Genomic DNA, 144,179 nt, shown 5'->3' on the forward strand with positions numbered 1-144,179 from the left:
GGGTTTCATCCAATTCTGCAGTTTAACACCTCTAGTATAAGGAAGGGGTTCGGTAAAGCATTAATATATGGAAACCCTTTTCCTGCAAGAATGGCAGAAGTACAACTGCAACTTTGAATCATTTGACGTTTTATGTTCCACCAGATACTCCACACTGTAATAGCCTATTGTGCAGTGTCAGTGTTTGTGTAAAAATCCCTGTAACAAAAACAGCTGCAGTGTTTTCCTCACCCACCCCTTCACCCCCCAACCCCACGGCTGTTCCGACTCAATTGCCAGAGCCAGGTTTGTGTTCCCAGTCCGGCCCTGGTGACAGGCAGTTAGTATAATGAAACATTTCTCCTATCTTCAAGCTTTACATTTCAAAAATGTAAATCCATGTGTTTACATTATCATTTTCTTATTTATTTTCTAATTAAATGATCTTACAAGAAACAACTGTCTTTCATTATATGAATTGCACATCTGCGTAAAATGGCTGATGCATTGTTGTGGCAGGTTTATTGTGATGAAAAAGGGGTTGGAAGTTTTGGAAGTGCTGAAGCACTGATTGGAAAAGTCTGGCTGAAAAATAATATGTATATTTACTGAAAAAAACAAAGGGCAAAGTGACATTATCAATAGGTGAAAATTTCAGTGGTAACGTAAAGTTTTAAAGTAAAAAAAACACTGGCAATCACCAGTTACTTTTTTCTCTAGTAACAGAGGGTCTAATTTACAAAGATAAACTTACATGTTTGTGTAAGTTTATACTTTTTCAATATTCACAAAACTGCATTTACGTAGTAAGTTTATGAATGCGGAAACTCTGCATTCGGGTGGAGGACTCCACACATAAAAATATAGGTGTGTTGCCACACTTAGGTAGACTTACTGACTTTGTCAGTATCACAACACCAGAATATAAAAAGTGAGCCTAGTGGGTTTATGAAGGGCGAGCATAACAATATATCTAAAGAAAATCTAAAGAAAATCTGTAATCTTTCTCCTTAAATCACTAATATTTTTAATCAAATGTATATTTCAATAGGTCACACAATACAATACAATGTTCATTTATAATAATAGAAATATGTTTAATAATAAGTCAGTGACTATCTTTTTGCAAAGATTTTATTATTGCACTCAAGAGACATATATTTTTCCCCCAAAAAAATATAACCAACATGTCTATGAGTCTTTTTATTAACAGTTTTTAGGCCAGAAAAAAACAAACATAAAAACATCCAGAAGAAGGTCTTTACACTACAGCTGAAGAGCATCGAGCTCCAGCTCAGACTATTTAATATAGCCTTATAGCCCGCCGTAGCCGGCTATACCGGCTGTTAAAGGCCCGCTGCAGTGTTAAAGGCCCGAGCCGAAGGCGAGGGACTTTAACAAAGCAGAGGGACTTTAAAAGCCGGTATAGCCCTGCTACGAAGGGCTATAAGGCTATTAGAACATTCTGCCACTAGAGGGCAGAATGTTCTAACAAAACAAAGCATTCAGGGAGCGCGAGGGGATTCAAATCCCCTCAGGCTCCCTGAAGTCTTTGTTCACAGCCAGAGCTGTGAACAAAGACACATTGAAATGTTGGTTCTCCGGGCTTATACCAGCCATTATAAGCCTGGAGTGCTCCATTGTTTTCAATGGAGCTTCCAGCATTCCAATGTTCTAAAAAAAATACGGTAAGATCTCCCAGGGTCATGGATGTAATGACCCAGGAGATTTACTGGTATTTTTTTAATGTTGCTGTGGGGCTGCCAGACTCCCTACAGCCCCCAACAACTTAAAAAAAGGCTTGGTGCCATCCCTCCCTTTTCTAGGGGCAACGCCAAGCTAAAAAAAATGAAGCCCTTGCAGAGCATTATGGGGCATATTTTTCTTTTAGATTTACTTTGGGTATGCAGGTGCTCACCAGGGACACCTATATATTATTTTTTATAAGGGGCGGGAGGCATGAAGCCCCCATTACTGAGATGTTGCAGGGACCCCCATCCTCTGGGGCTGTATTTCTTTAATAAAGGGCAAGGGCACATAGCCCCCTCCCCCACCATAAGCCACTAAGGCCTCTGTGACCCCATCACCCCCGTGCCTATTTTTTCTAAACGTTAAGGGAAGGAGCACGCAACCCTCACCCCAGGGATCTGGAGTCACTATCCCCGGGGTCATTTTTTAAATTTAGGGAAGGCACGCAACAACCCTCCCTGAGCATTAATGGCCCAGGGAATCCCATCCCCCTGAACCTCTGGTGGGTGTAGTTACAAACCACTATGTTAGAGGAGGCACAGATCCCCCGTTGCCCCAGCTAACCCCTCAGTCAGCACCAGACTGGGTGCTGACTAGTGCCAGCACCTTTCCTTTGCTCCTGCCCAGCAGGACCCTAATTTTTCTACTGTTGCCATTGGGCACAGTAGTAAGTGGAGTTCCCTACCTGAGACACTATGTTGTATCAAGTCCTTGGGATGGGGTCCCTGGAGACAATAGCGCCATGGGGAGGCGGCGCGTGGCCCACTCCCCCTTTTTTGATGTTTTTTTTCCCATGTATATAGGGCCTCTGGGGCTCAGGGAGGAGGGCCACACTGATGCCCTCTCCTCAAAAACGAAAGCCTGAGTCCTGTAATGGCTGCCTGCAACGTTTCTTTACATGTTGCAGGCAGCCAATAAGAGCACTTGCTCCTGCTGCAGCAAAGTGCTCCCTGGAAAAAAGAAGCCCCCTGGGACAATCAGATTGCTCTATTTAAAAAAATTGGCTGTCCAGCTATACAATTATTTTTGCACCTTAATATATCACAAAAAGCATACTTACTGGACAATGATCTAGCTTCCTGCTAAATATGGTATTTCCATCTAGGAGTTTTTGATTTAGCGCTGCCTAAAATAGTCTATGAAAAATGCATGGGGATTTTGCATTTTAAGCTGTCACCTTTTTGTCAGTCCCCGCTTGAAGAATCACTCTGAAACTTTCCATGGGCAAGAAAAAGAAACATTTTGAATTTCTTTTGAAGAGTCTTCAAACTATGCCATGGTCATCAGCAGAACAAAAAAGGAATTTTCTATGGAAATGCTGACTTAACTAAAATTCTTCAGCAGTAACTGCCACTGGGTAATATATATATCCCATCCCGAAACTTTAAAGACCTTGAGGACCCCATCCCCCAGGGCCGGCTCATATACTGTGTCATGTGGCAAAAAAAACAGCTACTGCTGCTGGGCTCCTGATGCACCCTGGTGGGTGCATGCAGTGTGCCGGCTGGGGCCATAGGTCCCTGGGTCTTCCCCTGTGGCACACAACATAGGGCCTAATTACAAGTCCATGGACCATCACTCCTGCGGGAACATGGTGGTGGTAGTGGTCTCCCCACTACCCTATTATGAGATGGACAGTGGGACCGCCATTGCTCCGCTGCAGCCGCCCGGGGCACACTATTCCCTGGCAGTGTTGTGGCAGTGCAGAGACATCCATATGCTTGGCAGGATCGCTGTGGTTCTGCCAAACATATTAGGAGTTTCATCTCTGCCAGGGTTTTCACGGCAATTCATCCTTCACATAAACCCTGGAGGAGAGGAAACAAGCCCCCTGGTGCCTTTGCACCCTGTAGATGCACACAGAGGGACACAACATGAACCTCCCTGTGTGCATGCACACCAGTTCCTGCACGGCATGGACTTTCCAGTCAAAGCCGGTCAGGAACTGTTTTTGGCATTTCCATTGCAGTGCCTGTTTTTAAAGGCACTGCCGTGGGAATGTAAAAAAAGACCGCCAGACACGAGAAGCACTAGTAATCTGGTGGGTGGCCTGACCACGGGTTTGGCGGTGCAGTGGCAGTGCAGACCCAGAAAATTTGTAATTGGGCCTATAGTGTTTGGGCACCCCCTTAAAAGCACAAAAGGCCCCAGTGGATGGGGTGCATAGGGCCAGTATATCTTGGGGAGAGGGCCTCATGCTCATCCCCTTTTTAAAAAGAGATGACCCCAGGGGATAGGGTCCCCAGGCCCCAAAGTTGCCAGGGGAGGGGGCTGTGCTACCCCCTTTCCTTTATAATAAAGGAAGGCCCCAGGCATGGGGTCCCTCGGGCCCATGGTGGCATGGGGAGGGGAGGCTGCATGCCCTGTCCCCTATAGATGAAAAAATGGCAACAGGGATGGGGCACCAGGGGGCCACTATTGCCCCAGACAGGAGGGCATTGTTTACCCCTCCCCTTAAAGACCCATGGATGTGGTCTCTGGGGTCTCTTTTGGCCCAGGTGAGGGAGGCTGCATGCCCCCTCACCTTTACAAATGTCTGTTGGCCCTAGGGGATGGGGTCCTCTAGGCCTCTATTGGCATGAGGAGGTGGCCCGTGCGCACCCTCCCCTTTTGTTTAAAAGAAGGCTCCCAGGGATGGGGTCCCCGGAGCCCTTCGTCGCTCAGTGAGGAGGCCCTGCATTCTCCTCTCCTGAATATTTTTTTTAAAAAAGACCTGAGGGATGGGTCCCCACAGTCTAAAGTGGCTTGGGTAAGGGGGCCATGTACCCCTACCCCTGTAGCTAGCTTACTATACAAACCACGCCCACTTTTCAGTTTGATGAAAGGTATCCACCTTAACTACTTCCCTGTGAGAGAATTAAAGTTTAGTTGGAGCATAAGAGCCATGGCAAAAGTCTGCTTTGCAATATGCAAACATACTTAGCAGTGGTAGTGCAAGACTGGGATACACAGCCCAGCTGATCAAATGGCACTCCCTCCTTTGTAAAGTAAACCCTGCCCACAAGTTATAGACACGTGCCACTGTATCACAAGCACATGTGTTGGTAAACTAGTTTCCCTCACAAAACTAGACCTTCAGAATGTGTCCTGAGAGTCCACTTTGTCAAAATGGGCTCCATGAGTGTAGTGAAATTGAAAAGAAGACTACACAAATGACACAATTAAATTGATGTTACTTTAAGGATACTGATACACATTTTAAAAGCTTCATGCATATTATTCATGTAAAATTGTTAGCAGGAGTAACGTGAGGGGTAAAACTGATTTCACCATTTTTGTGTGTGTGGGTGTGTGTGTGTGTGAGTCCCTTTAAGAATGGACGCACACTCATCAAGATGAACTAAAATGAAGCTACTAAACGCATGTTCGGATATACAAAATAACGTTTTCCTATCTCCAAGCTAGGCATTTTAAAATGGAAAATTAGCACAAATACAATGTTAATGGCTATCTGCACTCACATATTCTGATATAAACAAAATAGAATCTAGTTAAAATAGCAGGCTGTATAAATTATCATAGGGCGAGCTAGAATTCCTCCTCCTCAAAAGCATTTCTGTCGGATTACACCTGCATAAAGGTCTTGGGTTCTGATATTTTCTTTCATAATAAATATGGCACAGTGCTGTCTTTTTCTGTACTGTTTACACTGGGCAGAAGATTGAGAAAAGCATCTTGAGAAAGTTACTTCAACAAAAGGTTATTGAAAACCATACTTTCAGCAACACACATTTAATCCAAAGGTTAATATAAATATTATTTTCCATGAACACATTTAAATGTAAAACGTCATTGATGTCTTTGACATTAAATGATATATTTAACCCGTCCATGTTCATTTCCCTTTCAACTATTTACAAAACGCCTACCAAAATGGCTGCTGGCACCATCCCTTTACTTTGCAAGGAAGATTAATCACCATAAATACATGTTGGGTGAGCTATTAGTTTTTATAAGTGTAAGTGGAGTTATTACACATTATTTTTAACCCAGTCTTTAATGGTTCTACTCCAGGCACTCTGAGCTTCCACAACACCCTTAATCAAAACTTTTGACAGACGGATGAGGGCCAAATGCTCATTTAGGTCAATTAGGGTAGCAAGATGAAAGCTGCTTGAAATGTTCTGTCCTTTGATGCTCCAAGCATTGATTATTGTGTCCTATTAAAGGGCCATTTTATTGTTGTGGTTGTTGGCAGAGCGTACGTGTTTGCAGACATGGTGTGAGCCTGAGGTAAAGCCGAGGATCTGGATCCCTTGCTTTCGTGTTAAGTATAGGGGCACCCGCGCACTGTTTGTGAAAAATGCATTATTACCACCTAAGGAGTCTGCGGGGCCCCAAGGTTCAGGCTACCACCTAGTGTGTAAACAGAGTTCTGCAACTTCATACATCACCCACTCAAATGGGGAAATCATAATTGCATGGAACCATCTGCAGTATGTGTACCATCCAAACTCTCACCCCCAAAAAACATAATTTGAAAATGGAGAGCAGCTGCAATTCACGAAAGCAAACAATGAACCACTCTTTTAAGAGCTCACTAAAACCCTGTGTTGTATTCAAGTCAGTGGGGCCCAGTGGCACTCATTTTTGTGGACCAGCGCTTAATTTTCCTCAAAAGGCTTTGAGCTAAAGCAAGAGAGAATAACACAAAAGGTGGAAGGAAGAAGACAGAGACAGAAAAAAAGGGGCCCAAGAAGAAAGCAGGGATGAAAATAATCCTGCAAGACTGAGATAAAGGGGCAGAGAGTGTCTGATGGTGGATTAAAGAGGCATTAGGTAGAAGCAAGACTATGCAGCCTTGACTTTCGGCGCACCGAACTTTGATAGCCCCGGGCGCGAGCTTCTCAGCAAAAAGTTGGGCACATGCTGTTTTACAAATTAGGCACTGCTAAAACCACTTCTCCCTTGGAAAGAGGAGCAAGTAATGGGAGAAATCTAAGGAAGAACTAACAGTATAGGAGTATGGCGGTCTATGATTAACCATACTTTGGTAAGGCATAAAATATACAACATGAATTTCATGGTAGAATGTTTTTGGCAGTAGAAAAAGGCATAAATGTTAGATAATTAATACATTCAGAAGTCTCTTAACATTGAATTCTATAGGGCATGGCCGCAATAATATTAGCTCAAATGCATGAAAATGCATGAAGGGATCCAGGCTCGAAAGATCTTCATGCATTCTGGAAACCCATCTGCTTACAGAGGGCAGGTCAACCCAGTGAGTGGGCAGCAGATATATCTCTGTACTTCTTTGTGCAGATGGTGTGGTATTGTTAGCTAGAACAGCTCTCACTCCATCAGCTCTTTGATTCTTTAATGGATGTTATGTACTCTCTTGATCTTTCTGCTAACTTCAGTAAGTCTCAGGTTCTAGTAACCAGCCCAGCATACCAGGTTCAAGCCAATGAGATTAGTACGGTAGAGACCTTTTTGTACTCAGGAGCTGAGTTTGATGGCAAGGGGTCATAGTCACTACTATGGTCCAACAGAAACACTCCCTCCGTAGCCAACTTGCCTCTGTCTTTGCTATTCCTGCTAGGTTGGAAAGTAAGCGTCTAAAAATGCTGTTAAACATTTATCAGGCTACATGTATCTCAGCAGTTGCATACGGTTGTGATATTTGGAACTATGTGGATACTGGATACCACATAATTACAAACTGATGACAATGTATTTTTGAGACATTTATTATCATTGACCGAAAGCGTTCCTCCTATATTTTTCATGAAAAGTTGGGCCTGGGTTATATATCAAAGTATACAAAAAAGTGGAGGATGGATTACTTGAATGAATCTCAGCCACTGGTAATTACTGAGGGACGCATCCCAATCAATCCTTATTTTGCTCACCATGACACCTCAATTTAGACCTAGGCACATGCAAATCAGTGTTGACCATGCTCCAATGGGAACAGTCGAGCCCTAACTGCCAGGCCAGGTCCGGAACATAAGCAACCCAGGACCGGTTTTGCCCTAGTTCGGGCTCATCAGCCAGGTATAGCTTGGTACCAGTGACACCATCCATCCATCCTTCAATCAAGATTTGTATAGCACAGCTGCTTCACCTGTGAGGGTCACAAGGCACTGTGCAGTCCTCCAGCAAGATCACGCTGCCTGTACCTATTAGTTTAACATCCAGGACTTGAGGTCCATCCCTTTTTTGCACTCTTTAGTGTGTCACCTTAAGTGGGATGGGTATGTCCAGATGTGGGTCCCATTGTCCCGAGGGACTCATTAAAAAATGGTACCTTCTTAAATTATGTCTTAGAGGTAACCCAATGTTACATTCATCGGTCAAATTTGTTTTTACAAAGAAGAGGAAACACATGACGGTTATAGTTTGCATCTTATAATGTTTTGACTCCAATCAGGTGTAACGATCAATAAAATAAGTGATCATAGTGCATACGGCGCAGAGCTCCAATGGTGATTATATTTACAAAGAACATAGGTGAAAGACACTGTACAATTTGCAATGGTTGCATGCATTCACTGATATAATTCATAACAGGGTTTGCATATGTCAGTATGGAATCCCTTGAAGTCAAATTACACTTAACAACCAAGAGGGAGGGATTGTTAAGGCTTCAACCCTGTGTGACTGTTAGGTTCTCTTCAGGACGCAGTCATCTGACTACCAGGCCTACATATAAGAGAGACAGAAAAAAAAACTAAATTTCTAAGTCTTGTGCTTTTATATTCTGTATACTTACATTAACTAAACAATGAGTAACTCACTACCTAATAGTGAGGTCAATTGTGTCACAGGAAGAACTACCAGGTCTTGAACGTATTTATAATTAAAGGCAATGGAAGTCATCTTCAGAGTTCATCAAAACTCAGTGCCCATATATACATTGGTGATTTACGAACACACAAAAAAGACTGTGCATCAACAGTGTGCATACAAGGTGACTCAATCAGAAAGGGTGAGACAATGGGACCTGGAAGGATGAAGACACAGCATGTCACAACAATACATAGTGAAGCGTTCCTCGTATATGTGAATTGTGAATACAGGTACTCATACCATTGGTGAGAGGTCCAATACAACTCACTATGCGCTCAAACATCAGTTATATAAGAGCAAAAAATACATCAGTTATATAAGAGCAAAACAACAAGTGGAACATCACCTATGTGCCTACTGAGGAAATCACAATTAAATCATGTTTACAACGCTGTCGGTACAACGCAGTGCCATTGCAACATGGTCAGTACAACGACTGCGTTGTTACCATGCATACCATTACAACGCAAATTGTTACAACTACTTGCTTTAGGTGTTGGATTTTAAATCCAACACCTTCCCTACTGTTGCACAGACTGGAGTTGGACTAGTATATTATACTATTCCAAACTCCAGTGCCCCTTACAGCAATTTGTTGTAATGACTTGAGTTGTACCAGTACGCGTGGTAACAATGCAGTCATTATACTGACCTTGTTGTAAAGGCATGCGTTGTAAACGCATGCGAAGTAACATCATATATTCAATCACAACTGGTATAAGAAACTAGTGTGGGGCACACACCACCATGTTAGAAAAGTGCAGGCATCAAACTTACCCCAATTACTTAAGTACCGGGGTGTATGCTTTAAGAACCAGTACCAATCCTCTTCATATCAAACTTGACAAGGCTGGTCCCCTACAGTTAGAACCAGTATGAATAGCGAGGAAAGATTGCCCAAATGGTGATTTAAATGTATTGTATGATACGTAAATTGTATTGGAGTACCACATGCAAATGGGCCCAAGGTAAAAATGCTGAGTAACCCACACCCTTATCTTCAACAAGAACTCAGCAGAGCTAAAATCAATCTGGTCAGTACAACTGAAGTGTTGAGGTACAGATGGAGGACATGGCAGAAGCTGCCGTAATATCTGCTCTGCTGCCTGTGCAACACTAGACTGCAATCCACGGCCCGCCATCTTGGGTGAATGAAATGACTAATGCCCATCGGGTAAACTCTGTACTACCCGGACATGGCCTGGCAGTTACAGTTAGATTGTTCCTACTGGAGCAAGATCAAGACTGATTTCCATATGACGTGGTCCAAACTGAGGTGAGATGGTGTGCAAAATAACAATGGACTAGGATGCAGCCCAGAGCAATTGCCAGAGGTTGAGATTAATTCCAGCATTTCATCCATCACTTTTTTGTATACTTTTATGGCTATAAATCAAACATACTTGCCCTTTGCCCCCTGCTTAGATTGATTGATTAAAGTTTGGTCCTTCCTGGATATTGAGCTTAATAGAAAATTCCTGAAGGTTTGTCTATCATTATTATAGGGCAGGGATAATCCCTTGGGTAAATCATGTGAAGTTCACTTTCACAACTCTTGGTATCTTGAACTGTTCAATCAGCCTGATTAAATCAAGAAATATGATCTGACTTGGACGAAAAAGAGTTTCTTCATACACCAACTTAACAATTGAGAATCTTTAAAATTGAATTAAATCCATGTACGTGCACATGTCCAAGTTACAACTACATTACTTATTGAGCCTTGTATTATGTTTATCCAAATTTGAATGATAGTTTCCTTGTAAATGAGTTTAGATTAAACCTAGTGCATTGCCTTTTGGCATTTCCAAAAGGGTGGTATAGGGTAAAAAATAATCTAGTAATTTGTGGAGGTGACTCGTTTTTGTCTCAAGACACAATGCATTTTGTCCTGGTCTATGATTGTTCTGCTTACTTCATCTTCAGTTTATTCAACAAAACATGAATTTTATAGAAGTCAGGCTGGCAGTAACCTTTTTGCAAATTTTTTCTCTACTGAGCAAAGTTATTTTATTGTTAGTTTTATATTTGGTGCTGTGAGAAAAAGGACAACAATGCAGGCTTATATATTTTAATTGTCGATGTTACTTTGTGTTTTATGGGTCATATCTAAATCAAAAAAACGTTTTTCGATGATGATGATGATGACCATATCCCACACATCTTCCCATGGTGTTTTATTTGTGGAGAGAATAAGATAGCACATATGAGGAAGCCCTTCTCTACAGAGAAATGAGAACACCATAGAAGCGAAGGGTTGTGTATTTACTAAAGGAAGGTGGGGCATTTCTTACAAGTCTGTCCCTATAAGTTGGGAAATTCCAATGCTTACCTTCTAGGATGAGCCCAGGTTGAGAACTTTGCTCAGTGTTTAATTTAAGCAGATGGTTTCCAGTGCTCAGCAGCCCACTTAATGCACTGGCATTAATGACAGTCTGTATGAAGATTAGATCTGAGAAGAGGGGCCTTTTTTCAGATCAGAAGGAAGAGAGACCCTTTCTCAATTGAAAGGGATTTGGGGGATACGCCCTCCCTATTTAATTACACGTCAATCCTATAAGTATCCCACCTTGCATGTCGGGTGTGATCAATTCTGTAGAGAGAAGGGGGGTGGTCTTCCCGATAGCTCAGTGCTGTTAAGTTTAAATAACAATCACACACTCTAATAGTGCCATGCATCATCGTCAGTTTTACCCTGACTTCTAAAGGTCAGGGTGGGCTCCACCCTTGTCTAGTGCAAATTAAGAACATCAAGACAGGAATACATTAAGGGGAGGGGGACATGTAAACAAAGCAGTTTTACTCAAGAGTCAAAAAGCTACGATCTCGCCATGGAAAAAAGAGAGGGAAAACGAAATGCGGAAATGTCCGATTTATTCGTAACTGCAGCTACACAGAGAGTAGAAATAGGACAAATAAAAACTATGAGCAACACCAAAGACAAACTAAGGTACTGGGAGAGACTTTCTAAAAAGGAAATTAACAAGTGGTGGGAGTTAATAACATTGCAGAAATATGTGGAAGTACAAAGAATTCCAAGGGGCCTACGCCTAATGTTAATGCCAAGCCACCAAGACACAAGTGGGGAACTACTACAGGAATGGGGGGAGCACTTGCTGGAATCATCCATGGGCCTAATTTTAATCCTGGTAAAACATCTTGAAAAAACCCAAAATAAATACGAAGGGAACTAAAAGATCAAGAAGAAGAAATAGAAAAAATGACACTATCAGAAGAGATGGAAAAAGTCAAATCTGACATTCTAAAAAATGTAGAAAAACGTGAAGAGAGAGTACAACAACGCAAACAACATACATTTCAACGTGATAAAATCGATTTTGAAGAAGGCAGGATTTTTACCTGTGGAAGACAGTATGAAGCACGCAAAGGCAAAGCCCAATTGGAAATAACCAATAAAGAATTCTCAAGTTATGACTCACTCACCAGCACAGATGCCAGTGAAAATTAAGGTACCCAACAAGTAACATCAGAAAGTAGAAAAAAGACCAACTTTTTAACCGAGATGAGGATGGCATCAGAACAACAGAGCAAAAACAATCACACACAAAGAGGTGGTGTCAGAGGCCGAGGAAGAGGAATAAGAGAAAGACAAGAAGAGGGCAGAGAGGCAAGGGAAGAACCGCGACTGGACACATGGACCAAAGATCGCCTGAGACAACCCAGGAAAAAGAAATAGAAGATGCAAAAACTCAAGAACTGAATGTCATCAATCTCTCAGAAGAAATCTTAACTGATACTGAAAAAGAAGTTCTTAAAAAAGGTTTAAATTTCTGTCCAACCTCCCACATAGATATTGCCCAAACCAGAATTGACCTGTACAAATACACAAGAAAAATCAAACTAGCGAAAATACACGCAGAAAGCACATCTTCAAAACAAATAGCAAGAACAACATTACCAAGTAGTACTCTTTTAGCTGAAGACGTACAAGGTCTGGAAACTCTATTAACAATGGGGGCAGTGACGTCATCACAAGAAGCAGCTGCAATGACAGAATTAAATGAGTTGCTCCCTCCAGGAGGGGCAGGAGAGAGTGGACTTAAACCCAAATCAAAATACAACCCAATTTTACCAGCAGAAATGGGTACAAAAGCAATAATGGATCCTGGAAAGCTATACATTTTCGAGAAGAAGACAAAATTCTGAATTCAGCAAGGGGTCTTTTGTGTAGATCCATCAAGGTTTTTTTATAGAAACAAACAGTTAAATATAGGATAAATTGAAAATTAGTTGAAAAAAACAGCCTTTTGTGTCAACGTTTTCACCTGTAACTTCTTCTAATTATGACAGCTCTTTGAAAGCAATATACCGTTGCATCCGCTGGACATTACTGGTTGTGGGGATATATAGGTAGGTAGGCAAAGCTTTATTCGATATAAAATATCATAAAAGCACAACATACAATGATAAAAAAAGGATCAAGATAGACATAAAAACAACAACAATGATGGTGAACATCTTAAAAAGTTATAAAAACAGTTAAGAACAGCATATAGGAAACAGAGACAAAGTGCTTAGTGACTTAGGGTTCATTAAAGTGCAGATAGTGGTCGATCACAAAAGTGGATCAATGCAGTTGCGATGAAATTTTTTTCTTACGCAATAGCCAAGCACAGCCCAAGTACTTGGCAATGCCGCAGACAATAGTAAGGGACGAGGTATCAGTCTGCAGAATGCGTAGCACAGTACGATAGTCACGGCATCCCAACATTCTACAGATCGGACGCAACCATTTGGCTCTTGGCCTTCGATAATGGTAGCAAGCAAATAAGAAGTGAGGAGTAGACTCACTAGGTGCTGTGCAGCTCGGACAACCAGCAGATGAAGGTAAGGATCCCTTCCAGCCAGCAGTCACACAATTAAGGGGGAGGGACCCTAATCTGAAACGTACATACAGGGATCTGTCCAGTGGGGACTGGATGAAGTCAAGGTATGCCTCCAGTTTACAAAAGGGCTTATGTTCGAAGAAGGCCTCACTCAGCTTCCCCAATTTGGGATTATTCAGATCTCTTGTATTTACCCAACTCCAATAAGCTTCCTTAAGATCCTGTTTCGGAGGGGGTACCTGGGATACCCAGGAGTCTTCATAGCCAATAAATTTCAGTGTTTGCTTTATGTGAGTGATCCATTTTAACCTCCGCCCAGTGTCTGCTAATAAGAGATCATTTAAACCTGCTGCATATTTAGCAAGTTCAGGGGTCCTCCGCAATCTTGCCCAGAATAATAAGGGTCGTAGACGTGCAATGTCCTGAATAGAGTGTCTCCCCAGGTCATGCAGCAAAGGTTTTAGGGGGGATGATGTTGGGACAGAGATGAGGTTCCTCATAAATTTGTTCTCCGAGACAACCAAATCGTGAATGTTTTCATGGCCCCAGATTTCAGCCCCATACATAGAGCTAGACAGTGCCTGAGCCTCATATACCACAAGAGCCGGTGCCACAGGTCGACTAGTAGAGAGATGTTGTTCTCTTATAATGGCACCGGAAACCCTCTTGTGGCACAGAAGCATCTTAGTCAGATGTGCACTCCACTTCATCCCTTTTGCAATACGTATCCCTAGATAATCAAAAGAATCTACAATGTCTAGGGGAGTGCCATCAAGAGTAAAAGTATAGCTAAAACGTCTCGGAGGGTTTATAACCATTAGTTTAGTTTTTTCGGTATTAATAATGAGCCCATAGGATTTGCAAAAGGAGGCAAATCTGTCTAGGTTTCTTTGTAGGCCAGCCGGGGATTTTAAAATCAGGAGAGTGTCGTCGGCGAACAGGAGGGTGGGGATCTTTTCGCCAGCCAGGACTGGCGCGTCGGCAGGGACCTCTCTGAGGAAGTCCACCACCCCGTTAATGTATAGAGAAAACAGGGTGGGAGCCAGCACACAGCCCTGGCGTACCCCCCTATTCACCGCGACACTCCCTGTAAGCTGGCCCTGGGCCCCCCATCTAATATTGGCATGATTATTTTCGTGTAAAAGCTTTAAAAAGGCAAGAATCTCATGGGGAACACCTAGTTGAAATAAAACCTGCCACAAGCGTTGGCGGGGAATTAAGTCGAAAGCCGACTTTAAATCAATAAAAGCTAAATATAGGGTTCCCTTGCCTAGAACTACAGTTTTCCAATATATCATAAAAAATCTAAAAACTTGATCCATAGTGCCTACCTTTTGTCTAAAACCTGCTTGGAAGTGTGATAAAACATCCCCATATATAGGACTTGTAGTTTCACCAAGAACCCGACGAACCCAGAGCCAAAAACTGAACAGCAACTTGCAATGTTTTTTTTATTATGTACCGGGTATATAGTAATTATTCTGTAAAAATGTGTACATGGAAAAATCGGTATGAAAGACACCTATGTATTTCTGAAATGGGAACAAAATATAGAGTTTAGAAACAGTAGATATTTGCACATTTCTGCAATTGGGAATACTCATACTAGCATGAGAATTATCAGTCATTTTATAGAATGACTTCTTTTTTACACAATATCTTTCATTTGGAAGGCAGAAATGCATCGAAAGTCAATAGATAATAACAGTTCCTTTACAAATCTGAATTACCCTAAGTCTCCCGATAAAAATGGTACCTCACTTGTGTGGGTAGGCATAGTGCCCGCGACAGGAAACGGCGCAAAACGCAACGTGGTCACACCTCAATTTCGCAGTGAAAAATGACCCTTTTTTGGCAAAATGTCTAGCTGTAGTTTTTGAACCCTAGCTCTGCGGGCACCTTGTGAAACCTAGCAAACCTATACATTTTTGAAAACTAGACACCCAGGGGAATCCAGGATGGGGTGACTTGACTACCTCCCACCAGGGTCTGTTACCCAGAATCCCTTGCAAACCTAAAAAATTGTCAAAAAACCCACATTTTCCCCACATTTCTGTCGTGGAAAGTTCCGGAATCTGCGTGGACCCACAAATTTCCACCCACCCCGCGTTCCCCAAAGTCTTGCGAGAAAAACGGTACCTCACTTGTGTGGGTCGGCCTAGTGCCCGCGACTGGAAACAGCGCAAAACGCAACGTGGTCACACCTCAATTTCGCAGTGAAAAATGACCCTTTTTGGCAAAATGTCTAGCTGTAGTTTTTGAACCCTAGTTCTGCGGGAACCTTGGGAAACCTAGCAAACCCACTCATTTTTGAAAACTAGACACCCAGGGGAATCCAGGATGGGGTGACTTGACTGCCTACCACCAGGTTCTGTTACCCAGAATCCCTTGCAAACCTAAATTTTTTTTTTTAAAAACACATTTTCCCCACATTTCTGTCGTGGAAAGTTCCGGAATCTGTGTGGATCCACAAATTTCCACCCACCCCGCGTTCCCCAAAGTCTTACGAGAAAAACAGTACCTCACTTGTGTGGGTCGGCCTAGTGCCCGTGACTGGAAACGCCACAAAACCCAATGTGGTCACACCTCAATTTCGCAGTGAAAAATGACCCTTTTTTGGCAAAATGTCTAGCTGTAGTTTTAGAACCCTACCTCTGCGAGCACCTTGGGAAACCTAGCAAACCTATACATTTTTTAAAACTAGACACCCAGGGGAATCCAGGATGGGGTGACTTGACTGCCTCCCACCAGGGTCTGTTACCCAGAATCCCTTGCAAACCTAAAAAATTGTCAAAAAAAACAAATTTTCCCCACATTTCTGTCGTGGAAAGTTCCGGAATCTGTGTGGATCCACAAATTTCCACCCACCCTGCGTTCCCCAAAGTCTTACAAGAAAAACGGTACCTCACTTGTATAGGTCGGCCTAGTGCCCGCGACAGGAAACGACGCAAAACGCAACGTGGTCACACCTCAATTTCGCAGTGAAAAATGACCCTTTTTGGCAAAATGACTAGCTGTAGTTTTTGAACCCTAGCTCTGCGGGCACCTCGGGAAACCTAGCAAACCTATACATTTTTGAAAACTAGACACCCAGGGGAATCCAGGATGGGGTGACTTGACTGCCTCCCACCAGGGTCTGTTACCCAGAATCCCTTGCAAACCTAAACAATTGTCAAAAAAACCACATTTTCCCCGCATTTCTGTCGTGCAAAGTTCCGTAATCTGCGTGGATCCACAAATTTCCACCCACCCCGCGTTCCCCAAAGTCTTACGAGAAAAACGGTACCTCACTTGTGTGTGTCGGCCTAGTGCCCGCGACAGGCAAGGGCCCAAAACGTAGTGATGCGACATTCGGTATAGGCAATGTTGATGTCGCATCACTACGTTTTGGGCCCTTGCCTGTCGCGGGTACTTGGGCCTCCCACACAAGTGAAAAAACAACAATTGATGGACAGAATGCAGAACAATGTCATACATTCACCCCAGTACAGAGATCTGGGCCTAAATCCATCGTTTTTTTGCTCACCATGCCATTCCAGTTTGAACCCAGCCATATGCAAATCAGTCTTGACCCTGTGCCCCATGGGAACAGTCCAGCCCGAACTGCCAAGCCAGGTCCTCCCTGGACCGGAAACAAGCATCCTAGGACCGGTTTCGGGCTTTCAGCCCTCGTCAGCCAGGATAGCTTGATTCCAGTGGCATGGAGAGCAAGGGACTCACGTCTGAGCATACCCTTCCCACTCGGGGTGACAAATGCAAAAACAACAATTGATGGACAGAATGCAGAACAATGTCATACATTCACCCCAGTACAGAGATCTGGGCCTAAATCCATCGTTTTTTTGCTCACCATGCCATTCCAGTTTGAACCCAGCCATATGCAAATCAGTCTTGACCCTGTGCCCCATGGGAACAGTCCAGCCCGAACTGCCAAGCCAGGTCCTCCCTGGACCGGAAACAAGCATCCTAGGACCGGTTTCGGGCTTTCAGCCCTCGTCAGCCAGGATAGCTTGATTCCAGTGGCATGGAGAGCAAGGGACTCACGTCTGAGCATACCCTTCCCACTCGGGGTGACAAATGCAAAAACAACAATTGATGGACAGAATGCAGAACAATGTCATACATTCACCCCAGTACAGAGATCTGGGCCTAAATCCATCGTTTTTTTGCTCACCATGCCATTCCAGTTTGAACCCAGCCATATGCAAATCAGTCTTGACCCTGTGCCCCATGGGAACAGTCCAGCCCGAACTGCCAAGCCAGGTCCTCCCTGGACCGGAAACAAGCATCCTAGGACCGGTTTCGGGCTTTCAGCCCTCGTCAGCCAGGATAGCTTGATTCCAGTGGCATGGAGAGCAAGGGACTCACGTCTGAGCATACCCTTCCCACTCGGGGTGACAAATGCAAAAACAACAATTGATGGACAGAATGCAGAACAATGTCATACATTCACCCCAGTACAGAGATCTGGGCCTAAATCCATCGTTTTTTTGCTCACCATGCCATTCCAGTTTGAACCCAGCCATATGCAAATCAGTCTTGACCCTGTGCCCCATGGGAACAGTCCAGCCCGAACTGCCAAGCCAGGTCCTCCCTGGACCGGAAACAAGCATCCTAGGACCGGTTTCGGGCTTTCAGCCCTCGTCAGCCAGGATAGCTTGATTCCAGTGGCATGGAGAGCAAGGGACTCACGTCTGAGCATACCCTTCCCACTCGGGGTGACAAATGCAAAAACAACAATTGATGGACAGAATGCAGAACAATGTCATACATTCACCCCAGTACAGAGATCTGGGCCTAAATCCATCGTTTTTTTGCTCACCATGCCATTCCAGTTTGAACCCAGCCATATGCAAATCAGTCTTGACCCTGTGCCCCATGGGAACAGTCCAGCCCGAACTGCCAAGCCAGGTCCTCCCTGGACCGGAAACAAGCATCCTAGGACCGGTTTCGGGCTTTCAGCCCTCGTCAGCCAGGATAGCTTGATTCCAGTGGCATGGAGAGCAAGGGACTCACGTCTGAGCATACCCTTCCACCCCCTTTTTCCCACACAAGTGAGGCACCATTTTTACCGGGAGACCCAGGGGAACGCTGAGAGGTGGGAAATTTGAGTGAGCCCGGTGATGCCACAACTTTCCCACACAAAAATGTGTGAAAAAAGTGATTTTTTCAGCTAAAATTGAGGTTTGCAGGGGATTCTGGGTAAGGAAACGTTGGGGGATCCACAAAAGCCATACCTCCCTGGGAGCCCCCGGGTGTCTAGTTTTCAGAAAAGTATGGGTTTGGTAGGTTTCCTTAGATGGCCGCCGAGCAGCGGGCCAAAAACCCAGGTGACCCCCCTTGCAAAACCAGATGGTTTTGAGATCGGCAATTTTGATGTCACCACACTACGTTTTGGGCCCCTGCCTGTCGCGGGTACTTGGGCCTCCCACACAAGTGAGGCACCATTTTTACCGGGAGACCCAGGGGAACGCTGGGCGGTGGGAAATTTGAGTGAGCCCGGTGATGCCACAACTTTCCCACACGAAAATGGGTGAAAAAAGTGATTTATTCAGCTAAAATTGAGGTTTGCAGGGGATTCTGGGTAAGGAAACGTTGGGGGATCGATGCAAGCCATACCTCCCTGGAAGCCCCCGGGTGTCTAGTTTTCAGAAATGTATGGGTTTGGTAGGTTTCCCTAGATGGCCGCCGTGCAACGGGCCAAAAACCCAGGTGACCCCCTTGCAAAACCAGGTGGTTTTGAGATAGGCAATTTTGATGTCACCACACTACGTTTTGGGCCCTTGCCTGTCGCGGGTACTTGGGCCTCCCACACAAGTGAGGCACCATTTTTACCGGGAGACCCAGGGGAACGCTGGGAGGTGGGAAATTTGAGTGAGCCCAGTGATGCCACAACTTTCCCACACAAAAATATGTGAAAAAGTGATTTTTTCAGCTAAAATTGAGGTTTGCAGGGGATTCTGGGAAAGAAAACTTTGGGGGATCCACGCAAGCCATACCTCTCTGGAAGCCCCCGGGTGTCTAGTTTTCAGAAATGTATGGGTTTGGTAGGTTTCCCTAGATGGCCGCCGAGCACAGGCCAAAAAGACAGTTGACCCCCTTGCAAAACCAGATCGTTTTGACATTGTTTGTTCATGAGAATTTCGGCACAATATTGCAAGGAAAATGTGACAGACATTTTGAGGTTTGCAGGACATTGTGGATAAAATAACTTTTTGGAATTCACAAGAGAGACATCACCATGAACTCCCGTGGGTTTACGACAATATCTACAGTTGGTGGGTTATTCTTACATGGAACATACACCTTGGCAGAGAAACTAAAAAGACAAAGATTCCTGCACAGCCAGCTATTCCTCAAACGCACACACATACTGGTTGGATTTGGCACGAGGGCGAGTGATGGTTCAGTATATTAAATTTTATTAACAAGAGATTTCCCAAAAATTAAATGCACTGTCAATAATTAAATGGAGAAAAAACTGAACCAATGACTCGCAGCTCGTGAGCTGTAAAGCCACGGCAAGGCACCAACCGCTTTACAGGCCATTCACACACCTTTCATACGTGATACACACAAGACCATTCGCACCACCAGGCACAAAAACAACACATTACAAAATTCACAAAAGGGACAAGGTACACCCTGCTTCAGAAAGGCAAATATTACTGCAGAGCCATCTAATCCTCAAGCACACACACATACTGGTTGGATTTGGCACGAGGGTGAGTGATGGTTCAGTATATACAATTGTATTAGCAAGTGATTTCACAAAAATGAAATGCACAGTTAATACTTGAAAGGGCGAGAAACTGAACCATTGACTCACAGCTTGTGAGCTGTAAAGCCACGACAAGGCACCAAACTCTTTACAGGCCATTCATATACCTTTCATACGTGTGAGACATACAAAACCATTCACACCGCCAGCCGCAGGTCCATCACATAACAAAACTCACACCAGCACACAGCGCCATTCAAGGGCCCATCACTTTTACACGCCCACATTCCTGACACAGCAACTACACAAGCTGATGGATTGCGTGGAGTGGCACTCAGCTAGCAGTGTGTGTAGTGACCAGCAGCAGGTCACTACTCACACACAGCCAGCCGAGCGCCATTCCACGCACAACGCTAGCTGAGTGCCAGTCCACGCACACCGCTAGCTAAACACCAGTCCACGCACACCGCTAGCCAAGCGCCAGTCCAGGCACACCGCCAGCCAATCGCCAGTCCAGGCACACCGGCAGCCAAGTACCAGTCCACGCACACCGCCAGCCAAGCACCATTCCACGCACACCGCCAACCAAGTGCCAGTCCACACACACCGCCAACACATTTAGGATTTTTTTTAGACAAAAATAAAAACACAAACAAATCGCAAATAGATACAAATCTACAAACACAAAATCAGAAACTAAACACATTGCACTAACGTCAACCTTGAAACAGAATCAAATTTTTCAAAGAATACAGACCATGCAGTTCACTTTACCACTCATGAATGCTCCCAAAAATTCTTTTGCGTGTGGTACGCTCTAAAACAAGCAGGGACACACAGCCCAGGTTTAGAAGGACAGTCGGGGCAGTACATACGAATCTCCTTCCGCGTACCTCTTCGCCAACAGACTCTGCATCTCCTAGTGGGAAAATCTTTTGCCGGTGTGGGAGGGATGAAATCAGGAAAGTGGCGATCTTTCAATCGAACCACATCCTCCACCACTCCAAATCTAGGAACACTTGCCTGTTCCACAACAACAAGGCTAGCTATCACAGAGTGCTGAAACTGAAGAAATGTCAACTTTGACGCAGGGGAACACTCCTTGAACACAATAAAATCATTGAAAATTGCTAATTTGAAAAAATGGATGGCCAACTTCTTATACCAAACATAAGCCTTCCGAATAGCAGAGTAAGGTTCCAACCTCTGATCTACTCTGTCAACACCACCCATGTGCTTATTGTAGTCTAGAATGCACACAGGTTTGCGCACTTCAGCAACCTGACCCCAAACAGCCACAGGTGAAGTACTCTCATCTTGGATGGTAGTCAACATGCACACATCCCTCCTGTCCACAAATTTTACAGCTAGTAGTTCATCACTACGCAAGGAACTGCACTGCCCCCTCTGAAGTTTTTTGCAAACAAGCTCTTTCGGATAACCTTTACGGTTAGAGCGGATTGTGCCACATGCAAAAGTGTCCACTTTATACAATTCCTTAAATAATTGCACAGCAGTATAGAAGTTATCAAGGTACAAATGGTGGCCTCTGTTAAACAGTCTTCTAGCAAGATCCCACACAATTATCTCTGAATCTCCAAAAGTGGACGGACAACATGGGGGGTCTATAGTAGAATCTCTACCAGTGTACACACGAAAATTAAAACCATATCCTGTCCTACTCTCAGACAACATATACAGCTTAATTCCATAGCGTGCCCTCTTGCTAGGGATGTACTGCCTAAAAACCAAACGGCCCTTGAACAAGAGTACCTTCATCTGCACTGAGAGTACCTTCATCATCCGATGATTCCATGTTGAGAGAAAACTCACTGCCAGAATATTCCCCTACCTCCTCTCCCTCAGACGCACTGTCAGTCTCATAATCATGCTCAAAGGAAGATTCAAGAAGCATACCAACCACCTGTTGAGCAGTCATTTTACGGCTAGCCATATTGCTTACTAATAAAGGTAACTTGTCAAACAAGTCAACAACAACAAACACTTTGTAAAATAAGTAATAAACAAAAAGCACCTTTATCAAAAACTCATATATACTCCAAAACAATACCACTCACTTGCCAGAGGCAGCTAAACTACTTACCACCACCTACTCTGTACAGACACAGTTTGGATCAACAATATCCCACTAAAAAAGAAAGAGAAAAGCAATTACACTTAAGACTATGCAAAACACATCGCAAAGAATTTTATGCTGAAACCACTAACTAAATATGCTGCCATTATGACATCACTTACAAAAAAATTCATTCAGACATTGCAATATTACTCATTTGAAGTAAATACAACAAAAAAAAAATTCTTACCAAAACAATGCAACTACACAAAACTGCAGAACAACCACTGTCGAAACCGGAAACAGGAATCAAAAGCTTTAGACTAGAATAAAAAGGAGAAAAAAACTTTATTGTCACATATGCTTATAATGCTCTAGACCATCACGTACTGTGCAAAATGTATTACTTGAACCTCCCACTTTCAAGAAGGAAAGATCGATGGCCCAATCCTTTACAAGCAACGCGGTGAGAATCTGGAACTCAGCCTCAGCTCCGGACCACCCCCTCCCTCTTCCCAGTCCTTCAAAACTGACCTCAAAGTTCTCCTCCTGCAAAGACACTTCCAAACTTAATTCACACCCTCTCTATTGTCTGAAGGAAGTCTTTACATTATAGGAAATTCTGTTCTCCATGCCCGTAGAAGTGCCTTCCCAGTGTGTTCCTGTGTTTTGAGTGTCTGCCATTTATTGCACTTTTATACCTCTACTTGTACTTTGTACTCTTTTGTAACTTGCACACATGTCACTTTTCCTCTTGTAACGTATTGTTTGCTACCTCTTGTATTTTGTTTGCTTTTGATACATGCACAATTACCATCATTGCCTCATGTAACGTAACGTTTGCTCTTGTTTTCAGAGTGTCTGCCATTTATTGCAGTATTTTACCTCATGTGACATCCATCAGAGAGCTGCGTGAATAATTACCTGGTAATCCCCTCAGCACAATGCAAACATGCACATACATGACACTGTTCAGGGATCTATCATCTACAGCTGACATTAAATGACCTTTCATCATGGTCCCCCCATTAAAGCAGTGCACTTTGTGATCTGCATGGTACATGTTCTTTGCAGCAGGCACAATAACCCTCTGTGCTACCTTTCCAGGAGTCAACCCTTCCACTACACAAAATTCCATCTCTCTCTAGGAAGAACATTAATCACCGAAGTTATCATGACATTTTTATTGTTTCAGAAAATTGCTGGAGGCCAGGAAGGAGGCAGCAAGTTTTTTTCAAACCATAATATACTTGCAAACACTACGCACCCACCCGAAATAGGTACCCAGTGAGGTCACACCGTTCGCATCGCCCTATCCTGCTCAAGGTTCATGTGACCTCAGTGACAGTCAAAGCGACTGGATCACTGTTGCTCTAGGGTGTGCTGCTTCGTAGGCCTGCCCGCAAGACTGGAGATAAACTTCAGTATGGATTGTGGTGGACAGGCCTTCAAGGTTAACCCACAATTGACACCACTAGGGTACACCTGCTTGTGCTAAGACATCAAGCCTTCTAAGGTCTAGTAGGGCCTTCTACGGTCTAGCATGGGAATGTGCTCCCTCAGTACAGTGGTGTGGTGGACTGGTCATGAATGCTGAACCCGGTTCCCCAGTTCCAAATTCCACAGCTCTGGCCATAGTGCCACATCCCCACTGAACACCATACTTGCCCACTGAGAGAAACTCGCACTGCCTTCAGCTATAACCTAATTGTGCCCACTATAAACACTTGGATGTGGCTCAATTCAAATTATGCACTTGATCAGAGTAATATGCTGCCTAAAAAAAATAAATAAAGCAACCACTCATAGGGAATGCAAAGCATGTGAAATGTAAGCAGAAACAACATGGTTACCTAAACGATCTCTCACTAACTACTCAGAAATCAGCAAGTGGATTCCCCTGAAAAGTTATGGACATGACTAGAGGGCCCTGAAGGGAACCGTTTCACTGATCATTGCTTACATCCTTACAAAATGTAAGCAGTATGGTATAAAAAGACCACATCCATAAACACAGAGCCGTGGTATACATTGTGTTTTCCAATCCACCCATCAACCAGGTATTGCAGTACCTCCAGGAATGGTGCACTCTCCCAACCTGGGAACAACAATGCTGTTCAAAGAAAGACGAGAAAACGAAAGTAGCACTTCACTGGCAAACTCTGTAAAGTGATACTGGTGTATTTGGATGTAAATAAAACCAATCTGGCCACTTTGCAACCCCTCTGTCTTGCTTTATTTAGTTAGGTATTTAACTCTAATATAATACATTCAATTTCCCTCCATCCTGCTGCACTTTGGATTAGAACATTTAAAAAGAAGGGCATTTCTCGGCAGAGCGTTTTTCATTTTTGGATCCATTTCACAGGGAAGCAACTAGAAACACGAGCGTTTTTCATTTTTGAATCCATTTCACAGGGAAGCAACTACAGACACACACGAACAAAGCCGAGCCTCGTGGCATGCCTTTGGCCTTCCATAGTGCCCCCACCCTAACCAAACCCACCGATGCAAAAATCCCCCTCCCCAGCCCCAAAACTCACCTTTACTCTCCGACGCGCAAGAAGCAAATGGCTTCCTGCGCCTCGGAGAACAAAGGGGAAACCTCCAATGACGTCAGCGCGGCTCGCACGCTGATGTCATTGATGACGCGGGGGTGGGGGGCGGGGGGAGTCAGGGGAATGTCTTCCCCTGCCTTCCCAGTAAAAAAAAAAAAGATCGACCACTCACGGGGGGAACGCCAGCGCTTCCCCGTGGGTGGGTGCCATGACGAGCTGGACTCGTCATGGGCACAGCGCGACTGTGCTCCATGACGAGTCCAGCTCGTCATAGGCACAGAACGGGTTAAGTCCCCTTGAATGCTGAGGGTCCCTGGGGGCCAATAGCCCAACGGGTACCTCCAGTAAGCTCTACAGAGCTGGATTGCAGAGAGGTGGTCCAAGGTCATGCCCCTTTTTAAACCACTCTGCAAACACGCCTCTTGGCGCAATGAGGTCCTCTTGTGTCCTGAGGACCTCAGGACACAAGTGGACTTCATCCTCCGAGCAGGTTACTTTTTTTTGTCTTCTTTTATGGGAGGGGGACTGTATGGCCCCCCTTCCATGGGCAACATTTGGCCCCGGGGACCCCATCCCCCAGTGCCTCGCAGACTTGTTTTTTTTAACTTTGGGGAGGAGGGGCCATGTACCAATTATGGCCCCAGAGTCCCCATCCCCCAGGGCCTGGCCAACCTTCTTATTTTTATTTTTGGGAGGGGGCCGCATGACGCTCCTTCTCCAGCCAATTATGGCCCCAGGGACCCCATCCCCAGGGACTGGTCCTTTCATTTAAAAAATAATAATAATAATTATTGAGGAGTTGGGCCACGTGGCCTCCTTCCTGGGCCACTTACGGCCCCGGGGACTCCATCCCCCGGGGCCTGGCCTTTCCGTTGGGGACTGTGGGGGGAGCCCCAATGCCCCCACAGTCCCGCCAGCTCCCCGCCTCCTTCGGGAGCCAGCATTGCTTTTGAGCAAGAAGAGCTACTAACATACAGCTCTTGTTGCTCAAAAGCAATCCTGCTTTGCTTCATTGAAGCGAGAGCAGGTTTTCCTGCTCTCGCTTCAGTGAATCAAACCAGGGTTTCTGGTTTGCTATGACAGGGCGGAAGCCGTGCTACCGCCCTGTCATAGCAAACGGCAATTTCCCGGGGGTGGGCACCCCGGGACATTGCAGGAGCCGGCCCTCGGGGGTAGCGGTCCCTAGGACCATCAAGAGCTTCAAGAGGAAGGCTGCGCGGCCCCCCTCCCTTACAGTTTAAAACCCAGGGAGGTGGTGGTCTCCGGGGCAGTGTGGGGATGTATATATGTGTGTATATATATCAGGGACATTATACTTAGAAATTAGCATTTAGAAAACAGAAATTCACTAAAAACAACATAGGTTTCAGGGACGTTATAGTTAGTTGGACATTTCAGTTGTACAAAACCAGGGAAATTCGGCTGTTTTGGTTAATAGATATAACTATAACTCGTGCCACCCACAATGCACTGCTGATGACGTCACATATGGAATTACTCATGACATGCTCAGTGACATCACTGATGACATCATCCACGTGATCATCTGATGCACCTATTCACACCCTAATAAAACCTTTCATACACCCACTCTAAAATACAAACTACCAATATCGAAACCATAGACACACCAATAGCGGTTAGTACATACCTTCTCAGTGATTCATACGTCTACGCACACATCCACCCACTAGCCCATACAGTCACTCTTACATGCAGTCATTCATCAATACAGCCAACTGATATATCCACACATACACCCATATAGACACTCACACACTTCCACTCACTCAAAGAATTAATTAAACTGCCATTTACTCACCTATACAGTTATACACACATCACATCACTTATTCATACAGATATGTACTGTCTTCAACAATTACTGACATAAGCACATACTTATCCATGCAGCCACTGTCACAATCACTCACTATCACATATACTCACTTATATACTCCAACACACACAAATACTGCCTTTCACATATGTAGTTACTTACACATATACCACTAACACATCCATTCACTCACTAACACAGCTATATATGTACACTCAGTCATCCATACACTCCCAAAAACACGCACTCACAAACGCATATACACAGTGAATCACCCACTCACACATCCATGCACAGAGTCACAAACACCCCCACCCACACAAACACTCAGGCACCCATACAGATTCTCAGACAACCAATCATTCTTCGATATACCTTGACATATATAGATATAACATTCTTGAAATGTTTAGAAACACTCAGTCACTGACACTACTCTGCAACTTCTTTGATCTTGAATGTCAATGGCGCCCAGCCCTTATCTGCTGGTTTTATCTGTCAGATCTGTTGCTGATGGATTTTAAAGTCTCTTTTTCCTTTGTGCTCAGTTTGTGGAGGTTACTCCTTATTATATTCAGCTCCTCCACTTCCTTTACCACCTATCTTCAAAAACAAGCACCTCTGGGGAAATGGTTGATGCTGGAGAGTTGAAATTCGATTTCTTCTTCATGTTGCTGTAACCATTGTCCATGTCTATGGTAAGAGTTTCCTAGGAAGAACATTTTTACTCATATCTTTCCCCAAAAATCCATTCAGTTCACATTTGATTTTGAACTTGTCCATATTAGTGGTGGGGACAAAGCCAAGGCCCTTGTTAAGCACAGCTATTTCCGTTGGTGTCAGTACTTCATCTTTCAGGTTCACTACCAGATCTACTGGCTGCTCGAGCCCGGTTGCTGATTTGTGTTCGACTCCTTGTATTCATTCCCTCTGTTCCTCAGTGATCGCACTGTAGTCTTCTTCCATCTTGTCTGCCTTGTCTGGCCTTCCTGCTGCCGCTCCCTAAAAAATGTTGGTTTGGTTAGTAGAAGGGCATGTTCTGAAAATGAGGGGGGGCCTTGAAAAGGTTGTGGTGGATATTGGCCTGGCCACAGGAGCATTTGTGGGTGTGGGTACATAGGGGTGTAAAATGGCCCACTTCTCTGTCTTTCTTTCCCTCGCCAACTTCTCGTTGAGTTGTCACTCGACCAATCGTCTTGGTTGGAGTAGGGTGACCCTGATTCACTCCTGTTGAATGATTCTTCCTTTGAATCATAGTTTTTTGTAGTTGTCCCTCATATAGGAGTATACCTTCTTATGTGAGAACGTCTTTAGGTCTTTCAGTAACTTTGTGCCCTTGCACTTCATGAGGAAGTCCTAATGTTCACCAATCTCTTTGTTTATTTCCTCCTGTCTCTTTTTGAAAAGTCTGATCTTTATTTGGGTATTAAGTGCATCTTCACTGGCCTTGATTTTGATGAGCATGGTTTCTGAGAAGCTTAGCTTTATTTATGATTATTATCAACTAGTCCTGTGAGCAGCGGCATGCTATAAGTGACCACTCCTTTTTAAAGATAGAGTTGTCAAGAAAAAGTTTGGTGACTAGCAGGCCTGACGGTGCTGCATTCCCTCGCAGGTATTCTGTCATTATGGATCAGTGTAAAAGGATTTTCTTTTAATCTCTTTTAAGTTTTTTAAGTTCATTCCAATTCTGTGATTGGTTTAGACTCATTGTGATGTTTGTGGCTGGTAGTAGTTTGGGGGCTGAAAATATTAGAGACGCCATTTTATCTGTGTATACTAACCCTAGTTGCTACAGTCTACCACATCGTGGTGCTGTCTGTGAAAATTTGAAATGAGCAGACGACCTGAGCTTAATCATTCAATATACAGTCAAATGAAAATTACCAATCGCCTACGCCGTTCTTGTAGCTTTTGGTTGCTTGGATAGTCAAACTGTTCCCATTTATTTCACATTTATAGGAGTACGATGATTATTAGCGATGTTTTTAATGTCATTGGCAGCACAGGCAGAAGCAATGGGCAGTGAAAGCTGCAGTGGCCCCCTCAGAAGGGCCCTGGCACTTGTGTTTTTTTTATAAATCAAGCACTGATCTGCCTTCAATGAAGTTCGCTACATCAAAGACACCTATTTACCACTGGGGTGAGTACACCACCCAGACCTCTCCCCATGTTATCGTTCATTTCATGTGGAGTTTAGAGATGCTTCATGGGTCATCAGTTGCTAGAAAGGGCACATCTTCCACAGACATGTTTTTCTTAAGACAGTAGGGGAATGCATGGCTTCTCCCTTACTCTCGTAGGGTAGCTTGTACAATATTCGTGAGCTCTGGGCAAACCCTAATATATTTTAACATTCTTTTACATTTTTAGCTATTTAAGAATATAGCCCGGCATCTCCTGGCCATGTACAGGGTGTTCTTTTTCAAATGCTTGTTTGATATGTTTGGTTATGATTGGTCACGTCACCCATTGATGCATTCTGGCCTTAGGCTGTTAAGAAAAGAGGCGAGCATATTCAAACGCACCATCAGATGAGGTTGTTAGGCCTACCTTAAATTCACTCTTGATAAAAGAGGCGATTTCCATGCTAAACTTCAATGCTGGCCAAAATAAATCAAGTCAGCTTGGCTTCAGACATGTAAAACAAATTGACAGACCACACTATTATACACGTCATTGAACAATAATAATGAAAGCAATTAAAACAAGTTTACAATCTTTTACGGAAGGAATTGAGAAAGGGATTCCCACACGTAAAAAGTGATTAACATTATAAGGGTGCGGAGATCTGGGATCCATTTATTTTGTCAGTCTAATTAAATTCAAAACAGACATAAACAAATACAGGATCAATAAATGTCAGAATCTAAAAACTGTTTTCCTGAGATAAACGGGTAACAGCAAACCCAATAAATAATTATCACTTTGTCGCGGTAGGGAGAAAACTATCCATTAGTACAATATGTACCTTGGCAGCTCAACTTGTAAAGTATGGGTGTGAATGAAAGCGCTTTTAGTCTTTCACAGTTTAAGACAAGTGGCATGAAGATATCTATTTAACATTAATGCATAGGCAGTCAAGTCTTAACATGCGGCACTTCTAAAGTACAAATGCAGATTTCTAATAAGAACAAATTGTTCTGCTGCAGCTGCTATTTACATATGCCACTCTCTAAAATGAGAACACAGAAACATCGCAAAGCTGAAGAACGCCTCCTTAGCCAGGCCGCCTACCAACCTCCCAGTCTTAGAAGGCAGACCATGTAATGTAATGTAATGTAACTGGGTACTTTAAAGCGCACGGCTAAAGACCACATGACAGGCAGAATGTACTCGAAGCAGCTAGCATATACTACAGTTGGAATAGCCAGGTTTTTAATTTCCTCCTAAAGACAAGGATGTCGGTTATCTGTCTAAGAGCAAGTGGCCGACTATTCCATAGTCGAGATGCCATCACTTGAAAAGAGCGGCCCCCCCATGCGGGAGCGGGAGAACTTAGGGATGGCCAACAGGTGTTGAGTAGAGGACCTTAGCGTCCGTTGAGGGGCGTACTGCAGGATCCTTTTCCTAATATAAGGTTTTCAGAGTCGTGTAGGGCCTTAAATGCCAAGACAAAAGACTTAAACTGGATCCTCTTGCGTACCGGAAGCCAGTGCAGCGCTCTTAAGTGAGGAGTCATATGTGTCCTGGGGCCAACCATAAGAATGGCTCTAGCTGCCGAATTCTGGATCACCTGCAGGCGACCTAGTAGAAAATCTGGTAGACCCAAGTATAGGACATTAGCATAGTCTAGTCTTGATATGATCAGGGCCTGGACTACCGTCTTCCTGAGGGACACAGAGAGTAGGGGGAGGAAATTCTTCAGGATTTTTAGAAGCCCAAAGCAGGTGCCGGCCAGAGTTTGGATTTGAGACTTCATGGACATGTCTGTATCCAGCTTAACGCCAAGGTTTTTACAACAGTTACTGATGCCGATATGGGGGGGGACATGTCCTGTGGCCACCACTGATGCCATGCCTTGCAAGGATTGGAGCCGAAGAAAAGTTTCTCCGACTTTCGGGGTTACACTTTAATTGGTTTCCTCTAAGCCACGAGAATACCTCCGTCAGGCAGGTGTTAATCTCGCTGCCTCTGAACATGGAGTCCTTCTCGCAGGTGAACACAAGTTGCGTGTCATCGGCGTAGGACACGATTTTTGCACCATGATCCTCCGCTAGAAGCACGAGTGTAGCCATATACACATTAAAAAGGGACGGGCTCAAAATTGAGCCCTGAGGAACTCCAACTTTCATGGGGATGATGGGGGCCGAAAAAGGGGGGGACCATACTGTTTGCCTATGGCCGCTTAAAAAAGAGGTATACCATTTAAGAACAGGCCACCAATGCCGCAGTCCCGAAGTCTGTTCAGGAGTCAGTCATGGGGCACGGTGTCGAAGGCCGCAGAAAGGTCTAACAGCACCAGAACTGCATTACCCCCGCTATCCAAGGTAGTTTTGATAGTTTCAGAGACTTCAAGTAGGGTCGTTTCGGTACTGAAGTTTGTTCTGAACCCTGATAGACTCGGATGAAGAACGTTGTTAGCTTCCACATATTCCGTAGTAACTGTGTTTACATATTTCTCCAAGACCTTGAAAAAGAAAGGCAGCAATGAGATTGGCCAATAGTTACTAACTACCAGTGGGTCTTCTGTGGGGTTTTTTAAGAGCGGAAGAATTCTTGCATGTTTTCAGCTCTCAGGCATTAGCCCCTCAGATAGGGAGGTGTTCAGAACCCAATTGACCGCCGGATTAATCACTTCAGCGATTGACACCAGGACTTTGGCTGGACAAGGGTCTGAGGGAAAGCCGGATTTAAGAGCCTTCATTATCTCAAGGGATTTTGCCAGTGAGATAGGGGGGAACCGTAAGAGAGACATTCCTAAATTAGGATTAATTCTGGGGGGAACATCTGTATTTTCTCCCTGTGCCGGGGGCAACACATTAAAAGAGTCTTGGATAATTTTAATCTTATCGTAAAATTAGTGAGCTAGGCAATTGGACCAGTCGCTGGTAGGGGGAAAGGACTGTCCATTGCATTAGGGGAAGTAAAGTCTTTAACGATTTTAAACAGTTCCTTACTCTTGTTACCCGCCTGCTCAATTTTTGTGGCTAGGAAATGTTTCTTTTCATCACAGACTTTGGAGTAGTGGACTTTCAGGACCTGTTTATAAGTGGCTTTGTCAGAGGGGTTAAATTTCTTCCGCCAAGCTCTCTCAATGCATTTACATGCACTTTTACTTTTGCGGAGGGCCTCCGTAAACCATGGTGCCAAGGCCCTACGGGCTTTCGCTACCCTGGCCATCGGTGGAGCTAGCTCCAGAGAGCAGAGCTGTAGCCAGTTCTCCAGAAGGAGTACATCGCTCTCCAGTGATCCACTAGAGGGAATAGGGTGTAGCTTGAGTGCACTGTCCAGTGCCTCTGCAGTGAGCTGATTGAAAGGCCTGAAACTGTAAGGACGGGACTTGCAGTATGATTGAGGTCTAATAAATTCCTTAGGGCCCCTAAAAGTGAGCAAGAAGTGATTAGACCATATTATGGGGAGAGGCACTGCCTTTTCTATGGTGGTCGTTGAAAAGATCTGGTCTACAATGTGACCTTTTCCATGAGTAGGTATGAAGACATAAGGGACCAAGTTGAAAGTACCTAATGAGCCGCACAGCCTGGAGGGCTCGGGTTCAGCAGGCTTATCCAAATGGATATTAAAATCACCAAGTACCAGGCAATGCCAATATTTGGCAGCAATAGGGGCTATAGCATGACCTATTGGCTCTAAGAATTTTCCAGCCGGTCCTGGTGGTCGGTAGATTACAACACAGGCAATAGATTGGTGGGCCGACACGGTTACAAGGAAGCCAAGGCCCTCAGCACATCCATCCCAGCAATAGAGAGTAGAGAGCATGAATAGATGTTTTAAAAAATTATAGCCACGCCCCTACCCCTGCCTTCCGGCCTGTCCTTGTCTGAGGATCAGATACGCTAGTGATCAGTGATGTCATCAGTGATGTCATCATTGATGTCACTGACTATGTCATGAGTGATGTAATATGTGACGTCATCAGCAGTGCATTGCGGGGGCACGAGTTATAGTTAGCTGAACTAACTATAACAGGGGAACTTCTAGGGTTTTGTACGAGGGAAATGTCCAGCTAACTATAACACCCCTGAAACCTATGGTTTTTTCAGTGAATTTCTAAGGTTTTTTAAATGCCAATTCCTAACTATAACGCCCCTGAAACCTTTGTTTTTTTCAGTGAATTTCAAAGGTTTTTTAAATGCCAATTCCTAACTATAACGTGCATGAAACCTATGGTTTTTTCAGTGAATGTCAAAGGTTTTTTAAATGCTAATCCTATCTATAACTTATCTCTGAAGATATCATTAAAAGCATTCTTTTTTAAAAGTAGGGTGCACATTAGTTTTGTGGAAAAGCATCTTTGTGATTGGTTAAGAAAAATCAGTTTCACCGTGGAGTACATATCATAGGATAAAATTTGCTCAGCTCAACCACACCTGCTACTTGCATTTGGAAGGCACTGTTTGAACTTAAAACAATCGTCAACTTTTAACCTGCACGTGTCGTTAAATGTTCAAGAAAATGTTACAAAAAAATATCGTAAAGTTTTAAAAAATTGATGAACTTTTAACCTGCACGTATTGTAGAATGTTCTAGAAAGTGTGTTGATAGAATACGTTGCACTTCTGACTTCCATGTGTTGTTGAACATTAAAAAAAACGGTTCATATGGAAAATTAAAAAGAAACCAATAGAGAAGTTTTGAAACCTAAAAGAATCAAGGAACTATTCTAATTTATTCTTTACATGTATTTGTGTGTGCAGCAACAAAATTATAGACACAACAGCACTAGGAAGAGGAAGAAGCAGGGAGTGGGGGGAGGGGGGGAGATGGGCAGAATGGCACACATGCACAATTAAGTACAACACACATATAGACTAACAATGGCCAAAATGAAACACACCAACAAGGAGCACAAGTCACACAACCTGCCAACATCACACCACTGAACGAGCATAGAAGTGAAAACCACGCTGCATTCATACAGGATGTGTACAAAGGCCAGTCGTTGGTGTTGTGGGATGTCTGCGACCGTGGTCATCATGGATGAGATGCCCAGCATGTGGCACATGGTCGAGTTTACTGTGTGTCATGTTGCCAAACGGCTGCTCCTCCCTCCCACGAGCCCCCACACTTTTGTATGGTGAGCTGTTGTATCTCGTGCACTCGTACGGCACGCCATTGTAATGGCTATTTGCGCATGTCCTGCTACATTCCAACTACAACATCACAGTGCCATTTGGAGGTGGTGCATGCCACTTTACATCATCGACTACTGTGGCTCTTGTAACAGGCCACACCAGAACACAGAGACACACTTACCGCACTTCCAGTACACGGACATGTCCGAGACACCCCGTTCCCCTTGCCGGATAGGCACACCCCTGCACTGACTTGTGAACGACAGACCAGCACACGCCAGTTGTGCATGCAGGAGGATGCGTACGTAGCTACACATCCAGGCTCACTGCCAACGCTGAGGTGACAGCACACTGTGATGTTGCAGGGATCGTGCCTATCATGCTAAGACAATGATCACAGGGACACACTTACTAAGATGTGGGTTTGGGGGGCATTGGCGGTCCTGGAGTTGTTGAGATGAGTCTTCTGGCCCTCATGGGTATCCCTGTATCATGCTCATTGACTCTATGGCACCTGTGGGTGTTCTGGTGTGGCTCTTGGCTGTGTTCCCTTTCATGGTGCAGGTAGTTGTCCTGCTTAACACCAGCAGAAAGCAGGTGTAAAATCCCTGGTGCTAACGTGTCTTATCGCCAGAATTTGTATCGCATTGCAATTGGTGTGAAAGTTGTGATGTGATTTTTTTCGTGTGCACAACAATATAGGAACTGAACAGTGTATCTCGTCAAGATCCAGCACCTGACGCACTATTCCCAAACAATATAAATACAATGAGATTTCTTAATAGATTTTGTGTGTACACTGTAAGTGCAGCCAATACCTCAGTGCAATACAATACAGGATTTTAGTATTTAGAATAAATCGCAAAGGTGCACCTCGTGTCTTTTTGCACGGGAACAGCTACTCTCCATTTCATTATCAGCACTTTAACGGAAGTAAAGTTGAGATAAATCTAACACACTATTCAGAAGTTGGTGCAAACTACAGATATCACCAGTACTCCAACGATAAGTGCCCCAAAATTTAATACCATGGTGGACTCCATCAAATAACAGTAATAGAACAAGAAAGAGTCACACAGCAGTTAAGAGAACAACCAAAAACATTATTAATTTTTCTTTCAAACTTTATTTTTTATAATAATAAATATATAAACGATAAACTATTTTCAAACTTTATTTTTTTATTAACATAAATATAAACAATAAACTAATAAACAAAATATAACAACAATAATACAAAACAACAAGGGGGAACACTTCTGTGGGAACCACGGATGTCGACGACGGACCTGGAAAATCAGAAAGATTTTTTTTAAAAAACGACATGGTATTCTCAACAAAATACCACAAGAAACAAATCACAGATATATAAAATGCATACAGCTAACAAAATGTTATAAGTTTAACTTACAAAAACTGTAAATGTTGCCGCTTTAAAATATTTACCGAATCTGAGGAATCTTTTTTGCAGAAGGCACCACGCCCACAACATTTTTCTTCAGTGGTGAAGAAATGTTTTACTATTTCCAAGGGGCAAACAAAGACCAATGCCACCTTCTTCATTCACAAGATTTGCCAAAGAGTTCTGTTACGAGGGGATCCTAACAAAAAATACTCGTGCGGCACAGCAAGTATGATGAAACACCTAAGGACCCTTCATCCAAACAATCTTGCACGAGAAGAGTGCAAACAGATAAGAAACACTCCTGTCCTGTATCTGTAAAAAAGAATCACAAATAAATGTATAATAATAACGTTCAAATTTATACTATTCCATTACTGTACAAACACATTTTATATAAAAACTGACTAAGAAACTATAGCCCTGAACCACAAGTGTGACGATCGTTAAAACATTACATGCATAGTGCATACTACTTTGAAGCAGTTCATGCCCTAAAGCCTACCTCACTAAAAGACTACATGCTAACTGACTAAATGATTACAGTACTATAAGGAGACACACTGGGTGAGTGACAGGGTGTTTGCTAGAAGAGTATGAATACTAACTAGGGAATTGAAGGTGTGAAACACAACTGTGTAGGTGATTAGAGGACTGCATCCATACTGCATAGGCATTTAAAGCAGTCCATGTGCTAAGGCCTGGCTCACTGCATGACTACTTGGGTACTGACTGAATGATTAGAGTACAGCAAGGAGAGTGCCTAGGTGAATTTATAAGTGCTAGGCTTTTCGAACAGGGAATGGATTAGTACTTGGTACTGAATGGGTCACTAGAGGAGTGCAAAGGCAGTGACAAGTGCTGGACTGTACGGATACTGACTAGGAAATTGAAAGTGTGAAAGACAAGTGTCTAGGTGGTTAGAATACTGCATGCATAGTGCATAGGGGTTTGAAGCAGTCCATGTGCTAAGGCCTGGCTCGGTGTATGAATACTTAGGCAGTGACTGAATCATTAGAGTACTGCAAAGATAGTATCTTGGTGAATTTGTAAGTGTTTGGGTTTTAGCACAGTGAATGGATTAGTACATGGTGCTGAATGGGTCACTAGAGGACTGCAAAGGGAGTGACAGGGTATTTCCTGGAAGTGTATGGATACTGACTAGGGAATTGAAGGTGAGAAAGACAACTGTGTAGGTGGTTAGAGGACTGCATGCATAGTGGATAAGGGTTTGAAGCAGTCCATATACTAAGGCCTGGGTCACTGGATGAGTACTTGGGTACTGACTGAATGATTAGAGTACTGCAAGGAGATTGCCAGGGTGAATTTATTAGGGTTTGGCGCAGTGAATGGATTAGTACATGATGCTGAATGGGTCACTAGAGGAGTGCAAATGGAGTGACAGGGTGTTTGCTGGAAGTGAACGGATACTGACTAGGGAAATGAAGGTGTAAAAGACAAGTGTATAGTATGTTAGAACACTACATGCATACTGCATAGACATTTGAAGCAGTCTATTTGGTACTTAGAAACTGACTAAATAATCAGACTACTTCTAGGACAGTGCTTAGGTAAAACTTTTAAATTTTCAGTTCTGCCACAGTGAACAGAATAGTACATGGTACTGCACCTTAGTGTCAAACCCTGACTCATTTTATCAATGCATAAGCAAAGACTAGCTTCTAATGCTACTAAAACTTGACAACATGAGAGGTTTTAAATTAGTTATCTGTCAGCAAATACACTATGTTACCAAATGCTTCTCTCACAGTGGTTCTCAAATGCACACAGACTCACAGTGTGATTCTAGACAACAACCACTATACCTAGGAGTTTACCAAAAACCATTCACTACTGTGGAAGTGGTAAGCGAACTGCACACAATCTTCATATTTCAGGACTGCACTTTTATGTCAAAGCCTGACTCATATAATCAAAGCATGAGCAAAGACTGGCTTCTAATGATACTAAAACTTCACAACATGACCGGTTTTAAAACAGGTATATGTCAGCAAATACACGATGTTACCAAATGCTTCTCTCACAATCCTAACTCAAATGCACACAGACTCACAGTGTGCTTTTAGACAAGCAACACTATCCCTATGAGTTTACCAAAACTCATTCACTACAGTGAAAGTGGTAAGGGAACTGCACACAATCTACATATTTCACAACTGCAATTTACTGTCAATGCCTGACTCATATAATGAAAGCATAAGCCATAACTGTCTTCTAATGCTACTAAAACTAGGGGTGGGCGGAATTTGCGAAATTAACTTTCGCAAATTATCGCGAAAATGTTTAAAATTATCGCAAACAAGCGGAAATATCGCGAAGATGCGGAAGTTTTTTTCCGGCATGTTCGCGAGATTTTCTGCATGGTTGCGGGTCGCCAACTTACCCATGTGGTTGCTTGCGGGCGCGGCCATCTTGTTTTGAGTTGTCTCGCGGTGCATGATCGCGAGAAGAAAGACGTGATCGCGCGATGCATGACGTCACTGCGGGCGCGAACTGTCGCGAGACAGCGCAAATGGCTAAAAACAATACAACATCTCATGGAGAACGCGACCGGATCAAGAAAACTTGTCGGCGAACGCAGGGATTCAGGTAAGGCGATCGCGCGCGCGCGAGAATGTATTATTTTACAGCGCGAGCAAGAAACAAATTATCGCCAAGCTGCGGAAACCGGAATTTTTGACATTTTCGCGCTCTCCGCGGAACGCGAAAATGTCAAATTATCGCAATTTCCGCGAACGGAACAAAATTTTCGCCCAGGCCTAACTAAAACTTGACAACATGACATGTTTTACAACACTTATCTGTCAGAAAATACACAATGTTACCAAACACTTCTCTCACAGTGGTTCCCAAATGCACACAGACTCACAGTGTGCTTTTAGACAAGCAACACTATCCCTATGAGTTTACCAAAACTCATTCACTACAGTGAAAGTGGTAAGGGAACTGCACACAATCTACATATTTCACAACTGCAATTTACTGTCAATGCCTGACTCATATAATGAAAGCATAAGCCATAACTGTCTTCTAATGCTACTAAAACTAGGGGTGGGCGGAATTTGCGAAATTAACTTTCGCAAATTATCGCGAAAATGTTTAAAATTATCGCAAACAAGCGGAAATATCGCGAAGATGCGGAAGTTTTTTTCCGGCATGTTCGCGAGATTTTCTGCATGGTTGCGGGTCGCCAACTTACCCATGTGGTTGCTTGCGGGCGCGGCCATCTTGTTTTGAGTTGTCTCGCGGTGCATGATCGCGAGAAGAAAGACGTGATCGCGCGATGCATGACGTCACTGCGGGCGCGAACTGTCGCGAGACAGCGCAAATGGCTAAAAACAATACAACATCTCATGGAGAACGCGACCGGATCAAGAAAACTTGTCGGCGAACGCAGGGATTCAGGTAAGGCGATCGCGCGCGCGCGAGAATGTATTATTTTACAGCGCGAGCAAGAAACAAATTATTGCCAAGCTGCGGAAACCGGAATTTTTGACATTTTCGCGCTCTCCGCGGAACGCGAAAATGTCAAATTATCGCAATTTCCGCGAACGGAACAAAATTTTCGCCCAGGCCTAACTAAAACTTGACAACATGACATGTTTTACAACACTTATCTGTCAGAAAATACACAATGTTACCAAACACTTCTCTCACAGTGGTTCCCAAATGCACACAGACTCACAGTGTGATTCTAGACAAACAACACTATCCCTAGGAGTTTACCAAAACTCATTCACTACAGTGGAAGTGGTAAAGGAACTGCACACAATCTACATATTTCACGACTGCAATTTACTGTCAATGCCTGACTCATTTAATGAAAGCATAAGCCATAACTGTCTTCTAATGCTACTAAAACTTGACAACCTGACTGGTTTTAAAACAGTTATCTGTCAGCAAATACACAATGTTACCAAATGCTTCTCTCACAATCCTTACCCAAATGCACACAGACTCACAGTGTGATTTTAGACAATCAACACTATCCTAGGAGTTTACCAAAACTCATTCACTAGTCTGGAAGAGTTAATGGTACTGAACACAATCTACATATTTAAGTACAGCACATCAGTGTCAAAGCATGACTCATTTAATCAACGCATAAGCAAAGACTGGATTCTAATGCTACTAAAACTTCACAACATGACAGGTTTTAAAAAAGTTATCTGTAAGCAAATACATGATATCACCAAATGCTTCTCTCACACTGATCCCAAATACACACTAACTCACACTGTGATTCTAGACATGCACCACTATCCCTAGGAGTTTACCAAAACTCATTCACTACAGTGCAACTGGTAAGGGAACTGCACACAATCTACATATTTCAGGACTGCACTTTATGTCAAAGCCTGACTCATTTAATTCAATCATAAGCCATAACTGTCTTCTAATGCTACTAAAGCTTCACAACATGACAAGTTAAAACAGTAATCTGTCAGCAAATACACGATGTTACCGAATGCTTCTCTCACAGTGGTTCCCAAATGCACACAGACTCACTGTGTGATTCTAGACAAACAACTCTATCCCTTGCACTATACCAAAACACATTTCTTCATCTAGAAGTAGTACTACATTTTAGTATAGAAATATAACATAACTCATTTCACAAATTCATAAACAATGACTGGTTTCTAATTCTACCAAAATATAAAAACAGCACAGTTATCTGTCTACAAACACATGAAAAACACAAATGCTTATCACAGAATGGTTTCTACATGCACACACATAGTAGAGAAAAAAATTACTCCCTACACTTTAGCAGGAAAAATACATTAGTCTGATTAAAATCAAAATAGTCTACATACATCCCCTCACAATTAAATAACTCATCTTTCAAGTTCTTTTGTAGATTAAGAAGTATATCAATCACTCACCATATTTTCTTTTACAGAATCTCTGCACTGTGCACCTTTCAGCAAAAGCAAAGAATGAAAAAGTTTCCCTTTCATTTTCCACACATATATATGTAAACATCAAATCACAATCCTTCGCACATAAACTCAAAAGCAAACACACATTTCTATTGGTTAAACATTTCAACCCTTTCCAACTGAAATACATTTCAACCCTTTCCCCAATCTGCGTTCTGCCTGTTACCATAGAAACAGGTCATGGAACACTGCACTGAGCTCACAGGTCACAAGTTCAGCACACAATGTTCCTACACAAGACAGGAAGTGTGCTTGACTTTTCAACATATCAGCTTATCACATATAATGTTCCTTACAATCTGTTTTTGTTAACCAATAACAATCATACCTTTAAAAAACAGAAGTATACACCCTACCTTTCAGTGTAGAAAGTTGTCATACAACCAATGATTTTTTGTCGTTTTTCAAAAAACGTTGCCGTGGATCCGCGCACCCACCGCAAGAGAATCCGTGCATCCAACGCGATAGGATGCGCGCAACGTGCGCGCATTTTTCCTGTGTTTTTTTTTTTTAAAAAGGGGGCCCCAGGGGCTCCTTCTGGGACCCCCTAAGCACCTCTAGAGGGTCAGAGTATTTCCACTCAGCCCCCTTTATATGTTTTACACACTTATTCCCCTTGCATCTTCAGCCTCGCTTCTACCGAGGCAGAAAATGGCCGCCAACAGTTCCTGGTTTTGAATGTAGAGAGACACTCGACAGCCAATTAGCATTCAGTGCGCGATCGGGAGGGTGCGTGCTCGGTTCGGGGAGGGTTCTTTTACGGTGCGGGTAGGGTGCGCGGATTCTCCCCGGCCATAGATATCACTAACTTTTTTACCCTAATTTTCTCAGGAACTACTGAACAGATTCACACCATATATGCAAAAGACACAAGTCCGAACTGAGGACTACCTCTTTGCCAAATTTGGTGTCAGTCCGTTCAGCGGTTTGGGATGTAGCTGCGACAAAAGGTCCTATGGGAAATTGCATGGGGAAAATGCGTTTTGGGACCCCCCTTTTTTCTCGGCCCTCGCTTGACGGATCACTGCAAAACTTTCAGGGTAGGAGCGTAGCGAAGCTGGCCAAAAGTGTTGCAAATTTCGCGAGGATTCGTCAACTGGTGCCAACGTTATTCCAAATAGAATGTTGCGGATTTCCTATGGAAAATAGGTCCTAACTATAACTATCTACTGGCGACCGCCAGTAGATAATATATATATATATATATATATATATATATATATATATATATATATATATATATATATATATATATATATATATTTCCATCAAAGTTGCCCTCAGCAACGAGAGGTCACTCACCAACATTTCTCTGAGATGCAGCCTGCCTTTCAGAATCCTTATTATTGCATTTTAATGCCGACGCGTTTCAAGGCTGAAAGCCTCTTCTTCTTGGGCTGCAGTAACATCACATTAGACACTCGCATTGCTTCAGTTACTTGACTTTATTTATTTCCATGACCCCCACTGGGCGTGAGCTAAGTGCAAAGTCCTGAGTGCATTCTGGGGCATGGAGTCATGAATGTGACTTAATTAATCACTTTAGTAAGTTCCAATGTGTATATTTACAAGTAATGCTTCTTTTTCTCCTTTAGTAGGTTACGATAATGAAAGCAGGCTCATTACGCATTTAAATGTTGTGCCTTTAAAGTCCCGAACAGTTTCAGAACTGGCTTCCCCAGCTGGCAAAGAATTCCAATCCCAGCTAGTAATGGTGCTCCTCTCCACGGCCGGCCGCCGTGTATAATATTTCCATCAAAGTTGCCCTCAGCAACGAGAGGTCACTCACCAACATTTCTCTGAGATGCAGCCTGCCTTTCAGAATCCTTATTATTGCATTTTAATGCCGACGCGTTTCAAGGCTGAAAGCCTCTTCTTCTTGGGCTGCAGTAACATCACATTAGACACTCGCATTGCTTCAGTTACTTGACTTTATTTATTTCCATGACCCCCACTGGGCGTGAGCTAAGTGCAAAGTCCTGAGTGCATTCTGGGGCATGGAGTCATGAATGCGACTTAATTAATCACTTTAGTAAGTTCCAATGTGTATATTTACAAGTAATGCTTCTTTTTCTCCTTTAGTAGGTTACGATAATGAAAGCAGGCTCATTACGCATTTAAATGTTGTGCCTTTAAAGTCCCGAACAGTTTCAGAACTGGCTTCCCCAGCTGGCAAAGAATTCCAATCCCACTTAGCTCACGCCCAGTGGGGGTCATGGAAATAAATAAGGTCAAGTAACTGAAGCAATGCGAGTGTCTAATGTGATGTTACTGCAGCCCAAGAAGAAGAGGCTTTCAGCCTTGAAACATGTCGGCATTAAAATGCAATAATAAGGATTCTGAAAGGCAGGCTGTATCTCAGAGAAATGTTGGTGAGTGACCTCTCGTTGCTGAGGGCAACTTTGATGGAAATATTATACACAGCGGCCCGGCCATGGAGAGGAGCACCGTTACCTAGGGCCACGTCCCCTGGCGGAATTCCTACCTGTATCCGCTACAGCGCCCATTCTCTTAAAGCCCTAAGGGGTACCATCGCTGCACGTTGCGCACACTCTATAAATCCCATTACAGAGCCCTCGGGTTGCCCCTCCTGCCACTTTGAACTGCTACCGAGCCTCAAGGTCTCCCATACATCAGCCCCATCCTTGAACTTGTTCCTTCTTAATTGTCGCTCCCTCCCCAGACACTCACCGGAACTCCACCTTCTACTAGATGATCGTCAACCTGACGTTCTATTCTTAATGGAAACTTGGTTACACATCAACTCCGATCCGGATATTGTCCAGACCTTACCCCCCGGCTATCCCATACATAGAGCTGACCGTAAGACCTCTAGAGGCGGAGGACTAGCCATAATACATAACATTTTTATTAGCTGCCGCTCGTCTTTAGAGGGCCCTCCCGATTGTGAAAGTATGCAGTTCGCCCTGGAAATCTCTCCCACTTGTACCTTCTCCGGTCTTTTACTATATCGCCCCCCTGTACCCATGGGCCATTTCCTCAACTCCCTTCCTCTATTTGCGGCCGATCGAGCTGTAAATCTAGCAAACTTCACGATACTGGGTGACCTCAACATCCACATGGATGACCCCTCTAATCTTTCCGCCAAGGAGCTGTCTACTTGCCTTTCCGCCCTCCAATTCATACAAAAGGGCTTCCTTCCCACTCACGATAAAGGTCACTTACTTGATCCAGTTTTCAGTAATGCTCAGAAGCTATCAGTGGCCCCACCCATCCCACTCCCTTGGACCGATCACCTATTAGTCCCCATGACCTGGGAGACTTGTTCCTTAAATCCCGCTTTGCAGTCCACTGTCACCCTGGAGAAAAAATGGTCGAACCTCTCTGCCAGTCTATGGTCGGCTACTCTTACCACCAACAGACCCCCCCATGACCCCAATCCTGAACTGGCAAACAACAAATTTAACTCGTGGATCCTTAACTCCCTGGACACGCTCCTGCCTAAATTACTGGCCCATAAGAAGTGCAGGGGGAAATCTGCCCCCTGGTACACCCCCAATCTAAGGAAAATTAAACAGTCTTGTAGACAACTAGAAAGGAGATGGAGATTGAACTACGAAGAAAGTAGGAAATCTGAGTATAAAAAAGCTTTAAGGTCCTATAAAGCTGAGATTAAATCAGCGCAAATAGATTTTTATGAGGATAAGATCAATGCCGCCGCCTTTGCTCCCAAAGAAATATTTCGAATAGCCAAATCCCTGTCCGCCCTCCCCCAGGAACCCCCCAAACTGGAGGACGCCTCTCAGCAGTGCAATGAGCTTGCTGAATACTTCCACCAGAAAATTCAATCGATATGTCAGTCTTTCTCTCCTTACGCGCCTGATCTCTCTGACTCTAGTTCCAGAGCCAAAACGATGACCTCTCTGGAAGAATTCCTTTTACTAGATGAGAAAGGCCTGGATAATCTATTCACCAGGGTAACATCTGGCTCCCCAACAGACCCCGCCCCCCCACAACACCTTTCTCTAGTCTATCGCACTGTAGGCCCAGTCATCATTGACATACTCAACTCCTCCATCGCTTCTGGCATAGTGCCCCAGGCCTGGAAATGTGCCCAGGTCAGAGCTCTCTTAAAAAAACCTAATCTGGACCGCTCTAACCTGGCAAACTATCGCCCCATCTCTCTCCTCCCATGGCTGAGTAAACTGATTGAACGTCATATCAATTCTAATTTAGTCCACTATTTTGAATCCAACAATCTACTCCACGTTTCCCAAACAGGTTTCCGCCCTCAGTTAGGTACCGAGACGGCCCTGCTCGCAGTCACGGAAGAAGCCAGAAGACTTCTGTATCAGGGCGGCTCGGCAGCGATCATCCTACTTGACCTCAGTGCCGCTTTCGACACTGTCAACCATAACATCTTACTTGAGCGGCTGATAAACATGGGGGTAGGAAAGATTTCACTCACTTGGATCCTGTCCATTCTAAAGGATCGCTTCTTTCAAGTTTTTGAGGGGACATCTACGTCCAATCAGTGGCCTCTTAATTGTGGGGTCCCGCAGGGATCCTCTCTGAGCCCCACCCTTTTTAATTCCTACATGGCCCCACTAGCCGAGATAGTGCTTCCCTTCGGCATCAAAAAAATCACCTACGTAGACGACACCCAACTGGTGGTGGCACTTAACCACCCTGAGGGTTCACCAGGCGTCCTAGGTCCCTGCCTAGAGGCAGTAGCCCAATGGATGAGCCATTCTCACCTCAAACTAAATGGGGAGAAGACCAAACTTATGTTCCTAGGCAATACCCCTTCTCCCTCCTCCTCATTCATCTGGCCTTCTTGTCTTGGACCTATGCCCACTCCTAAGCAACAGATTAAAAGTCTCGGCGTTTGGCTTGACAGCTCCCTTTGTTTCAATCATCAGACCACTAAGCTCTCGGCCACGTGTTTTGGACTATTGCGAATGCTCAGGAAAATCCTCCCTCTGCTCCCTTTTCAAGCCAGGAGAATCATGGTTCAAGCCCTGATTCTATCCCGCCTGGACTACGGGAACGCACTTTACCTGGGCGCCCCTCAGTCCACCCAACATAGGCTTCAAGTGATCCAAAACTGCGCAGCGCGTCACCTTTTACAGATTCCCCGCAGACATTCAGCTAAGCCCGCATTATTAAATCTGCATTGGTTGCCCATCCGAGCCAGGATCCAGTTTAAAGCCATGTGTCTAACTCACAGAGCCATCTGGAAATACGGCTCCCACATTATTCAATCCTTAGTTGTACCCTATCAACCTACCAGGACTCTGCGTTCTAGTGCCGCTTTCCTTGCTACGCCCCTGAAAGTTCGAAGATCTAGGTGGGGCGGACGCTCCTTCTCTCTGAATGCCTCCGATCTCTGGAACACCCTCCCGTACACGCTCCGAAGTGAACCTAATATATCGATCTTCCGTAAACAGCTTAAAACCCACCTGTTCCTCTCAGCATTTCAGTGATATTCCTTTCTTCTGTGCTTTCCGTGTCCGCAAGCGCTAGGAGGCCTCCGGGTAGCTATGCGCTATACAAATGTAATCTCATTCATAATCTCATTCATTCATTCATTCATTCTGCTGTGATATTATGAATCATGTTTGAGAGAAAACTATTTTCTCATGCTTTTCCCACAGAGGTTTGGAAGGTGATCTATAAGCTAAACTGAGAGCATATTTTCTGTAAATTCACATTATCGTTCTCAGTCATGTGAGAATGAAGTCTGACATTCTCAGTAAAACATGTACATTCAACAAGGGCAGAGACTGTCAGTTGATTCGTTTGTGTTCTACTGCAGCTTCCCAGAGTGTTCTAAAGAACAACTAGAGCGCTAACAGTCCTACGTATGACAAACGTATTGCACACCTGAAGCCATCTTGATTGGAAAAAAGTGGTAACACTTAAAACATTTAATTTACAAAGGAACAAAATGAGGGGTTCATTTTGCCATAGATGTTATGATTAGAGCTGCAGAAAGAAAAGTTAGGGCACATTTTGACTTCTCAAATCCTCTTCTATTTCATAAAAAAAATCTGACATGCAGACTGAAACATGCACTTTGAATACCAGCAGCAGACTTCCCTGGTGAGCAGTAGCTTTACTACAGTGATCTAATGAGCAACTAGAGTGCTAACATTCAGAATTTATGGCAACTGTGTGACACATCTGAATGCCTTCTGGATGGAACCAAAGTAAAAAACTGAAAGTATTTCCTACTGAGGAGACTGCAGTAAATGAGGAAATTAGGAAACTTCATAACAAATAAATATCCCAAGATGGCCACCAGAGACAGAAGAACCCAAACGTAGCCCAAATATCACCCAGATGTAGCCCAAGTATAGCCCAATGACAGAATGTCCCAGAGTGTTCTTAAGAACAATTAGAGCGCTTACTGTCTTATTTATGACAAAAGTATGGCACACCTGAAGCCATCTTGTTTGGAATAAACTGGTAACACTTAAAACATTTAATTTAAAAAGGAACACAATGAGGGGGTTTATTGTGCCATAGAAATTATTATTAGTGCTGAAGAAAGAAAAATTAGGGCACATTTTTAGTGACTTCTCAAACCCTCTTCTATTTCATTAAAAAATTCTGATATGCAGACTGAAACATGCACTTTTAATACCACAGCAGACTTCCGTGGTGAGCAGTAGCTTTACTACAGTGATCTAATGAGCAACTAGAGTGCTAACATTCAGAATTTATGGCAAATGTGTGACATATCTGAATACCTTCTTGATGGAATCAAAGTGAAAAACTGAAAGCATTTCCTACTGAGGAGACTGCAGTAAATGAGGAAATTAGGAAACTTCATAACACATAAATCTCCCAAGATGGCCACCAGACACAAAAGAGCCCAAATGCAGCACAAATATCACCCAGATGTAGCCCACATGTAGCCCAATGACAGCGGTATGCAAAACACTTATTTTGTGTGTATTTGCAGTTTTATATAGTGCAGACTTGTCAGGTATTGGAGTGCTTTACATGAGCGTTGGTTACATCACACAAGATCAAATTCATTTTGGTTGTAGACATGGGGAGATTAAGTGATTTGACCAGAACCACAGAATGTTGAGCTGACGCAGAAACTCCAACCTGGTTCCCCAGTTGCAAAGTCTGCTGCTCTGGAAGTAACACCACATCCTCTCCCCTAGGTGCAACATTTAATCAAGTGGTCAACGGGATAAAAAAACATAAAGATTACAAATAATTTAAAAGTTCTTTGTCGCTATTTGAAAACTCAGAAAATATGTCATCATTGTAGTTTTTTAGAGCACTAACCATAATTTTGATGCAAATAAGACCCTCTCATATATGTAATTTCTAAAGGAAATTCTCTAGGTATTACAGTTTTGATTACATCAAGATGACGTCAGGTGTTCCACACTTTTGTAATACATATAGAATGTTAGCAATCTAGTTGTTCATTGGGATACTGTTGAGAGGCAGAGGTCAGGGACACGGACTCTGAAAATTGAAGGCAGGTAGGAGAGTGCAGAGGCAACAATTTGACCACACTGGGCAGGCAGGAAGGGCAGTGGCAACACAACAGACTATGGAGGGCAGTGGAAAGGGGGGCAGGGGCAACAAACCAACAATACAGGACTGGCAAGAGAGGCAGTGGCAATATAATAGATCATTGTGGGCAGAAAGAAGAGGCAGTGGTAGTACAACCATACATGCCAACAGACCCGTTTCAGCCAGGAAACATCCAATGTTTTTAAGCTCAAATGGGCTTTATTTGATCTGTCTCCTGTCTACAATCTCCTCTTTTTCAATGTAACTCAAAGGGGAAAATCAATACCCCAGTTTTTTTTCAAAATCTCCCTCTTACCAAGTTCAAAATGTTCGCAAGTATGGTACATTGGATCTTGGTAGGCAGGAGGAATTGGGATAGGGACATGAACTCGGATAACAGAGGACAGAAGGGACATGGAGAGGTGAACCAAACTGACCCTACGGGGCAGGCAGCAGGGTTTGCAGCAGCACAATACACCACACAGGGCATGCGAGACGGGAGTGCAGCACAACACTCCATAGAAAGCAATAGGGAGGGAACAGGACCATGCACATGGACAACAGAGAACAGAGGGGAAAGAGGTAATGGTAGCTAGCTGACCATAATGGACAGACAGGAGAGAAAGCTGCGGCATAACAGACCATAAAGGGCAGGAGGGACGGATCAGGGGCATTACAATGGACCAGACAAGCCAGGAGGGAGGGAATGGGGTCTGCATATGGAAACAGAGGGCTAGGGGCAAGGGGGCAGGACAGGAGCAGCAAGATGACAATGGAGGTCAGACAGGATGGGCACTAGAAACAAGACATACCATGGAGAGCAACAGTGAGACTATGATGGCATAACCACATACCATGGAGGGAAGATGGGAGGGGGTCAGGGGCAGCTAGCTGACCAAACAGGGAAAGTGGGAGGGGCCATGGCAGCACAGAAGACCATGCATGGCAAGCAGAAGGGTTAGTGCAGCACAATTGCTATGATGGGCAAGAAGGAGGGTGCAGGGACATGCACAGAGGACCATGGAGGATAGAAGGGAGGGTCAGGACGTGGGCACAGACAAGAGAGTTCAGGGGAAGGGGCCTCACAACAGACCACGCAGGGCAGGCAAGAGGAGCAGTCGCAGCACAACAGACCAGGGAGGGCAGAAGGGTGTGGCAGTAAAATGGACCATGGAGGACAGGAGGAAGGGTATAGGGGCATGGCATGTGGACAGGCAGGGTGGAGGTGTCAGGGACAGGTTACAGTCATCTGACAATGCTAGGCAGGTGGAAGGGGAGTGGCAGCTCCACAGAACACTCAGAGTAGATAGGAGTGGCAGGTCCATGGAACATGGTGGGCAAAAAGGATGGAGCAGGGGCATGCACAAAGACATCGGAGGGCAGGGGGAAGGAGAATAGGGGCAGCAAGCTATACACAGAGGCTAAGCAGGAGGTCAGTGATGGGCCATATAATTGGGCAATGGAGGGCAGGAGGAGTGGACTGGTACATCATGCTAAATGGAGGGCAGTGGCAGCACATCAGACCATGCATGGCAGGAGGGAGGAGGTTAGTCCATGGATTCAGACAACAGAGGATAGGGAGGAGTTGGATGGGGCAGCAAGCTAACTGTTCAGAGAAGGTGGTATTAGGAACTTTATTGTTTTTAAAATGTGTATCTGTGCTAACTGCTTAAAATATGAACAAGTATGCAGCATAATCTCACTTTTATTCAGGAAGAAGAGGACGTTTGTAACTGTGACTCCGGGCTCACTTGGCAGAAACACCCCCTGACCTTCCACCCCCCATCGCAAAATGTAATGCCCATGAAAAAGGTAGGTGGACGCAGTGTTATATAGAACATAGTCCTGAGAGCACGATTGAAAATGAAAACTAGATATAGTATATGGTATAAACTATGCACCAAAAAGTGTGATATAAGATGAACCGGGGCGTGAAATATAATATGCAATGCATTGTGCGCAATGACAGATTTATTGGAGAGCGCGAGATAGCACAGGCACCAGCGCGTGCTATGCGATATGCGCGTTGGAGTGTAATATGCACAGGGCAGTGTTGTGTAGCCTAACTAGTCTCTAAAGTTGTAATATAAAATATGTGCTGGGGAGTGTAACGTTGCATATGCACTGTGACAAAGATATGGATCCTAGATTGTAATATGTATGGCCTAGCGCTGTGCGTTATAACATAGGCATCGAGGAAGGCATGTTAGATGGGGCAATATAACCCGTGCGAAGGCAAGTGTGGCATGACATATTCACGGGGTGGTGTTACAGTGCACATGGGCTAGAGAGTGTCATAGCATACGCACTAGCTGGTGGAATACAACACAGAGGTGTGTGGCACTCGGCGGGCACTGGTGGGTGTAACACAGCATTGGGCTCAGCCAGGAGCACGCTGTGACTCTAAAGTGAGGTTTGTCTCCTTTCCAGAGAGTAAAATAAAAAGTATTACACATCCGGTGGTGGATGTGTGTTTTATTAACCGTGAGGGGGGTTGCTTGCATAGTTTGGTTGAATTTTTGTCGAATCCCCTTTGAATGGCTTTGTGTGTGTGTGTATTAAATGTGCCCGTCAATAGCTACACATGTTTGTATAAATAAACAACAAGGGTGTCTACTTGGAGAGTACCCACCGGCGGGGGCGCCGGGATTAGGCACAATAGGGCGTCAGACACGTCAGAGCTTCAGTAGCGGTATAAATACATTCCAAGTTGATTCATTGTGTGCATAGTCGCCTTTTAGTGAATATCACGCAAATCGTCATGGTGATAGGTACATACGGTTTGTCCAGCATGTCCTAGGTGTTTCTATAAATATATATATTTTTAAAATAATAAAAAACAATGGCCAGCCCCGTGGGATGGTGTCCCCGGGGCCATAAGTGGCCTGAGAAGGGTGGCAACGCAGCCTTCAAGGCCTTCAAGGCCCCCCCAAGTAACGGTGACCGCCAGCCCGGGGCTTTTATTAATTATTTGTGGGGTCCCACCCCCGGGGCTTTATAAAAAAAATACACCGGTGTGGGGGGGCTTGAGCCTCCCACACACCCCGAGGACCGCCACCTCCCCAGGGCACTAATATTCAAATAAGAGTCTTGTAAGGGCTGGGATACCATAAATACCTTTTTTAGGTGCACAAAAGCATCAAGATCGACTCCTGGCTCGTCCATACATTTGCGCTTGTCAGAGGTAAGGGTAGCTGGCTGCACTGGAGATAGGAGGGCCAAAGGCCCATCAGTATCTTCTCTCTGATTGAATGGTTTCTGGGATTGCACCTGAAGAGCCATGATTTTCTTCTCTAGTGGGGCTACAACCCGAGAGACAGCTTTAAAGATGGAAGCATTCATCACTTGGCAAAAATGATCATCAATTGGGAGATAGGTAATGTCCTCCTCTTCCATATTGTCCTCTGAACCCTCAAAGTCTTCCATAGTGAGTAACACTTAGTACTGAGGAAATATGGCAGGATACTAATCAATTGTGATTTGCACCCCTTTCTTTAATGGGGAGGAAAACAGCGCCTGGGAATGTCTCACTAAATTCCCCAGATGAAATTAGCCTTACCCTTGAGGGGTGCTCTCTCTCCAGGTGGTGGCTCGCTAAATCGTAATGCTCAATGAGAAAATTGTAAAGACTGCCCAGATAGTCAGAATGTATGCGAGTGACAAAAGGTGATAAAGGCTTCCCCTGTGTTCAATGCAGCAGCCAGACGTGCTTCGCTGTAATCTCAAAGTGAAACTGACGCGCGTCGGCTGCCTGGGGGTCAAGGCACGCTGAGCATGACATAATTAGTGCATGGACACCTTGGAGGTCGGAAAACCGCACCTCGTGCCCAAGCCGGAAATCAGACCGCATACACACGAGAACGTTCCTGTGGTCGCTCTATAGAGGGAAAAGCACACAAGTGATAAAATAAGCACAAGCGAATAAAGAGGTCGAGAAAAGTATAACACTGAATGTCAAATAAGCACACTCTTACAAATGTAAATAGCAACACAAGGTCAAGAGACAAGGCACTTATCTGAAGGCTGCTGGAGAAGTAAAGAAAGAGGTAGATACAGAGTTTGAAGGGACGTTATACTTACAGCAACATTCTGATTGGTGAACTGTTTTTTCTGATTTTTCGCAATGTCTCATGGGAAATGTACATTATGTCTACAAATCATTTCTTTTGAAAGGCTGCTACTGAATAAAGTGAAGAAAGTAAAAGCCTAATCCTCGCCTCTGGGTCCTGCCATACAATCCTATCTATGCTAACATCAGAAAAGTCAGTTTGTATTTTCATTGCATCTAATCCCATCCCCTCCGCTTGACAGATCTGCCCAAAACTTGCCATGCCAAACCTAAATCAGATAAACATATTTTTGGAAATTTTTGTGCTGATTTGTCAAGTACAACTAAAGCTTTTTGATGGAAATTCGGACCTAGCCATAACGAAAAATCGGAGAGGCCACCCCTTCCTACATTCAAACATGTAATTCAATATAATTATGGTGAAAATAGGGAAAATTACCAGATTCATGAATTGTGAACAAAGGAATGCATGAAAGTATCTATGTTCTGCTTGTTAAATTAAAGAAAAAGTGCTAAGAGAAGAAAAGTGATGAAAGTGGGCCACGTACTAGGCCTGAGGTTTCAAAATGCACATTGACTGCGTTTTAAATTCTGTCAGTTGAGAAAAAAAAAGTCCAGAGAAGTCTGTAGATAGGAGGAATGCAGATATTTGACCTCAACATATTTATACCAATAAGTAACAACATTCCCCAACCAGCAACTAATGCTCTATTCATCACTTGTCTCACTGATAGTGTTAAAAGTAATGTTATATGTTATCTGACCTGTATGGTAATTTGATATTTGTAATTGAACCTGCTAAATCAAGGGTGAGTTCCTGAGCAATGCATTAGGTATGCAAACTATGGATTGTGGAGCTAACCCAACTATAAGTGGCACATTTCAGTGGTTTATTGGTTTTAATTTAATTTGTAACTTAACAAATACCAGACACAGTAATGGCTTGCAAAGCATAATTCATCAAAAGTGGAACTTTAAGCTAGGTTTGGGTTTAGCTGATAGACACAATGTAAGTAATTGGTGTGTCTTCTTCCACAATCAGCAATCTCTGTTGCATTTTTATTGTCTTCTTTTCAAATCAAGAGAGCATGTCACTGCAGCACTTTAGAAAAGATAATCTTTATTTAGCCAATTATATTTAATAGTGACAAAACTAGTTATTACAACACTGCGCAATCAGTCATACTTTACTTAATATTGGTTCATAATTAGGTACTATTATGAATGTCACTTATTTGTCAGTTTAAAAATGTAACCCTGCAATTTCTTTCCATTTCCAGTTGCAATTTTCATTTTGCAGACATGTGAAAGTGGTTCTATCCCATTTTCTCTGTCACACAAATGTTTTCCATGCTCTTGAAGCTTTCACTTCATAAAGTGCAGCAAAAGTGAGCAGCTCAGTACATGATGATTCAATATTGGAAATGTTCAGGGTATAGAGAAATAATGGTATGAACAGCACTGGGGACAAAGCAATGAATGGCTTGAGTTATCAAACACCCAATAAAATTAATGGCCATCCTCGTTCAATGACCAGCCAATTAGAAGTCAGCAGCCATTACAATCCTCTCAAACACATTGGAGTCAGACCAATACGTCAGTAATATTGCTGGGCGCATTTTGCTAAAATGCTGGGGCAGCCTTGTAAATATCGCGATATGAACATCAGCGATATTTACAAGGTTGTCCTGCCCTGTGACGCCCACTTTGCATCTCATTAGAGATGCAAAGGGAGGCGTTGGGTAAAAGGGTGCTAACATGCGCTAATGCATGTTAGCACCATCTTGTTAATAGGGCGATAGTTTTATCTCCGCTTTTTTGGCTTTAAAAGCCAAAAAAGTCAGAGCTAAAGCTCTTGTAAATATTCCTCATAATACCATAATACTTTGTTGAGGCTATGGACAGACCTTGCCCTCTTCTAGGTGTCAATGTAGGTGCTGCTGAGGCACTGAAGTAGATACTCTGTTTTGATAGATTGCAGCATTAGGGAGGTGGGACCATCCATTACCAGATATCTGAGGCAGTCAGATATCTGTGATTGAAAGAGAGGAGCAAAACTAAGAAAGAATATGATTACGACACAGAAAAACCAACATGAGGAAATTATGTCAGAGATAATACACATGAGAAAAAGGACAGGACTAACAAGAGTGTCTGTAGCAATGACAATAGAAAAAGGAGTTTGGCAAAACAGAGAGATGCTCACAGAGATGGATAATCATTGGACAGAAAACAAAATCATGAGAGCCATTCCATCAGCGGGCCAGTGACAGCAAGCCTCACAAATGTAGTGCCACAGTGACTGACAGAGATTAGTGCTATGGAAAGGTTGAAAAAAAGACAGATGATTGTGGAGGGCAGTTAACTATGCTGGGCACAGGAGAGAGGGTGGCTTTAGCAGAATGAAAAGCAAGAAAATCCACTAAAGAGATAAAGCAGTGTGTGAGTGCGGGTAAAAGGATAATATGGTTGAACAAAATAGGGGTTGAATATTTTTGAGGGTTAAGAGGGATTGGAAAAACTGGGCAATAGAGATGGAGTATAGGAATGAATAGGACTTCTTTGTCAGAGAGCAGATTTAAACCATTGTGCATACAGCACTTAATTTGAGTGGGTGGTTTCCGGTGCACGGCACCGGTACAAAATTGGCAACACTGGCGCTTTTGACAGTTTGCCACAAGGTGCAGATGTGTGGCTAATTTTGAAACAACCACAACAACAGTTAACTATTAATTCAATATGCCTTAACAATGACTAAAACCCGCTGAACAAGCCATTCTTATAGCTTTGGAAGTCTGTAATAGTCCAAATTGTCACACTTGTAGGGGTGTGATGGTTAGTAGTTGTTTATGTTACTATGACTGGTAAAACACTAGGGGTTTGCCCAACTAACCCCACTATACTTGGGCAAGGAATACTGAACCAATGAAGAATGGTATACTGTGGGGACTAATTAGCTAACACAAATTTACTTCAGTTGAAAATCAAATTAGTCACTGAAAAAATATATCTAACACCATTAAAGGTTTAATATTCACACCATTAAAGGTTTAATATTCACTCAAGGACAAGCTCAATAGCTGGTACTCTTGATGCTGTTAACTGAGGATACTTAACACAAAACACATTATGTATATAAATATATAAATATATATTTATATATATAATGTGTGTTGTGTTAAGCATCCTCAGATAACAGCATCGAGAGTGCCAGCTATTGAGCTTGTCCTTGAGCCTTGAGTGAATATTAAACATTTAATGGTGTTAGAAATGTTTTTTCAGTGACTAATATGTGTTTCAACCGTGGTAAATTTGTGGTTGCTAATTAGTCTATATATATATATATTCACTGAAAAAAACATAGGTTTCAGGGGCGTTATAGTTAGCTGGACTTTTCACTCGTACAAAACCATAGAAATTCCCCCGTTATAGTTAGTTCAGCTAACTATAACCCGCGCGCCCGCAATGCACTGCTGATGACATCACATATTACATCACTCATGACATGGTCAGTGACATCACTCATGACATCACTGATGACATCTCAAATGACATCATTGATGACATCATCCAGTGAATGTGTGTTTTTCTGAAAATTACATATATTTTATATATGTATATCTCAAGGTCGATGGAAGAATAAATGGGTATATAAGTGTCTAAATGGATGATTTGTTTTTTAAAAATTGATTGTATAACTGACTGATTAAGTGTATCTTAGTGAATACATGGCTTAGTGAGTAATGTTTAAATATGTAAATATCTGTATCAGTCTCTCACTTTGTGTATAAGTGGCTGCATGGGTTGGTGAGTAGCTACATGAGTGTCTATATAGGTTATTAGTTGGTTTTTTGAGTATCAGTATAAGTGTCTGATGTCTTTATGGTTTGGTGGAGGGTATTACGTGGTGCATAGGTGCATGAATGAGTGACTCACTGTTTGTATGTGTTGAAGACAGCATGTGTGCAGGACTGTATGGGTGGATGAGTGTGTGCATGGGTGTGTTAGTGAGTGAATGACTGTCTCAATAGTGTCTCTATGAGTAACTACATATGTTTTAAACTAGTATGTGTGACTATTGGTGTATATAAGTGAGTATATGTGAGAGTGAGAGATTGAAAGAGTTCCTGTATGAATAAGTATGTGTTTCTATAAGTGATTGTTAAAAAGACTAAGTATGTGTAAGTTTCTGTAGAAGTAAGTGTGGTGGTGTGTGTATAACTGTATATGCAGGTAAACAGATGTTTGATACTTTATTAGCATGAGTGACTATGTGTGTGAGTAACTTTATGGATGAGTGGCGTTGTGTAACAGGATGTATAGGTGTATGAGTACATATGATGAGTGAGTACATGAATGAGTGACTGTATAGGACTGTTGGTGAATGAGTGGATGTGGATGTGGATCTTACAATTACTGAATAGGTTGTTGTAACTGGTATTGGTATGTCCATTGTTTTGAAAATTGTAATTTCTATTTTTGAATGTGTGTATCAAAGGTTATATTAGGGGGAGAGGAGGTCTGCAACTCTATCACAAGGATGATGTCATCAGTGATGTCATGAGTGATGTCATGAGTGATGTCACTGACCATGTCATGAGTGATGTAATATGTGACGTCATCAGCAGTGCATTGCGGGCGCGCGAGTTATAGTTAGCTGAACTAACTATAACGGGGGAATTTCTATGGTTTTGTACGAGTGAAAAGTCCAGCTAACTATAACGCCCCTGAAACCTATGGTTTTTTCAGTGAATTTCTAAGGTTTTTTAAATGATAATTCCTAGCTATAACGTGCCTGAAACCTATGTTTTTTTCAGTGAATTTCAAAGGTTTTTTAAATGCTAATTTCTAGCTATGCCTACAGAGATAGGACATGTGAAGAAAGAAGGAAAAATGCACAGAAAAAAAAAGAAATGCAGAAAGAAGCAACAGAAGTCCTCAAAGACGAAGAAAAGTGCAGGAAGAAGTATAACGTGCAGAAAGAACAAACAGAAGAGCAGAAACAAGCCTTGTTGCAAAATCATCCTGTACCCTCAACTTTTTCAGACAGATACTGGTGGTAACTGAGTCTGACTAACCAGTCCTAGAGCCATTGCTATGTTAAAAGACACTCAGAATACAGTGAAAACACCTACATACACTAGGGCACACTATGTGTTGGGGTCCCCCTGTGATTAGCATGACCTCCTCTGTAAGTCCCTAGTATATAATAGGGCAGGGGATTAAAACTACCTCTTAAAACGCACCACAGGGCGTGTTTGAACACGTCACCTCATGCCCCGTCGCCTCCCTTCCCCACTGTGTAAACACGCCCTGTAGCCGTTTTAAGTTGGGAGATTAAGTCCCCTTGAATCCTGAGGGTCCCTAGGGTCCAACTAGACCACTAGGTACCTCCAGTAAGCGCCACAGAGCTGCGTTGCAGAGAGGTGTAAAAAGTGGCACGGCCAGCACCACCTCTCTGCAACGCAGAGCAGTGGTGCTTACTGGAAGCACCTGGTGGGCTACTTGGACCCCAGGAACCCTCAGAATTGAAAGGGAATTATTTCCCAACTTAAAAACGCGCCGCAGGGTCTGTGGGCGTTCTGAGTTGAGAGATTAAGTCCCCTTGAATCCTAAGTGTCCCTAGGGTCAAACTAGCCCACTAGGTACCTCCAGTAAGCGCCACAGAGCTGCGTTGCATGGAGGTGTAAAAAGGGGCAGGGCCTCAGAACACCTGTCTGCAACGCAGCTCCCTGGCGCATACTGGAGATACCTGTTGGGCTAGTTGGCCCTCAGGGACCCTCAGTATTGAAGGGGAAATAATTCCTCAACTTACAACTGGCCAGGGGGCGCGTTTGCAGAGTGCTGCAAGGAGGGGGCGTGGCCTCCAGTGCGATGCCGGTCTTTTATTTATTTATTTTTAAGAAGGAGGGCTGTGTGGCCCCCTTTCTTTTTCTAATTTATTAGCCCTGGGGAACCCATCCCCCAGGGCCTGCACCCTAATTTTTTTTGTTGAAAAAAATTAATTTGGCCCTCCCAAGGCCTTAATCGGCCCCGGGGACCCCAACCCCCAGGTCATGGCCTTTTATTTATTTTTTTATTCTTTAGGAGGGGGGCTGTGTTGCCCCCCTACTCAGGCTACTTATGGCCCCGGGGACCCCATACCCCGGGGCCGGCCTTTGTTTTTTATTTAAAAAAAATATATATATATTTATAGAAACACCTAGGACATGCTGGACAAACCGTATGTACCTATCACCATGACGATTTGCGTGATATTCATTAAAAGGCGACTATGCATACAATGAATCCACGTAGAATGTATTCACACCGCTAGTGAAGCTCTGACATGTCTGACACCCTACCATGACTAATCCCGGCGCCCCCGCTGGTGGGTACTCTCCAAGTAGACACCCTTGTCTTTTATTTATACAAACATGGGTAGCTATTGACGGGCACATTTAATACACATGCACACCAAGCCATTCAAAGGGGATTTGACAAAAATTCGACCAAACTATGCAAGAAACCACCTCACGGTTAATAAAACACACATCCACCGCAGTATGTGTAATACTTTTTATTTTACTCTCTGGAAAGGAGACAAACCTCACTTGAGAGTCACAGCGTGCTCCTGGCTGAGCCCAATGCTGTGTTACACCCAGCAGTGCCCGCCGAGTGCCACACACCTCTGTGTTGTATTCCACCAGCTAGTGCGTATGCTATGACACTCTCTAGCCCATGTGCACTGTAACACCACCCCGTGAATATGTCATGCCACACTTGCCTTCGCACAGGTTATATTGCCCCATCTAATGTGCCTTCCTCGATGCCTATGTTATAAAGCACAGCGCTATGCCATACATATTACAATCTGGGATCCATATCTTTGTCACAGTGCATATGCAATGTTACACTACCCAGCACATATTTTATATTACAACTTTAGAGACTACTTAGGTTACACAACACTGCCCTGTGCATATTACACTCCAAGGCGCATAGCACATAGCAAGCGCTAGTGCCTGTGCTATCTCGCGCTCTCCAATGAATCTGTCATTGCGCACAATGTATTGCATATTATATTTCACGCCCCGGTTCATCTTATATCACACTTTTTGGTGCATATTTTATACCATATACTATATCTAGTTTTCATTTTCAATCGTGCTCTCAGGACTATGTTCTATATAACACTGCGTCCACCTACCCTTTTCACGGGCATTACATTTTGCGATGGGGGTGGAGGGTCAAAGGGATGTTTCGTATCCTACTTTCCTATATTCTCTGCAGCGCTGGGACGCCTCTGGGTAGCCATCACGCTCTATAAATTCTCTTTCCATTCCATTCCATTCCATTCCATTCTGCCAAGTGAGCCCGGAGTCACAGTACCAAACATCCTCTCCTTCCTGAATAAAAGTGAGATTATGCTGCATACTTGTTCATATTTTAAGTAGTTCGCACAGACACACATTTTAAAAACAATAAAGTTCCTAATATCCACCTCCTCCCTATCCTCTGTTGTCTGAATCCATGGACTAGCCTCCTCCCTCCTGCCATGCATGGTCTGATGTGCTGCCACTGCCCTGCATTTAGCATGATGTACCAGTCCACTCATCCTGCCCTCCATTGCCCAATTCATTGGCCCATCATTGACCTCTTGCTTAGCCTCTGTGCTTTGCTTGCTGCCCCTATTCTCCTTCCCCCTGCCCGCCGATGTCTTTGTGCATGCCCCTGCTCCATCCTTTTTGACCACCATGTTCCATGGACCTGCCACTCCTATCTACTCTGAGTGTTGTGTTGAGCTGCCACTCCCCTACCACCTGCCTAGCATTGTCAGATGACTGTAACCTGTCCCTGCCACCTCCACCCTGCCTGTCTACATGCCTTGCCCCTATCCCCTTCCTCCTGTCCTCCATGGTCCATTTTACTGCCACACCCTTCTGCCCTCCCTGGTCTGTTGTGCTGCAACTGCTCCTCCTGCCTGCCCCGCGCGGTCTGTTGTGAGGCCCCTTCCCCTGAACTCTCTTGTCTGTGCCCAGGTCCTGACCCTCCCTTCTATCCTCCATGGTCCTTTATGCATGCCCCTGCACCCTCCTTCTTGCCCATCATAGCCATTGTGCTGCCACTAACCCTCCCGCTTGCCATGCATGGTCTTCTGTGCTGCCATGGCCCCTACCACCTTCCCTGTGTGGTCAGCTAGCTGCTCCTGAGCCCCTCCCACCTTCCCTCCATGGTCTGTGTGTATTCCACCATAGTCTCACTGCTGCTCTCCATTGTGTGTCTTGTTTCTAGTGCCCATCCTGCCTGACCTCCATGGTCATCTTGCTGCTCCTGCCCTGCCCCCTTGCCCCCAGCCCTCTGTTTCCATGTGCAGACCCCTATTCCCTCCCTCCTGGCTTGTCGGTTCCATTGTAATGCCCCCGACCTGTCCCTCCTGCCCTTTATGGTCTGTTATGCTGCAGCTTTCTCTCCTGTCTGTCCATTATGGTCAGCTAGCTACCATTGCCTCTTTCCCCTCTGTTGTCTGTTGTCCATGTGCATGGTCCTGTCCCCTCCCTATTGCTTTCTATGGATTGTTGTGCTGCACTCCCGTCCCGCATGCCCTGTGTGGTGTATTGTGCTGCTGCAAACCCTGATGCCTGCCCTGTAGGGTCAGTTTGGTGCACCTCTCAATGTCCCTCCTGTCCTCTGTTATCCGAGTCCATGTCCCTACCCCAATTCCTCCTGCCTACCGTGATCCAATGTACCATACTTGCGAACATTTTGATTTTGGTAAGAGGGAGATTTTGAAATAAAACTGGGGTATTGATTTTCCCCTTTGAGTTTCATTGAAAAAGAGAAGATTGTAGACAGGAAACAGATCAAGTAAAGCCCATTTGAGCTTAAAAACATTGGACGTTTCCTGGCTGAAACGGGTCAGTTGGCATGTATGGTTGTATGACCACTGCCTCTTCCTTCTACCCACAATGGTCTATTATATTGCCACAGCCTCTCTTGCCAGTCCTGTATTGTTGGATTGTTGCCTCTGCCCCCCTTTCCACTGCCCTCCATAGTCTGTTGTGCTGCCACTGCCCTTCCTGCCTGCCTAGTGTGGTCAAATTGTTGCCTCTGCACTCTCCTACCTGCCTTCAATTTTCAGAGTCCGTGCCCCTGGCCTCTGCCTCTCAACAGTACCCCAATGAACAACTAGATTGCTATCATTCTATATTTATTACAAAAGTGTGGAATGCCTGACGTCATCTTGATGTAATCAAATCTGTAATGCCTAGAGCATTTCCTTTAGAAATTACATATAGGAGAGGGTCTTATTTGCATCAAAATTATGGTTAGTGCTCTAAAAAACTAAAATGAGGACATATTTTCTGAGTTTTCAAATAGCGACAAAAAACTTTTTAATTATTTGTAATCTTAGTTTTTTTATCCAGTTGACCACTTGATTAAATGTTGCATCCAAGGAGAGAGGGTGTGGTGTTAATTCCAGAGCTGCAGACTCTGCAACTGGGGAACCAGGTTGGAGTTTCTGCTTCAGCTCAACATTCTGTGATTCTGGTCAAATCACTTAATCTCCCCATGTCTACAACCAAAATGAATTTGATCTTGTGTGATGTAACCAATGTTCATGTAAAGCACTCCAATACCTGACAAGTCTGCACTATATAAAACTGCAAATACACAAAAAATAAGTGTTTTGCACACTTCTGTCATTGGGCTACATTTGGGCTACATCTGGGTGATATTTGGGCTACATTTGGGCTCTTTTTTCTCTGGTGGCCATTTTAGGAGATTTATTTGTTATGAAGTTTCCTAATTTCCTCATTCACTGCAGTCTCCTCAGTAGGAAATGCTTTCAGTTTTTTACTTTGATTCCATCAAGAAGTTATTCAGATATGTCACACATTTGCCATCAATTCTGAATGTTAGCACTCTAGTTGCTCATTAGATCACTGTAGTAAAGCTACTGCTCACCACGGAAGTCTGCTGCTAGTATTAGAAGTGCATGTTTCAGTCTGCATATCAGAATTTTTTAATGAAATAGAAGAGGATTTGAGAAGTCACTCAAAATGTGCCCTAATTTTTCTTTCTTCAGCACTAATCATAATTTCTATGGCAAAATGAACCCCCTCATTGTGTTCCTTTTCAAATTAAATGTTTTAAGTGTTACCAGTTTATTCCAATCAAGATGGCTTCAGGTGTGCCATACTTTTGTCTTCAGTAAGACAGTAAGCGCTCTAGTTGTTGTTAAGAACACTCTGGGACATTCTGTCATTGGGCTATACTTGGGCTACATCTGGGTGATATTTGGGCTACATTTGGGCTATTTTGTCTCTGGTGGCCATCTTGGGAGATTTATTTGTTATGAAGTTTCCTAATTTCCTCATTTACTGCAGTATCCTCAGTAGGAAATACTTTCAGTTTTTTACTTTGATTCCATCAAGAAGGCATTCAGATGTGTCACACATTTTCCATAAATTCTGAATGTTAGCACTCTAGTTGCTCATTAGATCACTGTAGTAAAGCTACTGATCACCAGGCAAGTCTGCTGCTGGTATTCAAAGTGCATGTTTCAGTCTGCATGTCAGAATGTTTTTATGAAATAAAAGAGGATTTCAGAAGTCAAAATGTGCCCTAGTTTTTCTTTCTGCAGCACTAATCATAATTAATATGGCAAAATGAACCCCCCCATTTTGTTCCTTTGTAAGTTAAATGTTTTAAGTGTTACCACTTTATTCCAATCAAGATGGCTTCAGGTGTGCCATACTTTTGTCATAAGTAAGACTGTTAGCGCTCTAGTTGTTCTTTAGAGCACTCTGGGAAGCTGCAGTAGAACACAAAGGAATCAACTGACAGTCTCTGCCCTTGTTGGATGAACATGTTTTACTGAGAATGTCAGACTTCATTCTTACATGACTGAGAAAGGTAATGTGAATTTACAGAAAATGTGCTCTCAGTTTAGCTTATAGATCACCTTCCAAACCTCTGTGGGAAAAGTATGAGAAAATAGTTTTCTCTCAAACATGGTTCGTGATATCACAGCAGAAGGCTTTTTCATATGGTAAAATCACCTTAGAACACACCACAATTCCTAAAATGAGTATGGTACCATCAACAAATGATTTATAATGTAACTAAAGTCTTAAAACCTTCTATTAACTGCAATGCTTTTTAAAGAGGTGCTATCATGTATATTGGTCCCAAGATGGCTGCCAACACTTCTTGGATGAAGTACTGACAGTCAATCAGATCTCACGATGAGATGTGTGGTTAGGATCCGCCCAGATATGTATGTGATTTTACTTTTGATTTTCTCAGGAACTACTGAACAGATTGACACCATATATGCAAAAGGCAGATGCCTGACCTGAGGACTACCTCTTTGCCAAATTTCAAGTAATTCTGTTCAGCCGTTCGGGCTGTACCTTGGACTAAAGGTCCCCATTGAAAATTGCATGGGGAAACGCATTTTGGGACCCCCCTTTTTTCTCAGCCCCCGCTTGACGAATCCCCCCGAGACTTTCAGGGTAGAAATGGAGCGGAGCGCCCCATCTATTTTGAAAATTTCGTGAGGATTCGTCAACCGGCGCCAAAGTTATTCCAAATAGAATGTTGCGGATGTCCTATGGAAACACAGTCCTAACTATAACTATCTACTGGCAACCGCCAGTAGATAATATATACATATATATATATATATATATATATATATATATATATATATATATATGTATATATATATATATATATATATATATATATATATATATATATTCTGCTCCAAAGTTGTCCACCTGTAAGTAGCACTCGACCAGCAGCTTGATTTATGTGTAGGTAGGGACGGGGATCCGCTTGTAGGAGCGGCTCCGTAGTGGATTTGCCTGACGCGTTTCGAAGCTCCATATGCTTCTCTTTAGAGGCTTTAACGGAAACGGTGTGCACAACCGCTAACCCACTTCGCCATTTAACATATGACACACCCACCAATGGGAGGCTCAAATGAGACTGTGCATTATGGGAAGTGTAGTGCGGAAAGCACATAATCAAGTCCTGTATGGACCCTGCAAGTGGGACCGTCCTCGATCCTATGTACGGCTGTTGTTCCACTTTCGTGGCCCCCAAGACTTCCGGGGTGGTGCATACTCCGCGGCTGGACGGCCGCGTGTTATATTCTGCTCCAAAGTTGTCCACCTGTAAGTAGCACTCGACCAGCAGCTTGATTTATGTGTAGGTAGGGACGGGGATCCGCTTGTAGGAGCCGCTCCGTAGTGGATTTGCCTGACGCGTTTCGAAGCTCCATATGCTTCTCTTCAGAGGCAGAATATATATATATATATATATATATATATATATATATATATATATATATATATATATATATATATATATATATATTCACTGAAAAAACCATAGGTTTCAGACATGTTATAGTTAGCGGAAATTTTACTGATAAAAAACCAATGAAATTCCCCCGTTATAGTTAGTGCAGGCAACTATAACTCACGCGACCGCAATCCTCTGCTGATGCTAATACTGTATTTAGAGACTTATTTGCCCATGTCTTCTTCCATAAATTTTTAGCTATACATATATTAGAAATATTTTTTTTTCATAAAGACACATATGTCATCAGCAGAAGATTGCGGTCGCGTGAGTTATAGTTGCCTGCACTAACTATAACGGGGGAATTTCATTGGTTTTTTATCAGTAAAATTTCCGCTAACTATAACATGTCTGAAACCTATGGTTTTTTCAGTGAATTTGCAAGGTTTTTTAAATGCTAATTCCTAACTATAACGTGTGTGAAACCTATGGTTTTTTCAGTGAATTTGTACGGTTTTTTAAATGCTAAGTTACTTTACGCCATTCGTGGCGTGCACGCCCACTTAACGCAGTTCGTTCCGTGCGCGCACGGTGAGCACGCAGTGCGCTTCGCGCACCGCGCGCCCACTTTACGCAGTTAGTGCCGTACACGCAAGGTGGACATATTATGCGCTTCCTTGTGATAGGTAATCTGTTAAATTTAATTTGTAAGTGATGACAATAATATGCCATGCACAGAGAGTTTTTTTTTTTTATTAACATTTTTAGCGTAAGCGCACCGTACGCGTACGGTAAGCGTAATCGGCGAAATTTTCAAAAAATAAAAATTTACCGTTTTTGGCCTTTGAGGACTCAACTAACATGGCTATGTGCATGGGCGCTGTCTAAACAGCCCCTTTATATGTTTTTTGCCTTTATTTACTGCCCCCCCCCCTCAGAGTGCGAGAGAGAAAATGGCGGCCGCCGCTTCCTGGTTTCGACCGATTCGAATGTTTACTTAGATGTAACAGCCAATCAGAATCGCGCTCGCGCACGCCACCGTACGCGTACGGTAAGCTTACGGTAAGCGTACCGTAAGCTGGCTCAGATATATATATTGATTTAAAGGCTATTTTCTCAGAATCTACTGAACAGATTTACACCAAACCTACAAAAGGCACTTCCTTGACCTGAGGACTACCTCTCTGCCAAATTTCTAGTAATTCTGTTCAGCCGTTCGGGCTGTAGCCCTGTCTAAAGGTCCTATGGAAAAATGCATGGGAAAAACGCGTTTTGGGACCCCCCTTTTATCTCAGCCCCCGCATGACGAATCCCCCCGAGACTTTCAGGGTAGGAGCGGAGCGTAGCGCCCCACCTATTTTGAGAAATTCGCGAGGATTCGTCGACCGGCGCCAAAGTTATTCAAAATAGAATGTTGCGGATTTCCTATGGAAAAGGGGTCCTAACTATAACTACCTACTGGCGACCGCCAGTAGGTAATATATATATATATATATATATATATATATCCAAAATCCAAGGCGGGTCTTACTGAGATCAATACCTTGGTCAGGTGGCGCGTGGCAGTGCCGGCACACCCAAACCGGCAGTCAATATCCAAATCGAAAAGTCAGTAATCATGCACTCTTAGGGGTCCAAATATCGATACCATCAGTTTTATTTTCAACCGCTACGCATTTCAAAACACACAGTGTCTTGATCACACGATGATCAAGAACCTGTGTGTGTCGAAACGCGTAGCGGTTGAAAATAAAACATATGGTATCAATATTTGGACCCCTGAGATATATATATATATATATATATATTCACTGAAAAAACCATAGGTTTCACACATGTTATTGTTAGCGGAAATTTTACTGATAAAAAACCAATGAAATTCCCCCGTTATAGTTAGTGCAGGCAACTATAACTCACGCGACCGCAATCCTCTGCTGATGCTAATACTGTATTTAGACACTTATTTGCCCATGTCTTCTTCCATACATTTTTAGCTATACATATATTACAAATATTTTTTTTTCATAAAGACACATATGTCATCAGCAGAAGATTGCGGTCGCGTGAGTTATAGTTGCCTGCACTAACTATAACGGGGGAATTTCATTGGTTTTTTATCAGTAAAATTTCCGCTAACTATAACATGTGTGAAACCTATGGTTTTTTCAGTGAATTTGCAAGGTTTTTTAAATGCTAATTCCTAACTATAACGTGTGTGAAACCTATGGTTTTTTCAGTGAATTTGTACGGTTTTTTAAATGCTAAGTTACTTTACGCCATTCGTGGCGTGCGCACCCACTTAACGCAGTTCGTTCCGTGCGCGCACGGTGCGCTTCGCACACCGTGCGTGCACAGTGAGCACGCGGTGCGCTTCGCGCACCGCGCGCCCACTTTACGCAGTTAGTGCTGTGCACGCACGGTGGGCACGCACGGTGGGCACGCGGTGCGCTACGCGCACCGCGTGCCCACGTTACGCTAGATGGGCCATGTACGCACGATGCGCTTCGCGCACCGTGCGCACATGGAGGACATATGATGCACTTCGTTTTGAAAGGTAATATTTTAATTTTTCGTATATTTTATAAGCCATGCACAAATGGTGCCCTTCGGGCACCATTTGCACACGGGGTGGAGAGAGTGTGGATAATTTTTTTTTTAATTATTTTTTTAAAAAATATTTTAGTTTATCTCAGCACAAATAAGCCATGCACAATTGGTGCCCTGCGGGCAGCAATTGCACACGGGGTGGAGAGAGTGTGGATAATTTTTTTTTTTTTTAAATTTTTTACCGTACGCGTACGGTAAGCGTAATCGGCGAAATTACCGAAAAAATAAAAATTCAGTTTTTGGCCTTGGGGGATCTTTGGGGACTCCCTCAACATGGCTATGTGTGTGGGAGCTGTCTAAACAGCCCCTTTACATGTTTTTGGGCTTTATATTTTAGAAATCACTCTCAGTGCGAGAGAGAAAATGGCGGCCGCCGCTTCCTGGTTTCGGCCGATTCGAATGTTTACTAAGATCTAAGAGCCAATCAGAATCGCGCTCGCGCACGCCACCGTACGCGTACGGTAAGCGTACCGTAAGCGCACCGTAAGCTGGCTCAGATATATATATTGATTTAAAGGCTATTTTCTCAGAATCTACTGAACAGATTTACACCAAACCTACAAAAGGCACTTCCTTGACCTGAGGACTACCTCTCTGCCAAATTTCTAGTAATTCTGTTCAGCCGTTCGGGCTGTAGCCCTGTCTAAAGGTCCTATGGAAAAATGCATGGGAAAAACGCGTTTTGGGACCCCCCTTTTATCTCAGCCCCCGCTTGACGAATCCCCCCGAGACTTTCAGGGTAGGAGCGGAGCGTAGCGCCCCACCTATTTTGAGAAATTCGCGAGGATTCGTCGACCGGCGCCAAAGTTATTCAAAATAGAATGTTGCGGATTTCCTATGGAAAAGGGGTCCTAACTATAACTACCTACTGGCGACCGCCAGTAGGTAATATATATATATGTATATATATATATATATATCCAAAATCCAAGGCGGGTCTTACTGAGATCAATACCTAGGTCAGGTGGCGCGTGGCAGTGCCGGCACACCCAAACCGGCAGTCAATATCCAAATCGAAAAGTCAGTAATCATGCACTCTTAGGGGTCCAAATATCGATACCATCAGTTTTATTTTCAACCGCTACGCATTTCAAAACACACAGTGTCTTGATCACACGATGATCAAGAACCTGTGTGTGTCGAAACGCGTAGCGGTTGAAAATAAAACATATGGTATCAATATTTGGACCCCTGAGATATATATATATATATATATATATATATATATATATATATATATATATATTCACTGAAAAAACCATAGGTTTCACACATGTTATAGTTAGCGGAAATTTTACTGATAAAAAACCAATGAAATTCCCCCTTTATAGTTAGTGCAGGCAACTATAACTCACGCGACCGCAATCCTCTGCTGATGCTAATACTGTATTTAGACACTTATTTGCCCATGTTTTCTTCCATACATTTTTAGCTATACATATATTACAAATATTTTTTTTTCATAAAGACACATATGTCATCAGCAGAAGATTGCGGTCGCGTGAGTTATAGTTGCCTGCACTAACTATAACGGGGGAATTTCATTGGTTTTTTATCAGTAAAATTTCCGCTAACTATAACATGTGTGAAACCTATGGTTTTTTCAGTGAATTTGCAAGGTTTTTTAAATGCTAATTCCTAACTATAACGTGTGTGAAACCTATGGTTTTTTCAGTGAATTTGTATGTTTTTTTAAATGCTAAGTTACTTTACGCCATTCGTGGCGTGCGCACCCACTTAACGCAGTTCGTTCCGTGCGCGCACGGTGCGCTTCGCGCACCGTGCGTGCACAGTGAGCACGCGGTGCGCTTCGCGCACCGCGCGCCCACTTTACGCAGTTAGTGCCGTGCACGCACGGTGGGCACGCGGTGCGCTACGCGCACCGTGTGCCCACGTTACGCTAGATGGGCCATGTACGCACGATGCGCTTCGCGCACCGTGCGCACATGGAGGACATATGATGCACTTCGTTTTGAAAGGTAATATTTTAATTTTTCGTATATTTTATAAGCCATGCACAAATGGTGCCCTTCGGGCACCATTTGCACACGGGGTGGAGAGAGTGTGGATAATTTTTTTTTTTATTATTTTTTTAAAAAATATTTTAGTTTATCTCAGCACAAATAAGCCATGCACAATTGGTGCCCTGCGGGCAGCAATTGCACACGGGGTGGAGAGAGTGTGGATAATTTTTTATTTTTTTTTATTTTTTACCGTACGCGTACGGTAAGCGTAATCGGCGAAATTACCGAAAAAATAAAAATTCCGTTTTTGGCCTTGGGGGATATTTGGGGACTCCCTCAACATGGCTATGTGTGTGGGAGCTGTCTAAACAGCCCCTTTACATGTTTTTGGGCTTTATATTTTAGAAATCACTCTCAGTGCGAGAGAGAAAATGGCGGCCGCCGCTTCCTGGTTTCGGCCGATTCGAATGTTTACTAAGATCTAAGAGCCAATCAGAATCGCGCTCGCGCACGCCACCGTACGCGTACGGTAAGCGTACCGTAAGCGCACCGTAAGCTGGCTCAGATATATATATTGATTTAAAGGCTATTTTCTCAGAATCTACTGAACAGATTTACACCAAACCTACAAAAGGCACTTCCTTGACCTGAGGACTACCTCTCTGCCAAATTTCTAGTAATTCTGTTCAGCCGTTCGGGCTGTAGCCCTGTCTAAAGGTCCTATGGAAAAATGCATGGGAAAAACGCGTTTTGGGACCCCCCTTTTATCTCAGCCCCCGCTTGACGAATCCCCCCGAGACTTTCAGGGTAGGAGCGGAGCGTAGCGCCCCACCTATTTTGAAAAATTCGCGAGGATTCGTCGACCGGCGCCAAAGTTATTCAAAATAGAATGTTGCGGATTTCCTATGGAAACGTGGTCCTAACTATAACTACCTACTGGCGACCGCCAGTAGGTAATATATATATATATATATATATATATATAAAAATATTACCCACTGGAGATATAGTTAGGACCTATTTTCCATAGGAAATCCACAACATTCTATTTGGAATAACGTTGGTGCCGATTGACGAATCTTCGCAAAATTTTCCAAACGTTTGGCCAGCTCCGGTCTGCTCCTATCCTGAAAATTTCACAGTGATTCGTCATGTGGGGCCGAGAAAAAAGGGGGGTCACAAACGCGTTTTCCCCATGCATTTTCCCATAGGACCTTTTGACGCAGCTACAGCCCGAACTGCTGAATGGAATTACACCAAATTTGGCAAAGAGGTAGTCCTTAGTTCAGACTCGTGCCTTTTGCTTAAATGGTGTAAATCCGTTCAGTAGTTCCTGAGAAAATTAGAGGTAAAAGTACATATATAACTATGGCCACGGAGGATCCGCGCACCCTCCCGAGCACGAGCTGTAACACTCTGAATCAGGAAGTGTTGGCAGCCATCTTGTGCCTCGGTAGAACCGAGGCACAAGAAAACCCCCAAAAAAAGGTGCAAAACGCAACAAGGGGGCAGGGAAGAAACACCAGAAATAAAAAAAAGTGTGGGTGGTCCCAATCGCCACCACACTGCCCAGGGGACCGCCACCGCTGGGACTCGACAATAGTATATGCGGGGGGCTCATGGCCCCCCGCAGCCCCGGGGACCGCCACCCCCGGGGCTTTTTGAAGATGGGTGGGGGGGCTCGCAATACCCCCAGCCCCGGAGACCGCCACCCCCGGGGCACGCACATGAAATAGGTGGGGGGCACACAGCCCCCCCGCAACCCCGGGGACTGCCACCCCCCTGGGCACGCACATAAAATAGGCGGGGGGCTCATGGCCCCCCCCGCAGCCCCGGGACCGCCACCCCCGGGGCTTCTTAACAATGGGTGGGGGGGCTCTCAGGCCCCCCCAGCCCGGTGACCGCCACCCCTGGGACAATTTTAAAATAGGTGTGGGGGCTCTCAGGCCCCCACAGCCCCGGGGACTGTCTCCCCCAGGGCAACTTTACCATGTGTGGGGGGCCGCGCGGCCCCCCTTCTGGAGCCTGGTACAGGCCCTGGGGACCGCCACACCCCAGGGCCGGCTCCTGCAGTGTCCCGGGTTGCCCACCCCAGGACACTTCTGTTTGCAATGGCAGGGTGGGAGCCTCACGGCTCCCACCCTGCCATTGCAAACTGCTTTGCTTCATTGATGCGAGAGAAGGGAAACCTGCTCTTGCTTCAATGAAGCAAAGCAGATTGCTTTAACACATGGTGAGCAGCATGCTAGCTGCTCCCCATGTGGAAAAGCAATGCCGGCTCCCGCAGGAATCGGGGAGCCGGCTGGGACCGTGGGGGGATTGGGACCCCCCCACGGTCCCCAACGAGGTGGCCAGGCCCCGGGGGATGGGGTCCCTGGGGCCATAAGTGGCCTGGGAGGGGGGCCACGCGGCCCCCCTCCCTATTTATTAAAAAAAAAATATTTTTTTTAAATCAATGGCTGGCCCCGGGGCCTTAAAGTGGCCAGAGGAGGGGGGCTATGCCGCCCACCCTCCATAAAAAGCTAAAAAAAGTTGGCCATGCCCTGGGGATGGGGTCCCCGGGGCAAAATATGGTCTCGGGAGGGGGGTCACGCGTCCCGCTTCCCGATTTTAAAAAAAATAAAACAATTGGGGGCAGGCCCTGGGGAATGGGATCCCCAGGGCCAATAAATTAGAAAAAGAAGGGGGGCTACATAGCCCCCCTTCTAATAAAAAAAATAGATAAAAGACGGGATCGTTTGCAGAGGGGGAAGTAATTCCTCTTGAATACTGGGGGTCCCTGGGGGCCAACTAGCCCACCAGGAACCTCCCGTATGCGCCAGGGGGCTGCATTGCAGGGAGGTGTAATGAGGCCACGCCCCTTTTTACACCTCTCTGCAATGCAGCTCCGTGGCACTTACTGGAGGTACCTGGTGGCCTAGTTGGCCGCCAGGGTACCTCAGGATTCAAGGGGACTTAATCCCCCAACTTAGAACGCGCCACGGGGCGCGTTTGCACAGTGGTGAAGGTAGGGTTGGGGCCTGAGGTGATATGTGTGCAAACATGCCCTGTGGCGCGTTTTAAGTTGGGGAATTCATTTCTCTTCAATCCAGAGGTCCCCTAGGGGCAAACTAGCCCACTAGGTACCTCCACTATGCGCCAACGAGCTGCGTTGCAGAGAGGTGTAAAAAGGGGCGTGGCCTCTGAACACCTCCCTGCAAAGCAGCTCCCTAGTGCATACTGGAGGTACCTGGTGGGCTAGTTGGCCGCCAGAGGACCTCAGGATTCAAGGGGACTTAATCCCCCAACTGCAAACATGCCATGGGGCGTGTTTGCACAGTGGTGAAGGTAGGGGGCGGGGCCTGAGGTGATATGCGTGCAAACATGCCCTGTGGCGCGTTTTAAGTTGGGGATTTAATTCCTCTTCAATCCAGAGGTCCCCTAGGGGCCAACTAGCCCACCAAGGACCTCCAGTAAGCGTCACAGAGCTGCGTTACAGAGTGTTGTAAAAAGGGGCGTGACCTCTGAACACCTCTCTGCAACGCAGCTCTCTGGCACATACTGGAGGTACCTGGTGGGCTAGTTGGCCCCCAGGGGACTGCAGCATTAAAGAGGAATTATTTCCCCAACTTAAAATGCGGCACAGGGCGTGTTTGCTCACGTCACCTCAGGCCCCGCCCCCTTCCTTCACAATTGTACAAATATTCCTCTAAAATAAGCCAAACGACGAATTACGATTTACTCGCCTGTTATCAGGAGAGAACCCAGTGCTGCATCATTTAGCCCAGCACTGACCCTGGAAAGTAATTCTAAGCATACTTACCAGTAACTTGTATTTCCTTCCATAGGAATCCATTGTGTGGTTTTCACCAGAAAAGTTTCTAAGTGTCCATTTTTGAAACATACAAATATTCCTCTAAAATCAGCTGAACTACGAATTCCGATTTACTCACCTGTTATCAGGAGAGAACCCACTGCTGCATCTTTTAGCCCAGCACTGACCCTGAAAAGTAATTCTAAGCGTACTTACCAGTAACTTGTATTTCCTTCCACAGGATTCCATTGTGTGGTTTTCACCAGAAAACTTTCTAAGTGTCTATTTTCACAAACTAAAAATATTCCTAAAAAATCATCTGTATGACTTAAACACATTCTTGCAACTGTTTACAGGAGATTCACCAGTGCTGGATCCAGGATCCACCACTGAGTAAGAAAAAGTAACAATAACACTACTTACCTGCTAAGTGAATTTTCTGCCATAGGATAACGTTGGTGATTCTATGTGAAAAAATGTCTGTGTCACCTTTTAAAATACAATAATATTCCTTAAAAATCACTACTGTAACCAAAACGCTTTTACCCAACTGTTTACAGGAGATGTCCAATGACTGAATCTAGGATCCAGTCCTGTGGTTAGAAAACTAATCCATAAAGTAACTAATTGCATTTGACTAGAAATTCACATTGAGCTCAATGTTGCATTGTGTTTGAAATTGTGTTGCCCATTGCAACAACTGTAACTACTGTACTTAAAAGTCTGTTGCCTATTTGCAAAGTATTTAAACTAAAGTAATTTCTTCTGAGAAAGTCTATTTTTTTAATGTAATGTATAATGTAATCATAATGTAATTAAAAAAAATATCTAAAAATAAATAGTTTAAAAAATGTAGTAAATCAGTATAAAAAAAAATCAGTATAACAATTAATACATTAAAAATTGTCATTTACAAAACCTTTGAAATTCACTGAAAAAGCCATAGGTTTCAGGCCTGATATAGTTAGGAATTAGCATTTAAAAAACCTTTGAAATTCACTGAAAAAAACATAGGTTTCAGGCCTGATATAGTTAGGAATTAGCATTTAAAAAACCTTTGAAATTCACTGAAAAAAACATAGGTTTCAGGCCTGATATAGTTAGGAATTAGCATTTAAAAAACCTTTGAAATTCACTGAAAAAACCATAGGTTTCAGGCCTGATATAGTTAGAAATTAGCATTTAAAAAACTTTTGAAATTCACAGAAAAAACCATAGGTTTCAGGCCTGATATAGTTAGGAATTAGCATTTAAAAAACCTTAGAAATTCACTGAAAAACAATAGGTTTTAGGGGTGTTATAGTTAGCTGGACATTTCACTCGAACAAAACCATTTACATTTCTCCGATATAGTTAGTTGTACTAACTACATCTCATGCGCCCGCAATCCACTGCTGATGATGTCACATATTACATCATTCATGACATGGTCAGTGACATCACTAATGACATCTCAAATGACATCACTGATGATATCACTGATGACATCATCTACGTGACAATCAGATACACCTCATCATACACTAGTATAACCTTTCATCACTCACTGTAAAATACAGTGCCACATTTAAAACCATTGACACACCAATACAAGTTTTTAAACACCCACTCAGTGATTCGTAGATCTATACACACATCTAATCACTTACCTATAGATTCACTCATACATGCTGTCAATGAGCAATAGAACACTGTCAAATATAATTATACACCTATATCAACATTACACACCAGCACACATCCTAATCACTTATAAAGTCATCCTACTCACTTATGCAAACAATGGATCATACTTACTTTTACATAGCTATACACTTATAAAAACACCACTTCATCTATTTATATAGATAATAACTCATACTTAGTGTGTTATAAAAACACTATTACACAAATATACAGTTATCCATACAGTCACTCATACAATCACTGAGTCTTATGTATACTTATTTATTTACATCAACTGACACATACACTGGCTTTTATTTTTTTAGTTTGTTGGACAAGTACCATTGAGACATATATTGGCTCATCACCACACCCATAAAGATGTTCACTCACCCAAACAACTGTTATAACATGTAGTTTTAACTTCATATACCTACTGAATCAACTATTCACATATCTTTGGGCTGTCACACACCCCCCACCAAACCACACACACATTCACTCTCCCATACAAATACTCAGTTATCTAATCTATAACTAATATACATTTTCACGTAGCTAGTAACCAACTGGTGCAGCAGTTTACACAACAACTGAGAAAGTGAGACAGATATTCGCACAGTCTAGTCAGTATCCAATATATTTAGTGAGACACTATAAATTAGTCAAGTAAACAGTCAATCACACTGCTACTAAATTCTCCATCCAGAAATTAATATATATATATATATATACACACTAATTTTTCAATGCAAATTGCTATATATATTGCTATATATATTTATAATACATATTTAAATAATGAACCAAACCACATTCACTGGATGATGTCATCAGTGATGTCATCAGTGATGTCATTTGAGATGTCATCAGTGATGTCACTGACCATGTCATGAATGATGTAATATGTGACATCATCAGCAGTGGATTGCGGGTGCACGAGATGTAGTTAGTACACCTAACTATATCGGATTAATTTCCATGGTTTTGTTCGAGTGAAATGTCCAGCTAACTATAACACCCCTAAAACCTATTGTTTTTCAGTGAATTTCTAAGGTTTTTTAAATGCTAATTCCTAACTATATCAGGCCTGAAACCTATGTTTTTTTCTGTGAATATACATATATATATATATATATATATATATATATATATATATATATATATATATATATATATACACCATCACAAGTTTCCCACTTGAGGGTGACCACTCAGAAGGTATCCTCTTAAGTATGGGGCATACAGTGGGGTCAGCACCGCAGTGTGTCGCTCTACGTGTTTCAGACGACAGTCCTTGTTCACGAGCCCAGAATATCAGAAAGAAAGCAAGCAACATAAATGTAGATTCACCTGCTCTTTATTCATTTAAAGCCCACCCCAGTGGGAGTGTGTTTAAGTGGGTGTATGCCCCATTGCACTTTAGTACTTGCAGTCTCTACATGAAAATATTACCACAGTGGGTGTTGCCTCAGTCCATAAGGTTAAAAGTTTTTCCACAGTGGGTAGATGCCAACAGGGTGCCGGACACGCTGCCCATATCACTGCCCTCAAACACAAGCCTTTCCACTCTGTTCAGCGACCAAGAATTTCAGCCACTGCAGATCCGCTGTTACGCAGCGGGTCGTCCTCGCGACTGGGACCAGCCGCAAACAACCCATCATCACAAGTTTCCCACTAACACAAATTAGTCAGTGAAAAAATACATCTAACACCATTAAAGATTTAATATTCTGAGCTTGTCCTTTTAGTGCACAGGTCTTCAAACTGTGGGGCGCGCCCCCCTGGGGGGGCGTGGATGGGTTTCCAGGGGGAGCAGAGGCCTCTGTAAGCACATGTAAATGAAGATGCCTGGAAGTGCAGCGATGTTTATTTGCTGCATTTCCAGGCTGTCTTCATTTTTTCCGAAGCCCTCAGAGTGCCGTGAGGCCAGAGGTCAGTGGGTGTGCTACTGGGGGCTCGGCTGGGCAGAGTCTGGAGTCTTATTAAGACTCCAGCACTCCTGACTTTTTCACAGGTCTTTAAAGACCATTTGCACACCTTTGGAAACTGGTTACTGAGGCTTAGTTTTTTTTCTTTTTTCAGTTCCCACTGGGCCCCGACTCTGCCTCTTCCTTACATTTGTATTGTAAATTTACTGCTGTAGTGTGAAAATGCATTTAATGAAAAGGAATATAAAAAAGGGTTGCCAATAGAAAAAATGCCAGCCATGTATGTTTAAAGAGCCTACAAAGACCTTGCTTTGACACTAAAAAGGGTCTTAAATAAAAAAGTATGTATTCATTTCTAATTTGACTTTCTGTCTGTTCCTTTTATTTTCAGTCATGAAACATTCATGCAGCCTTAGAACACATTTAAAAGTGCTATATTTGCTTTTCTGAGTACCCACAGATAAGTGCTGAAAATAGGGCTTTAGGTGACGGTTTATTTTTTACTGTCTGCAACATCAAGATAATGAGCTGGCAACCCTAATCATAAAACTGGAAGTTTGCTGCAGGATTAGCACATTATTTATTTCCTTCACCCTCGATTCCCTGATTAATTCCATAATAGCAATAGTTTAACTTATATCTGAAACCCTATGCCCCATCAATAACATGCTGATTAACTTCAAGTGTCTGGGAATTCACCCTGCATTCAGACAACTCACTCCTCATTCTCACAGCGCATAGTTATGGTTTTCCTGCATTTGCTACATAATCTATTGTGCTGCATAATTTGCAGATTAAAAAATGCAGCAACACATGTTACTTCACAGTGGAAGGCCCTATGTAAAGGTTGACTGGTCACCTTTCTGTTGCTTATTGCTATATGTGGGTGTTAATGTGGTACTTATGTGGTGCAATAAAGGCCAGGACAATGTTAACAAGTGAAAAAATAGCAAAATAGTGCAGTAATGCTATCACAAAATATGCAGCATAATTCACCTTTGCTTGCTGCAAAATTTAGTCAACCATGCTGCATAATTTGGCCTTCTCCTGCCGCATAATTCTAATGGCCCTGTTTCTAGTGCTATGAGGTCCCAGCCTGTGGCAGAAAGCACTGTGAATATGTAAGACATTATTTTAAAACAGTATTTACATACTCTAAGCTAGGCTGCTGCAAAATGATGCAGTGATTGAGATAAAACAAGTTCTTACAAAACAAGCTTTTTAGAAATAAGTAATCAAACTGTATCTAATGCAGACATTTTTGTAAGTGTCTCTACTATTCCAGTTCCCAGCTGATAACTTCTTTATATTACATCTTAAAAAGAATAGATCTTTGCCACCATAAAGCTTTAAGCAGATCCACTGGAATTATTCAGCAGAAGAGGACAACATTATGCGGCAGGTTTGACTAAATTATGCAGCAAGAAAAGGTAAATTATGCGGCACAATGCGCCACATTTTGTGGTTAGCATTACTTCATTATTTTGTCATTTTAACTCACGGTAACGCTGTCAGGGGAAATATTTTACCTCATTAGTACCTGTGTAGCACCCAAATACAGCAGTAAGCAACTACAAGATTAACAGTCAAGCTTTGCAAAGGGCCTTCCACTGCTCCGGAACACTTTGTCATGCTTTAAGTAACTTTTGTTCCGTTTGAGCTAGAATCAAGATTTTTTTGTTGAAATCTGCAGATTATGTAGCAAATGCAGTACACTGATAATTATGTGGAAAACGCTGCTGCTGCTGCAGAAACTCATAATTCAATGGTTTCTTTCTGCACTACCACCCACACTTCGATTTCATGCTGAGGCATCTCAAAGTCAGTATGAACCATTCAGGAGCAGTTTTTTTGTGAAAGCTGAGTCCATGGGGTGGCAGGTAGAAGGCCAGCAGGGTTGCATTCAGATGCAAAGCCCTAATCCTCTCGAGCCTTGGGGCCTCACAGTAATGGTCTAGGAGACAGAGGAAAGGAGCGAGATTCATAGAAATTGTCAAAAAGAAGGCCCAGAGTAGGGAGCACTGTATGCAGACTCATTTTTATGTTTACAAATGGCCAGAGACCGCTTCTTCAGAGAGATACCCCAAAGAAGGGGACAATATAAGTGTTTTTGTTTTTTTTAAAAGGGACATTCATTAGTGAAGCTGGTACTGCTGCCAAGTGTGTAAGTGGCTACTGCTGGTTATCATAAAGGAGCAGATGCAGCAGGACTGCGGCCCAGGGATTTGAGGGGCCCAGTGCATCACAGTTATGACTGTCTACCTTTAAAAAAAAGGGGCATCAGAGCTTATTGTCCTTTCAAGCATTAGGACAGAGGTGATGATCCATCATGTAGGTGAAGAGGTAAAAAAGGCAAAGGAGATAGCCTGCTACTCAGGACTGCAGTTATCATTAGTGCAGAAGGTATAGTTGGATTGGGGTCAAAGAGTGTGAGGGGCTCACAACACCCCAATTATGTGTAGCAGTTTGTTTGGGATATCTGGTTTTGTTTTATGCTTTTGCTGTTTTATAAGTCTCATATTTGGTGCAATTCATAAGCTATAGTAAAAATATTTCTGAAATCATCTCATAAGCCCCGCTCCCTGCACGCAGCCATGTTCCTCCCGCTCCCCCAATCCTTGTCATAAAGTTTTGGAGTGGGGTCCATCTCAAAACATTTTGCTTAGGAGGGCTCAGAATAAAAAAGTTTGAAAACCTCTGTTTTAGTGAATATTAAACCTTTAATGGTGTTAGATATATTTTTTAACTTACTAATTTGTGTTTCAACTACAGAAAATTTGTGTTAGCTAATTAGTCTATATATATATCTATATATCTATATATGCAAGGAACTTCGTCTTCAAATTCCAATCCACAGGGAAAGATGACCACGGACCCAAAGAAATATAGTGCAAGGTGCCGTTTTTATTTCATTCGTGCCCCTCGTACCACCATGGCGTGTTTCGGCCTCAACACGGAGGCCTTGATCATATGACATATATATATATTTTCACAGAAAAAAAAATAGGTTTCAGGGACGTTATAGTTAGGAATTAGCATTTAAAAAAATATTAGAAATTCACTGAAAAAACCATAGGTTACAGGGACGTTATAGTTAGTTGGACATTTGACTCATAAAAAAACAGAGAAATTTGCCTGTTATAGTTAGTTGAGCTAACTATAACTCGCGCCCCCGCAATGCACTGCTGATGACGTCAAATATTACATCACTCATGACATGGTCAGTGACATCACTGATGACACCACTGATGACATCTCAAATGACATCACTGATGACATCATCCAGTGGTGAATGTGTGTTTCTGTAAAGTTTAAATATGTTTTATAAATATATATATGCCAAGGTGTATTGAAGAATGAATGAGTGTATAAGACTCAGGATGGATGATTAAGTAGGTGTGTGACTAACTGTATAAGTGACTAATAATTGTGTCTTGCTTAATGCATGTGTTAGCGACTGATATAGACATTCACACAGTTTAGGTTGTTAGTTGGTGTGTAAGCAGTTCCATGATTTGGCTAGCAAATAAATGAGGATCTATATGAGCTATTCATTGCTTCTCTGAGTACCTGTATGAGTACCTGAGTGTCTGCGTGGGTGGGTGGGGGTATGTGACTCTCTGCATAGATGTGTGAGTGGCTAATTCACTAGGTATATGTGCTCAAGTCTGTATCTGTGAAGGCCTGTATGGCTGAGTGAGTGTGTGTATGAGTGTCTCGGTGAGCTAATGGATATCTCAGTGGTACATGTGAGTAACTCCATATGTGAAAGGCAGTATATATGAGTGTTGGACTATATAAATGACTGTATGTGAGAATGAGTGATTGTGAGAGGGCCTTTATGGATCAGTGTGTCCTTGTATTAGTTATTGTATTAGAGTGTAAGTATGTGTTAGCATATGTTTATATATGTGACGTGGTATGTGTCTAACTGTACAGGTGAGTAAATGAGTGTTATTGATTATTTCAATTACTGACTAGGTGTGTGAATAACTCTGAGAATGGGAGGCAGTATGTGAGTGTCTGTATAGATATGTGACTGGATATGAGAATGCTGTATTGATGGCTGACTGTATGTATGAGTGAGTGTTTAGGTGAATACATTAATGTGTGTAGACCTACAAATTAGAGAGTGGATATGCACTAACTGGTATTGGTGTGTTCACGGTTTTGAAAATTATAGTCTGTATTTTAGACTTATATTATGTTATATTAGGGTCTGATCAGGTGCATCTGATTTTCACGTGGATGATGTCATCAGTGATGTCATCAGTGATGTCATTTGAGATGTCATCAGTGATGTCATGAGTGATGTCACTGACCATGTCATGAGTGATGTGACATCATCAGCAGTGCATTGCAGGGGCGCGAGTTATAGTTAGCTCAACTAACTATAACAGGCGAATTTCTCTGGTTTTATATGAGTCAAATGTCCAACTAACTATAACGTCCCTGAAACCTATGGTTTTTTTCAGTGAATTTCTAAGGTCTTTTTAAATGCTCATTCCTAACTATAACGTCCCTGAAACCTATGGTTTTTTCAGTGAATTTCTAAGGTTTTTTAAATGCTAATTTCTAACTATAACGTGCCTGAAACCTATGGTTTTTTCAGTGAATTTCGAAGGTTTTTTAAATGCTAATTCCTAACTATAACGTGCCTCAAACCTATGATTTTTCACTGAATTTCAAAGGTTTTTTAAATGCTAATTTCTAACTATAATGTGCCTGAAACCTATGGTTTTTTCAGTGAATTTCAAAGGTTTTTTAAATGCTAATTTCTAACTATAACGTGCCTCAAACCTATTATTTTTTCAGTGAATTTCAAAGGTTTTTTAAATGCTAATTTCTATTTATAATGTCCATTAAACCTATATTTTTTTCTGTGTTTTTTAATTATCATCCCATTCTCAACTTGGTGAAAACTGCAAATCTCACCACTCTTCCATTAATACCTTACACCAACAAAATCGCCACAAACAAGAGCCACATCTAACGCTAATGAAATGCACAGTAGGCATTCCCGTGCAAAAAAAACATGAAAACACCACTTCCCCATATTTTCAACAACCAGCCAAATCTGCAATGCGATCCAAAAAGCAGGTGATAAGCCGAGTTAGTAGTAACAAATTACCATCAACCTTTAACTGGTGTAAGGAGGTCGACTATCTACTCCGTTATTTCGACCGAACCCACAGCCACATCTAAAGACCAACATGTGATACAGCTACTGATCATGCAGCTCCGACACCCAACAACACCACAACACCCAGCCCCACCACCACCAGAACCTCCCCCCGGACCACCCCCCCTACTACCACCAAGGCAGCACAAAACAGAACAATGGACCTTCCCAACACACCATGCCCCTCAGCCACACAATAGCTGAATGTTGGGAGATGAGCAACTAACTATATATGAAGGAGGCAAGTCACCCATCACTGATAAAGCACACAATGCCAAGTCTAACACTCATGTGCTGCACAGACCTCACTATGCAAAGCACAAACCTCTCCATGTGGAGATATACTATTGATACTTGTAGTGTAGTGCACAGTGGATGCAACCATGTTACCTCAGGCAGTGGGGAAGATCTCGGTCATGTAGCTGTGTTGTCCCCCCTAGAAGCAGAAGCAGAGTGGGCTGCTCCAACGTACGCCACTCCAGCGTAGGAGTATGAATAAATAGACCAGACCCTAGGTGTGGTTGACTTGTGGTAAGACCAACGAGTCTATCAGAACGGCAGCCCTCACCCTGGCACGTGGCAGCCGCCATAACAGAGGGCCTCCTCTACACAGGGCCCCTGCGAACCCAGTGGCACAGCACCGCAGACTTATGTCTGTACCGCCTACTGCCTTCCATCTACACTACGGACAGCACGGCTCACAATTCAGATGTAGGGGCGATTGCAGATATCGCAGTCCAGTTCGCAAGACACGTTGTTCCCATGCGGCCCACCCAGACCACGCATCATCGCAGGGTGCGCACATGCTGTGTGCTTCAGGTACTACTAGTTCACTGCACCATAAGTCATCGCCACGTGGCCTTATCAATGCAGAATTCATTACACAAAACACATTTCTCCCAGTGCGGCCCGCCGGGACCGCGTCTCATCACAGGGTGCACACACGCTGAGTACTCCAGGTGCCAATAACTGTGCATCTCAACTCAACGCTATGTGGCTGTGCGCCCATCCTGACCGCTGCCTCTGCCCTACACTGGAGCTACATGGTTCACAATTCAACATTAGTAGCAACGCAAATTGTGTAAGAGACTATAATGGGTTAAGAAGACCAAATGCTCCCTATCTGTGCAGCTCAAGTCAGTGTCACCTGCCTGTGGGCCTTTGCTGACCGCTGCCTCCAGCCTACACTGTGGAAGACCGGCGACACGTGGTGCCAACTAACCCTGTTCAACACAAGCCGATCCCACATGTGTAATTGTGTCCTGAGTCCTTAATGGCAGTGACCACAGCACCAGACTCCCTTCGATCACCGAGGGGTATTTCCAAATGGAAGACCGTTGACACGTGGTGCCACTGAACCTGTACTACGCAAGTATTGTTTGGGTCACCAACGTATACACGTGGCTGTGGACCCTAGCTTACTGCTACCTCTGCCCTACACTGTGGGTGACAAATGGTACCACTAACCGTCTTCAACACAAGCCGATACCATATGTGGAACTGTGCCCTGAGTCCTGAATGGCAGTGACCCCAACTTCTTGCCAGCAACCACAGCACTACACTCCCTTTGATTAGTGTGGCGTATTTGCATATCGAAGTCATCAATGTGGAAAGTTTTGCCAACGAAAAGATTACGCAAATGGAAGATAATACTGTTGTGAAGTTTGAAAAAGAAATAACAAAGTTTAAAGTAGTTTCTGGTGAAAATCCCAACTATTTTTATATTTATTGCTGACGTACTCATTATAAAATTCAAACTAGGAATGTAGATGTACTACCACTAACCCTGTTCAACACAAGTCGATCCCACATGTGTAACTGTGTCCTGAGTCCTGAATGGCAGTCACCCCAAGTCCGTGGCAGCGACCACAGCACCACACTCCCTTCGATCACTGAGGCATATTTCGATATGCAAGACCAGCGACACGTAGTCCCACTAACCCTCTTTAACATAAGCCGATCCCACATGTGTAACTGTGTCCTGAATGGCAGTGACCCCTAGTCCGTGGCAGCAACCACAGCAGCATACTCTCTTTGATCAGTTAGACATATTGTGTAACTGTGTCCTGAATCCTGAATGGCAGTCACTCCAACTTCGTGGCAGCGACCACAGCACCAGGCTCCCTTCAGTCTTATTTGTTGTTCTTTTCTTTAAATACATTTTTTATATGTAAATCTATACATGTCTAAGACTCTTCTTTGTCCAACCGCACAGGGACACTTCCGGGCCCAAGAAGGTTGTTAGGGGTATGATGGTAATGCGGGAAGAGGGTGCGTTACCTGCTGATGTGGGGAGAGGAAGCGTCAAAGGGGTATCTATCACAGAGAGAACTCCGATATGTTTTCACAAATACCTCGGACAAATGCCAGCTGATGGACTGAGTCACAAAATGATTTTTCAATACTTATGTAGTGTGAGTTATGAACAGTTCGCACCCAGACTCACAGAGGGACAGCTGCAGCCCGTCCACTCCACTCACAGTCGCAGTACTACGAGCCATCCGCGTTATTGTAGCTATCCCTGCCCTGTTCTGTTGTATGCCACGCCACACCACGCCACTCAGATTACGTTCCGATGATGGCCCCACATACCTACCTGTCACAGGCGTACTTGTTGTTCCTGTGCAGGTCAGTGGTCTAGTTCTCCACATCTCCCGCCAACTCCCTGAGGGCAGCTTTACCCACACACCACACCTGTCCGGCACATGCGTCACAGGCTATGTGACCACGCAAATATAATCGTTCGACAACGTCACATCCTTTATTGCCAGTGCTGACTAGATGCTGGATGCTCCATGAGTCTCAACCATAAAGAGTCTTTCAAAACATGCGCAGAAGGTTACTCGCACCCTAATCTGTATAGCCCTAAGGGGCCTACCACCCCCTTGGTGCTGACTTCAGATGCACAGGGTTAATGCCACCCATAGCTCATATGGCCATCAGGGGCCTACCACCACGTGGCATAAACTTAACTTCCACAGGCTTAGCGGCCCCAAAAGCTGATGTGGTCTCCGCCATTGATGACTCAGGACTCAGCGACATGTGTGAGATCTGCCGGGCCGTGGAGAAGATGATGTGGTCTCCACCATTCATGACTCAGGACTCAGCGACATCTGTGCGACCCGCCAAGCACCTGATGTGGTCTCCGCCTTTTATTACTCAGGACTTAGAGACATATCTGGGATGAATTTTGATGGGCATGTGAGTACTCACTGCTGCATACTCCGGTGGCACCAGGTAATTATTTGCTCATGGATGCGCATGGGTGGCAGTGTCTCTCTCTCTCTCTCTCTCTCTCTCTCTCTCTCCCCCTCTCTCTCTCCCCCTCTCTCTCCCCCTCTCTATCTCTCTCTCTTTCTCTCTCTCTCTCTCTCTCTCTCTCTAGCTCTCTCACTCTCTTCCTTCTTTCCTTCTATCTCTCTAACTCTCTCTCTTCCTTCTCCCTTTCTCACTCCCTTTCTTTCCTTCCATCTCTTTTTCTCTCTGGCTTTTATTTTCCTTCTCTTTTTCTCTTTGTCTCTCTCCTTTGATATGCGCATTACACACGTCCTTATTTTGTGCTTTATTTTCCAGGCTCTGTCGTCCACATCCATGGTCCCCACAGCAGTGTTCCACCTTGTTATTTTATATTATTTTTGATAAAAAAGTTGTAAAAAAGTTGATAAAAAAGTTGTTTAACTTATATCTGAAACCCTATGCCCCATCAATAACATGCTGATTAACTTCAAGTGTCTGGGAATTCACCCTGCATTCAGACAACTCACTCCTCATTCTCACAGCGCATAGTTATGGTTTTCCTGCATTTGCTACATAATCTATTGTGCTGCATAATTTGCAGATTAAAAAATGCAGCAACACATGTTACTTCACAGTGGAAGGCCCTATGTAAAGGTTGACTGGTCACCTTTCTGTTGCTTATTGCTATATGTGGGTGTTAATGTGGTACTTATGTGGTGCAATAAAGGCCAGGACAATGTTAACAAGTGAAAAAATAGCAAAATAGTGCAGTAATGCTATCACAAAATATGCAGCATAATTCACCTTTGCTTGCTGCAAAATTTAGTCAACCATGCTGCATAATTTGGCCTTCTCCTGCCGCATAATTCTAATGGCCCTGTTTCTAGTGCTTTGAGGTCCCAGCCTGTGGCAGAAAGCACTGTGAATATGTAAGACATTATTTTAAAACAGTATTTACATACTCTAAGCTAGGCTGCTGCAAAATGATGCAGTGATTGAGATAAAACAAGTTCTTACAAAACAAGCTTTTTAGAAATAAGTAATCAAACTGTATCTAATGCAGACATTTTTGTAAGTGTCTCTACTATTCCAGTTCCCAGCTGATAACTTCTTTATATTACATCTTAAAAAGAATAGATCTTTGCCACCATAAAGCTTTAAGCAGATCCACTGGAATTATTCAGCAGAAGAGGACAACATTATGCGGCAGGTTTGACTAAATTATGCAGCAAGAAAAGGTAAATTATGCGGCACAATGCGCCACATTTTGTGGTTAGCATTACTTCATTATTTTGTCATTTTAACTCATGGTAACGCTGTCAGGGGAAATATTTTACCTCATTAGTACCTGTGTAGCACCCAAATACAGCAGTAAGCAACTACAAGATTAACAGTCAAGCTTTGCAAAGGGCCTTCCACTGCTCCGGAACACTTTGTCATGCTTTAAGTAACTTTTGTTCCGTTTGAGCTAGAATCAAGATTTTTTTGTTGAAATCTGCAGATTATGTAGCAAATGCAGTACACTGATAATTATGTGGAAACGCTGCTGCTGCTGCAGAAACTCATAATTCAATGGTTTCTTTCTGCACTACCACCCACACTTCGATTTCATGCTGAGGCATCTCAAAGTCAGTATGAACCATTCAGGAGCAGTTTTTTTGTGAAAGCTGAGTCCATGGGGTGGCAGGTAGAAGGCCAGCAGGGTTGCATTCAGATGCAAAGCCCTAATCCTCTCGATCCTTGGGGCCTCACAGTAATGGTCTAGGAGACAGAGGAAAGGAGCGAGATTCATAGAAATTGTCAAAAAGAAGGCCCAGAGTAGGGAGCACTGTATGCAGACTCATTTTTATGTTTACAAATGGCCAGAGACCGCTTCTTCAGAGAGATACCCCAAAGAAGGGGACAATATAAGTGTTTTTGTTTTTTTTAAAAGGGACATTCATTAGTGAAGCTGGTACTGCTGCCAAGTGTGTAAGTGGCTACTGCTGGTTATCATAAAGGAGCAGATGCAGCAGGACTGCGGCCCAGGGATTTGAGGGGCCCAGTGCATCACAGTTATGACTGTCTACCTTTAAAAAAAAGGGGCATCAGAGCTTATTGTCCTTTCAAGCATTAGGACAGAGGTGATGATCCATCATGTAGGTGAAGAGGTAAAAAAGGCAAAGGAGATAGCCTGCTACTCAGGACTGCAGTTATCATTAGTGCAGAAGGTATAGTTGGATTGGGGTCAAAGAGTGTGAGGGGCTCACAACACCCCAATTATGTGTAGCAGTTTGTTTGGGATATCTGGTTTTGTTTTATGCTTTTGCTGTTTTATAAGTCTCATATTTGGTGCAATTCATAAGCTATAGAAAAAATATTTCTGAAATCATCTCATAAGCCCCGCTCCCTGCACGCAGCCATGTTCCTCCCGCTCCCCCAATCCTTGTCATAAAGTTTTGGAGTGGGGTCCATCTCAAAACATTTTGCTTAGGAGGGCTCAGAATAAAAAAGTTTGAAAACCTCTGTTTTAGTGAATATTAAACCTTTAATGGTGTTAGATATATTTTTTAACTTACTAATTGTGTTTCAACTACAGAAAATTTGTGTTAGCTAATTAGTCTATATATATATCTATATATCTATATATGCAAGGAACTTCGTCTTCAAATTCCAATCCACAGGGAAAGATGATCACGGACCCAAAGAAATATAGTGCAAGGTGTCGTTTTTATTTCATTCGTGCCCCATGGCGCGTTTCGGCCTCAACACGGAGGCCTTGATCATATGACATATATATATATTTTCACAGAAAAAAAAATAGGTTTCAGGGACGTTATAGTTAGGAATTAGCATTCAAAAAAATATTAGAAATTCACTGAAAAAACCATAGGTTACAGGGACGTTATAGTTAGTTGGACATTTGACTCATAAAAAAACAGAGAAATTTGCCTGTTATAGTTAGTTGAGCTAACTATAACTCGCGCCCCCGCAATGCACTGCTGATGACGTCAAATATTACATCACTCATGACATGGTCAGTGACATCACTGATGACACCACTGATGACATCTCAAATGACATCACTGATGACATCATCCAGTGGTGAATGTGTGTTTCTGTAAAGTTTAAATATGTTTTATAAATATATATATGCCAAGGTGTATTGAAGAATGAATGAGTGTATAAGACTCAGGATGGATGATTAAGTAGGTGTGTGACTAACTGTATAAGTGACTAATAATTGTGTCTTGCTTAATGCATGTGTTAGCGACTGATATAGACATTCACACAGTTTAGGTTGTTAGTTGGTGTGTAAGCAGTTCCATGATTTGGCTAGCAAATAAATGAGGATCTATATGAGCTATTCATTGCTTCTCTGAGTACCTGTATGAGTACCTGAGTGTCTGCGTGGGTGGGTGGGGGTATGTGACTCTCTGCATAGATGTGTGAGTGGCTAATTCACTAGGTATATGTGCTCAAGTCTGTATCTGTGAAGGCCTGTATGGCTGAGTGAGTGTGTGTATGAGTGTCTCGGTGAGCTAATGGATATCTCAGTGGTACATGTGAGTAACTCCATATGTGAAAGGCAGTATATATGAGTGTTGGACTATATAAATGACTGTATGTGAGAATGAGTGATTGTGAGAGGGCCTTTATGGATCAGTGTGTCCTTGTATTAGTTATTGTATTAGAGTGTAAGTATGTGTTAGCATATGTTTAAATATGTGACGTGGTATGTGTCTAACTGTACAGGTGAGTAAATGAGTGTTATTGATTATTTCAATTACTGACTAGGTGTGTGAATAACTCTGAGAATGGGAGGCAGTATGTGAGTGTCTGTATAGATATGTGACTGGATATGAGAATGCTGTATTGATGGCTGACTGAATGTATGAGTGAGTGTTTAGGTGAATACATTAATGTGTGTAGACCTACAAATTAGAGAGTGGATATGCACTAACTGGTATTGGTGTGTTCACGGTTTTGAAAATTATAGTCTGTATTTTAGACTTATATTATGTTATATTAGGGTCTGATCAGGTGCATCTGATTTTCACGTGGATGATGTCATCAGTGATGTCATCAGTGATGTCATTTGAGATGTCATCAGTGATGTCATGAGTGATGTCACTGACCATGTCATGAGTGATGTGACATCATCAGCAGTGCATTGCAGGGGCGCGAGTTATAGTTAGCTCAACTAACTATAACAGGCGAATTTCTCTGGTTTTATATGAGTCAAATGTCCAACTAACTATAACGTCCCTGAAACCTATGGTTTTTTTCAGTGAATTTCTAAGGTCTTTTTAAATGCTCATTCCTAACTATAACGTCCCTGAAACCTATGGTTTTTTCAGTGAATTTCTAAGGTTTTTTAAATGCTAATTTCTAACTATAACGTGCCTGAAACCTATGGTTTTTTCAGTGAATTTCGAAGGTTTTTTAAATGCTAATTCCTAACTATAACGTGCCTCAAACCTATGATTTTTCACTGAATTTCAAAGGTTTTTTAAATGCTAATTTCTAACTATAATGTGCCTGAAACCTATGGTTTTTTCAGTGAATTTCAAAGGTTTTTTAAATGCTAATTTCTAACTATAACGTGCCTCAAACCTATTATTTTTTCAGTGAATTTCAAAGGTTTTTTAAATGCTAATTTCTATTTATAATGTCCATTAAACCTATATTTTTTTCTGTGTTTTTTAATTATCATCCCATTCTCAACTTGGTGAAAACTGCAAATCTCACCACTCTTCCATTAATACCTTACACCAACAAAATCGCCACAAACAAGAGCCACATCTAATGCTAATGAAATGCACAGTAGGCATTCCCGTGCAAAAAAAACATGAAAACACCACTTCCCCATATTTTCAACAACCAGCCAAATCTGCAATGCGATCCAAAAAGCAGGTGATAAGCCGAGTTAGTAGTAACAAATTACCATCAACCTTTAACTGGTGTAAGGAGGTCGACTATCTACTCCGTTATTTCGACCGAACCCACAGCCACATCTAAAGACCAACATGTGATACAGCTACTGATCATGCAGCTCCGACACCCAACAACACCACAACACCCAGCCCCACCACCACCAGAACCTCCCCCCGGACCACCCCCCCTACTACCACCAAGGCAGCACAAAACAGAACAATGGACCTTCCCAACACACCATGCCCCTCAGCCACACAATAGCTGAATGTTGGGAGATGAGCAACTAACTATATATGAAGGAGGCAAGTCACCCATCACTGATAAAGCACACAATGCCAAGTCTAACACTCATGTGCTGCACAGACCTCACTATGCAAAGCACAAACCTCTCCATGTGGAGATATACTATTGATACTTGTAGTGTAGTGCACAGTGGATGCAACCATGTTACCTCAGGCAGTGGGGAAGATCTCGGTCATGTAGCTGTGTTGTCCCCCCTAGAAGCAGAAGCAGAGTGGGCTGCTCCAACGTACGCCACTCCAGCGTAGGAGTATGAATAAATAGACCAGGCCCTAGGTGTGGTTGACTTGTGGTAAGACCAACGAGTCTATCAGAACGGCAGCCCTCACCCTGGCACGTGGCAGCCGCCATAACAGAGGGCCTCCTCTACACAGGGCCCCTGCGAACCCAGTGGCACAGCACCGCAGACTTATGTCTGTACCGCCTACTGCCTTCCATCTACACTACGGACAGCACGGCTCACAATTCAGATGTAGGGGCGATTGCAGATATCGCAGTCCAGTTCGCAAGACACGTTGTTCCTATGCGGCCCACCCAGACCACACATCATCGCAGGGTGCGCACATGCTGTGTGCTTCAGGTACTACTAGTTCACTGCACCATAAGTCATCGCCACGTGGCCTTATCAATGCAGAATTCATTACACAAAACACATTGCTCCCAGTGCGGCCCGCCGGGACCGCGTCTCATCACAGGGTGCACACACGCTGAGTACTCCAGGTGCCAATAACTGTGCATCTCAACTCAACGCTATGTGGCTGTGCGCCCATCCTGACCGCTGCCTCTGCCCTACACTGGAGCTACATGGTTCACAATTCAACATTAGTAGCAACGCAAATTGTGTAAGAGACTATAATGGGTTAAGAAGACCAAATGCTCCCTATCTGTGCAGCTCAAGTCAGTGTCACCTGCCTGTGGGCCTTTGCTGACCGCTGCCTCCGGCATACACTGTGGAAGACCGGCGACACGTGGTGCCAACTAACCCTGTTCAACACAAGCCGATCCCACATGTGTAATTGTGTCCTGAGTCCTTAATGGCAGTGACCACAGCACCAGACTCCCTTCGATCACCGAGGGGTATTTCCAAATGGAAGACCGTTGACACGTGGTGCCACTGAACCTGTACTACGCAAGTATTGTTTGGGTCACCAACGTATACACGTGGCTGTGGACCCTAGCTTACTGCTACCTCTGCCCTACACTGTGGGTGACAAATGGTACCACTAACCGTCTTCAACACAAGCCGATACCATATGTGGAACTGTGCCCTGAGTCCTGAATGGCAGTGACCCCAACTTCTTGCCAGCAACCACAGCACTACACTCCCTTTGATTAGTGTGGCGTATTTGCATATCGAAGTCATCAATGTGGAAAGTTTTGCCAACGAAAAGATTACGCAAATGGAAGATAATACGGTTGTGAAGTTTGAAAAAGAAATAACAAAGTTTAAAGTAGTTTCTGGTGAAAATCCCAACTATTTTTATATTTATTGCTGACGTACTCATTATAAAATTCAAACTAGGAATGTAGATGTACTACCACTAACCCTGTTCAACACAAGTCGATCCCACATGTGTAACTGTGTCCTGAGTCCTGAATGGCAGTCACCCCAAGTCCGTGGCAGCGACCACAGCACCACACTCCCTTCGATCACTGAGGCATATTTCGATATGCAAGACCAGCGACACATAGTCCCACTAACCCTCTTTAACATAAGCCGATCCCACATGTGTAACTGTGTCCTGAATGGCAGTGACCCCTAGTCCGTGGCAGCAACCACAGCAGCATACTCTCTTTGATCAGTTAGACATATTGTGTAACTGTGTCCTGAATCCTGAATGGCAGTCACTCCAACTTCGTGGCAGCGACCACAGCACCAGGCTCCCTTCAGTCTTATTTGTTGTTCTTTTCTTTAAATACATTTTTTATATGTAAATCTATACATGTCTAAGACTCTTCTTTGTCCAACCGCACAGGGACACTTCCGGGCCCAAGAAGGTTGTTAGGGGTATGATGGTAATGCGGGAAGAGGGTGCGTTACCTGCTGATGTGGGGAGAGGAAGCGTCAAAGGGGTATCTATCACAGAGAGAACTCCGATATGTTTTCACAAATACCTCGGACAAATGCCAGCTGATGGACTGAGTCACAAAATGATTTTTCAATACTTATGTAGTGTGAGTTATGAACAGTTCGCACCCAGACTCACAGAGGGACAGCTGCAGCCCGTCCACTCCACTCACAGTCGCAGTACTACGAGCCATCCGCGTTATTGTAGCTATCCCTGCCCTGTTCTGTTGTATGCCACGCCACACCACGCCACTCAGATTACGTTCCGATGATGGCCCCACATACCTACCTGTCACAGGCGTACTTGTTGTTCCTGTGCAGGTCAGTGGTCTAGTTCTCCACATCTCCCGCCAACTCCCTGAGGGCAGCTTTACCCACACACCACACCTGTCCGGCACATGCGTCACAGGCTATGTGACCACGCAAATATAATCGTTCGACAACGTCACATCCTTTATTGCCAGTGCTGACTAGATGCTGAATGCTCCATGTGTCTCAACCATAAAGAGTCTTTCAAAACATGCGCAGAAGGTTACTCGCACCCTAATCTGTATAGCCCTAAGGGGCCTACCACCCCCTTGGCGCTGACTTCAGATGCACAGGGTTAATGCCACCCATAGCTCATATGGCCATCAGGGGCCTACCACCACGTGGCATAAACTTAACTTCCACAGGCTTAGCGGCCCCAAAAGCTGATGTGGTCTCCGCCATTGATGACTCAGGACTCAGCGACATGTGTGAGATCTGCCGGGCCGTGGAGAAGATGATGTGGTCTCCACCATTCATGACTCAGGACTCAGCGACATCTGTGCGACCCGCCAAGCACCTGATGTGGTCTCCGCCTTTTATTACTCAGGACTTAGAGACATATCTGGGATGAATTTTGATGGGCATGTGAGTACTCACTGCTGCATACTCCGGTGGCACCAGGTAATTATTTGCTCATGGATGCGCATGGGTGGCAGTGTCTCTCTCTCTCTCTCTCTCTCTCTCTCTCTCTCTCCCCCTCTCTCTCTCCCCCTCTCTCTCCCCCTCTCTATCTCTCTCTCTTTCTCTCTCTCTCTCTCTCTCTCTCTCTAGCTCTCTCACTCTCTTCCTTCTTTCCTTCTATCTCTCTAACTCTCTCTCTTCCTTCTCCCTTTCTCACTCCCTTTCTTTCCTTCCATCTCTTTTTCTCTCTGGCTTTTATTTTCCTTCTCTTTTTCTCTTTGTCTCTCTCCTTTGATATGCGCATTACACACGTCCTTATTTTGTGCTTTATTTTCCAGGCTCTGTCGTCCACATCCATGGTCCCCACAGCAGTGTTCCACCTTGTTATTTTATATTATTTTTGATAAAAAAGTTGTATTACTTTATCGTTGATATATGTTAATAAAAAAATAAAGTTTGAAAAGAAAATTAATAACGTTTCTGGTTGTTTTCTTAACTGCTGTGTAACTTTTTATTGTTCTTATTACTGTTATTTGATGAAGTCCACCATGGTCTTACATTTTGGAGGACTTATCGTGGGAATACTGGAGATGTCTGCAGTTTCCACCAACTTCTGAATATTGTGTTAGATTTATCTCAACTTTACTTCCATTAAAGTGCTGATAATGAAATGCAGACTAGCCGTTCCCGTGCAAAAAGACATGAGGTGCACCTTTGCGATTTATTCTAAATACTAAAATCCTGTATTGAATTGCACTGACGTAGCGGCTGCACTCACAGTGTACACACAAAATCATTTACAAAACCTCATTGTATTTATATTGATTGGGAATCGGGCGTCAGGTGCTGGATCTTGACGAGATACACTGCCCAGTTCGTATATTGTCCTGCACACGCAAAAAATCACATCACAACTTTCACACCAACTGCAATGCGAAACAAATTCAGGCAATAAGCCACGTTAGCACCAGGGATTTTACACCTGCTTTCTGATTGTGTTAAGCAGGACGACTACCTACACCATGAAAGAGAACACAGCCAAGAGCCACACCAGAACACCCACAGGTGCCATAGAATAAATGAGCATGATACAGGGATACCCATGAGGGCCACAAGACTCTTTGGAACAACTCCGGGACCGCCAACGCACCCCAAACCCGCATCTGAGCAAGTGTGTGCCTCTGGTCATTGTGTTAGCATGATAGGCACCATCCCTGCAACAGCACAGTGAGCTATCACCTCAGCGTTGGCAGTGAGCCTGGACATGTAGCTACGCACGCATCCTCCTGCATGCACAACCAGCACGTGCTGGTCCGGAGTACACAGGTCAGTGCAGGGGTGTGCCTATCCGACAACTGGAACAGGGTGTCTCGGACATCTCCGTGTACAGGAAGTGCAGTAAGTGTGTCTCTGTGTTCTGGTGTGGCCAGCAAGCAGTCGATGTTGTAAAGTGGTATGCACCACCTCCAAACGGCACTGTGATGGTGTCGTTGGAATGCAGCAGCACATGCGCAAATAGGCATTACAATGGTGTGCCGTAAGAGTGCACAAGATACAACAGCGCACCATACAAAAGTGTGGGAGCTCGTGGGAGGGAGGAGCAGCTGTTTGCAACGTAACAGACAGTGAACTCGCCCATGTGCCACACGCTGGGCATCTCAACCATGATGACCACGGTCACAGACATCCCACAACACCAACGACCCGCATTTGTACACATCCTATATGAATGCAGCTTGGTTTTCACTTCAATGCTCGTTCACTGGTGTGATGTTGGCGAGTTGTGTGACTTGTGCTCCTTGTTGATGTGTTTCATTTTGGCCATTGTTTGTCTATACTTGTGCTATACTTAATCGTGCATGTCTGCCATTCTGCCCATCTCCCCCCATTCCCCCACTCCCTGCGTCTTCCTCTTCCTGGTGCTGTTCTGTCTATAATTTTGTTGCTCCACACATAAATACATGTAAAGAACAAATTAGAATAGTTCCTTGATTCTTTTAGGTTTCAAAACTTCTCTCTCTTGGTTTCTTTTTAATTTTGAATATGAATTTTTTTTTATATTCAACAACACATAGAAGTCAAAAGTGCAACGTATTCTATCAAGGGTAGGTTAAAAGTTCATCAATCTTTTTAAACTTAACCATATTTTTTTGCAACATTTTCTCGAACATTTAACGGCACATGCAGGTTAAAAGTTCACGACTGTTTTAAGTTCGAACAGTGCATTCCAAATGCAAGTAGCAGGTATGGTTGAGTTGACAACTTTTATCCTGTGATATGTACTCCACGCTGAAACTGCTTTTTCTTAACCAATCACAAAGATGCTTTTCCACAAAACGAATGTGCACCCTACTTTTAAAAAAGAATGCTTTTCGTCTCCCAATCACGTAGTTTTCAAGTAGTTCCCCATCTTTAAACATATCTCTTATTCTACCAAGGAACTGCATGAGCTACAGACATCTTTCCATACCTTCTAGCCATACCTTCAAAATGCTAGTGTGGATCATAGGACATAGCTATATTTTCTGGTGCAAGAGGTATGCAGAACAGAGACGTATTGACTTAGACCTAGGTTTACAAAATGTGGACATTAAATGGTTTGCCCAGAGAGGATTGAAGTGGCACCAATTGTTGCCTTTGGTTAAAACCTGTTTGCATCTTCAACACCCTGACCTCATGATTGTGCACTGTGGTGGAAACGACCTAGGCACATTGACTGGGGTAGGTTTGGAAATGCTTATGAAGGACACCTTCGGACAATTGATGTTACTTTTCCCTCAAACTGTCTTTGTATATTCCAATATACGCCAAAGACAGAAGTGGAAATGGTCAAAACAATTTTGTCCTCAGATTGAAAAATCTAGGAAGAAACTCAACAAAGCTGTGTCTGCATACCTCAGAGACCACAAAATGGGGTCCATCTACAACAACAACATAGGTTTTGATATGGCTGATATCTACAGAAGTGATGGAGTACACTTCACAGATCACGGAAATCGAGTTTTCTTGAATAACCTGAAGCTGTGCATCCGCACTTATATGTATCTCTAACTAATAAACACAAGGGCTCTTTTTAGAGCCACCCTATAACTGACAACTTAGGCCCGCTATTTTAAGGCCAGGTAACGGCAACTCCCGGACCCTCGCCAAAATTTATTCTCCACACAGCTGTGACGCAGCGGCCAGACCATCTGACTTTGCAGCACAGAGCCCTCGCTTTGATCACCACCTCTACTCCCCCATAGGGGTGAGTAGTTTGCACTTTACAAATACCGTATTGATTTACCTTCCCACTCCCTGTACAACACCACCTATGCACCATATACAAGTTGGACAAGTATGGCACAGCACCTAGAGCACATGAATTCACAGCATAGCAAACAAAGGCTCACGGTTTCATACCCGAGTCCAGCAGCAGCTCAATTTAGCAGCATGACACTCTAGGCAATACCTCACTTAATTTCCGTACCCAGCACTTTCAGACCAGTAGGGGTCAGTAGTTCACCAGCTTTAACCCAAATCCGTCAGCAGCTCAGCTTACACCCCCAGGGCCATCAGACCCGTAGGAGTGAGCACTTTACAAATACCGAGTTGATTTGATACGCGCAAATTTACCTTCGCACTCCCTGTATAACACCCCCTAAGCACCCTACACAAGTTACAATGTTTGAAACAAAAGTTCCTCCATGTAAGTATAACTACATACTGACTGACACTACTTGGACAGATGTGTCACAGCGGCCAGAGCACATGACTTCACAGCATATGACACACTGTTTGGACTCACGCTTTCATCCCCGAGTCCGGCAGCAGCTCAGCCTAGCACCATGAGACTGTACACAATACCTCTCATAATTTCCGTACCCCAGGACTTTCAGACCAGTACGGGTCAGTAGTTCATCCTAGTAGGTATAAACACATGCTGACACTACTTCCACAGGTGTAGTGGAGCGGCCATGGCACATGACTTCACAGCATAAGACACACAATTTGGGCTCACGCTTTAATCCCCGACTCGCACACCAGCTCACCTTAGCAGCATCAGACTCTAGGCAATACCTCACTTAATTTCCGTAGCCCAGCACTTTCACACCGCTAGGGGTGAATACTTAGCTTCACACCCCATCTATAGCACACCCTAAACACCCCACAGAGGTTACAGTGCTCCTACCCTCCTCTTTCCCACTTTTTTTGCCCTTTTTTCCCCTTACTCACTTCGACGGAATTACAAAATGGTGGCTCACACTTCCTAGTTGCAACCGCTCGCAGCGCACACAACCAATAAGCAGCAAGCTCGTGCTCGTAATGCCTCAGCCAATCAGATGGCAGAATTCCCAAATATCAATATCTGTAAAATTAGATATTTCTCAAAAACTACTGAACGGATTCACACCAAATAAACAAAAGCGTGCTTTCTAGACCAAGACCCTTCTCCCTGCCAAATTTGGGGTAATTCCGTTCACCCGTTCGACCTGTAGCCTTGTCTAAAGCTTCCTATGGAAATTAACATGGAGCAAACATGTTTCGGACCCCCCTTTTTTCTCAGCCCCCCCTTGACGAATCACCCCCAAACTTTCCACATAGGAGCTGATATGAAAAGAGAATTAGTTTGGAAAATTTCATGAAGATTCATCAAACTATGCCAAAGTTATAAGCAAAACAAAAAATGTTCTTCCTATGGAAACTTGGTCCTAACTATAACTACCTACTGGCGACTGCAAGTAGGTAATATATGTATATATATATATATATATTTCACAAAAAGAGTTGCCCCAAGTTGAGAACGCGCACAAGGAGACAGCAGGACTCCGCTTTATTATTGACATCGTCCTTTATTCCGGCAATCAGCAGGCAGCATCTCGTTCGATTTAAAAGCCCTACGCGTTTCGGAACACTTCATTCCTTGATCACGGGCGTTGCATGCAAGGAGGCAATAGAGATGAAGGTGAGAGTCATTATTCTTTTAGTAACATCCTCTAGTGGAAAGCCCTCCAGTGGGCGTGTTTCACCGCTCAGTGTTCTGGGACTCGTAGTACCTTCATTATTAGTTTTGACCCTCCGGTGGGTTTATTGCCCCATTTGCATTGATGAATGCTAGTTTTTGCTCTCCAGTGAGCTACAAGATGTGTGCCGCCGATTCGTTATTGCCAAACTGCTCCTTCTACCGATTGTGCTTCAGTCCAGTCTGTTTGCACATGGCAGTCCACATACCATTTCTTTGGTGGCGTCGCAGTTCTCCCGACCGGACCGGCCGGTAAATATTTCACAAAAAGAGTTGCCCCAAGTTGAGAACGCGCACAAGGAGACAGCAGGACTCCGCTTTAATATTGACATCGTCCTTTATTCCGGCAATCAGCAGGCAGCATCTCGTTCGATTTAAAAGCCCTACGCGTTTCGGAACACTTCATTCCTTGATCACGGGCGTTGCATGCAAGGAGGCAATAGAGATGAAGGTGAGAGTCATTATTCTTTTAGTAACATCCTCTAGTGGAAAGCCCTCCAGTGGGCGTGTTTCACCGCTCAGTGTTCTGGGACTCGTAGTACCTTCATTATTAGTTTTGACCCTCCGGTGGGTTTATTGCCCCATTTGCATTGATGAATGCTAGTTTTTGCTCTCCAGTGAGCTACAAGATGTGTGCCGCTGATTCGTTATTGCCAAACTGCTCCTTCTACCGATTGTGCTTCAGTCCAGTCTGTTTGCACATGGCAGTCCACATACCATTTCTTTGGTGGCGTCGCAGTTCTCCCGACCGGACCGGCCGGTAAATATTTCACAAAAAGAGTTGCCCCAAGTTGAGAACGCGCACAAGGAGACAGCAGGACTCCGCTTTAATATTGACATCGTCCTTTATTCCGGCAATCAGCAGGCAGCATCTCGTTCGATTTAAAAGCCCTACGCGTTTCGGAACACTTCATTCCTTGATCACGGGCGTTGCATGCAAGGAGGCAATAGAGATGAAGGTGAGAGTCATTATTCTTTTAGTAACATCCTCTAGTGGAAAGACCTCCAGTGGGCGTGTTTCACCGCTCAGTGTTCTGGGACTCGTAGTACCTTCATTATTAGTTTTGACCCTCCGGTGGGTTTATTGCCCCATTTGCATTGATGAATGCTAGTTTTTGCTCTCCAGTGAGCTACAAGATGTGTGCCGCCGATTCGTTATTGCCAAACTGCTCCTTCTACCGATTGTGCTTCAGTCCAGTCTGTTTGCACATGGCAGTCCACATACCATTTCTTTGGTGGCGTCGCAGTTCTCCCGACCGGACCGGCTGGTAAATATTTCACAAAAAGAGTTGCCCCAAGTTGAGAACGCGCACAAGGAGACAGCAGGACTCCGCTTTAATATTGACATCGTCCTTTATTCCGGCAATCAGCAGGCAGCATCTCGTTCGATTTAAAAGCCCTACGCGTTTCGGAACACTTCATTCCTTGATCACGGGCGTTGCATGCAAGGAGGCAATAGAGATGAAGGTGAGAGTCATTATTCTTTTAGTAACATCCTCTAGTGGAAAGCCCTCCAGTGGGCGTGTTTCACCGCTCAGTGTTCTGGGACTCGTAGTACCTTCATTATTAGTTTTGACCCTCCGGTGGGTTTATTGCCCCATTTGCATTGATGAATGCTAGTTTTTGCTCTCCAGTGAGCTACAAGATGTGTGCCGCCGATTCGTTATTGCCAAACTGCTCCTTCTACCGATTGTGCTTCAGTCCAGTCTGTTTGCACATGGCAGTCCACATACCATTTCTTTGGTGGCGTCGCAGTTCTCCCGACCGGACCGGCCGGTAAATATTTCACAAAAAGAGTTGCCCCAAGTTGAGAACGCGCACAAGGAGACAGCAGGACTCCGCTTTAATATTGACATCGTCCTTTATTCCGGCAATCAGCAGGCAGCATCTCGTTCGATTTAAAAGCCCTACGCGTTTCGGAACACTTCATTCCTTGATCACGGGCGTTGCATGCAAGGAGGCAATAGAGATGAAGGTGAGAGTCATTATTCTTTTAGGAACATCCTCTAGTGGAAAGCCCTCCAGTGGGCGTGTTTCACCGCTCAGTGTTCTGGGACTCGTAGTACCTTCATTATTAGTTTTGACCCTCCGGTGGGTTTATTGCCCCATTTGCATTGATGAATGCTAGTTTTTGCTCTCCAGTGAGCTACAAGATGTGTGCCGCCGATTTGTTATTGCCAAACTGCTCCTTCTACCGATTGTGCTTCAGTCCAGTCTGTTTGCACATGGCAGTCCACATACCATTTCTTTGGTGGCGTCGCAGTTCTCCCGACCGGACCGGCCGGTAAATATTTCACAAAAAGAGTTGCCCCAAGTTGAGAACGCGCACAAGGAGACAGCAGGACTCCGCTTTAATATTGACATCGTCCTTTATTCCGGCAATCAGCAGGCAGCATCTCGTTCGATTTAAAAGCCCTACGAGTCCCAGAACACTGAGCGGTGCAACACGCCCACTGGAGGGCTTTCCACTAGAGGATGTTAGAAAAAGAATAATGACTCTCACCTTCATCTCTATTGCCTCCTTGCATGCAACGCCCGTGATCAAGGAATGAAGTGTTCCGAAACGCGTAGGGCTTTTAAATTGAACGAGATGCTGCCTGCTGATTGCCGGAATAAAGGACGATGTCAATAATAAAGCGGAGTCCTGCTGTCTCCTTGTGCGCGTTCTCAACTTGGGGCAACTCTTTTTGTGAAATATTTACCGGCCGGTCCGGTCGGGAGAACTGCGACGCCACCAAAGAAATGGTATGTGGACTGCCATGTGCAAACAGACTGGACTGAAGCACAATCGGTAGAAGGAGCAGTTTGGCAATAACGAATCGGCGGCACACATCTTGTAGCTCACTGGAGAGCAAAAACCAGCATTCATCAATGCAAATGGGGCAATAAACCCACCGGAGGGTCAAAACTAATAATGAAGGTACTACGAGTCCCAGAACACTGAGCGGTGCAACACGCCCACTGGAGGGCTTTCCACTAGAGGATGTTAGAAAAAGAATAATGACTCTCACCTTCATCTCTATTGCCTCCTTGCATGCAACGCCCGTGATCAAGGAATGAAGTGTTCCGAAACGCGTAGGGCTTTTAAATTGAACGAGATGCTGCCTGCTGATTGCCGGAATAAAGGACGATGTCAATAATAAAGCGGAGTCCTGCTGTCTCCTTGTGCGCGTTCTCAACTTGGGGCAACTCTTTTTGTGAAATATATATATATATATATATATATATATATATATATATATATATATATATATATATATATACATATATATATATTATCTACTGCCGGTCGCCAGTAGATAGTTATAGTTAGGACCGTGTTTCCATAGGAAATCTGAAAATTCTATTTTGAATAACTTTGACGCCGGTTGACGAATCCTCGCGAAATTTTCAAATACTAATGGGGCACTCCGCTCAGCTCCTACCTTGAAAGTCTCGGGGTGGTTCGTCAAGCGGGGGCCGAGAAAAAAGGGGTGTCCCAAAACGCGTTTTCCCCATGCATTTTCCCATAGGACCTTTAGTCGAAGGTACAGCCCGAACGGCTGAACAGAATTACTTGAAATTTGGCAGAGAGGTAGTCCTCAGGTCAGGGATGTGCCTTTTGCATATACGGTGTCAATCTGTTCAGTAGTTCCAGAGAAAATTGCAGTTAAAGCACATAAAAATCTATAGCCACGCACCGTGCGCGCACCATGCGCGCATGGTGCGCGCACCCTAACGTACGCGAGCGTAATTCTGATTGGTGGTTACATGTCAGTCAACGTTCGAATCAGTCGAAATCAGGAAGTGTCGGCCGCCATTTTGTTTGTTATGGGTACGAGAGTGAAAAATAGAGGTGGTGAACGTGAAAAGGGGGCAGGGTAGAGAGTTCCTGAGCCCCTAGCCTTTGTCAGGGGGTCCCTAAAGGACCTTGAAGGGTGAAAAAACATTTTTTTTTTTTTTTAAATCGCGGGGTGCACGCAGCGCACGGTGCGCGCACGGTGATAAAACCTTTAAAAAAAAAGCAAAAAAAACCCATAGCTTAGCATTTAAAAAACCGTACAAATTCACTTAAAAAACCATAGGTTTCACACACGTTATAGTTAGGAATTAGCATTTAAAAAACCTTGCAAATTCACTTAAAAAACCATAGGTTTCACACATGTTACAGTTAGGTGGACATTTCACTCGTAAAAAAACAATGAAATTCCGCCGTTATAGTTAGTTCAGATAACTATAACTCACGCGACCGCCACTCTATCACAAGGATGATGTCATCAGTGATGTCATGAGTGATGCCACTGACCATGTCATGAGTGATGTAATATGTGATGTCATGAGCAGTTGATTGCGGGCGTTATCTGAACTAACTATAACGGTGGAATTTCATTGGTTTTTTACGAGTGAAATGTCTACCTAACTATAACATGTGTGAAACCTATGGTTTTTTAAGTGAATATATATATATATATACACACACATATATGACACCACCATTGTAACCCCTACGATGCTCATGACGGAGCAGTTCCATCATGAGCATCGGTTGGGCTGTGCTTATGACAGAACCGCTCCGTCATGAGCACAGACCCTGGGGGAAGCGCTGGCGCTCCCCCCCTGGGGGCTCGATTTTTGCACCAATCGGGGGGTTGGCCGCGGAAGAGTTTCCGCTGCCACTCCCGAGCCCCCCACGCTTCCCCATGACGTCAGCGTGCACAGCGTGCACCGACGTCATCAGGAAGCGCTGGACGCGCTGGAAATCATTTCTTTCCAGCGCGTCCAGCAAGGAGGTAGGTGTTTTGCCTCCGGTGGGGTGGGGGGGCATTTTAGGAAAGAGTATTTCCTCTCCCCTGATGTCTCAATGCAGGGCATTCCTGCTTCACGATCGCGCACAGCGTCGCGATCGTGGAGCAGAAATGCCCCACTAGACACCAGGGATGTTTTCTTTTGGAAAAGCAAGCAACCCCTTAGGCAAGGGTTGATTTCTATGGGGCCCATTTAGAATTAAGACTTTTCTGACCCCCACGGGGCTGATCGGACATTTTTTCGGCTGTTATGGACCCAGGTGGGACAGAAAAGCCCACTAGACCCAGGGATTCATAGTCAATTCCCGGGGGGCAATTTTGTTTGTTTTCATATTCTGCCTCCCCTGGGGACAGATCGCCTTGTTTGGGGGCAGAAGCCCCCTCTAGACAACAGGGAATTATTTTAAATTAAAATGGAAGCGACCCCTTGGGCAAGGGTCGCTTCCAGGGGGCACATTTTTTTTTAATGTGTATTCTGCCCCCCCCCCCCCGGGACAGATTAGCCTGCTTTTTTTCCTTTCTGCCGGGGGGGGCTGAAAACCCCACTAGACACCAGGGACTTCTTTTAAATTAAAATGGAAGCAACCCCCTGGCCAAGGGTCACTTCCAGGGGGCAGATTTTTTTATATGTGTATTCTGCCCCTCTGCCCCCTCTGGGGGCAGATAGGTGGCAGATCAGCCTATTTTGTGCCCTTTCTGTCCCCGGGAGGGGCAGAAAACCCCACTAGGCTCCAGGGATTTTCTTTTGTGAGTAATGGAAGGGGCGTGGATGCTTCCTGGGGACAGATCAGCCCCTTTTTTGACCTTTCTGCCCTAGGCGGGAGGGGGGAGGCAGAAAACCCTACTATGCACTAGGGATTTATTACTTTTGCAAGGGGGCAAATTTCTGTCTGCTGTTTTCTGCCCCACCTGGCAGACAACCTGATTGACCATTTGGGTAGTAACATAGAGTGTTATAATGTTAATTGTTTTATTTTTTATGAATTGCAATTGTAATGTTTTTTTTTTCTTTTTTGTTCTAGGTGAAGGCTTTTGCTCTTTCGACTCTTCCAGTTTGCGGTTTCGTTACTGGTGGTTCTGTGTAGTTGCATGTGTTTGGTAAGAGACTTTTTTTTGTACAATGTAAATGAGTTTCATTTCTCTACATGAATTGTTTTTTGCAAATGGTGTAATAATAGCAGTATGTTTGGCTTTTGGTTTTTGAGCGTCAATAACTTTGTGCATTTGTGCTCGATGTGTATTTTGTTGTCTTGTGAGTAATTTGTTTTGTTTTTTTCTTTCTAGTGGGATATCGTTGGTTTTTGCTGTCTCTGCAGAGTAGGTGCTGGTGAGTGTAGCTGTCTCTTGTAAGTTAATTGTATAGTTTTTGCGTATATAGATCTTTGTGATAAAGGTACACATTTCTTTACTTACTTGTTTTCACAGTGTTGGTTGTTGTTGACTTGTTTGTGCAGTCTCCTTTCTTAGTAAGGATAATGGCTAGCCGCAGGATTACTGTTCAGCAGGTTGTTGGTTTGCTTTTTGAGTCTTCCTCTGACCATGGTTCAGAGACTGACTCTGCATCTGAGGCAGAGGAGGCAGGGGACGATTCTGGCAGTGAGTTTTCTCTCCATATGGAATCATCGGATGATGAAGATACTCTTAGTGCAGATGAAGTGCCTGTGTTAGAGGAGGAGATTGATGTGCCGGTAGTGCGGCAAGAGGCATCTGGGCTGCAGCCTGGGGCTGCAAGGCTTCCCATTGGTGTAGTGCGGCAAGAGGCATCTGGGCTGCAGGCTGGGGCTGCAAAGCTTCCCTTTGAAAGTGATGACCTCTGGGTTGCCCCTGGCATGGTGCAGTCGGCATTGCCAGACTTTACTGGTGTTCCAGGGTGTAGAGTGAATACTGAAAACATTTTGCCGAAACATTTTTTTCAGTTGTTTATGGGCGATGTGTTTTTGGCAGAGATTGTTGAGCAGACTAATTTGTATGCCAAACAGTTTTTGAGGGACAACAGTGCCAGTCTCAAGCCACACTCTAGAGCTACCCGGTGGACTCCCACAAATCTTGAAGAGATGAGGAAGTTCTTGGGTTTAACTTTTTTGATGGGCTTGCTAAGAAAGCCATCAATGTCTTCATATTGGTCTACTAGTCCATTGATGGCAACTACTATTTTTCCAGCAGTCATGAGTCGTGACAGGTATTTGCTTCTGCTTCGGATGATGCATTTTGTCGCTAACGGTTTAGCGTTGCCAAGAGATCACCCTGAGTGTGACCGTCTTTTTAAGATTCGGCCGGTCATTGATCACTTTGTTGATCGATTTTCTGAGATCTATGCTCCTGGGAAAGAAATTGCAGTGGATGAGTCTTTGGTGTTGTTCAAGGGCTGCTTGGTTTTTAGGCAATACATTCCTAGTAAGAGGGCACGCTATGGAATTAAGCTGTATATGCTGTGTGACAGTAGGACTTGATATGTCTCTAATTTCAGGGTGTACACCGGTAAGGAATCCAGGATTAACCCCCCTGGTTGTCCGTCCACTTTTGGGGTGACTGAGAAAATTGTTTGGCCACCATTTATATGTAGATAACTTCTATACTGGTGTGTGGTTGTTCAGGGAATTGGCCAAAGTGGACACTGTTGCTTGTGGCACAATCTGCTCTAACCGTAAAGGTTTCCCAAAAGAACTTGTTTGTCAAAAGCTTGTGCGGGGACAGTGCAGTGTGTTGCGTTGCGAGGAGCTTCTACCTGTGAAGTTTTCAGACAGGAGAGATGTCTACATGCTGACTACCATCCATGATGAAAGCACTGCACCTGTGACTGTTTGGGGTCAGGTTGCTGAAGCGCGCAAACCTGGTGTTGACAGAGTAGATCAGAGGTTGGAACCTTACGCTGCTCTTCGTAAGGCTTACATTTGGTACAAGAAGTTGGCTATCCATCTTTTCCACTTGGCAACCTTTAATGCTTTTGTTGTGTTCCAGGATTCTTGTCCTGAGTCAAAGATGACTTTTGCTAAGTTTCAGGAGTCAGTAATAGGCAGCCTTTTTTTAGTGGAACAGGCAAGTGTTCCTAGAGTTGGAGTGGTAGAGGATGTTGCTAGATTGAAAGATCGCCACTTTCCTGATCACATTCCTCCCACACCCTCAAAAGACTTTCCCAGTAGGAGATGTAGAGTCTGTTGGCGAAGAGGTACGTGGAAGGAGACTCGTATGTACTGCCCCGTCTGTCCTTCTAATCCTGGGCTGTGTGTCCCTGCTTGTTTTAGAGCATACCACACGCAAAATAATGTTTGGGAGCATCCATGAGTGATAAAGTGAACTGCGTGGTCTGTATTCTTTAAAAAATGTGATTCTGTTTCAATGTTGGCATTAGTGCAATGTATTTAGTTTCTGATTTTGTGTTAGTAGATTTGTATCTATTTGCAATTTGTTTGTGTTTTTATTTTTGTCTAAAAAAAATCCAAAATGTGATGGCGGTGTGTGTAGGCTGGCGCTTGGCTGGCTAGCTGAGTACCACTCCACGCAATCCATCAAATTGTGTGGTTGCTGTGTCAGGAACGTGGGCATGTGAAAGTGATGGGCCCATGAATGGCTCTGTCTGCTGGTGTGAGTGTTGTAATGTGATGGGTTTGCGGCTGGCGGTGTGAATGGTTTTGTATGTGTCACACGTATGAAAGGTGTATGAATGGCCTGTAAAGTGGTTGGTGCCTTGTCGTGGCTTTACAGCTCACAAGCTGTGAGTCAATGGTTCAGTTTCTCGCCCTTTCAATTATTAACAGTGCATTTTATTTTTGTGAAATCACTTGCTTATACAATTGTATATACTGAACCATCACTCACCCTCGTGCCAAATCCAACCAGTATGTGTGTGTGCTTGAGGATTAGATGGCTGTGCAGTAATATTTGTCTTTCTGAAGCAGGGTGTACCTTGTCCCTTTTTGTGAATGTTGTAATGTGTTGTTTTTGTGCCTGGTGGTGTGAATGGTCTTGTGTGTATCACATATGAAAGGTGTGTGAATAGCCTGTAAAGTGGTTGGTGCCTTGCCGTGGCTTTACAGCTCACGAGCTGCGAGTCATTGGTTCGGTTTTTTGTCCATTTAATTATTGCATTTCATTTTTGTGAAATCTCTTGGTAATAAAATTGAATATACTGAACCATCACTCGCCTTCATGCCAAATCCAACCAGTATGTGTGTGTGTTTGAGGAATAGATGGCTGTGCAGGAATCTTTGTCTTTTTAGTTTCTCTGCCAATGTGTACGTTCCATGTAAGAATAACCCACCAACTGTAGATATTGTCGTAAACCCATGGGAGTTCATGGTGATGTCTCTCTTGTGAATTCCAAAAAGCTATTTTATCCACAATGTCCTGCAAACCTCAAAATGTCTGTCACATTTTCCTTGCAATATTGTGCCGAAATTCTCACGCTGTAGAAACAAACAACTAATTATGTTAAAAGATCTGGTTTTGCAAGGGGGATCATCTGGGTTTTTGGCCCGGTGCTCGACGGCCATCTAGGGAAACCTATCAAACCCATACAGTCCTGAAAACTAGACACACGGGGGCTTCCAGGGATGTATGACTTGCGTTGATCCCCCAACAGTTCCTTACCCACAATCCCCTGCAAACCTCAATTTTAGCTGAACAAATCACTTTTTTCACACATTTTTCTGTGGGAAAGTTGTGGCATCACCGGGCTCACACAAATTTCCCACCACCCAGCGTTACCCCAGGTCTCCTGGTAAAAATGGTGCCTCACTTGTGTGGGAAGCCCAAGTACCCGCGACAGGCAAGGGCCCAAAACGTAGTGAGGCGACATCAACATTGCCTATCAAAAAATGTTTTGGGCTCTTGCCTGTCGCGAGTACTTCAGCCTCCCACACAAGTGAGGCACCATTTTTACTGGGAGACCTGGGGGAATTCTTGGTGTTGGGAAATTTGTGTGAGCCTTGTGATGCCACAACTTTCCCACACAAAAATGTGTGAAAAAAAGTGATTTTTTCAGCTAAAATTGCGGCGTGCAGGGGATTCTGGGTAAGGAAACATTGGCGGATCAACCCAAGCCATACCTCCCTGGAAGCCTCCGTGGGTCTAGTTTTCAGAAATGTATGGGTTTGGTAGGTTTCCCTAGATGGCCGCCGAGCACCGGGCCAAAAAGCCAGGTGACCCCCCTTGCAAAACCAGGTGGTTTTGAGATGGGCAATATTGATGACAACTCACTACGTTTTGGGCCCTTGCCTGTCGCGGGTACCTGGGCCTCCCACACAAGTGAGGCACCATTTTTAACGGGAGACCTGGAGGAACGCTGGGTTGTGGTAAATTTGTGTGAGCCCGGTGATGCCACAACTTTCCCACACAAAAATGTGTGAAAAAGTGATTTTTTTCAGCTAAAATTGAGGTTTGCAGGGGATTCTGGGTAAGGAAACTTTGGGGGATCCACGCAAGCCATAACTCCCTGGAAGCCCCCGGGTATCTAGTTTTCAGAAATATATAAGTAGGTTTCCCTAGGTGCCGGCAGAGCTAGGGTTCACAAACTACTGCTAGGCACTTTGCCAAAAAAGGGTCATTTTTCACTGCGAAATTGAGGTGTGACCACGTTGTGTTTTGCGCCGTTTCCTGTCGCGGGCACTAGGCCGACCCACACAAGTGATGTATCATTTTTCTCGTAAGACTTTGGGGAATGCGGGGTAGGTGGAAATTTGTGGATCCACGCAGATTCCAGAACTTTCCACCACAGAAATGTGGGGAAAATGTGTTTTTTTTGACAATTGTTTAGGTTTGCAAGGGATTCTGGGTAACAGACCCTGGTGGGTGGCAGTCAAGTCACCCAATCCTGAATTCCCCTGGGCGTCTAGTTTTCATAAATATATAGGTTTGCTAGGTTTCCTAAGGTGCCCGCAGAGCTAGGGTTAAAAAATTATAGCTAGGCACTTTGCCAAAAAAGGGTCATTTTTCACTGCAAAATTGAGGTGTGACCACGTTGCATTTGGTGCCGTTTCTTGTCGCGGGCACTAGGCCGACCCGCACAAGTGAGGTACCATTTTTCTCGTAAGACTTTGGAGAATGCGGGGTGGATGGAAATTTGTGGATCCACGCACATTCCAGAACTTTCCACCACAGTAATGTGGGGAAAATGTGTTTTTTTTGACAATTTTTTAGGTTTGCAAGGGATTCTTGGTAACAGACCCTGGTGGGAGGCAGTCCAGTCATCCCATCCTGAATTCCCCTGGGTGTCTAGTTTTCAAAAATGTATAGGTTTGCTAGGTTTCCCAAGGTGCCCGCAGAGCTAGGGTTAAAAAACTACAGCTAGGCACTTTGCCAAAAAAGGGTCATTTTTCACTGCGAAATTGAGGTGTGACCACGTTGCGTTTTGCGCCGTTTCCTGTCGCGGGCACTAGGACGATCCGCACGAGTGAGGTACCATTTTTTTTGTAAGACTTTGGGGAACGCGGGGTGGGTGGAAAATTGTGGATCCACGCAGATTCCAGAACTTTCCACCACAGAAATGTGGGGAAAATTTGTTTTTTTTGGACAATTTTTTAGGTTTGCATGGGATTCTGGGTAACAGAACCCGTTGGGAGGCAGTCAGGTTCTCCCATCCTGGATTCCCCTGGGTGTCTAGTTTTAAAAAATGTATAGGCTTGCTATGTTTCCCTAGGTGCCAGCAGAGCTAGTGTTCAATAACTACAGCTAGACACTTCGCAAAAAAAGGTTACATTTTCATTGTGAAAATGTGGTGTGTTCACATTGGGTTTTGAGCCATTTACTGTCGTGGGCACTATGCCTACCCACCCAAGTGAGGTACCATTTTTATCGGGAGACTTAGGGTAATTCAGATTTGTAAAGCAACTGTTATTACCTATTGATTTTTTATGCATTTATGCCTTCCAAATGAAAGTCTTTGTGTAAAAAAGAAGTCATTTTGAAAAATGATGATAATTCTCATGCTAGTATGAGTATTCCCAATTTCGAAAATGTGCAAATATGTACTGTTTCTAAACTCTATAATTTCTTCCCATTTCAGAAATACATAGGTGTCTCTCATACCGATTTTTCCATGTATACATTTTCCCATAATAATTGCTATATACCCGGAACATAATAAAAAACCATTGCAAATTGCTGCTCAGTTTTTGACTTTGGGTTCATCGGGTCCTTGGTGAACCTACAAGTCCTATATATCCCCACAACCAGGAAGGCCCAGCGGATGTAACGGTATATTGCTTTTAAAGAGCTGTCATAATTAGAAGAAGTTACAGGTAAAAACGTTGACACAAAAGGCTGTTTATTTCAACTAATTTTCAATTTTTCCTATAATTAACTGTTAGTTTCTATAAAGAAAGCTTGATGGATCTACAAAAATGACCCCTTGCTGAATTTAGAATTTTATCTACTGTTCTAAAATGTATAGCTTTCCAGGATCCATTATTGCTTTCATACCCATTTCTACCACTAACTGGAGGGAGGTTTAAAGCACCAAAAATAGCAAAAATAGGCTATGTCCCAGAAAAATGCCAAAAGAGTGTAAAAAATGTTGGTTTTCTGACAAAAGTCGGTCAATCCCAAAAAGTTGGGAAATGGTGATTTCAGCCCCACAATCCCTTTTTTGATACCATTTGCAGAGAAGAACCCAGGCACTTTCATTTGCAGCCCATTCCCCCCCCCCCAATTTTTTTTTGCTGTATTTTGGTTAATTTCTGGGACCCCTCCAGGGGAATCCATAAACCCTGGGTACCTCTACGATCCCCAGGATATTGGAAGAAAAGGATGCAAATTTGGCGTGGATACCTTATGTGGTCAAAAAGTTACAGGGGCCTAAGCGCACACTAACCCAAATATCCCAAAAAAGGCTTAGCACAGGAGGGGGAAAAGGCCTAGCAGTGAAGGGGTTCACAGATATCATAAGAAACAAAACACTTAATTATCTTGTTCGAAATATGGAGGCAAGACATTACAGGTATCATGATAGCTGAACTTCACTTCAATCTTCCATTTATTTTGTGCTTGCGTGGATGTCTTTGAAAAGTAAGTCTGCAGTCCACATTAGGAGGTAGTCTTTACAAAGGGATCACACAATCAGGACCAACTAGTCCTCTGTTCTTTTAGTGTGCATCCAAGAGAGATTGTAAAGAATTTCAATTTGGAAGGCTTCTCCAGTGAAAATGTTGACACATTTTGGCCCTTTCACATGTGACCTCATTAAGAAATTGTACGGGTAGATGTTCGTAAGTTGTGCAGGTGTCACAGTGCTGCAGCAGAGAGGCTTCCGCTGAGCAGTTTGTAGATAGGGCTACTGAAAGGGCACATGCCAAGGTCCTATTAAAAAGGAACATACAACGCATGGGTGAGCACGTCACCCAGGGGCTGCGCGGCTTGATATCGATGGTTGAAAAAAATCCATAGACTCGTTCCTTTCAGAAGTTGGATGTTGCCTGTTGTTCAACATCTGCTTTACTGGCCGTCATTCCTATGGATTTGTATTAGTGTGTATTTATAGGAAAATTTGTTTTTCAATCCGTAGGTACCATTTTCAGGTAGACCTGAGCTGAATTAATGGAGTTCCACTATGTGGAACTCCGTGAAGTGACAAAAAAACTCTGCCGTGCTCTGCAGAGTTCCGCAAGCGGCGGAGTGAGGTAAGTTGAGCTCTTGCACTGATTTCTAGCACCAGGCATTTGTCCCATGCTGTAAAATTAGGGTGAACTGAAACACGCACAGGGCAAGAGGGCACAGCTTTTTTCTGCAGCTTGAGTAGATGTTCTACACGAGCAGCAGGTTTCTCAGCGTGAGCAGTAGCGACCTTCCGCGACCGCCCGAGTTGAGAAATCTCGCTGGGAGGTGGTCCAGCATTGGGTTTTCCTCCCTCACACTCGTCAACTTAATGTTGGCGAGCCGCGAGAGAGGAAAAACTCCCTCCACATCGCTATGCAGAGGTTTTCAGCACTCCACCCTGTACGCGGAGAATGGAGTGGAAAAAACTCTGCAAACTCGATGAGCAGAGTGGAGTTTACCACCCAAGCCTAATCGAAAGTACCAGCTATGCAGCTTGCCCTCAATCTATCTGCAGACTTTAATGCACTGAATTACAAAGGATTATTAGAAATTCTGAAACACAAAGGGATTTTATGGTCAAGTCCTGAACTAGCTCTCTTCTTTTCTCTCAAACACATACCAGATAGTGGAGATTGGTAAAACCACCAGCAGCAGGTCAATGATGTCATGCAACAACACTCAATGCTCCTTACCAACTCCAACACAATTCATATCACCCATTAAGTATGCTTTTGACCGCTACCAGAATCTCCCTACAAAAATATGCTGACTCCAAGAAGCAGCAGTAATTTAAACCTTGACTTTCGAGATGGCAGCACACACGACGCAACATGGCTGCTGTGCCTGCCAAACAACGATGAATTACCACCAAACGGGAACATTATTTGACTGTTCTTTTGCAGTGAGTTTTACTCATGGCATGCAGTATTTGGGGAGAGGTATGCAGGGCTTTTTGGTGCCATTAGAGTGAAGTGCGCTTTAATGTTGTTTCCTCCATTGAAACTCCTCTCTTTCTGCAGTTTTGAGAGGAGTAGTGAGGAGGTGGGCGCTTCCCTCATAAACACCTCTCTTCCTTCAGCTTGCTTGCCACCTTCTTAAAGGGATTTTTTAGTTGTCTGCTCTTGCCTGGAAACTACCCATTCAGGAATTTAAAGGGTTTTTTCTTTCTCTATCAGAATCTGGTGTAGCAGCCTTCAATTGAAAAGCATTATAACAGTCCTTTATGTTCCTTACCTGCACATTTTATCAGAGAAGCACTACTAATTTAGACTTGAATATTGGCAATATTTTACATTTTCAACATCTTCTAAGCTTCCATATACGTAACTGATGCTGCAAAGTGGAATTCAAACCAGCGTCAGCTCACTCAAATAAACGCCGCTGTCCACAAATTCTAAGGTTCTAGACGTACAAGAAACCCCACTGAATAAGATTTTGGAAGAAATTCAGGCTGTTCATTTTAACACAGACACCATATGCTCGGACATTAAAAATATTCAACAAGACATTTCCTCCCTCGCTGTGAAGGTAGCAGACAATGAGATTAAAATCTGTGATAATACCAAAGCCATTGCAACTCCATTCGTCCATCAGGTTGCTTCTCTTCAGACTGCCGGACTTAACTTGGAAAATATAAATAGACAATACAATCTACGCATATTTAATATCCCAGAGAATATTGAGGGGCAAAGTTGTCACATTTCTTAGAAGCTACATTAGCAAAGCTCCTAAATATAAAATTTCAAGAATGTTTCAAAATTGACAAAGCTCACAGAATTCCCTCTCAGCGAAAACCTAATCAGAATAAACCATGACAAATCATAGTTAAAGTGTTGAGACACCATCATCTCCGACTTATTAGGAAGGCTGCACGTGAACTCCCAAATCTTCTGATTGAGGGGAATAAAGTCTTTATTTATCAAGACCTTGCAAAAAAGACAGTACAAATCCTACAACAGTTTTCAGACTTGCGGCCTTCAATTTGAGATGATGGAAGTACGGCCTCTTTGACCCTTCTATAATGCGTATACGGAAAAATGATGTTTCCAAGTCCTCCTCTTCACCTTCAGATGTGATACCATTTTTAGACCAGCATGAGCCTATTGTAATGGAGTTTCAACTTTCAGTGTCTACTGACTAAAGTTTATTCCCCATCATAGCTGACATATTTTTATCATGGCAGGTGTATGCTACTCTTGCTTCATGCCTTAATCTCTAATGTTCCATTTGTTATAAGGTCTTGACTGATGACCTCCATATATGTTTTCTGTCATGTTTTACCTCTCTTTTATATGAGCTACTTCTTTTTCACTGTCGTTTTTTTTTCTCTCAGTGTTTCTATCTTTCGATAACTTGATGTGACTCAGCAACACAAGCTGGCTGTTGTTTCTTTGAATTTTAAAGGTTTACAGCATCCTGTCTGCATTCACATTTCAGCCCAATAAGTCTTTTCATCTTTTGAAATCATTTTCTTCTACTACCAAATCAGTTGATTTTTGGAGATTAGCACACCCTACAGACAAAGAATTTACTTTATTTTCTAATGCGCACTTTACTCTCTCCAGGATTGACTATCTATCGGCCTCATGAAGCTTATGCCTCATGATTACTGATCCCAATATAAAACCTATTACAATTTCTGATCATGCTTTAATCTCCTTCTCCCTATCCCTATCAGATTTCTGTTCTACCAATAGGAGATGGAAAATGAACTCTGATATAGTTCTTAACCCAAATAAGTCCAAAAAACGTACATGTACCATAAATGATTACTTTCTACACAATAACTCTGGTGAGACTTCCAAAATTATCCATCAGAACATATTTAAAGCATTAAATCGAGAAGCCACAATTTCTATTATGAATCATGAAAATAAAACATTTTATTCTCACCTCTCTAAATTATAGGATCGAATAATGGATCTTGAAAGGTTTTTCATTTCGTCACAAGGTTCACAATAGAAATATCAACTTCAGGAGCACAGATATGAATACAACAATATGCTCAGTAAAAGAGCAGGGTTACTTATCTGATCAACTTTTGGCTAACTATTTACGCATTAAAAAAGATAAAACTCAAATACCTGCCATTAAAAGGAATGTTGGTACCTTGCTCAGTACAACAGAGGATACATCAAGAGAGTTTTTCTCTTTTTATACCTCCTTGTATCATAAGCCTACAGTTCTCCATGAGGATGTCATTAATAAATTCCTTAAAATTGACAGTTACCTCCCATTTCTGATACAGATAGACTTACTCTAGAAAATCCTATTGACATTCAGGAAATTACTATGGCCACCAAATCGTTAAACTTCAGTAAATCACCAGGTCCAGATGGTATCCCAGCTGAATTTTACAAATGTTTTCAAACTCAACTCTCTCCTATTCTGCTTTCATTATTTACGGAATTCCAACATTCTTCCTTGATTGGTGGCTCTTTCAATGAAGCCACCATCATTGTTCTCCCAAAACCCCAAAAAATGGTACTTTGGTTTCCAATTATCATCCCATATCCCTCATTAATCAGGATTGTAAAATATACACCAAAATCTTAGCAAATAGGTTATCACGCATACTCTCCTCAATTGTCCGACCTGCCCAGGCTGGATTTATGAAGGGTAGATTGTCAGCTGATAACGCTCATTTAATATGCCATGTCCTTTTGCTAAGGATCTCAAATATCCATTGGGCCTATTGGCCATAGATGCGGTGTAAGCATTTGATAGATCAAACTGGCAATTTTTATTTAAAACACTGGAAACTTTTCATTTTGGCCCCATATTTCTACAAATGGTTAGAGCCCTATAGTCAGCACCTTCTGTTTCCTTTTATGTCAATCATACCCTTTGTACTCCATTCAATGTATATAGAGGTATACAACAAGGTTTCCCATTATACCATTTATTATTTCTTATTGCCATTAAACCTCTCTTATGCTTTTTCCTCATTACTTAACAATATACAGGTGTTGTTTTTAAAAATACTATAGTAAAAGTTTCTGCTTTTGCTGATGATCTTTTATTATATATAAAGGATCCTCTTGCTCCTCTACCTATCATTCTTGATATTATTCAACAGCATACAGATATCTCACGTTATTCTTTGAATATCAGTAAAACTGAGTTTGTTCTACTAAATATTTTATGCAACTCTACAGTGATAGCAACTACCAACATATTGTGGTCACCAAAGACACTAAAGTATTTGGGGATAACATTTGCTGATTCTATTAAAAATAGAATTGAAATCAATTTCTCTAAAATATTAACCATCACAAAAGAGAAACTTGATAAATGGTCAACCCTTCATTTAAACTGGTGGGGATGTATTGAAGCACTGAAAGGGACTAATACACCACAAATTCTTGACAATTTATTTACGATTCCCAAAGGTTTTTCTTCTACTTTCTCTGCAGAATTACATAAATTGCTCACTAAATTGATTTGGAATAACAAACCTGCACGCCTTAGTCTTAAAACTTAAAAAATTCCCAAATGTGAAGGAGGAGCTAGCCTATCTGATTTCAAGAAATACCACATATCTTCTCTTGTTGCACATTGCTCAATATGGTTCCAAAATATTCAACCTTCTAATTGACCCAAATGGCTTACATTAGAGAAAATCTTACTAAAGCCCTATCCTCTATCTGCTCTCCTAACCATGACTAACAGCAAATTTGGAAAGCGTTCATCCTCCATTGCAGCTTCAAAGACTGGCCTTTTATCTTTTGATGAATTTTTTTTACAATTGATATTAAATCGTCTAAAAAAGTTTCCTTTGGTTTAATCCCAAACTCTAATTAAATAAACATATCTTTTTCTGGAATTCATGGATTAATGTTCGTATTTTTTATATTGCTGATATGTGTCAAGGAAATATGTTCTATTCATTTGACAAACTAAAAGCCAAATGTAATTTGCCTCAATCTGAATTTCCTGTATCTGAATTACTATTAAATACCATCCTTAATATATATGGTGATTTGCTATCTTCTGCTAAGTTATCTAATATGGAGTTTCATATAGGTCTGTTTAGCCAAACAGGATATATAGTTTCTAAAGTATGTAAAAAACTTTCTGCTCATCCTTCCTCCTTTATGGCTCTAAATCAAAAATGGTCCTCATACATAACTATGCAATCTTCAAATGTAAAATGGAAGGATATTTAGGGATCTAATAACACTAGTTATCTCTGGGCCACTCTTACACAAACTAATATTTATATACTATATCATTGTTTTTGGTCCCCTGCTAAATTATTCAAAGATAAACTCTAAGATTCACCAAGCTGTTGGCATTGTAAAATGGCTACTGGAGATTTGCAGCACATAATATATAATTGTCCAATCATTTTTAAATTTTGGTCTGAATTGTGGAATATCATTACCCAGCTATTTAAAATCCAAGTACCTTGATTGTTTCTTTATGTGCTTTTATTCTTTTTATTTTGTTCTATCTATTTATTTATTCATATGGATCAATATATTGATATAAGTTTTTGTTTCCATATTTCTCATGTAATGGCTCCCATATTGAATTCCTTAAAGTTACAGTATTCTTTTTTGCATTGTATTCACTGTATACTATAATTAAAATGTAATAAATATATATGATCTAAAAAACAATACCTTTACTTTCAATTCCATGGCCTCACCATCGTTCTCCCTCCCTCTGTGCAACCTCATCTCTTTCTCTGCCCCATCTGTTCCTCCATGCCTTTCCAGCATCCCTTTCAACCAACCTTTCTTTTTCCCTCACTACTCTAAACCTCACCTGCTTATACCACACTTCGCATCTCACCTTACTATTCTCTTACTCAGCCTTTCATCTCTCTATGAACATTCACTACCTTACATCTCTACCTGTATACCTCACCCCCTCTCTGTACCCTACTCTTCTCCCATTCTCTACATGTCCTCCTCCCTATCTTTAAAAAGCTCTCTGTCTCAAAGCTTGCCTCTGCATCATTTTCTTTCTCCCTCTGTTTTTTTTGTAAAGTTCTGGCTACCGATTTAGTTCATATCCCTCCCTACAATCACGATCTCCCTACACCACTTCTGCCTCTACCTCCTATCTCCCTATACGTCATCTATCTAACTGACCATTCTTTTCATTTATTTTCTGCTCACTCCTCTCTCCCTGCCCCATTTCTCTTAATCGATGAAGCAAGAGATCACTGTCTTGTCAGAAGTGTACACAGAGGAAGAGGAGCGGGCAAACAAGGCGATCCAATTTTTGGAGCTTGCCTTGATTTTCACTGTTTAAACAAGGATGGCAGTTATAAAAGCGGGCATGTATCTAATTACAAATATGTACAATATCAAGTGCTATGTGCCTATGTCTTATATTAATATTATGCACATGCCCAGAGCACAAACTGACCAGACCTTTCTTATTAATGATGGAGTCCCGAATAAAAAGAAAGGGCCTTATCAAACCTTGATCACATTTTCTCTTGGCATTTTTCAGCTGCTAGATACTGGACATCAGGACCTTTTGTCTGTTTTTTCATTTCCTTTTTTATGAAAGTTCAATATATTGTTCAGTAATGTTTGGCATTATGGAGGCTTGAATGAACTGAAATGGGTAACAAATTCAAAGTTGTTCTGAACACGGGAGAACTAAAATGCGATGCCCTCCCTGCCCCCCCCCCCGAATACCACAGTGCCCATCTTTGCACCGGCCCTCCTCCTATCCTATCAGGTTTGCATTCCTTCTACTTCAATGTCAACTGTTCATTTATTTCTCTCCTATTTTTGTGTTTTTGTTTTCTCCCTTAAACTGTCTCCAAAAAACTAGATGTTATAAAGTAATCATGTGTGAAACTTTGTTCATAATTGCAACCATTGAAACAATTAATTGTTACTTAATTCAATGAAAACCTGTGAGTTGTTTTTTATACACTTGCACTATCTCCTCCTAAAAAAGCCATTTCCTCTCTGTATGAAATAATTGTTCTAATGTAAAGATCACTGACGACTTTATATCTCTAGTTTATGTCACATAAAAACACTAATTAAACAAATCTCTGCCCATTGCAAAGATGCATCATTTTCATGTCTAGATTTAACATCTGAGCTCATAGGCCCTGGAAGCAAGAATTCTGGGGCTGCTGCAGCACCCCAAAATAAATATGCTGGGTTTCAGAAGTTAAATGAGAATTAAAGATGCCTTTAAATTTTATTTTTATTTTGACATTGCTTCAAAGATAGAGGTCAAATGGAAGGCTATGTCTTCTAACTAATTTACTTTACTTTCTCTGACTGTAAAGTTAGAGGATTTTGTAAAGCAACTATTTAACAATCTTGATGGGACACAGGGAGTGTGAAAGGAAAGGCTTAAAAAAGTCAGTTTTTTTTATAAACAACAACACTCAAATACCTGTAAATGAACTGTAAAACTATTTCAAAACATATCAGCAGTTAAGAAAGCACGAATGTAATTCTGTAATTTTTGTCATTCTGAAGTATGATGAAAACAAAGACTTAATAGGCAATGCGCAAATTATAAATATATATGCCCTCCTATTTCTTGCTGCCGCGGCGGACGGCCGAAGGATTCCAAGGCCCATAGTGCCCCTTGCCTAGGACCTCACAGAAGAGGAGGGGTTTGCCTGAAGCACCTTATTTGAGCACTCCCTGATCCCACTGTGCAGGACGGACTTGTGTTTGTTGAGACCACAGAGGGCAACCAAAGGACTCCAAGGCCAATACTGCCCCTTTCCTAGAGGAGGAGAGGCTTGCCTGAAGCTCTATATTTTAACGCTGCCAGATCCTGCTGAATGGGACGCACCTGGGCTAGGAGTGGGACTGTCTGTCTCCATATGACACTGGTTTGGGCTTCCCTCCAACAGCTGAGGGTGTTCCTTTTAACTATTCATAGAACTTTGGAGGTGAGAATTATTTTACATTTCAACCCCTTTCAGCCTTCCAAAATGGGTAGGAGAAAAGTGTCAGGTGTCAAAAGTACAGCTCCTGGACCCAGACATGATCTAGCACTTTGGACAAATGTCATCATCAGAGCCATTGATGTATTGAATGAAGACATTGAGCTCACTGAGCGCCGCCACTCTACAGATATTTTGGTCCATGGTATTTTGACTTGCCCTCCTGACTCCCTGCTACATACCTTGTCCCCTGAGGGCTTGATTTAGTATACCAGTAATTCACAGGTGGCAGGTCAAATGCCATCTTGCCCTGCAGTGGCTTCCCCCTGGCCATGCCTCTTGCCAAGCATAATAAAAAAAGCTGGTAAAATTCCCATTGTTGTTAGCAGTGAACCTGGAAACAATACTGAGGACAGCTCATCCTTTTCTTGATGCAACTGCACTTCCTGACCTGGATGCTGTTAGCGACAGATAGGTCAGCAAGTTGGAGATCCTATTTAGGGATCTGTTTAGGTATCTAGTTAAGTCCGTGGTCAATAGGGTGGGGCTGAGCGGTCTCGTGACACAGGTCAGGATGGAAGGTGTCGCTCAGGACCGGATTTGAGTACAACCCTCCAGTTCATTGCCTATGATTGAAGCGCAGCATAGAACTAGTCTAGTAATGGTGGATAAGGTGGCAACCCGGGCCTGTTTAGCAACTCAGGCCCATATTAACCCTAGCAGTGAGGCCCCAGATTTTAATCCTTTTCGTATGACTCTACTTGCCTCCTCATCTACTATAAAAGTTCCTGCCCGACCATCTGCTGTTCGTTGGATAGATTTACAAGGTCCTACATGAAAGCTACCAATTATCAACACGCTGTCCTTATATAGTTATCTCGCCGAATGTCCCTCCACTTGCTGAAAGCATTACTGAGAATTACACCCACTTAAAAATATGGTGTCTCACTGGATTTTTTGTTTTTTGATCTGAGAAACTTCATCAAAATTGTATTCCTAACATTTTCTGCTTGGATTGGACCCTCTCTGAAACACTTTGCAAGAGGCAGCATTGTAATTGATTTTAAAAATTCAAAGCTGGCTAGTTTCCTTCTCTGTAGGGTATTCAAACTTTTTGGGGGAAATATCAATATTCAAGTATACCCCTAGGTTAAATTTATAAACTGAGTATGTGCCTCATTCCTACTTGGGCCATCAAATCTAGCCCCTCTGCTACACCAGATGAAAGCCCCAATTTTTCGCAAAGCCACTTTTCTCCACTCAAATGCCTGAATGGCTGAGACTGACCGAATTTGGTAGATCCAGGCTGTAATGTCATTACAGCAGCTGAATGGCCCCTCACTCCTCTACTGCTTTTGCACAAATTTCTGTTTTTTTGCACGTAGTGAGTTGGGATGTCACTGAGTGTGCCCCAAAGTCAGAATCTAATGTTTGTCTAAACTTTATACAATCTCTTGACATTATAGCTCCTCAGGAACATGGGACACATAAGAAATTTTGCATAATAGTTTTAGTTTTCATTCCATTCCTGACCTCCCTTCAAATATGGGTGAAGTTAAGAAGTGGGGCTATCTGTTTGGGTGAATCTCTCTCTTAATGCTAAGATTACCCCAATCAATACTGCCAGACAAGTGATACAGACATTTTCAATTAAATGTTGTAATAATCTTTCTCTTTGCATGTTAAATTTTTATAATGAGGACTTTTCGCATTCCAATATTGCACAGTTTGGAAAATTATTTGAAATAGTGGACATAACGCTTTCTTGAAAACAAAGTCTTACGAAGGAGAGTCACATTTTAATTTGTGGAGACTTTAATACTGTAGATAGCCTTTATTGAGACCCTAGCAAAAACCGGGGAACAACCTTTACAACGCAACTGTTACAACGCACTACACTTACAACGCATTTTTTACAACGCATAATCCATTACAACGCATGACATTACAACGCATGACACTACAACGCATTTTTAAAAACTACCTTTACAACGCATACCATTACAACGCCTACCATTACAACGCATAATATTACACTACACTATCCAACACTTACCCTACTGTTGCACCCCCTGGAGTTAGAATAGTAATTTTTACCCCTATACTATCCAACACTTACCCTACTGTTGCACCCCCTGGAGTTAGAATAGTAATTTTTACCCCTATACTATCCAACACTTACCCTACTGTTGCACCCCCTGGAGTTAGAATAGTAATTTTTACCCCTATACTATCCAACACTTACCCTACTGTTGCACCCCCTGGAGTTAGAATAGCAATTTTTACCCCTATACTATCCAACACTTACCCTACTGTTGCACCCCCTGGAGTTAGAATAGTAATTTTTACCCCTATACTATCCAACACTTACCCTACTGTTGCACCCCCTGGAGTTAGAATAGTAATTTTTACCCCTATACTATCCAACACTTACCCTACTGTTGCACCCCCTGGAGTTAGAATAGTAATTTTTACCCCTATACTATCCAACACTTACCCTACTGTTGCACCCCCTGGAGTTAGAATAGTAATTTTTACCCCTATACTATCCAACACTTACCCTACTGTTGCACCCCCTGGAGTTAGAATAGTAATTTTTACCCCTATACTATCCAACACTTACCCTACTGTTGCACCCCCTGGAGTTAGAAAAGTAATTTTTACCCCTATACTATCTAATACTTACCTTAAATGCAATTAAATATTATGCGTTGTAATGGTATGCGTTGTAATGGTAGTTTTTAAAAATGCGTTGTAGTGTCATGCGTTGTAAGTGTAGTGCGTTGTAATGGATTATGCGTTGTAAAAAATGCGTTGTAAGTGCATGCGTTGTAAAAGTGTGCGTTGTAACGTCATACATCCGCAAAAACCAGGTGCTGTCCCACATTTCTTATGGCTCAATTAGTCGGGGGCAAGAGTTGGCCATTTATTCTCTGAAAAGTGAGCAAATTAGGACTCATGATCTTAGCTGTGCTAATATCATTAATTTACAGACCTTTGTCATTTATCAAATTTTCATATCCAGAGTCCTGACCTATTTGGTTGGTAAATGTGAGCCAGTCGATCTGTGCATTGGAGATTATAAACCTTTTACTCTGACCCTTGATTGTTCAACTACGTAAGCTCCATTGTTCTGTGAGCAGTCATCCTTTTGCACACCAAGGATAATAATAAGTGATTGGTTTGGAAATTTCAGAACACAAATAAGTTTTTAGCAGATCTAATTGGCAACAATGCTAAGGTGTTTGAATTGTCCTTAATGAGACAGGGGAGGCCGGGTTGGTTGTCTGTTCTTTTGTGGACATTTGCTGTACTGTGGGATCCTGGTTTGATTTCGAAACCTGTATTAGTAGCAGGCTAGTTGGCTCCCAGATGGTTTGATTCCACATGCACTGCCACCAATCATAACGTGTGTAGTGCACTGAGTTTGAGACCAAGGAACAGTGGTAGGATTTGATCATGTAGGTTGATCTATAAAAACACCATCCAAACTAGGAAGAAATAGATTAGCACCAATAATTTAAGTATCTTATGGAAGCTAAAACATTCAATGATGCTAGACTCTTTTGGTCCACAATTACTTGTATTAGAAGCTCTTCTCGAAGTAAGATCAACTGTGTGTTCTCATATTGCCACAGAGCAGAGCGATAGGTACAGCATTTTTCATCAATCTATTTTTTATTTCTAGTATGAGTAATATTTGCCCCAGCGATTTCCCATGTCAGATGTGTCTAAAAGTGGAATTTGAGTAAGTAATTTCTACTCTTTCAGAATGCCCCCTAACAAAGCTCCCGCCCAAAATGATGTTCCCATAAGATCTTTTCAGGTGTATCGGGGACCTAGGGGCACCGCTACTTAGTAATTTGTTTCTTTGTCAGCAGATACGTTAATTGCTTCCTGGGAATCCTCAGTGCCCGTGCCCATCTTTAAGAAAGGGGACAGAACTGATCCTCTGTGATATCACCCCATTATATGGATCAATTCCTCACAAAAATACTAGGCAGAGTGATTTATAATCACATTAGAACATTGGCTGACACAAATATTATCTTTCCCAGTCAATATGGTTTCATGGAAGGCCTGGTCACTGAGGACAGTGCTTGAATCTCCATTTATTAATTGGAAAATACATGGTCACCAAGGATGGTTTGATGCATCTTGTTTTTATGGATCTTTCCAACACATTTGACCAGATTAACTTCTCTAATTTATGGAAAATATTATAAGATTTGGGTCTAGATCCTGCCCTGGTTAGATTTGTACACTGCTTACCTCCACATTTAAGAGGCAGGGTGCACTATGGGCCTAGCATTGAGTGATCAGAGGTATTTAAACAGTTCAGGGGGGAATATTAGCACCTATTCTTTTTTCTGTATATAAATGACCGTAACCGCTATTAAGCTCATAGGGGTCAAGACATCCCTCAGATTTGCTGGCAACAATTGCATGCTTTACTTTACGCAGATGATGTTGTGTTATTAGCCTGGTCATCCCTGAGTCTGAAGTAGTGTTAGTACTGGGGGTCTCTAGTTGGCAGAGGTAGGTTCCTTTGACCAAATAGGGACCCTTGCTTCTAGTCAGGGTAAGGGGGAAATGCACTGTAGATTACCCCGGCTCACCCCCTTGATAGCTTGGCATGAGCAGACAGGCTTATCCCCAAGGCAATGTATAAAGTAGTTGCATCAACACCCATAGTAACACAGTAACACCACAAATGGACACCACACAGGTTGTTATAAAAATAAAGGGATTTTTATCTAAGTTTAGGCAAGATCAAGACAACAAAAATTCCACATACACAATTAACTTTTCTTTAGAAATGTCTTTGGGAAGGTTCTTTGCAGGAAAAAAAAGATAAACTTGTAGATTCGTTATGGATGTAAAAACTGTTCCAGACATATGGAAAGTTACTTTGAAACAGGCTGCAGGCTTTAAAACGTGTTGTTCACAATATTGGGCACTTAACCCTGGTGCGCGGTTCCCTCTCACCCTTTGATCGGGTTTAGGCAAATTACTGACTCCGGGGTCAGTTGCGGTAAAAGGGTGCCCCCAACTACGTTGTCAGCCAAAATGCTGACTCCGTCGTCAGACTTGGTAGCAATATGCCCCCGGGATTGTGGAGAAGCAACAGGCTCTGTGGAGTGGGCCCCGGTACCGCAGCACATCAGTTGTGCCGGTACGAACCGTCAGGGAAGCTCCTGCCGTGGAGGCTTCACTTCGGTGGTGCTGATCGGGTCACTCTCTCACTCCCACCCCGCCTGGGTAGTGACACACAGCAGCGCTGGACCGGAGTCCGAGCGTTATCCTGGAGGGGTTGCCTCGCTGTCCTCTGTCCCCACATCGGACGTCCCACGGAGCAGCTCCGGCACCAGCAGCTGTTCCTTCACCGAGGGGAGACACCAGTTGCCAGGCAACGCACTGGAGCCGATCGGGTCACAGCTCTCTCTCTCCCTCAGCACGTAACTCGGGCCGGCGGCGGTGATGCTTCCTCACTGGTGATTACGATCAGTTCCCCAGCACGTAACTCGGGCCAGCGGTGGTGACGCTTCCTCACTGGTGATCTCGATCAGTTCCCCAGCATGTAATTCAGGCCAGCAGCAGAGACGCTTCCTCAATGGTGATCACGCTCAGTTCCCCAGCACGATCACACGGGTCAGCGGCGGTGAAAGCAGGCATGCAGCACTCTTGTAGATCACGGGCCGGCGGCAGTGAAAGGAGGCACGCAGTACTTCCCGGATTCCTCACGGCCAGAAGCTGGGTGCTGGAACACACACTCAGCAAATTATAGGTGATCAGGAGGAAAGCCCCTCTCAGCAGCACGGGCTCCACGCAGGACACAAGCTGGGTGCAAGCACACACACAGCAGTGACAAGATGTTCTTTGGAAACTTTTGTATCCCTGAGTTTCTATAACAGGAGGCCAGCTCTTCTCAGGCCCTTGGAGACATTTCACTTCAGGACACTGCACACGGCAAAGTCCTTTGTTGCAAGCAGGGGGACACAGCACACTGCAAAGTCCCTTGTCCTCTCCTTAGTAGAAACAGCAAACTGCAGGCCAGCCCCAGACACACAGCAAGGGTAATTCTTCTCCTCAGTCTCTTCAGCTGATCTTCCTTGGCAGAGATTCCTCTTGATCACGAAGCAGTCTCATTTTCAGGGGTTTCAGCTCTTACTTTTATACCCCAAAAGTCTTTGTTCTCTATGTGTTAGGGGTCCTGGACCCAGTTCAAACCAGTTCTGGGTGCACTCTGCCAGTGCACAACTTCTTCCTTTGTGAATGTGGGCCAGGGTCTTCAGACGCAATGCAGGAGGTGGAACCAGCATTGTGGAAGGCAGGCACAGCCCTATTTAGGCCCAGGTGCTACTCCTCCCACCACTCCAAATGCAGATAGGTCTATTCAGCCTAGTGCTGACTCACCCAGACTCATGGAGCCACCCCAGCCCCTGTCACTCTCAAGCCAGACAGTAAATCGACAAACAGGCAGAGGCACACAGAAAGGTTGAACAAGAAAATAGCCACTTTCTAAAAGTGATATTTTCAAACACAGAATTTAAAAACCATCTTTACTAAAAGATGTGTAATTAAATTCTGAGTTCAGGGATACCAGACTAATTTTCTTTCTCACTCCTATGGGAAGATATGCAGGTAAACATGTTACACAACATACCCCATTCCGACCTATGGGCAAGATAGCCTTTCAATAGTGAAAAACAAAATTGGCAGTATTTCACTATCAGGACATGGTACACACATCAGTACATGTCCTACCTTTCACATACACTGCACCCTGCCCAGGGGGGTATCTTGGGCCTGCTGTAGGGGTGTCCTATGTGCATAGAAAGGGAAAGTTATGGCCTGGCAAGGGGGTGAACTTGTCAGGTCAAAATGGCATTTAGCAACTGAGAGCAGGCACTGCGGTGGCAGGCCTAAGACATCTCGTTGGGGCTACTCATGTGGGTGGCACAATCAGTGCTGCAGGCCCACTAGTAGCATTTGACTTACCAGCCCTGGCACACTTAGTGCACTTTACTAGGGACCTACTTGTAAGACAAATATGCCAATCATGGATAACCAATCACCATATCAATTTATACAGGTAGCACTTGCACTTTGACACTGATCAGCAAAGTGCCCAAAGCATCTAAACCAGCAAAAACGAAATCCAGCATAGCATCAAAAACATAGGAGATAGACTAGAGACAAAAAGTCAGGGAAATCCACGCCAAGGGTGCCAGGTCTAACAAGTGGCTACTAATGTTACATTTATGTCTGATTTGGAGATGGATATTAATTATAATACCCTATGATCTGCAGTTGAAAGAGACGTAACTTGAAACCTAATAACTGTAATGGAAATCTACTGTCTGTGGTGGGCAGCTTCTCTTACTTGGGGTTAAACTTTGTGGTGACTAGCACTTGGAACAGCAACATCGCTGCTAGAAAATCTAAATTTCTTCAGATGATTGGCGCTCTTTTTAATCTCATACCCCTGGTAGGTGGTAAACCTATTGTACTCTTACTGGCAATATACAATACCCAATGTGTCCCAGTGCTACCTTTGGCACCAGTGTGTAGGGGTACTCTAAAACAGTCTGCCTCCAAACTGAAGAAATTCACTACTGCCATAGGTTATTATCGCATAAACTTTGCTGTCTGTATTCTGTGTGCCCACAAGGAGCTCAGGCAGACATATATTGAGGATAGCATTAATATTGCCACTTTGAAACTCTGGTTACATATCTGGAATAATCCTAAATTGCTCCTCAATGAATTTATAATTAGGGAGTGTTTGGGCTGTGATAAGGAAATATATTTCCTTGTGCTTGCTTACATTAAAACTAGCTTTTATAGATTGGATAGACCTAGTCTTTTCTATGATCCTAAAAGTCTTAGAAAATCTGAATTCTATTGGTTAAAGGCAGCTTTTTATGAGGAAAGTAGAGACCAGAAGCAGAGCTCAAAAAAACTCCATAAAAGGATCACTTGATCACATAGGCAGTCAACCTATCATTTTTAGGCCAGGGGTGACCATCATTGATGTTTCTGTGGCTGAGTAAGCCATGCAAGGCATCGCATTCCCTATCTGGGAAATCAAACAATGAATCTTGCCTCCCAAAATAAAACTGTCTATACATCAGGGCCACTGATTGTTTTAATGATTATTATGTATTTATTGTTTAATGACAGCACACACTCCAGCTTTTGGATAACCCTGGGTGTAGTTCGCGAAGTAGCACTTCGCGAAGCTACGCAAAGTGCAGTTCGCCCTACGCGAGCTACGCGTAGCACTTCGCGAACTGCATAGTACCTTGTTCGCACTGTGCCAGATGTCGTTTTCATTGATTGCACAGTGCGGACAAGCAACCGGCACTGTGCAATCATTGAAAATGGCATCTTGCACAGTGCGAGCTGTAGTTTTCTGCTGCTCCAGTAGATTTTTACTCGAACGGCAGCTTTCTCAACACGAACTGGTAGTTTCTCATCGCGAGCGGTCGCGAGCATACGCGACCACTCGCAATGAGAAACCTGACCTCCTCGCGATGGGAATCTCGCCGGGAGGTTTATTTTCCATTCTCGCGATCGCCAACTTGATGTTGCTGACCGCGAACAAGGAAAAAGTCTCGCCGGGATGTCATTTTTCTTGCATGCGGTCACCAACTTGACGTTGAGGACCACGAGCAAGCAAAAAATGACCGCAGCACTACGCAACACTACGCTACGCGTGTTCGCACTTTGCTACGTGCAGTTCGCGTAGTGCGAAGTAGCGCGAACTTCGCAAACTACGCGAGCGTAGCGTAGTGCTTTGCCCAGGTTTACTTTTGGAAGGCCTGGTCAATCCTGATATGACGGGCTGATAAACTGACCTCCACAACGTAAGCGAGCCTCTTGAGCCCTAATTATGACTTTAGTGCAATCCTTGGTAATAATTGCACAGCCAGCGTACTTCGAAGTGTGGTATTTGCTAGGTGTGAGATTTTCACGCAGTTGCAAATGGATTACACCCCTTTAGTACCCGACTCTAGTTTTATGGAAAATTGGACTGCACTGGTGTCTGCCTTTTAAGATAAGGCCACTGCAACCCAGCTAGGGTAAGGGGCAATGAGCTAGTTTCACGTAAAAATGTGAATGCCTAGGTACATGCTGCATGTGAGAGACTACAGTTGTGTGCAGCCTGGTAGCTGCATAAAGGTGACCTGCCTGTGCCATTTTAAAACTATCAAAATTCCCTTTTTGACAGGCCTAAATCCTCCTTTTAAATATTAATAAGTCACCCCTGTATAGGCCCTATTGCCCATAAAGGCAAGGTGCAGATATTTAAAAGTAGGGCATGCAGAAACTAATGTTGAACATGTCCTTACAGTGAAATGTTCTCAGAGTAGCAAAGCTGGCTGCTGCCACAGGATATCATTGGGCAATCTTGGTACATTTATTAAATGCTAAATTTGGTTGGTAGCAGGTAGAAAAGTAAGTCTTCCACTCTTTTTTGAATTGCAATTCAAAGATCCCTTTTTAATGGAGGGATAGGATTTTTAATTAGCTCTTTAGAAATGCCACTTTTAGAAAGTTCACATTTTTTTACTTCAAGTTTCTGGAGGTTTCCAGCTGCCTGCGCTGGTGATGGCTGTCCCACTGGGAAATGTGTAATGTGTACAGAACACAAAGAGGATTAGGTGTGGATAGGATGGGCCATCCTGAAAGGATGTCTGGAAAGGACCTGGACCCCGCCCTGATTACAATTTAAGGGGTCTTTCCCCAGCCAACACAAAAAGACCCTTGCACCATCCTATTATGTCCCTGGGTGGCCCAGAGCCAAACCAGGAAAGGAGGAAGGTGAGACAAATGGTGAATTGCCCACCCACAAGCCAGACTGGGCATAATAAAGGCATCCGAGGACCTGAAGGAGAGGAAGACCCTGGACCCAGAGTCCCTCAGGGCTCCTTTTTGAGTCCCACACTTTTAAATATTTACTTGGCCCTTCTTGCTAAGATAGTCAGAGGCTTTGTATTTGAGATTATCTCATGCGCTGCTGATAGACAGCTACTTTTCTCTTTTGGCTCTAATCTGTCCAAATCTAAAGCCCTGTTCTCCTCTGGGATAAAGGCCATAGCCACCTGGATGTTGGATAATCGGCTGCAACTTAATCTTACAAAAACTGAAATTATGCTATTCGGACAAGCCCAACTTTTATGGGCCCTGGAATGGTGGCCAGCTAAACTAGGCCCCAGCCCCCTTGGTTAGATGGTTGAATTGTATGTGGCACAAATATATTGAAGAAAGACAGAGACACATGTAATGTTGACTTCCTAATGCTTTACAGTATATGGCGGACAGTGGTATTGATATACGCTGCAATGCTTTATTGGAAATTATGACTGCATTTACACATGTCTATCGATTTTAGTGATATAATGGCAGTTTTTAACATGTGATGATTTGGGCTATTTTTCTGGTGAACCCTGCTAAATCCAAAAGGCTTGCCTAATATATTGATGTGGAACTCTGACAAAGAAAGAAGGCTTACCGTACATAGTTGTGGGGCAGTGGGGGAGGCCCTAAAGCCCCGGGGAGGTGGTGGTCGCTGTGACTGCGTGGGGGGGCATGTGGCCCCCCCGCATTTCTCTTTTCTTCAGCCCCATGGAGGTGATGGTCCCCAGGGCTGTGGGAGGCCCATGCAGGTCCCCATCACTATTCTCACATGCCCCCGGGACCTGGCCCACCCGAGGGCCTATATTAAATGTAGCGCAGGAGCCCACACTTTGTTTTTTGTTTCCATTTTCAGTTGCAGTGGCGGATCCAATGTGACTCCCACTGATTTTCCTTTTTTAAAAATGCTTTTTGGCACTGGGGGATCCCAGTGGGAACCCCCAAAGAATCCTAGGGGGTCAGGGTGTTTCTACCATGCCCCCTTTTCTTTTTAAAAAAATCTTTTTTCTTGTGACACAGTGCAATTGAGTCACAAGATGGCTGCCAACACTTACTGGTTTGAAGTATTGACAGCCAGTCCAATCTCAGCATGAGATCGGGAAGGGTCTCAGATCCACCAGGTCCCTATATATACAACTGGAAATTTCTTTACATTTCAGCAAAACTACTGAATGTATTTACACTAAAGAACAAAAAGGTACATCCCTGATCCAACATCTACCTTCCTGCCAAATGTGGTGTAATTCCATTCAGCGGTTCGGGCTGTAGCTGTGTCTAAAGGTCCTATGGGAATTAGCATGGGGAAATGTACTTTTAATCACCCCCTGGTTCATCACGAGTAGTGAAAACAGAATCATAAACATGAGTGTAAGCTTGCCTACCTTGGACCTGGTGTGGTCGTCCAGACTGTAATGTTAACTTCCTAGGATCCACTATGGGCCAAGATTGTCTGGAAAAGGTGTATACCAATTGGCACCCCTGATATCTCTGACCCCTTGCTTATAATGTTTACAGGGAGGAAGCTCCAGGGTAATCTAACCTTAAACGATGGTGCAATTGCTCACACTCACATCTATGATTTGGTTTTCACTACTTGTAGAAGAGAACTATAAAGAGTTCCCCTTGTTTCAGTTTAGGACTGATGGCAGAAAACTACAGAATCTGATAGGTTCTTTCTAGCTAAATTACCCTAACACATGGATATTTACTCATGGGCTGCTTGAACATATAATATAATATGTAATTTCACAATTTATTATCGGGCTATAAGGAAGACCTGGACACAATTATGGATCGCATGCTCTGATATGTCATTGATTTAGATTACACAGAATGCATGATAGTAATTGCTTGTGGAATCTCCTCACAATACGCATTAAAGATGGGAGAAATAATGCACGTCTATTGTTATAAACAAAATGTATATACAAGAACACCATGGTAACATTGCTGAATGATAATGTATGTTTTGTGCATGAGTTTCCAAGTCTCAGAAGTCACTCTTCATCACATTTTGACAAGACATGGTGCATTACATGTACCAGTATATAAACAAAAACATTTATGATTACCTGTATGTGTACGGTATATGCACAATGTAGAAAACAGTGGTTGTTTCTATTGTTTTTAGATTTGATGAAGTCTTAGAGACATTTCTCCCAAATGACAAAACACATGTTGGTTAAAGCTCTGAAGGAGTCACACAAGCACGGAATAAACCCATAAAAGCAAGAAAATAAGTCTCGTTTTTGCTATTTATATCGTATATTCAATTGAATTTGTTAGAATACAGTTTGTGTGTACCTCTTGATCCTAATCATTTTTGCTCAATTTTCGGATGTAAATTTTTGGGGGGATAGGTGTACCTCCCATCATTTGAGAACACCGCTGGTGAGAACCCTCACAGGGAATCTTACATGTGATGGCTGTATGAATGCCCTAAACCTATTAAACACCCACTGAATGAATCAATTTCATCATGGATGTCACTGCCCATGTCATGATTGATATAATATGTGAGGTCATAAGCAGTGCATTATGGAGGCATGACTTATAGTTAGCTCAGGTAATTATAATTGCTGAATTTCTCTGGTTTTGTATGAGTGAAATGTAAGCCTAACTATAACGCCCCATAGTTTTTTCAGTAAATTTCTAATTTTGTTTTTAATTCTATTTCCTAACTATAATGTCCCTGTAACCTTTGTGTTTTTAGTTGAATTTCTAAGGTTTTTAAAATTCTATTTATTATCTTTAATGTCCATTTTACCTTTTTTTTTGTGAACTTCAAATACTTTTCTTTTTTATCTATAATTGTATATTGTACATTACATCTGCATTGTGCACCATTCATTCTTATATTTATCATGTATTTATCATATAGTTCTTTAATCTTTTAAAAAATATTAATTTATTGGTCTTCACAGTGTCATTACAATCACCACGGACACACCAGGAGGAGTGTGTGTTTTTTATAGAGTGTAAAAAAACATATATAGACATATTTTATATGAAGTTTAAGTCTAGGTGTTTAGTAACATACTGCTTTAACTTTCCACTTAGTATTCATTTGTCAAAAAATGCACTTTTAAAATGTATTCCCTATTTTCGCAGTAACACCGGAAGTCGAGAAGACGTCAGTAACCGTGAACATCGCAAATACTTTGTGAAAACGCAAAGCAAAAGCAGGAATTCAATAGCCACCACCACATTCGAAATGTATAACTAAATAATTCATTTCAACCATCACAATAGATACATCACTTCCAAAATAACTCTATAAAAACATATATCAGTTTCTGAATGTCCCTGAAACAGTGTGTATGATTGATTGACTGGGTTATGTGGCTGGCTGTGAGACTGTGTCACTGAGATTCTCAGTGGGTGTATCAAAGTCTAAGTGGGTATGTGACTGGATGCATGGATCTCTGAGTGGGGTCTGTGAGTGGGTGCATGATTCTTTGTGTGGGTATGCAAGTATAAGTCTTTGAGTGGGTATGTAATTGGGCACATTAGTCTTTGAGTGGCTCTTTGACTGGGTGTATAACTCTCTGAGTGGGTATGGGAGTAGGTACATAAGTCTCTGAGTGAGTCTGGGAGTGGGTGCCTGTGTGGGAGCATGAGTCTCTCTGTGGGTATGCGAGTGGGTGCATGTGTCCCTGAGTCAGTTTCTCAGTGGGCCCATGAATCTCTGAGTCGGATTGTGAGTGGGTGCATTACTCTCTGAGTAGAGTCTGTGAGGGGTACATGAGTATCTTTGATGCTTTGTACTTCATATTCCTATTGATCTCCAATAAAGAGAGGTGGGGGTGTGTTCCTTGTTTTTTCCATGCGGGTTTCAATAACGAAGTATGAAATACTGGGTATATTCTCACTGACTTTGGCAATTGCAATTTAAATGCTACTCGGTTAAGGTATTACACTACTTCAAAAGGTCCAATGAATCTCAGATGATATTTATATATTTTCCTAAATTGGAAATGCTTTGTAAAGAGCCATACAATACCGCCAGGATTATAAAAAGGCCCTGCTCTTTTTTTCTATCAGCCAATCTTTTGTACACTGTTTTTGCCTTTGTTAAGTTTTTTTTTTACGTTTTCATGCCAATAGTCATTTCTTGCAAACGAGAATCCAACAATGGTATGTTTGTTTTAGGCTGTGATAACATTGGTGGTGAACAGTGTGGGTGACATCCATGATTAGCAAAAAATGGAGACATGTTTATGGAAGCATGTTTTAGATTATTATCTGCAAATTCAGCCTCCCAGAGGACATTCACCCAAGAACCCTGTGTTTTGAATAGATAACATCGTAGATATTGTTTGAGTACCTGATTCACCCACTCTGTCTGGCCATCTGATTCTGAATGAAAACTCGTGGACATATTACTTTTGATTTGCAATGCTATGCACCATGCTTTCCATACTTTAAATGTAAATTTCGCCCCTCGATCAGAGGTTCTAGTTCGGGGCAAACCATGTAACCTTACCTGTTTTGTAACAATAAGGCTACAAGCCGAGTTGCTGTAGGCATTTTATCACAAGCTATAAAATGTGCCATCTTGGACAATCTGTCCACTACCACTAAGATAGTGGTTTTTCCTTGATCCTTCATCAAATCCGTAATGAAGTCCATGGATATATCCTGCCAAAGGCGTGTTGGAGTTGGAAGTGGTTGAAGTAACCCTTTTTTTGGACCATGTTCTGTTTTTGCTTGAACACAGGTGTCACATTGTTCCACATATCTCATTGTATCATTACTCTACGTTGTCCACCTAATATTTCTTTGAGCACGGTCTTGAGTCTTAGTAATCCCTGGATGTCCTGCTAGATGCTTAGTATGGCACCAATGTAGTGCTTGTTTTTGTAAAGCTTTCAATGGGATGTATAACAAATCTTTTTGAAATGGTAATCCTTGTATTATGTATCTATTTTTGTCTCTTTGTTGCCACTTCACTACCCAATATAAGGGCATTTTTCATCTTCTGTCCTGAAAAAACTGTTCTGATACTGTAACCCCTATGATTTGATCTTTAGGAATCATGGATGGAGGTGTTATTGGCTTTTTTAATTTTTCTGATAGAGGCTCGTATCGAGATAAAGCATCTGCTTTATTGTTGGTTGGTCCAGGTCTGAATGCGATGATAACATTACATTTTGCAAAAAATAATGTCCAACGTAACTGCCTAGGTGTTTGTGCTCTGGCACATCATAGAAATAGGAGGTTACCATGATCTGGTATATAGTTATTGTATGCTTTGGCCCCAGTAAGTGATGGCACCATTCTTTGAAAGCAAGGCGAATTGCCAACAACTCTTTCTCTGACACTGTATAATTCATTTCCGCTGGTAAGAACTTTTTTGACAGAAATGCAATTGGATGTAATTGTTTGCTCTGCTCATCCCTTTGGGAGAGGGTGGTGCCTATCGCAATGTCAGAAGCAGCAGCTTCAATAATAGAAGATTTGTTACTATCTGGGTGACAAAGGACAGGAGCTGTTGTAAACGCTGTTTACAATCTTTGGAATACAGCTCTTGCTTCTGGAGTCCACGGGAACTTTACATTTTTCTTTAAAAATTGAGTCAAAGGGCTCTCTTTGGTGGAAAACTGCTTAATAAAAGATTAGTAAATATTAGCATATCCTAAAAATGGTTGGATGTCCTTTACAGAATTTGGTTCTGAACAGTCCATAATCGCTTGTACTTTTCTGGGCACCATTGTAATTCCTTGTGGTGAACTGATAAAGCCTAGAAATTCTCCCTTATACGTATGGAATTCGCATTTGGATAATTTGCAGTAGAGACCAGGTTGACGTAAGGTGGTTAAAATGAGTTTCACATGTTTTTCATGTTCCATGACAGAGGCAGAGTAAATCAATAAATCATCAATATAGGCAATAACAAACCTATCCAAATAATCTCTAAGGACATCATTTATAAAAAAAATTGAAAAGCCGCTGGGGCATTGCATAAGCCAAAATAGAGCAAGCCATAGCTAGTTCGAAAAGCGGTTTTCCACTCGTCTCCGTCTCGAACACATACCAGGTGATATGCCCCTCGTAAGTCTAATTTAGTGTAGATGGTTGCTGTTCTTAATTGGTCTAAGAGGACGGGAATCAATGATAAAAGATTGAATTTTTTTATTGTGATGTTCAGTGCACAATAATCACTGCACAAGTGCAATTCACTGTTACTCCTGAGCACGAAGAACAGAGAGAAAGTGGCTGGAGACTTGGATAGTCTAATGAACCCTTTTTTTTAGGTATTTATCCAAATATTCTTATAAATGTTGGTTTTCTTGTTCTGTAAGTGCATAAATTCTGCTACACAGAATGTTAGCACCAGCTACTAGATTGATTTCACAGTCATATGGTCTATGAGGAGGATTTCTGCTATTTTTTCACAGAACACATCTTTAAACGTTTCTTATACTGTAGGTAGTTCAGTATCTTGCTCTGCCGCCGTAGCGATGTAGTGTGCATTAGTTTTTGGATTGGTTTGTGGTTGAGGAATTGGAATCTGTTTCTGTGCAAGTAAACATTCCTGTTGACACCAATCTGAACGGAATGTGATACTTTGTTTAGCCCAATCTATAGTGGGGTTATGTTCTGTCAACCGAGGCATACCAAGGATGACACCGAACTGAGGGGCATTGATAACATCAAAAGATATAACTTTTACATGAATTTGGCTGTGGATAAAACAAGTTATTGTTAATTCGATAGTAGAATGAGTGATTAATCCTGAAGTTAACTGTGTACCGTCAACTGCACACACCATTTCTGGTTTTTGTTTTAACTGAGTAGGTATACCTAATTTTAATGCAAAGGCAGGGTCGATAAAATTACCGGTGGCCCCAGAGTCCAGCATGACCACTGCAATCTTAGTTATTTGGGGTGAGATAGTAAATTGAACATTCATAATTAAATGGGGAACTGATATCTGAAGAGTATTAGCCACTGACTGGTCAGAAGATAGACAAGGAAGTCTCCTGGCTATTCCCCGAGTTTACTACTTTCCCATTTTTGAAACAGAAGTGTCACTGATAACTCCTCCTTTTGGTTTTGCTAGACAATCTTCAACAAAATGTCCCTTCTTACCGCAATATAAACAAAGACCTTTTTTTGCGGCAGGACTCTTTTTCTTCTGGAGTCAAAGCTTTCTTTATACCTCCTATTTCCATGAGTTCACCGTTGTCCTGAGGCATGGAGTATGTTCTTTCCTTTGGACTTATTGTAGATCTGCAATCTAAATGTTTCTTATCTCTTCAATGGTCTGCAACTCTATGACCTAAACAGAGACTTAATGCTATAAGATCTTCACAAGTTCTTGGTTGAGGGTCAGTTGGAGCTATAAGATCTTTTAATTTGTCTCGTAACCCCCGATAATACAACGCAGCTGTTTTGTCTTAAAGCCAATTAGTTTTGGCTATCAAACGGTTAAAGTGGGTTGAATAATGGAACACATCTTTGTTACCTTGCTTTAATTCAAGTGATTTCTGCTCAGCCAACCCAGTGATTGTTCACTAATCAAAGACTTTTTTAAATTCACTCTTGAAACGACTCCAGCTATAGAGTAATGGATCGTCAGTTTGCACCAAGGGAAATGCCCACATAGCAGCATCCCCACTAAGATAAGAAATCAAAAATGCTAAACGAGATTTGGCATCCGGAAATGATGTGTGTTCCACCATAAAGAGCAGTTGTACCTGTGTTAAAAAGGTTTGAAATTTGTTCGGTTCTCCTGAAAATCTTTCTGGGGGAGCCAGAGGAACCATAAACGGAGCTGTTACTGAGACAGTGGAACCAGAAGGGGTACTAGCTGTAGCTGAGGGGGCTGGGTGTGAGGGCGTTGATTGAGTTTGTAGTCAAGTGACCCTATTTGCTAATGCTGCTGTTTCTTGTCTTGCAACGGAAAGCTCTTTCTGCATATTACCCAACATGGCGCATAGGGTTCTAAGGTGGTCATCATGAAGATACTGCTCTGGAGGAAGGAAATACGTGGGTGGATTATTCTGTCAAGAATGCTATCAAGTAAGTGGGCTCCTCGGAGTAGTATCCTCAAGAAGCCCACCTTCCAGTAGCTTCGACTATGGCTTAGTTACACAGAGTATCAAAGTGGCTAGATGGGGGGAAGGGAATTAGAGAGGGTACTGCGGTGAGGGAGATCTGGAACAATATGTTATCTCTTATTAGTATTTACTTAAGTCACTTAAATGTGCACACATAGATAAATATAAGGGACTTATGAACATAACATACCTGTAAAAGAAAAAGATTCAACATATGAAGTAGTTAGTTGTAGTAGTTATATCACTGTTCCATCAATGTCGTGAAACATCTTGACGATGCTGCCTCTTTTCTTGATTTGTGATTAATCTGCAAATGATATCTATAAACATTAAAGTCTTCATCTATATCTGTAAATCCAGATTTATATCATAAAATGATACCAAATGTTCCTTAGTTCTGTGAATTAAAAGTCCATTCACCAATAACAAGCTGTACTTCATTATTGTCTAGATAGTATCAATGCTACTCTCTTTGGTTCAAATATATCGTAACATTGAGGAATGCCTAGGGGCCGCTCCATGGAGCGGTAATATGGAATGCTGAAATGCCCAAAGTCCGCTTCCACTAAGCGGTGATCAGGAAATACGACAATGCCCAAGGGCCGCTCCCACTGAGCGCTAATTGAAGTCTAGCAATGTCCTGAAAGCTGTTCCCACAGAGTTGCAACAGAGATATGAGGTTGTCCGCAGAAAATGATCCAGCATTTCGTTTCAATAAAAAGAAGCCGATCGTGAAAATGTTATTCATGCACGGACCTACCTGCGTCCAAGTCAGAAGAAGAGGACCTCAAAAGGATCACCTGCCAAGCACCGATGAAGAAACCTGCTCGGAGGCCACTGGACTCACCGCTGTGTCCTGAACTTAATGTGTTCTCAATAATCCGCAATGAGAATGGGGCGTGGCAAGTATTTATACCTTTCGGGAAGAAGCAAGATGGAGGTTCACAAAAGAAAGTACCGGAGCTGCGAAGGAACAGAAAGTCTTTGTAATCCTTGGCAAGTTTCCCATCAAACAAGCATTGGCAAAAGCAAAGTTTTTGGCATGCTCCCTGAAAAAGCATTGACAAAAGCAACAGAGCATTTAAATGAAAACATTATAGATCTAAACATATCAATGAACATAAAAGTTACAGGAATACCCATCCACCAACACAGTCTTTCTCTGTTTGTATTAGTAATGTATTAACACAGTAAGGTGAGTTTCTGGAGAATCATGACTATATATATATTTTACCTACTGGCGGTCGCCAGCAGGTAGTTATAGTTAGGACCTATTATTCATAGGAAAATCGTAACATTCTTTTCCCAATAACTTTGGCGTCGGTTGATGAACCTTCGCGAAATTTTTAAACCTTGTGGGGCGCTCCGGTCAGCTCCTATCTTAAAAGTTTCGGGGTGATTCGGCAAGCGGAGTCCGAGAAAAAAGGGGGTCCCAAAACATGTTTTCTCCATGTTAATTCCCATAGGAAACTTTAGACATGGCTACAGCCCGAACTGCTGAGTGGAATTACACCAAATTTGGCAAAAAGGTAGCCCTTGGTTCCGAAAGATCCCTTTTTGTTAAATGGTATAAATCCGTTCAGTAGTTCATGAGAAATTAGAAAAAGAAAAAGTTTCAATATCTGGGCGGAGCCTAACAACACATCTCATTGTGAGATCTGATTGGCTGTCAGCACTTCATCCTGGAATTGCTGGCAGCCATCTTGGGACCAATCTACATGATAGTACCCCATTCAAATGCATTGTAGTGAATCGAAGATTTTGAGGGTTACCAAAAGGAGAACTATAAAGGGTGATTTATTTACATTGGAATTCATTTGTTGATGGTACCATGCTAATTTCAGGAATTGTGGTGTGTTCTAAGGTGATTTTACCCTGCGAAAAACCTTCTGCTGGGATATCATGAATAATGTTTGAGAGAAAACTGAAGCAAAAATGAGAGCATATTTTCTGTAAATTCACACTATCTTTCTCAGTCATATGAGAATGAAGGCTGTCATTCTCAGTAAATCATGTACAACCAACAAGGGCAGAGACTGTCAGTTGATTCCTTTGTGTTCTACTGCAGCTTCCCAGAGTGTTCTAAAGAACAACTAGAGCGCTAACAGTCTTACTTATGACAAAAGTATTGCACACCTGAAGCCATCTTGATTGGAATAAACTGGTAACACTTAAAATATTTAATATAAAAAGGAACAAAATGATGGGGTTCATTGTGTGATAGAAATTATGGTTAGTGCTGTAGAAAGAAAGAATAGGATATGTTTCAAGTGTGATCTCAAATATCTTCCTGTTATATTTCAACAGGAGCAGAATGTAAGTTGATGCCTTTGTGTTTTACTTCAGCTTCCCAGAGTGTTCTAAAGAACAACTAGAGCGCTAACAGTCTTACTTATGACAAAATTATGGCACACCTGAAGCCATTTTGATTGGAATAAACTGGTAACTCTTAAAACATTTAATTTAAAGAGGAACAAAATGAGGGGGTTAATTTTGTCATAGAAATTATGGTTAGTGCTGTAGAAAGAAAAATTAGGACATTTTTTAAGTGAGATCTCAAATATCTTCCTGTTATATTTCAACAGGAGCAGCCTGTCAGTTGATGCCTTTGTGTTCTACTGCAGCTTCCCAGAGTGTTCTAAAGAACAACTAGAGCGCTGACAGCCTTACTTATGACAAAAGTATGGCACACCTGAAGCCATCTTGATTGGAATAAACTGGTAACACTTAAAACATTTAATTTAAAAAGGAACAAAATGATGGGGTTCATTTTGTCATAGAAATTATGGTTAGTGCTGTAGAAAGAAAAATTAGGACATGTTTCAAGTGTGATCTCAAATGTATTCCTGTTATATTTCAACAGGAGCAGCCTGTCAGTTGATGCCTTTGTGTTCTACTGCAGCTTCCCACAGTGTTCTAAAGAACAACTAGAGTGCTAACAGTCTTACTTATGACAAAATTATGGCCCACCTGAAGCCATCTTGATTGGAATAAACTGGTAACTCTTAAAACATTTAATTTAAAGAGGAACAAAATGAGGGGGTCCATTTTGTCATAGAAATTATGGTTAGTGCTGTAGAAAGAAAAACTAGGACATGTTTCAAGTGTGATCTCAAATGTATTCCTGTTATATTTCAACAGGACCAGCCTGTCAGTTGATGCCTTTTTGTTCTACTGCAGCTTCCCAGAGTGTTCTAAAGAACAACTAGAGCACTAACAGCCTTACTTATGACAAAAGTATGAGACACCTGAAGCCATCTTGATTGGAATAAACTGGTAATTCTTAAAACATTTAAATTAAAAAGGAACAAAATGATGGGGTTCATTTTGCAATAAAAATTATGGTTCGTGCTGTAGAAAGAAAAATTAGGACATGTTTCAAGTGTGATCTCAAATATCTTCCTGTTATATTTCAACAAGAGCAGCCTGTCAGGTGAGTCCTTTGTGTTCTACTACAGCTTTCCAGAGTGTTCTAAAGAACAACTAGAGCGCTAACAGTCTTACTTATGACAAAATTATGGCACACCTGAAGCCATCTTCAAGGAATAAACTGGTAACTCTTAAAACATTTAATTTAAAGAGGAACAAAATGAGGGGGTTTATTTTGTCATAGAAATTATGGTTATGGCTGTAGAAAGAAAAATTAGGACATGTTTTAAGTGAGATCTCAAATATCTTCCTGTTATATTTCAACAGGAGCAGCCTGTCAGTTGATGCCTTTGTGTCCTACTGCAGCTTCCCAGAGTGTTCTAAAGAACAACTAGAGCGCTGACAGCCTTACTTATGACAAAAGTATGGCACACCTGAAGCCATCTTGATTGGAATAAACTGGTAACACTTAAAACATTTAATTTAAAAAGGAACAAAATGATGGGGTTCATTTTGTCATAGAAATTATGGTTAGTGCTGTAGAAAGAAAAATTAGGACATGTTTCAAGTGTGATCTCAAATGTATTCCTGTTATATTTCAACAGGAGCAGCCTGTCAGTTGATGCCTTTGTGTTCTACTGCAGCTTCCCAGTGTGTTGTAAAGAACAACTAGAGCGCTAACAGTCTTACTTATGACAAAATTATGGCACACCTAAAGCCATCTTGATTGGAATAAACTGGTAACTCTTAAAACATTTAATTTAAAGAGGAACAAAATTAGGGGGTTCATTTTGTCATAGAAATGATGGTTAGTGCTGTAGAAAGAAAAATTAGGACATGTTTTAAGTGAGATCTCAAACATCTTCCTGTTATATTTCAACAGGAGCAGCCTGTCAGTTGATGACTTTGTGTTCTACTGCAGCTTCCCAGAGTGTTCTAAAGAACAACTAGAGCGCTAACAGTCTTACTTATGACAAAAGTATGGCACATCTGAAGCCATCTTGATTGGAATAAACTGGTAACTCTTAAAACATTGAAATTAAAAAGGAACAAAATGATGGGGTTCATTTTGCAATAAAAATTATGGTTCGTGCTGTAGAAAGAAAAATTAGGACATGTTTCAAGTGTGATCTCAAATATCTTTCTGTTATATTTCAACAGGAGCAGCCTGTCAGTTGAGTCCTTTGTGTTCTACTACAGCTTCCCAGAGTGTTCTAAAGAACAACTAGAGCGCTAACAGTCTTACTTATGACAAAATGTTGGCACACCTGAAGCCATCTTGAAGGAATAAACTGGTAACTTTTAAAACATTTAATTTAAAGAGGAACAAAATGAGGGGGTTAATTTTGTCATAGAAATTATGGTTAGTGCTGTAGAAATAAAAATTAGGACATGTTTTAAGTGAGATCTCAAATATCTTCCTGTTATATTTCAACAGGAGCAGCCTGTCAGTTGATGCCTTTGTGTTCTACTGCAGCTTCCCAGAGTGTTCTAAAGAACAACCAGAGCGCTAACAGCCTTACTTATGACAAAAGTATGGCACACCTGAAGCCATCTTGATTGGAATAAACTGGTAACACTTAAAACATTTAATTTAAAAAGGAACAAAATGATGGGGTTCATTTTCTCATAGAAATTATGGTTAGTGCTGTAGAAAGAAAAATTAGGACATGTTTCAAGTGTGGTCTCAAATGTATTCCTGTTATATTTCAACAGGAGCAGCCTGTCAGTTGATGCCTTTGTGTTCTACTGCAGCTTCCCAGAGTGTTCTAAAGAACAACTAGAGCGCTAACAGTCTTACTTATGACAAAATTATGGCACACGTGAAGCCATCTTGATTGGAATAAACTGGTAACTCTTGAAACATTTAATTTAAAGAGGAAAAAAATGAGGGGGTTCATTTTGTCATAGAAATTATGGTTAGTGCTGTAGAAAGGAAAATTAGGACATGTTTCAAGTGTGATCTCAAATATCTTCCTATTATATTTCAACAGGAGCAGCCTGTCAGTTGAGTCCTTTGTGTTCTACTACAGCTTTCCAGAGTGTTCTAAAGGACAACTAGTGGGCTAACAGTCTTACTTATGACAAAATTATGGCACACCTGAAGCCATCTTGAAGGAATAAACTGGTAACTCTTAAAACATTTAATTTAAAGAGGAACAAAATGAGGGGTTTATTTTGTCATAGAAATTATGGTTAGGGCTATAGAAAGAAAAATTAGGACATGTTTTAAGTGAGATCTCAAATATCTTCCTGTTATATTTCAACAGGAGCAGCCTGTCAGTTGATGCCTTTGTGTTCTACAGCAGCTTCCTAGAGTGTTCTAAAGAACAACTAGAGCGCTAACAGTCTTACTTATGACAAAAGTATGGCACATCTGAAGCCATCTTAATTGGAATAAACTGGTAATTCTTAAAACATTTAAATTAAAAAGGAACACAATGATGGAGTTCATTTTGCAATAAAAATTATGGTTAGTGCTGTAGAAAGAAAAATTAGGACATGTTTTAAGTGAGATCTCAATTATCTTCCTGTTATATTTCAACAGGAGCAGCCTGTCAGTTAATGCTGTTGTGCTCTACTACAGCTTTCCAGAGTGTTCTAAAGAACAACTAGAGCGCTAACAGTCTTACTTATGACAAAGTTATGGCACACCGAAAGCCATCTTGATTGGAATAAACTGGTAACTCTTAAAACATTTAATTTAAAGAGGAACAAAATGAGGGGGTTCATTTTGTCATAGAAATTATGGTTAGTGCTGTAGAAAGAAAAATTAGGACATGTTTTAAGTGAGATCTCAAATATCTTCCGGTTATATTTCAGTAGGAGCAGCCTGTCAGTTGATGACTTTGTGTTCTACTGCAGCTTCCCAGAGTGTTCTAAAGAACAACTAGAGCGCTAACAGTCTTACTTATGACAAAAGTATGGCACATCTGAAGCCATCTTGATTGGAATAAACTGGTAACTCTTAAAACATTGAAATTAAAAAGGAACAAAATGATGGGGTTCATTTTGCAATAAAAATTATGGTTCGTGCTGTAGTGTAGAAAGAAAAATTAGGACATGTTTCAAGTGTGATCTCAAATATCTTCCTGTTATATTTCAACAGGAGCAGCCTGTCAGTTGAGTCCTTTGTGTTCTACTACAGCTTCCCAGAGTGTTCTAAAGAACAACTAGAGCGCTAACAGGCTTACTTATGACAAAATTATGGCACACCTGAAGCCATCTTGAAGGAATAAACTGGTAACTCTTAAAACATTTAATTTAAAGAGGAACACAATGAGGGGGTTAATTTTGTCATAGAAATTATGGTTAGTGCTGTAGAAAGAAAAATTAGGACATGTTTTAAGTGAGATCTCAAATATCTTCCTGTTATATTTCAACAGGAGCAGCCTGTCAGTTGATGCCTTTGTGTTCTACTGCAGCTTCCCAGAGTGTTCTAAAGAACAACCAGAGCGCTAACAGCCTTACTTATGACAAAAGTATGGCACACCTGAAGCCATCTTGATTGGAATAAACTGGTAACACTTAAAACATTTAATTTAAAATGGAACAAAATGATGGGGTTCATTTTCTCATAGAAATTATGGTTAGTGCTGTAGAAAGAAAAATTAGGACATGTTTCAAGTGTGATCTCAAATGTATTCCTGTTATATTTCAACAGGAGCAGCCTGTCAGTTGATGCCTTGGTGTTCTACTGCAGCTTCCCAGAGTGTTCTAAAGAACAACTAGAGCGCTAACAGTCTTACTTATGACAAAATTATGGCACACCTGAAGCCATCTTGATTAGAATAAACTGGTAACTCTTGAAACATTTAATTTAAAGAGGAACAAAATGAGGGGGCTCATTTTGCCATAGAAATTATGGTTAGTGCTGTAGAAAGGAAAATAAGGACATGTTTCAAGTGTGATCTCAAATATCTTCCTATTATATTTCAACAGGAGCAGCCTGTCAGTTGAGTC

This window comes from Triturus cristatus, chromosome 1_2, assembly GCF_964204655.1.
Source record: "Triturus cristatus chromosome 1_2, aTriCri1.1, whole genome shotgun sequence".
Taxonomy (NCBI): Eukaryota; Metazoa; Chordata; class Amphibia; order Caudata; family Salamandridae; genus Triturus; species Triturus cristatus.